The sequence below is a fragment of the Poecilia mexicana genome, unplaced genomic scaffold (genome assembly GCF_051168715.1).
Source record: "Poecilia mexicana isolate PSO_F unplaced genomic scaffold, ASM5116871v1 scaffold_12, whole genome shotgun sequence".
In the NCBI taxonomy this organism is placed as follows: domain Eukaryota; kingdom Metazoa; phylum Chordata; class Actinopteri; order Cyprinodontiformes; family Poeciliidae; genus Poecilia; species Poecilia mexicana.
Window position 1 is genome coordinate 4,373,046 of NW_028263381.1, and position 133,489 is coordinate 4,506,534.

Consider the following 133,489-nt stretch of genomic DNA (forward strand, 5'->3'; position numbering starts at 1 on the left):
GTATTTGGGTGAAATTACATGGTGATATGCAAATCAGCAAAACATTTCTGCTGCTCTCTGGGTTCACAGAGGTGTCAGGTTTGTGGCTTGATGCATTTTTCTGATGTTTGAAATCCATCACTTTACACTGGAAAAAAATGCTGAACATTTTAGACATTTGCCATTTTAAACATATTTAAAAGTCTCAAAATAGTTTGGAAGGTTCAGCAGGAGAAAATATGGCCACAGAAATGTTCCACTTTCAAAGTTCCATTCATATAATGCTGCATAGAAGATCTATGTTTTATTTATGTATTTATTTTTGACGGATGAGACCAAAGAATGGTCTCATAGCAGAGTAAAATAAGAAAAGAGTGTCATTCTCTGGTCGAATAAGAGGTCGAAACTCTCAGAAATCCAACAGAGAAGCAGTGAAAAAAATCTTCTATCTTATTTAAAGCTACAGGCAGAGTGGATGATGGCACTGCTCAGCAGAAACAGATGGTTTCTCTCCTCTTTCTCCAACAATGTTGAGACTGTTTACTAGACCAGTCCTCCCACTTAACATATTTAGTCTCGAAAAGGCTTCATGTTCCCAGGCTCCTGCTCTGTGATTAAAAATTAACATGCCTAATCTGCATGGAAACTGTTCGGCTACATTCTCAATGTTAGTAGCAAAAACAAACAAACAACAACAAAGTCTGATTGCATAACTGTGAACCTCTTTGTGGTAAAATCCTGAGTTGTTTTTTTTTAAAGATACGCACATCAAAGGAGTTAACATCATTCTTATTGAACTCATGTCTGATATCTGCTTCCTCCTAGATCTAAACAATGATCCACATTTACCTTCTCCTGTGTTAGAATTTTTGGTAACACTTTATTTGAAGGGGGTTGAATAAGACTGACATGACACCATCATAAACATGACATAACACCTGTCATGAACATCAATAAGCCTTCATGAATATTTATGACTGTTGTCATAAAGAGTCATTCGGTAAATTATGACACTTTTAATACAAAGTTGACATTATTCAAAATGTCTTTGTTATGACAACTTGACATTAACCAAGAAATCATTACTGATATAAATTTGTTATAACAGTATTACTGATTGCACTTTAAAAATGAGGTAACTTTATGTTATTAAAGGTAAAGTTTAAACAGTAATGATTTATTACAGTCATGTTTATGAAAGTGTCATGACAGTCTTATTCAACCCCCTTCAAATAAAGTGTTACCAAATTTTTTTTCTAATAGAAAACCACAACTCAGAATTAGAATAACTATGAACTTAGAATCCAGAAATACTTAGATTCCTGTTCTCCCAACCCAGAAATGGAATTAGACCAGAGGAAACTTGGCAACCCTGAACAGGAGCATCTGGTTTACATACTTTAGATCATCATTAGATTATCTTCCTTCTTTTGCTCTTTTTCTTGTTCTTCTTTCCTTTGGTTTGTTATTTTGTATGTATTTCCTTTTAATTCATGTAAAATACATTGAATTGCCTTGCTGCTGAAAATGTGCTATATAAATAAAATTACCTTACGTTACCTTACCTTCACACAACAGGTTTCTTTTTGTCCCGATTTCCTGCTTCCAATAATCTTACAATACATGACATAATGCAGTCTTTGAAATACCTGGATATTTTTGAAATAAGTCTATTGGACTAGCACGGTAAACTGAAAGTTAATGCATAAAGGTTTAGAGTTTACTTTTGCAGGGCCCTCTATAAACCAGCTTATTTTAACCTCCCTGTTGCTCTGAGCTTTGTCAGGAAATGATGTTTCTCTGTGGGCAATGTATGAAAAACACAATTAATACCGTGAAGACAAGCCAGCACAATGAGCTGACAGGGAGCTCAGGGAATGAGATCATTTCCTGTACGTATGTGTGACCTCTTTCCTTTGCGTGTTGATCCTCGCCGCTGATATAAAAATGTTCTATCTTCAAAAAACGAGAGAGCGCCACTGGAGCAGAGGTCAGCTGCTTCCATGTTCCTGAACTCACTGTTAGCTCAAGGGAGGAGGCAGGATGCAGACAGTGAGAGATAAAGTCACAGGCCCAGTTCCAGTTGAGAGAGAAACCAATAAAGGGTTTGTTGTTTTTCTGTCTGTTGCTGCTGAAAATTTTTGTTCTTTCCTGGTTGTTGTTCGGTCCGATCGGGCCTCGGTTCAACACTGTAGAAGCAAAACACAGGAAGAACAGAGGAAAGCAAAGGAATTCCCCGATAGGATGAAACATTAGTTTATGAGTGTTGATGCTGATTTACAGCAGTTGGCAGCTGGTTATATTATAGCTTTATCAAATAAGATGCAATGCACCTTCGATCGTGAGATGTCGTCTCGGTTTCATGACGTCAAAATGCGAACCGTTTGATGACGACTTTCTAGATGCCAGTTCTGATTGAACCGGGACATTTTTGTCAGTTCATGGATCAAATGCATGTTGGAGAACAGAAAGTTGTGCAAAATCTACTGAAAGATTGAACAAGTGAACATTCGAAAATTTAGAGCAGGTCGCCTTGAGCTGATCTGTAAAGGTTACAGTGGATCTTAGGTTCATCCTGAAATTTCACCGGAAAATTGAAGAGTCGTAACTTTTTATGAGCAGCATGTACTTATATTTTCCAGACAAAAAAAAGAAAGTCAACCTCAAAAGTTTCTAGGAGAACATATAAGTTTGTTTCAAAAAAGCATATGAGCACAACTCTTTGTATTTTATAGATACAAAAAATGTATACATACACATTTTTCAGCAATCAGACTATTTTGTTCATTTTATGAAAATGAATAAAATAGAGTTTACTGTAGGTAAAACAAACAAAAGTCACAATTATTTTTCATATGAATTTTTAAAAATCTAATATTTATGGTCCTCAAATGCTTATGCAATCACAAACTTGCCCAAATAAATCCCATATTTGCCACATATTATCTGTCAATGCACCTTTAACACTTAAACAGAAACCATCAACTCCACAAAGTGTGATCTTGTGATCTCCCTTTCTAAAAACTCTGACCCAAAATTTGACTGGACAGCAGCAACATCACACTAAAGTCCTTTTTCTTAAAGTGGAGTTAACAAACAAATTCCTTAATATTTTTATTGCATAAATTATTTGCAGTGGTTGCCAGGAAGTAATCAGGAAGCAGTCTAAACAAGGCTCAGTTGAAAATGATGCTATCTTTCTAGATGCTTCTGGTAAGCGACAGCTTCTTACAGGAATGCAGCGTGTTTCTATTTTTTGTGTGACTAAACTCCTCAAAATGAACACACTTTGTTGATAGCACAAAATACTTTTCCGAAAGCTTGTTTGTTGATTATGGTAACATTTACGTTTGTTACTGTATGTTACCACGACTCCTTTTGCCACATTAAGGAACTCTAATAACATTTCTTGCCTCTAGACTGAAGTTTGTGGGCCAACTCCTTCTGAATTTTTGGTATGACTGTCCAGTTCCTCAATTTCATTCCGTTCAATTTAGTCCAGTTTATTTCCGCAGTATCTGCATCTTTCATTTATGGTGGAATTAATCTTTCAGAAATGTTTTGACGTTTCCTATTCAGTAGTTACAGCAACGCCTTACTACTCATTTGATGTTTTAGCGTACATGGCGTGATGACCAGATAAACTAGAGTGACAAAAGTCTTGAAATGTGTCAAAAGAAAGTCTGGCTGATGCCCTCACACATCGTGATTACAGCATATGTGCACCACTTCTACAAAATATTTACAGCTGTACAACCACACATTGATTTAATGGCCTTTTCTACGTTTTACACCGTGCAGGAGCCTCACTCACATCGGAGTGCTGGATGCTTGAAACAAAAAGTGAAGGCCTTCTTTATGAAGAATCTGACCGATAAATTCTTGGTCCCCCATGGGGACACTTACCAACCAAATTCTTGAACATTAATAAATAAAATAAAATAAGACGGCAATGTCACTGGAAAAGAAACATAACCCATCCCGTTAATGCACAATGCTTTAAATTTCGCAATACTCATCCCAGTGCACAGGCATTCTTCACAAGAGGAGATTCAGACATTAAAGTTCCAACAAAATCTCCTTCATCTCCTCATTTTCATACCTATAAAACATGTTTTCAACACATCAGCATGAACAAAAAGTGAATAAACAAAATTTATTGGCAAACTGGTTGAAATCAGTTTGGGTTGATGTAGATTTTCCATTGTTCTGTTGCACAGGCAACAGAAAGGGAATGTTTTTTATATTTTTCAGGAAATCCCGAGGAAAAGCACAAATCAAAAGAACGGTTCAAGAACAATAAATTCTGTCTCAAAGGAGAGACCCGTCGAGGACCATATGCGTAATGGATGAACTTGCGGTGACTGGAAAATGGAGTGAGTAACAGGTGTGGAATATCAGTGGAGCTAACCTCAGCTAGCAACGCCTGAGAGAGAGAGCAGACAAAACAGCGGGACAGAGTCTAAACTAACAGGAGCTATGAATAATGAGTGCCAGGTTTTTTTTATGTTTGTTTGTTTTTTTACATACAAGTGAATTTGAAAGCAAGCAAAAGAGAAACAAGTTAATGAAAAACAGACAACTTTGATAGAGGTGTCTGGGAGGAAACGGATTTGCATGAACGTCAGCGACCTCAGATGCTGAACCCCAAGGGAGTCCAGGCTGTTTGTGTAAATGAGGCCGACTACTCCCAAAACCTCCTCCTTTCATCAGAAACTAGCTTTTCCTCTCACACTGAGAGAAAACAATCAGCAGTCACATGAGCCAACGGAAACTCTTTCTCTTGCTTGTCGGTTCTATCTAGTGCTGCGAAGCTACAAATCTCCTGGTTTTTAATAACTCTGAGGCTGATTCCCATCTGGGGCTGGAGTGAACTCTCATGCCATTTGATTTACTAAAATTAGAAGTGTTTTACAGTCTGAACAATTAGTTTACATAAGCCACAAATAAACACTTCACTTGGACAAAAAAAGGAAGAAGTCCAAGAAGTCAGGTCCTGTGAAAATGCCTTGAAAAATTTTTTTTTTAAACAGTAAGTGTACTGAACATTTTGTTTTTGATCCTCCATCCTCGTCGTAAATTAGCAATATGTTCCCAGATATAATTCAGACAAAACACTAGATTAGATGACTCGTAAATAATAATAATAAAAATAAAAAGTATCTCAAAGTGGTAATTCTTTTCTGCTGAGTATTTAACGATTCCTCCTGATATGATCAGCTGTCTGCTACAAACAGAGGAAGCCCTGAAACGTCTACAGGGACAAACCTCAACTTATCTCATAAACAACATTGAGATAAAGTTCTGTTTATAGAACAAAGTCTCCCATCCTTCATTCTCTTTAAAACTCCAGCTGGTTTTACTTTTATCAAAAGGAAAAAAACTTACACATTAGTCAGACTACATTTTCCGCTCCGAGGCTACATGAACCTCAGATTATATCAAATAAAAGTCCTTCTGTTGGACTAATCTCTACTCTGGTCCAATTTAGTCACCACAAGCAAAAATAAAGATAAAAAAACATTTAACATATTTTCCGGACAACGAGTCACACTTTTTCATAGCATGTCTGGTAAAGTTCATAGCTTTCTTTCTTTCTTTCTTTCTGCCAACACATTCTAATCATATGCCATTAAAGTAAAGCTTTCCCTTAATGCTATCCTTCAGAAAAGAGTTACGACTGACTGCTGTAGGACGTCTAAAACTTGCAGGACTCCTAGTCAAAGCCTGGAGATTGACGTTCTTGATACAATGGAAGTGACCGGAAGTGAAGGGGTACATTTAGGGTTGCCACCTTTCAGAAATCAAAATAAGGGACGCCCACTACTGCACGTCGTCCTAGTCTCATAAGCGGGGTGGGGGGCTTCGACTAGGGATACCAAGGGAACAGTCCCTATATATTTAACAGTCCCTAAATTTAACAGCAAAATACCGGACGGTTCCGTATTTTACGGGATGGGTGGCAACCCTAGGTACATTTTTGTCTCTTACAGATATGTACGATTTTTCTGAAACTATGGGGTCTATAATATGCAGTTCTTTATTTTTTATTTATTTATTTTGTTAGCCATGAAAATTCATTGTAAGTTGATTTCATATAATTTAAAATAATAAAATAAGTGCTGAACTTGTTTTGGCAATGTCCTATTTTAAACGTGATAGTACGCTTAAAATTAAAATAAGGCACGTTGGAGTTTGGTTTTAATTCGACGCAACGTGGAACGTCTTCGGCAGAATATTAAAGAGAAATTTGGTATTATTTATCTATTTATTTATTTACTTGGTCGGTCTTTGTAATGAGTTCCTCATGGTTGGGCTGTTATTATGTGACGGGAAAGGTGACATCAGGAGAAAGGAATTAGAGTGAAGTACCGGACACGGGGGGAGGGACACATTTGGGACTAAATTTGGGCGGAAACACTAAGTCTTCGAGAGTCTGATAAACTGCAGAGGAACGTGGGAGAGAGACACAGAACGTCTGGAGCCATCTTCGTTTCGATTTGGAGCCAGGATTTCACCAACATGATGTTTTCAGGGAATCTAAGGTCTTTGGTTTTGGTGCTGGTTTGCTTGTTTTCTGCTGCCACTGCTGATGGTGCTTCCAAAATAAATGGTGAGAAAATCTTTCAGTCATGTCAACTAACCATTCCGTCTGAAATTAATGATGCGTCAAAATAAGCTGCTTTTTTTTTAACGTAACTGGTGTGGCTTTCGCACACAAATGAGCTGGTCTTAGAAAACAAAGTAGGAAGAAACTAGGGGGTTCTTCGACATTTTTTCGCATCTTCATGTTTGACGTGAAAAAATATTAGTTGACATTAAATAATGGAGTGGTTAATTTTAAAGTTACAATTTTAAAGTTTGTAGTATTCGTTATTTTCTCCCAAAATTGAAGCATGAATGGTAAATTAAAGACTACTTTTGAGTGTTTATGTTTTTTTGTTTTTTTTTTTCATCATTTTTATTTTTCTCATTTTTTTTTCTTTTTGAGTGTGTTAGGAATTTGGTACAGGGCCGGTCCAAGGTTGAATGTAGCCCTAAATCACCTGCAACTTTTAGAATCCGAGGTGCCCTTTTCATCCTCATGAATAGCTTCTCTTCTATGTTATGTTACTTGTCAAAAATTCAATGTAAAAAAAAAAAAAGTTTTCAAACGAATGACACGGAAAAATAGATGTAAAACAATATTTCTTGCACTTCTTGCACTTTTTGAGTCATTCTATCCTGAAAATTTAATGTGGGTATTCCACAAGAATCTGGATTTTTATTATATGTTGGAAAAATTAGTTGGTTCTTTTGTCATTTTTAACCAAATTTATGAAGAGCCAGTGTGATGGGGCCAAAGAGCCACGTGAGTGAGTCTTGAGCCATTTTGTAGATCATTGCCCATGAGGGACAGCCATGTTTATTTGCTTGGAAATTTCACATTTTCTATAGTCCTAGAATGAACACAAGTTCATGGTTTGACAATCAGGCCAATCTGTTTGCATTATTTATTCAGTCATTTTGTACCCAGGATTTAATTTGTGCCCCTCCATACTTCTGCATTAGTCATGTCAACTACCCATTCTTGTAACAATATATATATACCTTTTTTTTGTTAAAATATAATGTATTTACTATTTAAGGTTAATATCTTAAAAAATAATCAAGATAAATAGTCGTACTGAAATGCCTGATCTTAAGGTTTCAATGTTTTCTGAAAATTATATAAAATATATTCTACTTTATTCTGGTTTTTGTGTCTGTTTTGGACATTTGTTTCCTGATCCAATAACTCTCAACTGATCCCCTACTGATAGATATTACAGACGATTACTCTAAATCATCACTTGCCAAAGCAGGTACAAAACACAAATTGACAGTTTATATAAAACATCCAGCCTTTTTATACCTAAAAAAAAAAGTTGTCAGAAGCAACCGAAAATGTAAAAGTATGAAATGATCAGATCTATTTCAGGTGTTGTCAGTTAAATTGCCTTGGGCCCTTCATAATGACTTTGTTTCTCTGAATTAATTCTTTGAATAGTAAATATTTCAGTTTATAGCACTCTGGGTCCTGATTTGCTTATTTATTTTTTTCTTTCGCCAGGCACTAATCCACGGAGCTTTGTCATTGGGCCAGAAGGCACAGATGAACCAATAGAGTACTTTGATGAAGATCAGCAATGGGTTCCTTCAAACCAAGCAGGACGGAATAAAACATTAAACGGATCCTTCTCTAAAGAGGCACGTCAGTTCCTGACGAGCCCCATTTCCACGGTACTCATGCCTTCGTTCTACACCTTTGTGTGCTGCATCAGCGTTCCCATCAACCTCGCCGCCATCGTAGCCTTCTTTAAGGGCATCCAGCCAAAGAAGCCAGCAGCAATCTACATGCTGAACCTGGCCTCCGCTGACCTGCTCTTTGGCCTCTTGCTCCCCTTCAAGATCTCTTACCACTTCATGGGTAACAACTGGATATTCGGCGGGTTCCTGTGCCGAGTGGTCACCGCCAGCTTCTACTGGAACATGTACTGCTCCGTCCTTCTCATAACCTGCATCAGCGTGGACCGGTTCCTTGCGGTTGTGTACCCCATCGACTCCCTGGCTTGGAGGAAGACGGAGAACACCATCAAAGCCTGCGTGACCATGTGGGTCTTGTCCTTTGCTGCCTCTGTTCCTCTTGTTATCTTCGACCAGACATTTTACCTCAAAGGGCTGAACATCACCACCTGCCACGATGTCCAACTCTATACCGAGATACCGTGGTTGAAGATATATTTCATTGCCATCTGTTTCTCCCTGTTCGTTTTGCCTTTTCTTGTCACGGTGGGATCCTACACCAAAGTTATCTGGACGCTGAGGAGTGAAGTACGTGGGCTTCAAGGAAAATCACGCAAAAAAACAAGAGCAGTGGTGATGATCTTGACTGTCCTAGTGATTTTCATACTGTGCTTCATGCCCACCAACTGCTCACTGCTGGTACACTACTTGCTGTTTGGGGTATCCAACATCGCCACCAAGGCCACCGACACCTCCTACCAGTTCTACTTGATGTTTTTGTGTTTGGGCAGTCTGAACTGCCTCCTGGATCCCCTCCTCTACTTCTTCGGCTCTTCCCAGTGTCAGAGACAGCTGTCCAACATGCTGTGTAGATCGTCGACAAAGGGTAGACTCACCAGTTCATCGTCTGACTCGTACAGATCCAGCACCCGACCCATTCTGAAGTCCAGCCGCACCGAATGCTCCACAATGTCTTCATCAGTGAGCAAAACGGACACATTGGAAGCAAACCTGAACAGCCAGTACAAGAAACTGTTGGTCTAATCACTGTGACACTGGGCATTGGTTAGTATTTTTAAGTGCAGAAACACGAAGCTGTAAAGTTAAGGCTACTACAAAAACTGAGCACTTAGTTGGGATGTTTCTGTTGAGATTTACTGAAATGAAAAGTAACGAAGCATCTTGCTCTAGTAGAAACACTAGAAATCTTTCTTTTCTTTTCTTTTTTTTGTCAGAAGGACAAACCTACACGCACAGATGTGAAGTTAAATCTGGCATAAAACTGAGTGTAAAACAGTATGCTTCACCTTTTCTCTATATTTACATTTGCACACTGAATGTTATTAGCTATTCCTTCAGCTTTTTTGAAGCAAATGTGTTACATTTAGTGCTTTGTTTTATATGTAAGCTTTCAGCTGTATTTTTTCAAAATGTACAATATTTTTTGTATTTTTTAAATATTTTTGTCTCTTAATAAATATTTGAGACTCAACTTTGATGTTTTGACTTCTATTAAGCAAACTGTGAATTAACCAGAGGTTCCAGTTAAAAGGAAAGTAGTTTAATGCTGCCACCTGCTGGACAAATATGTAAATCACTAAGTTTTAGATAACTCCATCTTTTATTTTATTTTTTGTTAAAACAATGGGTCACGTTATATTTAACAAATGTAACTGTAAGTTTGGTTGATACTGAAAAGAGAATTTATTGTAGTAACTTTGTTCATGAAATGAAAATCATGAATTATTTGCACAAAGTAATTTCTTGCACTTATTTCTGTACGTCTTAATTGAATATGGATTACAACTAATGAAAACGTGACATTCGGTGTGAGAAAATTTTACATGATATTGGTAAAATTAAAATATAAGGCCTGCGGACGCAATTAGCCCTGCTGAATTGTAAGAATGTCCTTTTAAAATTAATTTAATTTCTTTGATGATACTATACACATTAATCGCGTCATCAAAAAGACATTCAAATAAAATTTGAGTATTATGATGATCAACAGAATTGGCTACAAATAAAAGCCAATCTAAAGTAAGTGTAAAACATGTCGCTAAAGGTAACGCATGCGTACCTCAAAACTGCTTATGACGCAGTGTCAAAATTGTTCTTACTCATCTACACCGATAGGTGGTGCTGTTTTACCGTTTATTAAGAAAAATATCCTCACCGCTTTAAAGCAATGCCAAAGAAAAGACACTTTAGTTACAGGTAGTTATTGCTTAAATGTCTCAAGATAGTAATGAACTTTTCCTGAAATTCTTTGTCAGAGATCTTATTAAAATGTCCTTTATGCACAGAGTCAAAGATAACCTAGCTGAAATAGTTGAAAGGAGGGGGGAGGGGGAACTCAGAACATTATAAGCATTTTTAATTCGGCTGATATACTATTCTCCTTTGGGGGAGCAAAGTCGCTTTCTTCTAGCTATTTTCCTCCCTAAGAGGTACATAAAATACTGAGTTTGTACATTAGATGTTCGCATACAGGCCAATAATTTAAAAAGAAATTATGGCTGACAATAATCACTGATAGCATCAATTAGTCAGATTAAAAGAGTCATTGTACTGACTTCTGTACCCTGACAACCTCTATGTGTAAACACAGTAAACCAGTTCAAGGAACTTCTTGTGTTAGATATCGCCCACACCACAACCCCGCGTTCCTGGAAAGCAGGCGACACGTTTTTACATGAAATCTTCTCATAATTACCAGATCAGTTACCGTCTTGGAGAGGGTGGGGGAAGGTTGGTGGCTTTGCGTAGTCACGTGACCATAGTGACATCATCCAGGTGTCACGGAAGTTTGGTCTTGCAACCTGTAGAGACGAAACAAACGGTGTCGACGCAGACCGCGCCCGCGCTCTCATTTTTAACCTGCGCGTTTGTCACCTGAACTTACGGTCATGGAGACGTGTGCGATGACAGAAGGTAAAGTTTAATCTTTTTTTGTGCCTTTTCTTACTGTTATTACCTCAATAACCTGTCAGTGTGGAAACCCAGTACCTGAACATGTGTCTCATACCGTTAGGTTACACAGTACGTGCTTACACTACCAAGTCACCCAAGACATTTATTGTATTGTATTTCATGTGGAGTTTTAGTGTTGGACTACACAAAAGGAGTGGATAGTTGTAAAGTGTAAGGTTAATAATAGGTGTTTGTTTTGTATTCAGCCATTACATTGTGTACATTTACGGTGTCTCTTTGGCCAGGTTTGCATATAGGGGGAGACATTTTGACCCATTCTTCTGGCCAAAATGTCTCAAATCCAGTCGAATTGGATGTAGGAGTTTTATTTCCCCGTACTTCTCAATAGAATAAAAGTCTGGTCTTTGACTAGGCTATTTTAGCATATGGATGTGTTTCAAAGTCAACTCTTTTTGCTGAAGCTTAGTCTGTCCTCCTGGAAGGTGAACCTCTGTCCAAACCTCAAGTCTCATTCGACACATTCAGAGATGGAATGTTTTTGGAAGCCGGTCAGGATGTTCAGTTTTTCAGTCAGATATCTAAAAGACTCACATGATCCATCCATTTTCTTTACACCCTTGTCCCTTTGTGGGGTCGGGAGGGTTGCTGGTGCCTATCTCCAACTAACGTTCCAGGCGAGAGGTGGGGTCACCCTTGGCAGGTCACCAATCTGTCGCAGGGCAACACAGAGACACACAGGACAAACAACCATGCACACACACACTCACACCTAGGGACAATTTGGAGAGACCAATTAACCTGACAGTCATGTTTTTGGACTGTGGGAGGAAACCAGAGTACCTGGAGAAAACCCACCATGCACAGGGAGAACATGCAAACTCCATGCAGAAAGACTGGGGCCAGGAATTGAACCCAGAACCTTATTGCTGCAAGGCAACAGCTCTACCAACTGCGCCACTGTGCAGCCTAAGCATCACATAAAAAAAAAGCAATTAGAAAAACAGTGTTGTATGGTACCAATGCCATAAGACACTAATCAACCATAGTTAAAAAAAAACAGCCTTTCCAAGAGTCCCTGATCGATCATATCGACTATAACCAGGAGGTCACAAGAACCCAGAACAACAGCTACAACTTCTGCAGACATCGATTCCTTAATGTCAGTGTTTAACAGAGAGACTTGGCAGTAATGGGAAAGCTCATAAACCAGAACCAAGCACTGGTCAAAAGACCACAAAGGTGATGACCCCTTTTGAGAAAATTTTCCGTGGACTAATGATACAAAAATGGAAATGTTTGGGAAGTGTGTGCCATGGCACTTCTGACCTAAAGAAGTGCCAGAGTGATGATTGTTTTACTGTCATCACTCTGACAGTAAAACAGGGTGGTGGCGATGTGATGGTCTGGGGCTGCTTTGCTTCCTTAACACCTGAAACTGCAGCGAGATTGTTCAGTTATCGATACAGAGCCCTTAGAACAATCCTGCTTTGATTTTACAGCAGGATAATGATCCAAAGCAGCAAGTCCACCTCTGAATGACTCAGAGCTATGGTTGGGGTTAGAGTTTTGAAGGTGCCTAACAAAGTGTGGACTTAATTACAACTCAGAAACTTTGGTATAATCTTTGATGCTTGAAAATCCACCAGCATGGCTGAATTATAGACGTTTCTGCAAAGGAGCATGGGCCACAATTCCTCAATGAAGATATTGTCAATGCAGGCACAACCAAAATATAAACAAATTTATTCAATTGTGCCCTAAATTTCCCACCAATTTAGGGCACAATTATTTTTCCCCAGAGGTCCAGGTTGTTTTGGATAGGGTTTCTCCCTTAATGAATGAGGTCATTATTTACTCAAGCTATTTTTATCCAATCTTAAAACTTGCTTCATGATCTGAAAAAATATAGTGTAAATAAATTAATTAATTAAAAAAAGAGAGCAAATACTTTTTAGAGCACTGTATCTCTTTTTCAGGTCATGGTTATGCACTACTTTATGTTGGGTTTATCTCATGAAATCCCATTGAAGTACACTGACGTTTATGGTTACTATTATGCATTGAATATTAAAAAGTTAATGTTTTATAAGTTGCCCTGCGACAGACTGGCGACCTGTCCAGGGTGACCCCGCCTCTCGCCCGGAATGTTAGCTGGTGATGGGCACCAGCACCCCTCCCGACCCCACTAAGGGACAAGGGTGTAAAGAAGATGGATGGATGGATGTTTTATAAGTACTTTTAGAAAGTTCTAAAAATAAAGCCTATTGTTTATTTGCTAATCCTTTCATGCTTTGAATTCACAGGAAATCCCAGGGGCTTGACTGGGGGAGAAACGGACAATGGCATATTTCTTGGCTCTGAAGCCCAAGCAGTCCTGAGAAGTCCTCTCACAACCGCCTTCCTCCCAGCCGTCTACACCTTCGTGTTTCTCGTTGGGTTTCCCACCAACGCCTTGGCTCTATGGGTTTTCCTCTTCAGGACCAAGAAAAGGCACCCGTCATCCATCTACATGGCCAACCTGGCTCTTGCTGACCTGCTTTTTGTCATTTGGATCCCTTTAAAAATAGACTACCACCTCAACGGCAACAACTGGAAGTATGGAGACGGGCTGTGCAAAGTTCTGGTGGGGTTCTTCTATGGCAACATGTACTGCTCCATGGCCTTCATCGCTTGCATTAGTGTCCAACGTTACTGGGCTGTAGTCTACCCAATGTCCCAGCATCAAAGGAGCAATTTTTTAGCAGTTTCTGTTTCTGTAGTGATCTGGGTGCTGGTGTGGATCATCACCATTCCTCTCTACCTCTACGATCAAGAAGTAAACATACCAAACATGTGCATCCGGACCTGTCATGATGTCACCAAGCCAAGCCAAACGAAAACTGCGGCTGGATACTTCTTGACAATGGGAACGGTGGGATATGTCGTCCCCACAGTTGTGTGCATCATGTCGTACGTCTTCATGCTCAGGGCTCTCCAGGACAGCATGGGGGACCCTACCATTGCCAAGAAGCGCCGCAAGGCCGTGGTCTTGATCATCACCGTCCTGGTCATGTTTATCGTCTGCTTCACCCCCAGTAACATCATGCTGCTGGCGCACTACATCCTCCTGCTGGGAGAGGTTGTGAACAACGGGTACGGGTTTTACATCACCACCCTGTGCCTAGCGAGCCTGAACAGCTGCGTGGACCCTTTTATTTACTACTTCATCTCTGAGGACTTCAGGGAGCATGTGAAGAACACGTTTCTGTGCAGGAGTCAGAGGTCAGTTGAGAGGAAGAAGATCTCCTTCAGCGCTCTGAAGTTCTCCAAGAAGAGCGGCTCGTACACCACCAGTAGTACACGAAACACACAGAGCAGCGATTGTTGATGGCGGTGTCGTTACTAATCCTCCTGTGGTCTTAGCGCGACGCTCTGAAGGAGCGTGAAGGACATCAAGGTCGGGAAGCGGGAGGGGTGTAAAGACGCAGGCGGGGTCAGTGCGACCCCCATCAGATCGCTCACAGGGTGAAGAGTTTGCGGGGTCAACTGGGCCCTGTCCTTTAAGAAGGGAGGGTTAAACTCAGGTTTGAGAGAAAATAGATCTTGAGATGGAGTATTTGGGAACAGGTCTATAATTTTCTAGAGCTTTTTTTTGCATGGTCAATATTTCTTTTTGAAAAAATAATTTGTACAGTTATTTTATTTAAATTTTTTTGTACATATTTTGTGTATTCTGCTGTATGCCTCATTTTATTGACATTTTTGACCAGTTACCTTGATCACATAGAAGATACTTATGTTGTGGTTTTAGATAAGTGAATGTAGCCTTTTTGTGTGCCACAGGACTGTAAATCAATGTGTTAATGACACCTATTAAATTATGTAAAACTACCTTAATAATTGACTTCTTTTATATATATTTTTGTATAGCCATGCATTTTAGCCTTTGTCAAACCAAAAGGGGGAAAAATAATTAGAATCATAAAGTTCAAGCAAATCTTTTTCAATTTACAGAATTTAGTCAAAAGAAAATGATAAACACAATAGTTTAAGCTACACCTCTGCTAAACCTCCCAAGATAGTTTACAACCTTTCATGTTTTCATGCTGCAAGGAGAAAAATTGAGTCATTGGCCCAACTATTAGTTCAGCTCTTCCTGCTTCCTGCATGGAAAAAACCTGTTTCATTTACATTGTAAAGTTTTACCTGAATCAACTGATTTGAATTCGGATCAAAGAACATGGTTACATGCTGAGTATGTAGATGGTTTAAATTGGGGATTTGCCAATCATTTAATCAATCACTGATCAAAATCAACCAGTTTTATCTTAGTTCGCTCTGACTGAAGACAAGCACCGAGAAATCTTTGTAAATCAAATGCATTCAAAAGCTGAAACTCCCATTTTGTTTGGTCTGTAAATGCATCAGTTTAGTAAAACTCAGGTTAGAGATAAATAGGGAAAACTTTGTTTTTCTGTTGAATTCAAAAATACTAATACTTTTATCAAGAAGCTTCCCTCAGAGTTGGAATGCTATTTTTGTGTGTTTAACAAATAAAAAAAAAGTTTATATGTGCTGGACACTTCTTCAACCTACATTGAACACTCCTTCCAACACCTTTATTTACCCTTGCTTTGTTTGTCACTCATACAATACACATTATGCATGGTAATAATTTTAAACCTAGCCCTTTTATAAGGCCAATTTTGGTCAAGCAAAAATTATGATGTATGTGTTCAAATGGACATTTTACTCAATTTAAGGGTTTCTGGTCTTTGTCTTGTAATGCAATCCAGTAAATATTCAACCTTTGGGTGAAACAAACACCCAAAAACATTTCTCACATGCAAAGAATGTCTTTTAAAAGCTTTTAAAAATGTTACTAGAAGATTGCAGTGAGATTAATCAAATATTAAGCTGCTGCATGTGGAACTAAAAAAGACCTTTAAATATGCGTGTGTAGCTGAGAGTGTATTGTATGGCAGACTGTTGGAAAGGTCAAACTATAGTTGTTCCTTATTTTCATAACACACGTTTACCATTTGTTCTCAGTTCAGGGTTGGTCCTACACCACTTCAGTACTGTGTCAGACCTTTGAGTGTTATATCACCAAAAACAATTATGGCCAAACTAATTAGCTTACTGACCAATTGTGACTTGGTAATATTTTGTCTTTCTACCATAGATGGATAGACAGTCAGTGTAAAATAGTTAGTTACTTCAGTTTGAGTCTTCTTTAAATTCTACAGAACTCCTGCCCACAGAAAGAAATTTGACTTTGTATTTTAACGCCTTAGTAAAAAGGCGCTAAAATACAAAATTGGGTCTCTGTCTCTTAAAGAAACTCCTGCTCTTTCTGAAACTGCCTTCAGGAAGTCATCAAAAATGGTTCCTATTAACCCTTTAACAACATTTTTATCAGCATTTCACTGAGAAGTAGCTCCTATAATGAGCTCAGAAGATGCAGTTCCGCCAGGTATTTGCTAATTGCTGCAGCCTAGTCTGAGGAGTTGAGTGGTGGAGTCACAGGGGATGGGTGCTGAAAATTTTTCTCACTCTCAGTTCCTCAAAAATAAAAGGTTTGGATGCTTAGAAACTGCAACTCTGAGGAGGAGTTCCGTCCTCAAAGGCGGAGCTAGGTCCAAGCTGGCTTTTTGCACAGGTTGCCATGGGAGATTAAAGGATTTCTCAAACATGCATGTAAGAATCAAAGCAACACTCTGGGTATGTTTCTGATGAGGGAATAACATTATTAAATTATGTAAAACTAAAAAAAAAAAAAAAAAAGGAAATTTCACACTATGCTTCACCTTTACAAAACAAAACTTAAAATATGGTCAAAATACCAGAGGATAAAACCTGTTGTGCAGCCTGTCCATGTGGGACAGGCTGCACATGGACAGCCTGTCCATGTGCAGGGAGCCTGTTGTGTTCTCATGAAGAAGGAGCTGGTCTTTTTGTTATTTATAGCTTTTTGTTAAATAGACGTTTTTTCAGTCACATAAAACTTGTTGGTTCCACTGTTTCCACATTTTAATGACTAGTGTGTGACTGCATCAGGACACACCTAGATTTCCTAAAAAAAATGTCCCAGAATGTCATCCCTTAGAAAAACCACCATGTGGTTCCAGCTCCGGGTAATGTGGATGTGTCACTACATATTTAATTGTAGTTGCAAACTTTTGCAACCACAACAATTTTTTTGAGGATCTAATCAGAACTGTTGTGGGAGTGAGAACATTTCTCAGGTATATTTCATAAACATTAGCTGCTTAACTGTAATGAAACACAGCTGAGTGCTTAGTAGCTCTTTTCATGGCATGTGAGAGGCAAATAATTAAACATTTTTTATGCAGCCACGTTTTTGACACTTTAAAGCTTTAAAGGCCAAGAATAAAGCTTTCGTATTTATTCTTGACATATCAAGAATAAATATGAGAACATTTTTAAGCCTAGTATGTGGACAAAATGTTGCCTACAAATGAACTGTATTAATTTTACGTTGTAAACGTTATTTAAAGTTAAGTTAAAATTCATCAAGTGCCGTCCTTCATTCGTGGGGCATGCGACAGCTTATATAGCTTGACTTGATAACACTTTTTCTTTTTTTTTCTTTTTTTATAAACATACAATCTTTGGTAGATGTATGGAACAGTGCAACATGGATAGGAAAATAAAAAGAAACAGAAACACGAGATGAAGACGACAACAAATGGAAGACCAGCAAACAATTTGATAGAGGGACTGTGGCAGCAAGCTGAGGGAAAATGGGTGAGGAGTAAGCGCATGCGCAGAGCAAGCGGCGGAAAGCCAGTCCGTCTGCGTGTGAACCAGTAGAAAATCTTATCATACCATTTTATTTATAAAGCACTTTATACACTAACAGGACCAAAGTGCTGTACACAATCTTAAAATACAAAATGCTGGTTGGTTTGGATAGATTTTCCCCCACCAGTGAACGAAATCATAATTTAAACATTTTGCTTTATATTTATTGTGATTATTTCTGTGTATTAACACATTTTTTTATATCTGAAACAGACCATTTGGATTTTTTTTTTTTTTTTGAAAGACAAGGTAAATATTGCTGAGTCAACATCCTGGCTGACTCCTACCAAAGAAGATTGCGTCTTCTTGACTGCTTTACATAATGCTTTGTTTCTCAATATAGTATTGGGCAGGATGAACAACATATTAAAGATGGAAAAAGGTTGAAAATATCAATTATTAACATGATGATTTTCATGTGAAATTTAGAACTTCGACAATTATTATTATCATTATATTATTATTATTATTATTATTATTATTATTATTATTATTATTATTATTATTATTATTATTATTAAATATATATATTCTCATGTTTTTAACCAAGGTTAATCTATACCAAGATATTTATTTTTCCACGCTTAAAATTAAATGTTTCATACTGCAGTATCAAAGTATTTCCGCATTCATAAGCTTTTATCTAAATTGTCTGTTTCTTATTGTTCAAGTTGAGTGCCATGGAAACCAAAGGGGGAAACTACCGCGTGCAATACACAACTGACGTATACGCATGCACGGACTACGGACAGGTAGTCTCGGGGTGTGTCCTCCAGCGACCGAGAGCTTATCAGACATTTTTTAAAGAGGAAAGATCAAGTGAGAGGCGACCAGAAGAAGAATTTCGAGTCTTGAGCGCACAGACATGGATTCAAAGTGGATATTGTCGCTTCTGTTGGTTATCGGCTGTGCTTTTGCTGTTAATGCACAAGGTAAGTCAAACAGTTTTCTTTGTGTTATGTCGACGTTTTATGGATATAGAGGGTCGCGAGGCACGGCTTTTACTGATCAAAGAGCAAAGAGGCTGCAATAATAAGGTTAATGTTTTATGTTAGGACCTCATAGAGTCACTTAGTAGGATTTTAGTTTTCACATGTTTGATTTGGTAAATTACAAAGAAACTACAATCTGCCTAAGCAAGAAAATAACCATAGTAACTACTATTTATTTATTAATTAACCATAGTAACTACTATTTATTTATTAATTAATTCTTTTGTAGTTTTAGAGTTTTACAGTTTTAAGTAAAAGAACGTGCAGCTTTCTATATATATATATATATATATATATATATATATATATATATATATATATATATATATATATATATATATATATATACACACACGTGTGTGAATATATAAGAAAAATGTATGTAGGAAAGCAAATGATATACTCCCCGCCATCAGCTGCTCTGTGTGATCTAATAAGTGTCTCCCGTCATTGTTGAGAAATTTAGGTGATTTATTTCAACATCATTACTGATAGTTTGTTGGAAATTTACAGCATTTGCTCAAAAGACTGTCCTACGACCTTTCCATGGATTCAATTTAGGGGTGCACTGATAGCAGTTTTCTGATCAGTCACACATTACCGATATTTAAAAAGCCTAAACTGCCGATTCCAAAGTTGGCCAATACTTTTTTTTTTTTTTGTCTGAAATGTTACTATTGTTAACTCCAAATGTGCAGGAATGACCTGGTGGGCCGCTCTGTCAGTCAAACTTCTCTCATGGCAGTGCAAAACAGGACAGTGGTTGAGTTTTAGACGTTTGTTGGTCTAGAAAAGATCGGTAGATAAGATCGGCTTCACATGTAAGTATCGGCCAATCACCAATCTCCCAAAATTAAGAAAATTGGTGCTGGTAAATTGGTGCATCCCTAATTCTGTTCTTGATTTTGTGGTGTGTTTGGGTCTGACATCCATCAGCATGACCCAGTTTCTCCCAAGCTTCAGCTGAGAGTCTGATTGCCTTACATATGATTGCAGAAAACCTCGCCTCCTTGATTTTACAGTCACTGAAATGTGCATAGTGTCCTGTGTCTGGAATACCAGCCCATATCACGCCTCTATCACCACCATTCTTTTTCAATGGTACAAAGTGTTTGTGCGGTAGAAGCCAGTCATACTTGTTTGATGCTTTTATGAAATTCTGTCTTAGACTGTAACCTAACGCTATAATGACTGTATTGTCTGAGATGGAGCTTGATTTCCCTCTAAAATTGTTTATGGGTTTCATATTTCCTAAATAAACACAATAAAGTATATTATTTTTAAACATGACTGTAGCTGCAACTACAGTCATGTGTTAAACATTAATGGAAAGTCATTTATATGTAATCTTTTAGAAGTATTCTTGTCATTTTGGCTGAGAACTTCATACAAGTCCTGTTTGAAGGAAGACATTCAGCCTTGCTCTACCACCGCCAAAATAATTCTGTTCCTTACTGTCATGTTTTTAGGGATTAACATCAAAACCTTCTTGCCTGCCTATGAAAAAATATAAGTATCAATTGAAGTCAAGAGATTGGAATTGGAAAGCCATAAGCAAACCACTAACCAGTGAGGGGAACCAGAGGAATGTAGTATACCATACATGAATCGGCTTTTACTCTAACATCTCTTTTATCTTTGTCTATTTCAGGCCGAAGTTTTATTGGAATAAAGACTGAGGATGGAACGGCTATTGATGATGTAGCATTAGCTACCCTGCAGAGCGGGCTTACCACCGTGTTCTTCCCGATCATCTACACCGTTGTGTTTGTGGTGGGGCTAACTGCAAATGGGATGGCCATATGGGTGTTCCTCTTCCGGACCAAGAAGAAGCACCCTTCCTCCATCTACATGGCCAACCTTGCCTTAGCTGACCTGCTGTTCGTTGTCTGGATGCCTCTGAAAATTTCCTACCACGTAAACGGAAACAACTGGCTCTACGGGGAGCCCCTGTGCAAAGTCCTGGTGAGCTTCTTCTATGGGAACATGTACTGTTCGGTGCTCTTCATCACCTGCCTCAGCATGCAGCGGTACTGGGTCGTGGCAAACCCGCTGAGTTCGCAGAGGAAGAACAACACAGTCGCTATCAGCGTCTGTGTGGCTGTCTGGGTTTTCATTTGGATCACCTCAACTCCTCTGTACCTGTACGATCACACAACTAAGATCAAGGGCACAAACATGACAACCTGCCATGATGTGATCGTCATAGGTCAAGATGGCAAAGATCTATACGAATCTATCAAGTACCCTTTCTTCTACTTCATGTTCATGGCAACAGTCTCATTCTTCATCCCTTGCATCGTAATCATTGTGGCGTACGTGTTGCTGCTCAAAACTCTGCGGAGCACAACGGTCGACAGCAATGCAACAAAGACACGGAGAAAAGCCGTCGTGTTGATTTTGGTTGTCCTGGTGACCTTCCTCATTTGCTTCGTCCCCAGCAACATAATGTTGGTGGTGCACTATGTCCTGGTGAAAACCGAAATGGAAGACAGAGGCTACGGCTTCTACATCACGTCGCTGTGTCTGGCGAGCCTCAACAGCTGCCTGGACCCTTTCATCTACTACTTTGTGTCGGACGAGTTCAGGGAGCACGTGAAGAACACGCTGCTGTGCCGCAGCAGCAGAGCCGTGGAACAGGAGAAGGCCGCGTACAGCTCAATGAGGTACTCCAAGAAGAACCGGTCATTCATGTCAGGGAGCACCAACACGGAGAACATCACCTGCTAGCGAGGGAGCACAGACTGTTCCACCCTGCGGGTGCTTCCACTCTTCTGCACTGATGTTGTCGTCCATCGTGAACCCGACCAAAGATGAAGTCTGAACCTTGATAGGACTGTAGCTTGGGATGTGTGACTTTATCAGGAGCTGCTCAGCGTTAAACTGTGAATCATTATATGTTTTGTTTTATGTTATATTAAATAAATAGACGCAAACATGTGCAGGTCATCTGTTAAAGACTGATGTTTGTGGCATGAGATGCATTAAGTGGGATTTTCCTGGACAACAGAGATTTCCCATGTTTGAGGTCAGATCTGCCGATTCTCATGTGTGTGTTTTTTAACTGTCGGTTTTGAATCAAACATAAAATGAAAATATTACGAGATTATTAACACTTATTCATTGAACCTGATATTTATGTCCATTCTCAGAAAAAGTCCTACTTTTGGTTGATGAGTTTATAGATTGGAAAAGGTGGACATTTCTGTTTTCAAAGGACCTGATGGATGTACATACAAAAAAAAATCTGTATTTATCAATTTTACAGCCGGTTGGTGCATCTTTTTATTTATACTACACTGGAAATAAATGTAAGTTGTATGTATTAAACGGCTACAATTACTCAGTCTTACTAGAAAATATAAAAAAAAAATACATATATTTTTTTTTACACATTTTTCATTAAAATTTTCTTGTTGCTGTTTTAACTCATTTTAAACCTTTTGTTGTTAAGCTTTTGATTGTTACATATTTTCTTAAATAAACAGAACAGAAACAGGGTTTCTGTGAAACTCCATTGTCCCGTTGCGTCATTTTGTTGTCCTGCGTGAGTCACGGGCCTGGTTGTCATCCGGCAGTCGGACGTCCTTTTCTTAGCTCGCTTAATCTTTCAAAACCCTTGGAATTTCTGGAATGTGCTGTGTTGAAATGTAGGGCACCGCAGCACACCTAAAATCTGGTCAAAGATCAAGGGATCTTTGACCAGATCCCTTGATCCCTTGACATTCCTCGGGGTTGAGGAATGTCAGAAGGCATGATGAGACACACTTTATAGACAAAGTCGTCATCTTTCTGGTTTCAATTTCTTCTGCATTTAGAAACTTGTGTGTAGACCTGGGCTTCTTTGCAGCTTTTCTTCCTGCTGCTTGTTTTTAATGTCACAATTTCAACATTTTACGGCTTCCACGTTCTCCTCAGAGTCATTCTTTCCCAAAACAACAACAAAAAAAGGCCTTGGTACTCCATTTATGGTCCTTCACGTTAAGAGAATCGGCAAGTGAACTGCGCTCGCCACACCTTTTGCAGGGCTCCGCCATCCCACAGAGAGCTGCCAGGTTCCTGTTTTAACGACCGGTCGGGGCAGAGCTGTGGGTAAATCATTGGCTGTGGAGTTTCACCTTACCCTTTGTCAACGCTGCGGGGCAGAAGGCCTTCCTTTCAGAGCGGAGCCACGCCCTGGTCACATTTGACGCAGCTCCTTTTCCAAGCACAGTTGTGGCGTAATGGAACAGAACTGCTGGAGGTTATTTAAAAATTAGAGTAGCACTTTGTCACACACAGCACGTCTGCAGAGGTTTTTGTGAAACAAACCAATGTAAACCAACCTACTTTGTTGTAGCTGGATAATGTGTTATTTCTATGCATCGCTATTTATTTACCTTCTGTCATTAGTTATGGTCAGCATATGTTTTGTATGGACTGATTACTTCTGTTTTGTTGTATTTTAAAATGTTCAACCAAGGACTGGGATCGCAAACAAGCCTTTGACTAGACAGTTTTTGTCCAAAACGATGGCTGCATTGTTTTGTCATGCAACAATGCTGTATCTGCTGTCCTTGACTGAAAACATTTAACTGTGTTTCTACTAAAGAAGCTCCACTAGGAGCTTGTGAACATGTTAATGTAGGAGAATGTGAAATGGAATCAGAAGCGATGACCAACTTTTCCATTTTATCCTCTAAAACAAGCTTTTTACTGACTTAATATGTCGGTTGTCTTTTTGGTTTGATTTTGACACGTGTATGTTTACAGAATTGGGTAACACTTTATTTGAAGGGAAGCTCATAAGACTGACATGAGACTGTCATATACATGACATAACACTTGTCATGAACATAAAGAAGTCTTTATGAATGTTTATGACAGTTTTACCGGTGAAACCTGGGAGGAAACCAATAAATTGTCCAGCTATATTCAACCTCATTTAGCTTTTGAACTTGATGCTGCAAACACAATGGAAATATTAACTTTTCATTTTTATTTATCTTCCAAATTATAATCATGCTGGTAATAGAAAACTGAAAAAGAGCTATATTGAGTTTTCTGACACAAATGGACACAGATACATATCCATTCACAATGGGCGTGTTTTTTTATTATAGGAAACATTTCATATCAAACAGAAAATATTAACCACCATTGTAGTTAATGGTAAAGAGTTACTGCAGAGCTTCAGGCCTTGCTGAGGTTTCATATCTGTGTTCAGAGTCTGTTCAGTTTCTGCTCTAACAGCTCAGAGTGTCTTCAGTCTGACTGAGGGAGGTTTTTGTACAGCTACTAATCACTGTGTGATCACGTCAGCACTATTTACTACACGGATATTTTTACAGTAATAAACTGCTACATCTTCAGCCTGAACTCCACTGATGGTCAAAGTGAAGTCAGACTCGCTTCCACTGCCACTAAACTGAGCTGGAATTCCTGATTGAAGCTTTGTAACATTATATTTTAGATTCTGTGGAGGCTGTCCTGGTTTCTGTTGATACCAGGACATACAGTCAATACTAGGACATATTGCAACATGTTGGTTTGTTGGCCCCCTGGCCTCTGTAATTTCCTCCTAAATCTCATAACTGGTTCTTCAATACTTTTTTTTAATAACCGATATTTATCCGTTTACCCCATGCAGAGGAATTTTGACCTAGTCTTTGCTGTGGAACGAGTTTTATTCAGTATCACTGGAGTTTTTTTTTGGATAGTCAGGCTTTTTTTTAAGCTCCACAATTGGACTTTGATTAGGTCGTTCTAAAACCTTTTGTTTTATTTTTTTTCTTTTGTGTTTTGAGCCACTCAAAAATGTACAGAAGATTTTGCATAGAAAGTGAAAAGAAAATTCATGGTGATAAAAGGATCAATTGAAACTATAGACAATAAAAAAAATCTTGTTTTCGCACTGAGTCTTTCTTTTCACTGACTCTGATTTTGAATTGTTGCCGTCTTTTTTATTTCAGTTCTCTGCACTGTTTTGGCATGTGTGGGAAAAGATGACGAAGTTACAGACATGCAGTTGAAAGGGTCCACCTTAATCCGAAGCCACCATTGCAGACCTTTTAGCAGAAAAAGATGTTCGCACAGTCAGCATAGTGTCTGCTTGTATAACCTACCCAAATGATATGCGGTCCTGAAGCCCCGCCCCTCAAACATGTCCACACAAGCTAAAAAGTAGTGTAGATAATTCAAACTGAAAAACTGTAACACTAAACAAACTGTCAGAGAGGAAAAACTGTCTTTGAAAATTGGTCATGAGTTATTTGCTTTATTGTACATATCTGGAGTTTCATTATCAAATCTTGTTTCACTTTTAGCTCTTTTCAGTGCTTTCAGTTAATATTAATAATTTCAGCAATGATCGAATTTTAAAATGTCAATCTTTCTCTTCAGTGTCATTCTTCAATTTTGGCATCATTTTAGACCCATACAAATGTAGCCCCAGATGATAACACACTACTATTGTGAAGTTTGACTGTAAATAACATGTTCTTTATCTGAAATGCTTCTAGTTTTACACTTGATGTAAAGAGAGACACACCTTTGAAAAAGTTCTTACTTGATCCCATGATCATTTGTCATGTGTTTCCGGTCCATTGTTTCACCTCCGTGACTTCTGATAGACATATTTGTACACATACTACTGCTAACATTACATCATATAACGGAGGCTCGCCTGCCACAGACTCAGGGATGAAGACTTTTCCTTACTGTTCAGATGTAGCTTCACTCAGGTACATAGATAATGGGTGAGACTTTCAGACACTCTGGCGTGTCCTAACAGCTTCCCACAACACAAGAAACCTGTTCAACCAGTTCTGACCCAGTCACCATTGCATGGTGGTAAACAACAGGTGGCACAAGGTGTTTTGATTGCCTGTGAGTCATTTTTATGTCCCATGAGTCACTTAGTTTTTGTGCAACCAAATATGGTCTAAAATTAGAGATGTGTTTTTGTTATTCAGGTTAATTTGACTGTCTAATTTAGGGATTGGAGTCATTTTTTTTATGCGGATGTGTGTATATGTGTGTGCAGAGAGGGTGACTTCTGCTGGCTTCAGAAAATAATGCAGGTTTATGGAAAAGTGTAGCAACTAATCAGTGTAAAAGTGAAGTCCATAGAATACCCCCAGTAGCAATAATTCATAATAAAATTACCCACGTAAAACTAAAAAGTACAATGTAGTAAAAAATACTCTTAACAGTAGATTTTTTCCAAAAAGTTACAGAAGTATATGTGCTCTGTAACTGTGTCTTTGAGTGAGAAATGAACATTTCAATAAGCGCAGCCACGTGATTTAATTATATGGTGAAAAAAGCGACTGTGTAAATAGACAAATGAATCCTAGAGATTTCTGCAGTTTTAAGTTTCCAAAACATTCCAAACTATTTTTATTTCCACTTGCAGACTTCACATTCATAATACGCCTCCCTGTGAGGAGCCTCATTAAGAGCGCTTTCAGCTAGAGCGTTTTGTCTGGAAGGCAGTCTCATGGATTAACATTGCGACCACGCTTGATTCGGCTAAAAGACGACCATTCATGTGTGCAAGTGAGAGGAGAGAGAGGACGAGCGTCCGTGCCACCGAATGCTCAAGATGAGCCACTCAGGAAGGTTTGACAACACAGATCTGATTTGAATGCTTTTAACTTTCCTTTCATTTGCATTTAATTCTTTTTGCAGATGCACAAAAAACAACCTGAGGAAACGAAGAGAAGCGGCAATGCATCAAGATATTCGGATGAACAAGAAGTCTTGAAAATGAGTCAAGTTTATTTGTATTAGCACATTTCAGAAACAAGGCAGTTCAAAGTGCTTTCCGTCATAAAAACATCATAGTCACCAACTGTGAAACAGGAAACAAACATTACATTTTGTCAAATCCATCATCAAAATTATTAATGCACATCTAACATGTTGATCAAGGTTCCACTTATTACTGATGAATAAGACAATCAGGGATAATATATACCATCACTTTCCATTAATGCAGAAAGAAACAATATCCGTACATTTTTAGCAGACAATTTAGGTGTAACAGAGAGATTTCCAACAAATTCAGTTAGTAAAAAATACGGAAGATCAAAGAAAGACAACAAAAACTGGACGTAGCTGCAAGAGTGGAGATAGAAAAAAACAAGAGTGTTGGAATGTGAGAAGGTACAAAAGAGTTTGAGTCAATCAGAGTCCTTTAGTCCTTTTTCCTCTTTCATGTCTTCTAGCTCTTCTGAGGCAGATTGGCCGGAGGCGGTTGGCACCGTGTTGGTTCCTCCGAGCCAGTCCCAATGGGAGAAGAACGGGGCAAAGTTGGTCCCCGGTCGCTGGTGATGAGCGTCATGCTTGGGGGCCCCACCCCAAAGGCCAAAGGGCACCAGGTTGTGCATGGCCCAGGGGAAGTCGTAGCCACAGTGGTCCTCGGTGGAGACGTAAACGTTAAAGACCATGAAGCCCCAAGTTGTGAGACAGTGGCACCTTAGCAGGATGGGGTCCACTGTCGCCCAGAATCCCACGCTGAACAGCTCCCAGCCAGAGAGGTACTGGGTGACCAGGCTGAAGGGCTGGTTGTACTGGTGGTGGATGGCGTGGAAGGTGCGGTAAAGCCAGGGAACACGGTGGTGCAGGAGGTGCCACAGGTAGTACTGGAAATCAAAGACGACCATGCAGCCCAGGATGCCGAGAAGGAAGCTCCAGAGAGAGGGGGCCTCCGGAGGCAACGGGGTCGGCGGCCTCCACAGCCACTGCGCAACCGCCGCGGGGAAGATGAAGAACAGGTGGTTGTAGACGGTGACGCCCAGGGTGATCCAGATGTTAGGCCAGGTGACGGGTTTGTCTGGATGCAGCCGGTAGCGGTTGATGGAGGGCCAGGTGGGAGCCAGCAGGTCCAACGCGGTGTAAATACCAACCAGGACGAAGTAGGTGGTGACCGAGAGGACCACGGGGAAGAGCGGGCTCCTGAGCAGGTCGTGGTTGTTCTGGTGGAGGTAGTCCCAGATAGGCTGCAGGACCAAGGCGTGGGACTCGCCCCCGGACAAGTTTCCTACAGCCGTCAGCCAAGACAAAGCCTCAGTTCTCAGCAGCCTGCTTGCGCTCATCACTGACGTGCCGTTTCTCATCCAGAAATGACCAAGCCAAGGGGTATTTTTAATTTTCTTACAAGCCCCGAAAGAGGGTAAAAAGAGGTCCTGAACGACTGAAAAGATCCAATTGAAAAGGTTCAGCAATAGCAAATTGTCTGGTGATGCCGTGCCAAATTGGACTGGCGGACTGTCTTCGCCTCTTATGTATGTTCAAGCCCCACCTCCCTACATCCCCACCACCCTCTGCATTCTAAGAGAAGGCTGTCTGTGAAGGCCCTTTTTGATGGGCGCCAGGACTGCAGCCAGGACTCAGGAGCCGGGCCACAACAGCTCTCATTTTTGACCCAAATCATGGAGCGAAAGCTTCCGCTTTTCTCGTGAATCTGACTTTGTCGCAAACAAAACCAGTGCAGGCCAGGAATTCGATTTCTGCTTACATGAACAATGACTAACGATTAAACACAACTCGTCATGTTGTATTTTCTCCCCTAATCCTTCATGTATTAAGCCTGTCAATGGATCTGTCACCCACAGTCTCTGATGATGAAACAAATACAGAATCCATACACACACACACACACACACACACACACCCACACACACACACACATACACAAACATACATGCTCATACACAACATCATGAACCCCAAAGAGTCATTAATCATGGAGGAAGTTGTCATGTACTGAAAAGAAGCGGACAGAAGTGGGGCAGCGACTGCAGCTCTCGTCTCTATGGTGTCACAAAATAATCCTGCAGAATTTTGACGTTTTGATGAATATCATGTGATCCAATGTGCTTCACTGTTCTCCACTTGTTCATGTTAAAATTAATACCTGTCACTTTGGACTATTTCTTACTCAGACAAAAATGGATATACCACATTTTTACGCAGTGAAAGACTGTCTGTAATCTGTTCTACCAAAATGATGCCTCATCTGTAGACTGTGTTATGTCTGCCTGTGGATTAATTCTTCACTCTTTCTGCACAGGAGTTTTGAAAAATGTACTCACTTTTTATGAAGGTTGTTGATTAAAATTGTTGCCAAAGCCCACCATAAACAACCACTGTTTAACATCCTTATTTCTTTTTGTAAGGAATTTTATAAATTCTTTATCAAACAGCGACATTGGCAGCTGATCACAGACCAGGCCATGTCATTTGACTCTGAGCAGAATATTTTTCATGTCGACCAGCAGAGGGCAGCAAAAATCCACTCCTGAACAAATATAGGCACTGAAAAGTTTTCATTTGTGAAATAAATTAAATACAGAAGAGTTCATCATACTGTGGCTTTTTTTTTTTTTTACATGTTTGTTAAAATTGTCACCATGTCGTGACTATATGGTATGAGACTGATAATCCAACCAAAAACAACCAATCAGAGCCAGGAGGAGGGCCTTAGTGCTCATTTACGCCTGCTAAATGTGCTAAAGGCGGGAAAGAAACGACAGGAAAACCATTTAAAAGCCGTCATCGGCGACAAAGCTAACTATCCATGCTAGCTGGTAGCGAGAGGGGGAGGAGCAGCCTATTTGCCTGGTTAGTGTTTTTGACATTGAAACAATAAAATAGCATAACATCGTTATGACCGTATATTCAAAACTCAACTTTATTTTAAATTAACAGCGGTGTAGAAAAGTATTTGGAGTGGCGTATGTTTTGTTTTCTTTACAGGCTTTAAAGTCTAATACTTACAAGTGTACATTTAATACTTGGACATGCAAGAATCATGCACTCAACACTGCAGTGAATCCTAAACATCAAGCAAATAGTTCAAAGTTTAATGAATGTAGTAGTAAGTATTTTTTCTACTAAGTCTACTAGTTAAACAGGGATAAACTTGTTGGTGTTATTTTTCATGCAGGAATAAACTGATCAATATTTTTGTTGAATTTGATTGGGTTTTTTCCCATCAACGCCTCAACGCCTGCAAAAAACCCAATCGCATGCTGAAATCTGAAATCGCTCAGAGTTGACTGAGTTTTGCTGTATCCATTTGAAAACATGTCAGTACCAGTGTTTGGGGTTTAACAGGTTGCTTCCTGCTCATTTACCATCTGCAGCTCTGAAGGGGAAACAGTTTCATCACCTTTAACAAATGGAAAATGATTGCCTTCATGGCAGTGGAAAAAAATAACAAAACAAAACAAAAAAGAAAAAAGTTGAAGGTGCACCTGACAACTTCCATCCCTGCGGTGCAGACAGAGGTGGTTGAAGGCTGAAGAGGGTGTTACTCTCCGCTGTCAGCCGTGACAGAGGAGGAGCCAGAGTGTTGGAGAAGGACCGTCAGACACGAAATGACAAAAGGAAGCGAGCTGGAGACGCTAAAAATAAACCCAGCAATGAGAGCATGGCAACTCGGAAACACAAGGTGAAACTGAGAAAGCGGCGACGAGACGAGGACAACGGCAGGGCAGGTTTCGATAGTCCTAATGACCCGTCCTTCTGGTTTTTATTGTATGCATGAGGAAAGGTTGGGCAGGATTCATAAAAGCACTGAATGAGGAGGAATAAGTATTGGACATGTTGTGATGAAGATGTTGGGTTCAACTTAAGTTAAGAAAAAATAAATCAAAACATATAAGCAAATTATGTGTACTGAGTGAAATAACTAAAATAACAAATATGGACTCAGATCAAACGGGTAGAGAAGTTTGAAAAGGTACTAAAGTTACAATCCATGAAACTATTAGGAGGAGGTGAAACCACCAAGAAGCAGCTGTTTGAGGTCGTTAGCAGCATAAGACTCACAACCTGTAACTACTAACATGGCTAAGACCAAAGAGCTGCCCAAAGACACCAGAGACAAAATGACAGAAAAAAATCATACGTCGTGATTTCTGGATTTAAAATAATTTTTTTAGATTATGTCTCTCTCAGTTTACATGCACCTAAGATGAAAACTTCAGACCCCTCAATGAGTTCTAAGTGGGAGATCTTGCACAGTTGCAGGGTGTTCAAATACTTATTTTCCTCACCGTATGTTATGTTACCAGATAAGTTCTGTTTAATCCTTTTAAAGGATTTCTGTATTTGTGTGTTTGATGTGAAAAATTTACTTGTATTTGTTTTTTGTAGATTTTTAACTTCTATTTACAGTTACATTTTTTTTTTTTTGCTTGCGTCATTTGGTGTTTGCATCATTCACATGTTTGCAACACGTTTCGCCATTCGTTGCAAGTTTAGAACCTGTCGGGCCACTGTAGGGAAAACATAATAAAAATAGCATCACAATCTTTCCTCAGTGGCATAGTCAAAGTCCAGGATTAAACTGAGATGTGTAAGGCTATAACAAATACCACATAAGTTCAACTAACAACGTAATCAGACTGTTGGAAAAGACATGAAACATGAATCAAGATGAGTGGAACATTTGTAATGAACCTCATCACTGACAGCAGGAACAGGTCTCAACCCATCCTTCCGTTGAAGAAGAAGAATAGGAGTCGCATCTGGGATGTAGCAAGTGATGCAGACGTGTGTGTGTGTGTGTGTGTGTGTGTGTGTGTGTGTGTGAAGGCCCCTGTGTGACTCAGGCCCTGATCAACTCCCACTGGGTCTCCTGGGTTGCGCCGGTGCATGTTTTGTTTTTCACTTAAGCGCACTGATTAAATCTGGAAAGATAGACAGTTACCATGCGCTCCTCACCTGTGGAATTAATTATCTCTCCGAAGATAGAGGATCGCCCGCCCGGCTCCTTCTCATTTCCGAGCAAGCCAGCTGCGGCACGACATTTGAGCAGGATTCTGACGAGGTTGGCGGAACGTTCTCTCATACGCGAGCGATCGAGTTATCTTTCTTATTTTGATCGTTTGTCCCTTTTTTTGTTTGTTTTGTTTCCAGGGGCCCACAGGAGTTATCTGACAGCAGAATGCCGAGCCAGCTTGAGGGTGCAATGGGCGCACTGATAACGGTTTTCTACAACTACTCTGGAAACGATGGAGATAAACACAAGCTCAACAAGGGCGAGCTGAAGGAGCTGCTGCACAGCGAGCTCACAGACTTCCTCACGGTAAAGTAGACCCACGCTGGGGACATGGATGTGGTTTCCCCCCGATTTTTATGCAATACATCAAATTTCTTGCTTCAGGTTGCAGACTTACATTAACAACTCGGTTAAGTTTCTTGTTTCTACCCAGTTATATGATAAGTGCAGTAACTTGCTTAAGGATATTTGGCTCTTTGGAGGAAGCGACATTTAATTAAGCAACGCTGTTTTTCAGATAATTTACCATTCTGACCTTGCGAGAGGAAATTGATTTTTACCGATTGCTATCCTGCAGTCACAGAGTGGACCCGCTGCTCTTACATCATCGCATGTTGACAGAGTAAAAGGGCGGGGAGGGGGAGACAAATAGGGTCATTTGAGATAAGTCCAGACTCTGGGTTCGTGCGACAGCGCCGCGGAAAGCCTGCAATTCCCAATGATTGAAGCCAGAAACGACCGAGCACCTCAAACCTCAGACACCTTCAGACGTCTTTCTCTCCGCCGCTCATTCTCCTTCCGTCCAGGCGGGCGGGAAGCCTCAGGTGCATATAAATCACAATCAGCGTCACCGTCATCATGAGTGGCCCCCATATCGACTCCAAATATAGACGTGATGTCACCACGGCCCTGTGAGCCACATTCACCCTTGAGAAAAAGACGCAACCGGGACAGGACGTCCACCGTCAGCTCATGCCGAGAGAGACGTTTGACCCCCAGCCGAGACGCAGGACTTGATGGATTACCATGTGTTCAGTACAGATGCTGATTAAAATGCTTTTGGCGTTTTTAGTTTTATGTTTGCTGTTAGGTTTTCCTCCAGCTTCCCCACCGCTGACGGAGCTCGGTACAGATTTGTTAGAATCCGGGAGACGCGGCCAAATTTGATTGGTTGAACTTAAGGGCAATCACAAATGATTGGTTGTTATTTGCTAAGATGCAGTTTCTGAACAAACTGAGCTCAAACAAGACGGAACAATTAAATTAGAAACGTCTGACTGGAGCTATTTTAGCACAACTATTAGAAAATGACGATTCTTTACTGCAGTTTCTCAAAGCAAACTTGCCAATTTACTTAAATTGAATATTAAACTATTTAAAGTCTTGCTGAAACCTTGAAATCAAGTGTAGTAGTACTCTCATTCCATGATGAGAGGACCCTGACGGTTTTGGGGTTCGAAGCAGCGGCTTAGTTTTCCAGACCTACTAAAAGACACTGACAAAATTTATTGCTTAAAAATTTTCATACCTTTGAACATATTTAGAAATTATTTTCATTCGTTTTGACATGAATGTCAAAATGATTCATAGTTTTCTCAATAATCAGAGGAGAAAATCTGTCAATCAACCTCTTCCATTTTTTCTGATCGAGTTCTGAGTCTTGGAGGTTGGAAGGCCTCTGTCCCATCGCCCTAATCTTTTACGCCCTTCACAAATCAGATTCTAATCAGACCTCCAGTTCCAAAACATTAATATTCCATTTGGTGGAAAAAATAAATGTTGGTATGAAAACTTTATGCTGCATTACATGAGCTCGGCAAAAAAATAGCCAAGTTCTAACTCAACTTCAAGACAACTTTAATTACTCAAATTAAACCAGTTGGGTTTGATTTTATATTCACACAAAGAAATATTTTCCATTTATAGTTTTTAAATTGTCATTTCACAATATCTGCTTGATTCCCAATTCATAAACAACAGCATGATGGAAATTAGTTTAGGATTCTTGTCCTATAATCCTCATTTAAATCCAACCTGTTCACAGTTTCAGTCGTGGTTTATGACTGGAGTCCTGATGGGCAGCAGAATCACGGATAACAAACACCTTCATTGTTTTTCATGAGATTGTCAGATTTTTCCCCCATGTTGAAAAGAAACAAAGAATTAAATATGACTTAAATGCTTATGAAGCTTTCTGAAAAAGGTGGAATGTAAAGGTTTATCCTCACAACCACAGATAAGATTTGTTTTTCAGTAGCAGCAAAGGCTTCAAGGTTAAGAAGCTTAGCGTTAGCGCTGTGGCTAAACTAGCTAAAGCTGGATCCAAACTCTAAATCTTGCTACAACACATAATCTTTCTAGACTAGACGTCATTGTAGTTCACCAAACCAAATTATTTAGTGATGTGCTACACATCCTGTGTTAGCCTTACTGTTCTTTGCTAACCAACACAGTAAAGTTCTAGTGAAAATCATACCTGATGTCTGCTCATAAAAACACAGTTACTGTTGTTAGAATTTGTCTTTCTAATAAAAATTACATTCGCAAACTAATATACTCCAAAAGGAATTAGTTCAGAGCAGACTGACTTTAACAACTCAAACCGTCTCGATCAAACACGACTTACAGCAAAGTCACATTCCACGCTTCTATTACATCAGCGATGTTCTTCCCTCATGGTTTGTGTTTTTTGACACACTTTGTATAAAAAAAAGGAGAATAAGACACAATTTGACATTTCCTCGATGTTAAAGAATAGCCTTTAGTGTCAGTTTGGACCTTTGGTGAAATGTTGAGACTGCCTCCGAGGTCAGGAGGCTAAAAAAGGAAACGCGTGTGTCTGGGGTCATTCGACAGCATTTTCACTCTGCTCCCTGGTGGACAGAGATGACAAATTTGTACCAAGTCCTTAATTCCAGTAATTAAACCAAAGCGGCAAGATGGCGAGACGAGAGAACCCTGCAGAAGATAGTGAGACTCTTCAGACCATCAGGCAACCAAAATGGCAACAGCAACATAAGAACCATCAGAGTAGGGAGGTACTGATGCCACTTCTTTATAAACAAAGTACCTACATTTGAGTACGTATCAATATTATTCCTATTTAAAGCCATTACATTCCGTCCACTTAATTTGAAACAGGTTTATTTTCAGTCAAATTTTAGTGGGACTGAATTCTTAGTACACTTTACATGTAAAGAATTACATTTTTAATGCAACCAATGGTTGTTCCATAATAACATTTGTTACATTCCTTCTTAAACAACCTGTCACTGAAATACAGCTCTTAAGTTCACTTGCCTTTTATATAGGAAACTCTGCATAGTACAATTGTCGACTATCCAGCTTGAGATCAAATCGACGAGGGACACCGGGCTAACACTGCTTATTCAAATATGGCGTAGCGACGTCGTGTATCGTAGCCAATACCTTATAGGTTAATGTTATTGTACTTTAGCTTCAGTGCACTCAGAAGATATCAAACTCACTCTTATGGACGGCATTGTACAAGGTAAACACCTTTATTATTTCCACGGTGTGCAGGTGTCCATTGACCTCTTTGTCTGATTCAGAGTTGGCCACAGAGCTAGCTGTTGTAGTTTCCTGCTGCTGTTGGCAAACTGCTTGAAGTCTCCGTTTAGATGAAGCAGCTCTTCAGAAACCTATTTGTTGCAATCAAGTAGCTGCTTGTTTACATGACACCAAAGGGCCAAAGTCTCTCATCCCAGCACCTTTTGAAGCTAGGTCTCGGAGTGAAACTTTTCTATAACACTGCCTCTGTGTGAAGTATTCCTCTGGTGCTAAACAGCTTCCTGCCTCAAGCCGTTAAAAAGCTGAACTCTTGTTGAGATTAAATATATTAAACATGACATGATTTTGGTTTGAATTTATGAAGACAACTCATTGAAGGTCTTGAAGGTTTTCTAAATGGTAAAGAAGGGATCTGACTGATCAATACTAATGATTTTCTTTCTCCGGTACCAATCGTTAAGTCGCATGAGCAAAATTTAATCAAGATTTTTTTTTTTTTTTGCCTTACTTTTTTGTCCTTATTTGTGTTTGTTCACAGTCTCAGAAAGATCCCATGCTGGTGGAGAAAATCATGAACGACCTGGACTCCAACAAAGACAACGAGGTGGATTTCAACGAGTTTGTCGTGTTGGTGGCGGCCCTGACCGTGGCCTGCAACGACTTCTTCCAAGAGCAGAACAAGAATGCCAAATAGACACCTGGAAGCAAATGTAAACCTCAAATCTGCAGTTTAATCACTCGCGTCTCATATGTGATGCATGTAGGATGAAGCCTTCACTCTTTTAAGACTCCTTTATCTGCTTGAAATAAGAGTAGTTGCTACTGCTAATTAGCTCTGTGACATTTCCCTTGAAAAACATTGTCGTCATCTGAAACCGTATCTGTATCCCCTGATTGTGTCCCAACAGATGCCCCAGTCAACACTCTTTCCTTCTTCCTCAACTTTAAATGTCAAATGTATAATATCTGATATTTTCCCTGATGGTTCATTAGGCAGGAAACATTTTTCTCCCCTGTCAGTTTAGCTCTCAGCTCCCAGGAGAAATGTTCTCCATCCCCTCTGTGCGGCGAAGCTAGAGTCATGGAAAAAGTGTACGCGTTTAGCAGTGTTCCCTTCTACTGGATATTCCAGCTCTTGTTTAGATGCTCGTTTCTTTCCAAATGCTATTTGAATGTTTGTTTTTTTTCTAATAAAACTATGCATCTGACTTCAGTTCCAATTTATTCTTGAAAGCTGCTGTGTTCACGTTAAGCTTAAGTCTAGTCATTAAGGCTACTGCATCATCTGTACCATAGACTGAAAAAACAGAATGAAACTCCCACTAAAATTTTTTTAAGTTGTTACGTGTGATCAAATTAAGTTTGTCAGACTGACTTTATTTACGCTTCTTTAACATGACAACATAAAAAACTTAAAATATTTACTTGCATAAACTTAAATTGATTACATGTAACAAATCAACAAATTTTTTAAAAGTTGGATCAGCTGTTTTCTTTTTTCAGTGTAGAACCTCTTCTGGGATAAGTATTCATTAATACACTTAAGGTTTATACAAAACAATAACTGAATAAAAGACAGAAATTGGTTAATAAGATCAAGGATAAAATGAGAGGTCAAGATAGCCATATTTAGTCATAAAGCAGTAAACAAGAATTTAAAAAGAAGCTACATGAAGAATTAATAGCATTTTTTATGCAAAATTTAAGAAAACAAAACAAAAACTCTGTTTTATATTTTAGTTGTATGTCTCTGGTACCAGAGTTTGGTTCTGTCTGTTGAGGACCTGAAGTTAAAAGACTTGGAAAAAGTAATACCAGACTTTCAAAAGTAAAAAATGTATGACTTTTGTACATTTTCTAAATTTCCAAGCTTTTCTGGAATTTTTTTTACTTTTGAAACTCAGAAATTTTCAAACCAAAACATGACAATTTTTTAGATTAATCTAAAAATTTCTGAGTTTTTTGGCAGAATTTTTTCTTTTAATCTACAAGGGCCCTAATCTACCATCATGCTTATTCAGGTACGTATGCCTAGAGGTAACAATTTTAATCCAAGGTTTCCTAAGCAACCCAAGCAGTTTCATCCCTATCAACTTTGGTTTGATACTTGAAACTAAATATTTAAATCTTTAACGCATATGTCTTTCAGAAGGACCACGATCCTAAACACTGATTAAAACTTGATTAAATGTCAAAATTTTTTCACTCCTATTAAGAAATAGAATTTTACGACGGAATTCTAGTGGCTTGGTAGATAGGAACAAAAAGAGTACACTTCTTAAAAAAAAAACTTAGTTTAAAATTTTAGTCTTTTTAAACAGAAAATTTCTAAGTCGAAATTTTTTGACGTTTGAAACTTTTTTCTTAGCTAATTTTCTATCATTTCAACCTCAGAAATTTCCACGTTTTTTTTCTAGAAACTGATATCTTAAAAAATTAATTTGGAGGATTTTGTTTTTAATCTACGATAGCCCTAATACTCCGTCGAAGAATCGTATTGTTGAAATGAAAGCAAATAAACCATTAGCGCGACACTAATGCTACATTCATGCTAACGAGTAGTGAACGTAAATCTCTAACCAGAGCTAACTACGGAGGCTTTCTCCCGCTCTCCTTCCGTGGATAATCTCTCCGGGCGAGAAGCCGCCTCGTGTTTTTCGGGAAATAACTTGGCAGCTTGTGTACTAGTGAAGCGTGGCAGTCGCAGTCCTCACCGACCACCTGGGTCCTGCTTCATCAGCCAAACGAGCTGACACGTCTTCCCCCCTCAAGCAGAGCTCCTAATGTTCCCGGCTCAGCGAGGACAAAAGTGACTCGGGCTGTAAGGGTTTTCCTCTGTAGGTCCACTTCCCAAAATACCAAAAGCAGACGGCTAATTTGCTCTGACATTCTCCGCGGTGACGTGGGAGAAAACTATTGAAATTAAAGCGTGAGTGTGGCGCTTTTATCCAAGCAGATGGCGCCTGCAAAAAAAAAAAAAAAAAGAAAAACTCCTCTCTATTACAATGCAATTTGTCTGTGATTGGCAGCAATCAAACGGAGGATAATCATCTGTGGGAAGATGCCATGAAGTAATTATGTTTTTTTTTTTTTTTTTTGCATTTATAAAAAGGTTGTAATCAATGCTGTGAGTGTCAATTCATGATTTTCAGATGTGGATATTTATATTCTCAGTCTTATGATTGCTATCCTTTTCCTGTGGATGTCACTTGCCAGGAAAAAAAAAGAGAGAAACTTCCAGAGTTTCGTCTTTCCTGGAGATCATAAAGTTTGAGTCATGGACGTCTCATTGCTTCCTGGGTCACTATAATCATTTTGTTTGTGTGGGAGGAAAATTACTCCAATTATACAGAAAAAGATCACAAAACAGTTCAGGCGACAATGTTTGCACCTGAATTTGCGAGAGTTTCTAACCAATAGACGGTAATTTAAGAATCTCGAAGGAGAAATGATGGAGTGAGTCTATTTTTTTTAATTCAACAGATGTGGGATGCTGATGCAGATGAAAGATGACTTGAGAGGCAAACAAGCTCAAGAATATTCTAAATAAGTTGAAAAAATGTTTGCAGCCACAACATACAGAATCACAAATCTGAAAGTGTGCCGCTCCAGAACACCCTCCTTGTTGTCTTCAAACCATTTCTGTGTAGCTTTAGCTGGATGCTTCAGGCTATTCGTTTAACACCTTACAGTGTGAAAGCAAACTGCACCAGCTGAAATTGTAACAAATGTTGCAACTTTGGTCGAACCAAGTCTACCAAACTATCAGGTGTGAAAACATCCTTAATCTAATTTGGTTCCACAAAACCCTGGGTGTATTTTGAAAGCTCACATGTGTAGGACACTGATTGCTTGAATGGTGACTCATAAAGTACTGGGCATAGCTTTGAGAGGGGTACTCTTTCAGACTTTCTTATGAAAAAGTTTTGACATTCTCCCACCAAAAATGTCAAATTGGGTTGAGTCGGGCTGTTTAAGCTGATTTTTGCCTCTGGCTTGTTGTACAAGCAGAAACATTTCCCTTAATCCCTTCAGAGTCCTGCTGACTAGCCTAAAGCGCTGTGTATCTTTGTTGGTGTTAACCTTTTTACTGTCTTCACTTTGAGCTTTCTTCTTTGTACCAACTCCTGTAACATTTTTGCTTTTAAAGGCAAAATGCATCCAGGAGTTGGTGGAATTTGCTGATGACGGACTGGTACTTTCGTTTGACTCCAGATTTTCTTCCTCGACACTCAACCTTGATCCCTGAAGATTGTGCAGCGAGTTGATTGAGTGAGATTCATTTATTAACGATTGAGAATTGCTCTCACTTTCATTCGTTTGGACAGCAGCTCAGATGTTGAGCTGTGGTCGCAATGTCTTAATGGAGAGATGGCGTTCATTTCCATCGTGTGTTGGTCCCCCTTTCAAAGGTTACGAGAACAGTCTCTCCTTCCTTCATGTGACATCCATCCAAACGAAACTGCCACCTGTGACAAATGTCTTTCAAAAAAGCCTCCAGCTTTTATCTCCCCCATGCTGTCCATTCTTCTGTTTCGTCACTTTGTGCGTCACCGCTTGTTTCATAACTCATTAGGAGTGACCTGTATGTTTCTCCTTCTGTGTGTGCGTGCAAAGCGCTTTCCTTATCTTGGCTCATATGTAGGACTGCTTGATTAGTTTATAAAGTGGGAAGACAGATAGAATAAAGCAAACTCCTGTAGGGGAAGTGAAGCGCTAAGGGCTGGTCAAACATTGGTAGATGTCGGAATAACAGCGCCTTACTTTGTATACTTTAAACATGTTGTTTCTTCAATACCCACATTTTCCCAATCGGCTACTATTTCACCACTAAATATCGTAGTAAATTCATAACCGTGAATGTCTATGAACTTTACTGGGATTTTACGCAATAAACCAACTCAAACTAACCCTCTGTCACCCGTAAATTAAATCAAATGCAACCAGTTTGTTTGAAAAGTTGCTCTGTGTAATCTAATCTCAGATCCAAAAAGCAAAATTAATCAACTAAAGTGCTGCATGTCGATAAAAACGAGCTAAATTTGACCACCCTAAAGCATTCTGGGATAAATATTTCCAGTTCACAAATTAAGAAAACGAAACACATTCTTTCACAACCACATTTATTATAAATTATTCAAGGACGTTTGCAAAGAATTAAACTAACTAAATACAAGTAAAACCGAATTAGCATTCCTTCTAGGTTTGGGATGAAACTCAAACATCGACTAAGAAAGAAAGATGTTCAGTTAAATTTAGGAGGTCAGGACACTGCCTGAATGCAGCCGGAGGCGACTGATTGGTTGCCAGGTAATTTAAGACCTCACAGATGAATCGCACAGTGATAATTATGCAGAGGACGTCTGCGCTGAGGAAAACCATTGACAGCATTCAGAGACACATCGTCTTCCTGCAGTTAAGAAACAAAATCAGAAGAACATAAAACTGAAAAGCATGACTTTATTCTATATTGCTATTTTCTTATTGTGGGTGTTTGTATGGACAATAAGTGTAACCTTTCCATAGTTAAGTGTCGTATACGAAACATGTATGTTCATGTATGCAGTGCCTTAAAAACTAAAAGCCTTAAAAAGTAACAAAAATTAAGAAAAACAGTACAACAGTATGTATGTTGTAACAGGGAACAGGCAAAAAATCAGTAAAAACAAAAAAAGTATGGAAAAACAATTAATTTGTGGGCAAACAATATTCTAAGATGGGAGTAAATCCTAACTAGTTGCACCTCAATGATGAGCTTTTTTACTTAGTTAACTAAGTTTTATTTCACCAAACAAAACATTAAAGAACAATTTTTATTAACATTGAAGACATCAATAAGAAGTCATAGTTTTGATAACTTTTGACCCCCCAGTTCCTGGTTAATCCAACCTTAACTCAACCAAACATACCTCAGGTTCACTGTAACACACTAAAACCTTCTTCCAGCACAATAAATCCCAACATATTTTTGTATTATATATTTTTCTCAAACAGAAACGTGACTAAAAGTGACTTCTTGTCTATTAACTATAGAATACAAAAAAGTTTTTTTCTTATTGTGATATTGCCTGATTAAAACCCTAAAGAGTTAAAAATATCAGCATCCCACTAGAAATGCTCTAAATCCTGATTGACTAGGGTTATATTTAGAATTTTCCAAAAGTTATTTTTACATATAAATGTATATATAGTGATAAAAAGAGTGAAAGATTTGTTTTTAAAGTGTAAAAGTTCCTATTAAATGAATGAATATGTATTTAGTGGTATTTGGAGAGGCACAGCGCCAAGCGTCTGTATCTGTTCGGAGCTCACGCTGAGAGACAAATTGTTGATAATCTTCCCATCAGAGATGCTGGATTCAAATGTCAAGTTTAATTTCCTCAATCTGCAGCGCGGTAGCCAAGCTCGGTGTAACTACCATCACTGACAGCAACCTGTCAGTCTAAAACACGGTTCTGTCAGCAGTAATTAAAACATTTCAGTAAACCAGATGTGACTGATGTACGGCTTCAGGCCACAATTTAAATAACTAAATTACTTTTATATTTAATGGCCGGACCGCAGGGTGCAACCAGTGAATTCCATTGTCTGACGGCGGGAATGGACAATTGAACGCCTCACTGAGCGTAAAGTATCAGAAATTAGGTTTAATTAATTCATTTCACCTTTTTACACAACATACATCAACTCAAACCCCTTTTTAAGTGAAAGAGCTCCAATTTAGCTAAGTTGCATTGGATTCAGTCCGTGTTCATTTCATTTAGTACAATTTTCTGAAATCCAACCCAGTGGAATCAAATCTAATCGCAGTTTAATTTGGGAAAAAATTACAAGCTATGGCAATCAGAGCCCATTCATTCATATGTATTCATAAAATGATAGTTGCTTAAAAGTTATCTCCTAAAAGAAACCAGCAGATTGCACTGAAACGTCACTGACACTCCAGTTAATGAGCATGAGGGGACAGTGGGAAGGAACAACTTTTTCTTTTATTTTTTTACTTTCTGAAGGAAAAAAACAGCCTGGCTATGAAACAACATTTTATAGAAATGCAGATGTGTTTGTATTTTTTTTTTAAAACTGAAAAAAGTGTTACAAGGAAATACGTTTTTATGTTTTCATTCCATTTTACTGAACTTTCTTTTCTCCCAAAATGCACAGACCCATTCAATAAATTTGAATATTAGTAAAAATATTATGAATATTTGTACTAATATCAATAAGCATTCTAATATTAGTAAGATATTAGTATTTCACTACTAATATTAGTAATATTGTACTAATATTAGTAAAATACTTACTAATATTTTACAGCAACTTGTAGTTTTTGTATCGTTATTGTTGTAAAATAACAAGCCATTAAAAAAACATAATGTAGAGATTACTCTGATTAATGATCCCAGTCAATAAATGACTTGCAGCAAAAAGTTGAATTTGTTTTTTAGTTTGTTTTTCTTCACTTAAAAATATATATATTTCTATTTCTTCATGAAATTCAAATCAATTTATTTACATAGCGCCTATTCATAACAAACATCATAATTTCAAAGCACTTAACTCAAATCTGAAATATGAACAAAATATGTAAACCGAAACCAAAATAATGTGCATAAAATGCAGTTTATGATCTTTTTATTTATCTAAAACTAATACTTTCAATGTGGCCTAAAATCAGGTGTTAATCTTTTTTTTTTTTTTTTTTTTTAAGCATATTTGATATGTTTTGCATATGAGGAGCCATAGAGGTGAGCTGGTGGTAGTTTGGGGTCAAATATGGAATAATTCCAATCGTATTCAGTCTGCTACTCGGCTTAAATTCAATTTATTGTCAGACCAGCAGAGGGGAATTTTACAGCATCAAAACGCCGTTTGTTTGGTGCCGTTCATCCCAAACTGTGGCTGCAGGTGTCTATCAAAGATAATGTTCCTGCAGGACTGCGTCGTGTCAGCCTCCTCCGGTCGGAGATCACCTCCCGCTTTCACCTGCTGTCAGAGTGGGAGGAAATGATTTAGCAGAAACGGTCAACTGTGACGGCAACATTGTCCATCGTCGTAGGAGGAAACGTTGCAGGAGAAACTCCCTGGAAACCTGGGGAGGACTGGAGAACCAACACAAAGGCTGATGCTTGAACCGCATCTGTCCTTTTCATTGATTATTCATGTTTTAGTGTCAAAGAACACAAATAATTAGACGTCTGCTGGAAATTCTGAACAATCAAAACATGATAATCCACATTTTTTCTAAGAATTGCATTGTCTCAGATAAGGGATGGATAAAATAATACAATTACGCAGGAGGACCTTTGACTATGAACAATAAACGCCACTCACCATCCATTCATCCTAACAGAAGGTTTTTCTTTTCTATTTCCAAATTTAGAACGCTTTTCTTTGAGCACTTTGGAAATGTTTTGCTCTCAAAAACCCTATGAGGTCAAGGCAAACCGTGGTTTGTACCTGTAAGTCCTAACATGTTGAAGGTGAAGGTGAAATTTGCAAGAAAAATGAGAAAATTCCAAAGATGTGGCACTGAACAGGTTGGAAACCGTACTGGACCAGAAGCACGGAAAGCTGTAAAACAAAACACCTTCATTCACAACCACTAACTTTATAGAAATTAAAAAAGCAAAATGTGGGAAAAACTTTAAGAAAATACATCATATTTGTTGTAATTTTTATGGTATATCACTTTATTAGTTGTGAGCCCGAATTATATCTGAGGATTTAAGAAATAATTATCTATATGTTACTATCCATCACTCATTATGCTGATGATATAGTCCTTGCATCACATAAAGTTTCCTTTGAGCTACGTTCAATAACATTTAGTAAGGAATGCTGCGCTGATTTATTTCTGATCTTTACAAAAGTTGATACGGAAATAATCTTTTTTTTTTGCAATTGAACTCACATTTTAGATTGCTATATTGCTGTTCTTATTAAGCCTAATATTTTGTGTCAACTGAAATAAGACAGCCACCACTGAATGCTTTGCCATGCAGTATAAATTTATTACAAAAGTGTGTGTTTTTTTAAACCAAATTTAACTGCATAACGGCACCAGATACTCATTTCTTTTATTTGTTTTCTGCATCACATGAACTGACTCGGCACGCTCGCACAAACAGAACAGACACAACGCTCATTTTAGCACCATTCGTCTTCAAGAAGCACAAACTCATAAGTAACTTTATCACAATAATCCCATGTCAATAATAAATACGCGTCATAAACAAAGCATTAAATAAAAACGACAGCTGAGACGCTACAACAATGAGCCATCAAAAAAATACAATTAAATTAAAACAAGAACATGGGGGAATGAATTCAAAATGCCAGTAAAAGTAGTAGCCTTAGGATATTTATTAGTTTTCATTTTTACTTCAGTCTCCTTCGATTTTAGTCTGGTTGAGGGGGGAAAAAAAAAACAGGTGACTTTAGAAATGTTTGGCAGTCAAATGTGTCGCATCATGACCCTGCTGGGATCAGTTGTTGAAACAAAAATCTTCCACGTTGTTGAGTTTGATGGTCTGTAACTCCTGGCTGTCCAGCGGCCTGTAGCTGAAAGACACGCGGCTGACGAACCGCCCGCTGGACACCATCCTCACCACCGTGTTGTCGCAGCCGATCTTCATGTGGGCTGTGTGGGGGGAGAGAGGAAGAGACGACGATGCGCGTTAGGTCTGAGCGAGGTCAGTGACGACGTCACATCAGCTGTGTTTCCGTTACAAATGTAAGGCGTTAACGTCAGAAACCCCCCCCACCCACCAACTTCGTAATTGCGGTGTCTCTGTGCAGTTAAAATCACATGTGAATAAGCTTGATTGCATGATAAGTTGTTAAAAAAAAATCCGAGTGTTGATCATGTGATGCGAAGAAAATTTCGGTGCGGCCGAAACACCACCTCATGCTAGCACCAAGACTTTTTAGCGAACATTTTTCAAAATTGGCATGTTTCCATTAAGGGGATTTATTTTCAAAATGTCCAATTGCACAATTATACGGCCAACGGAAACGCAGATAATGTCAATTTAATGAGGAGGGAAGGAAGAGTGTGCTTACTGGGTCCAGTGAAGGAGATGCAGAGGTCTGTGATGGGAAGCAGTTTAGACGTGTCGATGCCACTTCCTCCCAGCAGCTGCACATAATCCCCAGACTCTGCACAGCCAGGTAAGGATCTCTGTGGAAATCAGCACATAAAAATGTGACAAGTTCAGCTTAATTCAAGTCAGTTCAGCTTAGGGACGCGCCGATCCAATATTAATATCTGTATCGGTTCCAATATTGGGGGAAAAAAAATCTAGATCGTGTTTTGGCGATTTGTGGCCGATCCATTAGGGAGATTCAACCAAGTCGAAGTCCATCAGCAATCTCTCAGTGCAATTACGAAATAAAGTCGGAGAAAAGGTGTCATGGCTTTAGTTTCAGCATGTTTCTAATTAGATCTACGGTTTGTTAGCCTGTGGCATTCACAACACAATTTACAGCTAACTTTAAAATTGTCTTTAGAAAAAAACTAAGACTAAGTTAAAAAGAGAGATGGAAAGCCTCACAGAATGTTAAAATGTTCAAATAATTTTAACATTTTAAATGTTAAAATGTTAAGTCATTTTAACTTGCATTAAAAGTTTTAGATTGGATTTGTTTTTAGAATTCAAGCTTGTCCCTCCCTGACTAGCTTTTGTTTTAGACTCTGTGAATGTTTATAGATTTAAACTAAACTCAGATGCAAAGAGAGTTATGTAACGCAGGGAAAATATTAGCTGCTTTTTAACCAGTAGAACAAGCTAAAAAAAATTAACACTACCATAACAAGCTAATATAACTTACTATAAAGAGTCCAGACAAATAAATTTTTGTGCACTTTGGTCTTCCATACACATAAAAACTCTATTTAATATCACTAAAAACAATTATTTGTGAAAACTACGACCAATGTGGAAATTTGAGAAAACTCTCAAAAGTTGCAACTTTTTTTTGAAGGATTCTGATTGGCTGACATAGATGTAGAGCTTTGTGCTACACCGCCCCCTGTGGGTTTGGCATGTTTAAAACAACACTCAGAGGCGAATTTGTGCAAGTTCCTTTTCTGAATCTGACCCCATGTGTACAATAGTTTTTTAAAGCAATGTTGATGGAGATATTAATTTTTATAAAGACCCAGCTAAGTGTGGACAAGAACTGACTTCACAGTGTTTTTTTAAAGGACATGAGGTGAGAAATAGAGCACCTTCAGATTTAAAGGAACACTAACATTTTGCTGCAAAGTTAACAACCTGATGCAACCCCACACTCTGCTGTGGCTGCATGCTGTGGTACATAATAAACTGTTCAATTATGTTAAAGTCTGGACTAGGCTTTTAAACTTCCAGAGTCTGGAGTTCTAATCCAACCCTTCTGCATCTTTAATGTATTTGATCTTGTTTTATTTTATTTACCTTAGGGAAGTTGCTGTGGTGTCCTAAGCTGAACTCTGAGATGTTGATTGCCACTGGATAAATGATGGAGAAGCTGCAGTTTCTGTGCTGCTGCGGCGTCACCATTGTGTAACTGCCCTCTGGTGACTGTGAGATGACATTGCAGGCTGCAGGGAGACAGGGACGGATAAAAACATTAGATACATGCTGGATGGATGCACTGAACAAACGATTTGTTTGCACCTCATGACAATGAAGGGTCTTGTTTTATTCTTCATTTCTCACACAGCAGTTCAAACAGGCCTTCAGCAGACGTGCCGATTCATTTACGTGCGTTCTTTTGCTTTAGGAGATACTTTCTGAATGCTACTCACGAAAGGGGTTGACATGCTTCCTGACCGTCAGCGCGAAGCTGCTGCCGGCGCCGTGAACGCGGAAGAAGACCATGGCCACGTTCTGGGAGGAGCGCATGCTTTTCCTCGCGGCTCCTGAGTCGCAGTAGTTCACGTAGCGCTCGTACAGAGGCAGCGGGTGATCCTGGGAGCTGGGGAACTTCTCACCCTTCATCACCCAGCCGTCAAACATCTTTGCAGGACAGTTTAGCACACAAAAAGAGATTATTTTTACTTGAAGCAGCACATAAGCAGAGCTTTACATGGACAAAATGTAAAAAAAAAAAAAAAAAGCTCTGGGCTAAATAACCTAGAGTAAAAATTAAGGATGCACGAAATATTGGCACCAACATTGGCATGGGGTGATATTTGTCATTTTTTAACATATCGGTATCGGCCCAATAAATAAAACTGGGTTGATATTAACAACCGATATTTGTTTCCGTCTTGATTCCATTCATTTCTGGAAATGAACGATATTTGTTTGGTCATGTGACAGTGATAGTGATGCAGCACAGGATTGTGGGAAATTTAACTGAAGCAAAGTAGTCTTTTTTCTTCGAGGTGTCGAAAAGATAGTATATTTAAGAGCAATAACAATATCAGATGACAAATATTAGATATCGATATCTAATTTTTTCATTGGTGAATTGCTACTGTGATATCAACATAAAAATTTGAAAACAAAATCTGAAACAGGAGCTTTTTCATTTAAAGAGGAAAGCAACAACTATTGTGCTAGCATACTATATTTATCATTAATTTGTTTTTAAATTACCGATACAAATAAAAGCTATTTATTGTTTTTTTTTTATTCTTATATGTAGACTTAAGCAAAAATACTTGTTAAATTGTGTAGTAGTATCACACTCAACTAACTGCAATTTTTTTTACCTATGAACTCCGAGGAAGCTAATATTAGCTGTCTAATTAGTCAAGCTATCTGCTCCGGTGGCTAGTGCAGGGCTGCTGCTTAGGTGACCTGCTGCTTTAGGCAACGTTACCTCGATAACAGTGATGGGTGGAGCTCCTTTAGGAAATGACATGTTTCTAAACAGTCTTGTACGCAAGAGAAAAGTGTTTTTAAAGTTTTATTTTTTCAGCTAGAACCCAGGAGTCTGTTTTTGAGTAGGTTATTTGGCATGAAGGCTTAACTCCATGCTTCTAAAGAGCTTTTCAGAAAGTGTTGCTAATCTTGGCAAATAAAAGTGATTGGCTGCAGAAAACCAAGAGCAGCCTGCAAAATATAAACTAAACCCACATCCCCCCGTCCCCCCAACAAATATCTAAAATAACTTAAAAAGATGTTTAAGGGGTATTAAAGTAGATCATTATGCTGCCTTCTTACTGTGACGAAGTCTCCTCCGCTGCAGTCGACGTCCACGCTGTCAAACTCCACAGTGATCAGCTCGTTGGGCTCCGCCATGAAGAAAGCTGCGCAGCTGAGCTGGGGGGTCTCAGCCGTGAAGGTGAATTGACCCTCCACGGCCACCATGTCCAGGCAACCTAACGGCCAATCGAAGAGAGGGATCTGGCGTTGTTAGTGGATACCCAGATTATTCAAGATTAAAATTTATTATAAATTGTTTTAATTATTCTTATTTGATTTTTTTTTTAAAGTTTGATTCTTAATCCTCTGCTTTTGTTCTGCACAACAAGAATAGTCCTTGTATGGGCATGTAAAAATATTTGGTCAATAAATTTTAATCAGATTATTATTATTATTATTATTATTATTATTATTATTATTATTATTATTATAGCAATAATGGTAATATTTATATGAGGCAAAAATGTTTGTTTATTTCTTTTTCTCTCCCACCCCCAAGAAAAAAAAAAAAGAAAACTTACGCAAAGGTCTGCGATACATCAACAGCTCGGGTATTTCCCTCCTCAGATCCGAGCTTAAAAGCGAGAAGAGTTCATCTTTGGAGATGTCGTTGTTCTGCAGGATTTTAAAAACAAAACAAAAGTCAATTTCTACCACGCATCTTTGCATCGTTTTAAACAGATAGCTTAATTTGAAAGTTTTACAACAATAAAAAAGGTGTCCCTCCCTCCCTCTCTCTCTCTCTCACCTCGATGTACCTGCAGTCTCCCTTGAGGACGGACAGACACAACAGCAGAAAGAAGAGCTGCTGCCGGAAAGTGCGCTCCATAACACGCATGTGAGATTCACCTGGAGTAAAGTTGGGAGAGATCTGAGCTGCTTTGCGGTCAGCGCTGCCCTTTTTTTTTGTTTTATATACTCATCCAATCCGCCACGGAGGGAGTCACGGAGTTGGAAGGGTGGAGGGGGGTGGCCGTCACCCACCGCCTCCTTTCTTGACCAATTGCATGGATGTGACGAGGGAAAGATCAAGGCGAGCGTGAAGAGAGATAAGAACCGGAGGAGAAGATGGGCAGCTGATGCCAAGAGGCAGCCAGCAGATACATCACATCTTATCTTCCCTCAGTCTGCCTCGCCGTCCTTGCTCTCTGTTGATTTTAGCACTTGATGTGCTTGAATGGTATTTCATCCTAAGTATTGCAATCCATCTTTCAGTGAAGCTGTATGATGAAGTTTTTTTTTTTCTTTTTCATCTGAATATTGACCTTTTTCGCATTTTAAAAACAAAGTGCCATTAATGTTTGTGAAGTGGAAGGAAATGACAATATGGTTTTAAAGTTTTTAGGTTTTTTGCACAAATGAAATTCCAAAAGGTGTGGCATGCATATTAAAGGGACAGTATGTAAAAGAGATGTTTGTTTGTTTTTTGTTTGTTTTAGCTTTATACCATAAAGCTATTGTTATTACCTCATCAAAAACATACATTGAGTGTTGCCTTGATTCCTTTCATGCTTATTTGAGAAATCCTTTAATATCTTCTGGTAGTGATGTTTGATATGTACACCGTTTTTAGAACAATTGAATGTGACATGATTGTGCAATAAAATGGCACTAGGTTCCTGGAAAATACAAGAAAAAAACTGAAAAAAGAAAGCCTTAAGAAATCCAGGACAACATCAGCAAGATGCTCTGGACCAATGGGAGGAAGCTTATTGTGTCTTCATGAAAAAATGGAAAACACAGCAGCGTTATCATGCTGTGGAGAACGTTTTTATCAATATTCATTTTCATGTTCAACACATGAAATGTCTAGTCCTAACAAACTTATTTTCACACAGTGAGAAAACTCCACATCACTCACCTCTCATTTAATTTAATAATAATTTTATAATTTAAGCATTAAATTAGTGAAAATGATTTTCCCACATGTCAACAGAGTCAACTCTTCTTTCAAAGTGCCTTTTCGGCATCTGTGAGACAGAATTTGCCCATTTTGCTGAGCATAAAAAAAAAATCTCATTAAACAGGCAAATTTGATGATATGTGTGAACTGTTGAAAAGTTGCTGCTTGCATTCAGGTAATTTTGTTGAAAGTCAAGGACACAGAAAACTCGACTTCTGCCTCACCAAGTCCCTGATGGTCTGCAGGCGCCTCAGGCGATCCAATAGGTCAGTCTGTTCAAACGCAGAAACTGGGCCTTAGTGTAATCCGTACTCAGAAAAAACCTTGTTTGTTTCTGCAAGATAAGCCGTCTAACCCAGGAGATAATTAGGAATGGCATGTCTGAACAAGAAAAATCCATTTATTATTAACACCTTGAGGGCAAATAGAGTGTGAGGCTACATGCTGTATATTCATTAGATTCTACCATTAACTAACACATTTTAGTTCTATCTATACTAGCATGTCAAAAATAAGAGTAATGATATAAACATAAACTCATACTTTGTGATATTGGAACAGCAATTTACACCTCGTTAAATTCTCATCCGGTAAAATTTATTCTGTTTTTGTTTTCTTTTTTGTCACCAAAAGTTACAAAAAGTCCGACTTTGTAACTGTCTTTATGTGACCCTGAGGGTTCAGGTAAGAGTCCTTCACTACCCCCAGATTTCTGACCTGATCGCTGGTTTCTAGTTGTAATAATTGAAGTTGTTCCCTGACGATAGATCATTCAGAAATAATGACTTCATTTGAAGAAAGTTATAGCACATCTCTGCATCGATTTGTTATATCTATCTGTTCAGCACTTGATTGGGTTCAGAGTCACCTGGTGACATTGCAATGTAGAGCTGTGTATCATCTGCATAGCTATGGTAGCTAATCTTAATTGTTATCAGAGCTAGCGGCAGAATATTGATATTAAACAAGACGGGGCCCCAAGATGGAGCCTTGGGGTACCTCAAATGTGATTTTGTCCACTCCGATGAAAAGTTGCCAATGGAAACACAAAGACCTCAGTTTTTTAGGTAAGACTTAAACCTGTCAAGTACAAAAAGTCTGAGCCAGCTCTTAACTTGCTTCGATTCAACATTGTCGAATGCTGCGCTGAGGTCCAACAATAGATTAGGGTAAAATCCTGGTTAAACACTTTCAATTTCAACGCTTTTATTTTTCATCGTATTCCTATACAAAAAAATAAATAAAACTTTTTACACTGTGCTTTTAGCTTCTGTGAGCTTTCCAATCTGTCAGAGTTGCCACCTGAATCCTCCATGTTGACCGGTCAAAAGTTCAATCTCAGATTCTGAGACAGAAAGCCGATTTACACTTTCAACTTGTTTGTAGCAGTAGCTTGTGTCTTTATGGCTAAAGGGTTACTGCTAACAGCCAGCGGGACAAATCCCAATCAGATTTACCGAAATGATCGCTGAAGGTCTGTAAAAGTCTGCACAGCGTCTAGTTATGGTATTGCTGTTGAATGTGTTTACTTCATATATAACAACCCGCTCTTTGCAGCTATAGTAAATGTAACCGTTTAGTGCATACTTTGAATCATTATCATGTTTTTTCATAACGAAGAACATTCCTTTCAGCTTTTCAAAACCACTTAGTATAGGGATTTTTTTTGTTTGTTAAAGAAGTAAAGATATTTCTCTTAAATTTTTTGTAGGTGTATATCTATCTATCTATCTATCTATCTATCTATCTATCTATCTATCTATCTATCTATCTATCTATCTATCTATCTATCTATCTATCTATCTATCTATCTATCTATCTATCTGTCTGTCTGTCTGTCTGTCTGTCTGTCTGTCTGTCTGTCTGTCTGTCTGTCTGTCTGTCTGTCTGTCTGTCTGTCTGTCTGTCTGTCTGTCTGTCTGTCTGTCTATCTATCTATTTTTTGAGTGGTTGAGTCACAGAAGCTGTTATTAGAGTCTTTTCAGACACTTTCTTGAGCTCCTAATGAAGTGGCATCACCAAATTCTCCACCTTGCATCATTACATCACAAATAATAACCTTACATGTGTACACCTTCAACCTTTTTACATTGTGTCTTGAGACAACTGCACAATTTTCCATATTATCTTGACATGTTTTTGTGACAAATTAAAAAAAAAAAAAAAAGAGAAACTGTGAAGTGGATGCAAAATTAAGCGCAGTTTTTAATTTCCGCTTTTCAAAGAACAATCTTCAGCCTCTTACTCCTAAATTAAAACATTTTCTACCTGATTGCTTTCAAAAAGATTCCCTGATTGGTGAACTCACCAAAGTGGTGAAATGATTACTCACACAGGCTGATAAAAATTGAGGACTCTTTTAGTTTCGTTTCGTTAGGCCACCCTAACACACACACAGCCTGTGTGTTTTTCTAACATGTAGAGATGTGAATATTTAATGAGAAATTTGGTTAAATTGATCACAACTGGGGAACTGCAGGAAAGATATTTTAAGATTATAAGTAAGGTTTATTTTGACATTAAATGTCCAAATTAAATGTAAAGACATATCATGATTTGAACATCATTACTCAGCATTGTAACAGAGATTTTACTAGTTTGAATGCTTCAGTTCAATTTATGTTGTTTATGCAGGTAAGCTAATTTCAAGTAAATTCAAAATCAAATTGATTTGTATTTAAATAGCATGACTTGACAACCAATGTATACTCAATGCAGGGCCTGGATTGGTTCAAAATACAGTACAGTTGTAGGAAATTACATTATGTCAGGTTGGAAAAAAAAATATTTCAAAGGTTCTGATTCAATTTTCCGAGCAATACCAGAACGATGTTGTCATTATGGTCTATATTTTTTAAACTTAATTACACCTGTATTTTAAGTAAGACGTCACACAGAATTTAAGTCTTGGATAAAATTGAAACTGTGGTGAAAAAAATGGCAGATTTGATCTTAGAATTCTGACTTTTTTGATCAGAATTTTGAGAAAAAAGTCAGAATTATGTTGTTTTGTTTCTTTCAGCAGCCCTAATCCTTTTCTACATATATGCAGCAGCTACTCCACTGAACTATACCCTTCAATCCAAAGAAAGACATGAACCAGAACCCATTCAGCATCTTCTTTTACCTCCTCCATCTTTTTTTTTTTTTTTTCATCCTGGGCATCCATGGATCACCTGCGACAGCATCGATAAGGAGAGACAGCTCATGCTGTGATTTAGAAACATCGATATACCTTCAGCAGTAATACATGAAATCTCTTTTCCTTAGCAAAACACTTGAAGCTTTGAGCTGAGATGTAATTTGAGCTGAGCTGTTTATCAGTGTCAGGAGGGGAGCAGATACAGGGCTCATCTCACAGTCGGGTCGCAGCATCGCAGTCACACTGGTTGGCCCCGGCGCTGTGAATCTGTTGCTATCTGCGCCATGAGCTAGTTTCCATGAGTAGATCGTTTCATCAAACAGAAAAAAAAAGAAAAAAACTCCCAACAAATAACAACCTTTTTGTTTTTTTTAGCTGCTGTGACGACAGGAAACAAATGTCGTTCATAAAATATTGGCTTTTCTGACGTTCTATTTATTAAATATCTAATAAATAAATTTAAAAAACCTTTCTCTTACTCTCAACTGTTCATCAATCAATCACTTATTTCTCATAACTTTACTCTTTTATTATTTATCCCTAACTTTTTTGATTCCTCATTCCATCTTCTTTCATAGAAAACAGGAGGAACAATGTGTGCTGGGTGAAATTGTGAAACTTGGTGGTGGCAGCATCATTCTGTGGGGGATTCTTTTCCTGAAACTGAGACAAAATGAATGGGACATTGGATGGAGATAAATCCTGAAAGAGAAACTTTATTTGAGCAGCTCAGAGTAAAGCTTGCTCTTAAAGGCCTAATCAAAGTTCAGCACTAACTCTCACTGAGGGGCAAGAGCTCAAATTTGTTCTTATGTTTTCCAGTCAATCTGATTGAACTTGTGTTTCTTTGTTTGCTTTGCATATAAAAATGGGCAGAAATTGTATTCATACATAACTAGAATTCATAAATAGATTTTAATTTTTGAAAAATTCTAAGAAAAAAGAAAGAAAGGTCAGCTTCAACAAAACTTATGGTTCAACACGAACATGGACAATAAACCACAGAGGTTAAAAAAAAGTCTCGTTCATGCATCAATTTCATAAACCTCTGATTTGTGTGTGTGTGTGTGTGTGTGTGGATTCAGCTCAGGCATGGATAATGCAGATTTAGAAAAACAAAGGCCTGCTTATGTCATAGCGGCGTTAAGCTAGCAATTCTTGCAGGTAAAGCAGAAGAGACTGAAATCCAGCTTCCGGATAAACGGAATGGCAGCACATTCAGCATCTTCTGCTTCCTTCTGTCTCCCAGGAAAGGTTTTTTTTCTCCCCTTCCTGTCTGTCTACACTTCACTTTGAAATGTTTGAATGACGTGTGTGAAGTCCAGAAGTAAAGCACCGTCTCCGTTATTTGACATTACATGGCAAAAACCGAGCAAATGTTGTTTATTAGTTTAGGATTATATTTAAAGCTGTCCCTCTTTCAGGACGTGTTTACCCGTCAAGTTACAATAATGTTTTCAGGGGTTGAAGCGAGACCAACTGACCTCGGCTGCCATCTGTTGGACTTCTCATGAAACTGCAACACACCAACTTTTACCATTTTTTCCAAACGTCTTATTTTTTTTAATCAGTTCTAATATGAAATGTTTACTTTATTCAGTTTTATCTATACAATATAGATTTGTATTAAAAACATACTATATATGTAAAAAGGATAATCAATCATTCTTCTTCATAAAAATTAAATACAACTATCGTTTTTAATGTTTTAATGTTAAAGAATGAGGAAAAACAGAACGTATTGCACTATTATATGCATGATAAAATGTTTTCGAAATGTAAAGGTCAGTTTAAAAAGCTTCACACTACACTTTACACTTTAAAGTGTAAAGTGTAAAGTGTAAACCTTTAGCTAGCATTCGCTTGCTAGCTTGGAAATTTGTCTAATTTTTTAACTGATGCAGTAAATTTTCACATCCTTTCTTTTCTCAACTTGTTCCACAATATATGTATTAAAAAAACAAATTGAGATTTATTTATTTTTTACAACATAAGCCGTCCATCCATTCAGGGTCACAGGGCAAGTAGTGCCTCGCATAGTTAAAAGATACTTTTGCTCAAATTTAAAACAAAAGTCTCCGTCTGCGTCGATCACCTGTTTCCTCCTTGGGTTTTTGTAAAAAAAAAAAACTGTAACCACCACAAATTTTTAAAGGGTATTAAAAACAATTGAATGAAATCACTGCAAAGACATTTTCCCAGCTGTTTTTCCATTGCCCGTGGAATTAAGCAATTTGATATTTTAAAAAATAAATTTGCTTACTGGAAATTGCCATTTTCATTTCAAACAAACTCTCCTTTTTCGCTAAAAAAAAGTTTTACCTCTTTGACAGGTGATTTTTTTTTTTGGGGGGGGGGGGCGTTTTGAAATATGTTTATTTTTGGAAAATTGTAATGGAAACACTTTCTGTCGCGTCACACGAGTCACATGATCAACAACCATGTTGCCGCCGGCGCAAACCACGAAGAAGAAAACAACAGGAAGTAGAGGATCATAGCATGTTTTTTAATGACTTAAAAGGTGAACAGACTTGCTCACGTGTGATTTTAATTGCGTTTTTTACTTAATGGAAACATTAGCACAACATTGGCAACATTTGGCGCATGTGTAATAGAAACGCAGACACTGAGTGAAGTTCAGAGTGAACTTTCAGACAACCCACATCAAGCTTTCGACTTTCAGCGGACGTCCTTTCAAAATTCGTTTACTAGTTGGGAAATTTGTCTCATTCTTTAGCTGCAGTTGGAGGGCTGAAACAAAATCAGTCCAGAGGTCAGAAATGGCTCCCTGGGACTTTGGGACACCCCAGCCTAGACTCTCCCACCTGAGTTACGGATCCCAGTAGTTCCTCCAGAGATACCTCTAGCCTTTTGTGAAATGTTGCACATTTTCCACTCGGACAAAATCGCTGAACTGGTCACTGAGCATTTCTCCAAAGTTACAGTCACAGCTGCTCCGGACGTGGCTCGTGCATGCGGCTGAGTGTTCCCACGCTGCGGTGCACTGAGGACACTAGGGCCGCACGGACACCGAGTCCGCCCGAAGCCGTCCGAACCAAGAGGGACGGCGAAGTTCGACAAACTTACAGGACTTGGTAAAGACTTCAGCAGCTCTTCGCTTTTCTATGACAGAAAGAGCTGCGGGATTATTTGCTTCCGTTTGATTTCTAGCTGAGCCGCAGAGACATGAGTGGACTGTCCACAGAGGAGCTGTCCCTCAATGGACCTCTGAAGGTAGGAAGGAGCTCACAAACTCACATTTTCTAATATTGGTGTTTAACTTACCTACTTTTGCTTATGGCTGTATCTGCCATTCATCTTCAACATTTACTTTAAAAAACGATAAAAAGTGAAATATTCCTACTATTTTCTTGGATTAATATGTATTAGGAGAAACAGTAAAATATGTTTTACTCGAATTAATTTAGAAGAACAACGGCTTTGTTCTTCTAAATACCCGTGATATTCAAATTTTGCTAACTTTGCGGGTTAAATGTGTTGCATCGTCGTTTTTAAACACTGGTTGCTCTTAACAGGCCGACCAGCAAGGGGCGACCTTAACAGAATAAACTCTGATACTATTGACCAATACATAGGGATTTTAGTTTTAAATAACTAGATAAGTTAGACTGGCAGACGTCGTTGAAACAAACATTTTGACTGTTTGAAGGTACAATTTGTCATCATTGATTTTGGGACTGGCGAATTGTTTTTTTGTTTGTTTGTTTTTGTTATTTTTAAAAGTCGTTTACATTTGTTTAGGAAATTATTGGATTTATTAAATATTTTTATGTGTCTACATGTATATATAATGGGATGACGGCAAATAACTTTAACTATTAGTTAGACAACGGAAAATGATGAATTTTTATGTCCAAGCAGCAAACCGTCCTTACATCTCCCATAACTTTGATTAAACCCTGCTATAAAGCGTAAATCCATTTCTTTCACATGTCCAGGTTTTGAGATGTTTGCTCACAGCGTCGCCTCTGAATTAAATCTGAATTCTTCTATAACTTTGCAGCTAAAGCAATCAACCTGAATGAAGTCGTAGAAATTAGGAGTTTTGCTGACACCATCCAGAACCACTCTGACGCGAAACGTTCTGGTTTTATTTTTGATGTGGGTTTTTTCTCCTGATCTTTATTTATTTATTTAAAAGATATAATTAATTTTCTGATAGATCACACTGATGGATTATATAACATTCCATGTAATATTTATATAAGAATCTGAAAAGTGTGGCATGCATTTGTATTCAGACTCCTCTACAGTTTTTACAGAACCATCTTTTGCTGCGTTTAAACTTTAAAGTAATTTTTGCATGTTGAACATTTTGATGTGACGCAGTCGGAGCTGCAACTGTAAGCAGCTTCTCTGGCCCTGTTGAGGAAAACCACCCCACAGCATGATGCTGCCACCACCATATCTCACATTGAGAATATGGCGTTCGGAGTGACGTGAGGTGCCAGTTTATCCTGTGTACACACGACTTTACGTGAACCAGAGTGATTTCTTCCCTTTGGTTGCTGAGTTTCCAGGAATTTTATGGACCCATGTTGCAGAATCATACACAGGACGCAAAAAAGAAAGGATTTATTTACAATAAATACTGAATATGGACAGTGATGATAAGTTCTGGTCTCACAGTTCTGCAGCATCTGGGGAAAAGAGAGGCTGTTGGCACCGTTTGGACTGGTGTAGATAGGTCTGAAACGATTACTCCGATTAATCGTGATGAATCGATTATTGAGATCAGCTAATTTAGTTATCAATTCACTGTTAACTGGAGTACACAGACTCCAAAAGAAACCATTTGATGAAAGAAAAACATACAGACAGCAGTAATAAAGCCAAAACTGAACAAGAAAAGACATACTTTTTGTATTTATGATAAATAAAAGTTGACCCAAAACTCTTCATGCGGCACCTGGTCAGAAGAAAAATCGAATGTTAAGCACCTTTCCAGTTCTTAATAGTAGTTAACATATTAATTTCATTGAATTAAACAGAAATTGTGTAAAGTAAATACATAATTTCTGCCATTTAATGTATTATACCAGAGTTAGCCTGAAGCTACATTTAATCTGCAATTCTAACTACACATTTATAGTGTTTTTGGTGCTTTATGTAACAGTTATTTAGTTTTCCTTTAGTGGATTAAATATGAAAACAAAAAAACAACGCAACAATCAAATGATTTTGAATGTGACTCATACGGGTGTCTCCCAATAAATTGTCACTTTGAGTTTTTTTCCTTCCTTCTATGTTTTTTTGCGTACTGACTGTCCTCAGAGGGAGCTGTAGGAGTTTGAAACAGAAGTGGGTGGAATACCACAGAGGATCTGCAACTAGTCACTATGAATTTTAATGCTTTGTTTTAATTTGACACATGCCCTCAGCTTTCTCCTGCTGTTTGGTTACAGAAACAGGACCAGAGCTAGGGGTTGGAAAAACAGCGAAGGCGAAGTGGACGATTTCCCGTGGCGTAGAGGTTGATAGAAAGTTCATATTTCTGTTTTCAATGTGGTGTAACAGGCACCATTTGCAAACGAGTGAATGAATGAATTTTTGGACCGAAGCCACACAGCAGTCATTTCAAAACATCTTTAACATTCACTACCAATCTAAAGGTGTGGCGAAAACATGAAGCATGTTATTTTTTTTTCCTAGCTGCTGGATTGTAACCAGATTTTAAGTATCTACACATCTGTTGTCCATATCTGCTAATTCAGGTTCAAAATTCAAAAACAATGTACAGGAAAGAGGAGAACAAATAGAGAAGGAAAACTATACAATAAAACACGTTTTATAACAAGTTTGTTATCTGTCAGAAGAGCGTATTTTCACATCTTGTTAGAATAAAAATGTTCTCTTCAACAAGACGCCGGTTCTGAATTTTTTTTTACTACAAAATATGGCAGTGAAAGGCTTCCATAAGAAATAAAGTAGAGGTTGATTGACAACGCTAAGATCCTCCCCCTGGCTCTGATTGGTTGTGTTTTAGTCAGGAGCGCTGTATTTCTTCAGATGGCAATGATAGAATATGGAAAAGATTTATATTTTCACAGATTATCTGACTCATACAGTCATGACACAGTGACTTTTTTTTAAAGTTATATACTGCCTCTTTAAATGAGGAAGGAGTATGTTTTGAGAAAGCAGTCATTCTGGTTGTTTACCGTCAGTTGAGTTAGTTAGAGTTAATTTATTAGCCTAATTCTATTTTTGACCCATATAGGAGATGTGGTAGATTCAAGACATAAATCTTTTTTTTAAAAAAACAAAAAAAAGCAAGAATAAAGATAATGTGATTTTACAAAGTAAATGCATTTTCATAAGACCTTCTTTAGTGTAACAACATTACCTCTAATTCATCATGGTGGCAGGCTTTAAATGACCCCTGGAGTCAGTGCGTGACCTCCTGGGAGATTCTGCTCTATTCTGGAGAGATAGAAGTGATATAATGTTAGTTTGATGGACGGAGGGAGGAGAGAGGGAGATGGACCAGGGCCAATGATCTGCAAGCACAGGAACTAAAGAAGAGGCAGAGAAAAGATTTCATTGAGAGCACTTTCTCTACCCAGGCTGAAAAAAATGGGAGCATGCCACAGAGGATGAGAGGATGAAGAGCAGCCAGGTGTTTTAGCCCATTTAGGCTATTAGTTTTGTTCATTAGATGCTCCTGGTTCAGGCCGCCGGCGGGGGGGTTTGGGTACATTATTATTATTAAAACATTTTGTCCCCCCACCACCACCCCAAAAATGAGAGTCACATCCAAGACCCCGCACTAACGCAGGCTGAGGAGAAGCTGGACGCGTTTCCACTCCTTAATGTTCCCAATCGGAGCGGAGCAGAGAGCGGTACTGGCTCGCGGCCGATGCCCGGAGGAGAGCTGCTGCTGCGGCGGCGGCGGCGGACCAGAGGGAAGGCGGCACCCGAGAGTCGCTGTTCACTACCGGGGATCTAGGCGAACCTCGCCGAGGCTGAGGCTGAGGGCATGGGCTGCGCTCCCAGCATCCACGTCTCTCAGAGCGGGGTGATCTACTGCCGGGACTCGGACGAATCCAACTCCCCCCACCAGACCACCACCATCTCCCAGGGCACGGCGGCCGCCACGCTGCACGGGCTCTTCATCAAGACGGACGCGGCCGAGACCATCCCCTCCGTCATCACCTACCAGAGCCGCCACTCGCGCAACAACTCGCACCGGGGGCGAAGGGAGAACAGCGGGGGGCACGTCCGCATCGAGGCCGAGACCCAGACCAGCCACGCCAGCGTTAAGGTACCGGTACCGGTATACCGAACGGATCCGCGGTCTTTTTTTTTCTTCCTTTTTTTTTTTTTTTTTTTTTTTGTACCGTAGACAACGCAGTCGCCGCCTCCGTGTTGAGGTGATAATAGAGACTCGGTGGAGGCCTTTGTGTTTTCGTCTTGGTTTCTCCTCCACAGGAGGGCCCGATGCTGCGGGTGTTCTCCTGAATCTGACGGGTTCATTCAGGCTCCCGCTCATTCATTGTCTCTGTCGGTCTGCATCCACACAGTCAGCAGGGAGAGCTGCTGTGTAATGATGATGCTGAAGTTTTGTGACAGTGGCTGTTTTGCTAAAAGGTCTGAGACATCCATTCTGTCACGTCGCTCCAGCAGGTGGTTCATGCACAAACACCTATAGCCCTGATTTAAGTTCTGATGACAGTTTAACCCATAAGTTGGTTTATTTTACCCAAAAAAGCCATTAAGAATTGTATGGAGCCACAATAAAGTTTAAACCATGTGGAAATGGCCCTTTGTACAGAGCCGGATTTATAAAATGTTGGTCTGTGGGCTGCTTTTGGTGCCCTACCTCCCATGAATGGCAGTTACAATGGGTTGTTAAATAACAGTTGTGTGCTTGAATATTGTTATATAATTCACATCAGGGGTGGGTGATATGGGCTTAAAATTTTATCATGATATTTTATAGTTCTATTGTGATAATAAAAGTGACAATATTACTTTTTTAAGGTAACATTAGTAGGCGACTTGTGGAGCAATCATAGCTCCACAAACAAATACTGCTCTTGATAAAAAAAATTATAATCTTCTGGACTTCAGTCACATTAAGAAGTGTATGATTTGTATCACTAAGCTGCTCACAGTAACCAAATTTATTCATATTTTCAAATGTATTGATATGTTTTGATTCTCACATTGAAAGAACCGTGGAAGAAAATAATTAAAATTAGCAGTCATTTTCAGTTATTCTTTATATACATGTATTAGTGTCTGAACAACAGACTGAGCAAGTGGAGGAAATCTTTGTTCTTTTCTTTTCTGCATCATTATTTGACCCTAACTAAACTGCTGTTTGACAAATTTACAAATTCTCTGTTTGGTCTCATTCTACTTTTCTTGTAACTAGCAAGTGAAAAATACCTATTAACAGAAATTACAAAATATTAATCAGAGTTGGTTCGATAAATTTTAGGGGATAAAAGTTGCGGCTTACAGATTTTCAAAGTAAAATGAAGTCAGCTTGTGGGCATGAGGGGCGCCCCGAAATCTAGAGTCCCACTCGACTTGCACCACTTAGGCCTTAATGCTAAAGTCTAACCCGAGCTTCATGAATTGAGTCATTTAATGCTCGTCTCAGCTCTCCATTGTATCATTCAGCTGATATCAGACTGTAAGTGCTCCTATTCTGGCAGTCACTTTGCATCTAATTGCTGCAAGTTATTTCCTTTTGTCACTCTGCTAAATGTTTGAGTACAGACGTTTTAAGCCCTGCAGACTTCCTTTTTAAAGTGACTGAAGTTAACCCACTGCACTCTTTGTTTGCGTTGTACTTCTATCATTCTGTGTTTTCCTTTTACAGCTCACATGTGTGTGAACATGTTGCTTTTTATGTAGAAATCTTTGTTTAAAGACGAATGTCTTGTGCTCAAACTGTTAAATGTGGAGACGTGAACTCAGTCTGAAAAGAAAAGTTCTTTGGGAAAAATTATGGAAGTGGCCCAGTAAGGTGCATTTTGATCAGTTAAAATCTGACATTCCTGCATTTGACCTGATTTTTCTGAAAGCGAATTCATGTGAATTCTCTAGTGGAAAATAGCTTCTTTTTTTTATTTATTTATTTTTTTTTTTAGATTTTATGACATTTAAACAACAAAGTTTATGTGGATTTTATGTGATAGTAGCTGACTGTAATTTTAAAATTGTGGCATACATTAATACCCAAACTCCCTGAGCCAATCCTTTACAGCATTACAGAGCAGCTCTGCCTGGTGACTGCCCCACTCAGCTCCTTCAGACTAGCCAGCAGCAATTAGCAAACACCTGGTGGAAGTGTGCAATAGCTGAGCTCATTATAGAGGCTACTTCTCAGAGAAATGGTAAAACCGTCGTTAAATGTTTTCAGGTACACAGACTTATTCATGTGGGACTTTAATTGCATTTCTTATTTAATGGGAACGCTGCAATTGCAAAATTGTGTTTTGTTTTTGTCGATATCAGCGATATATTGATATCGCACACATTGATATTGCACACATTTGTAACAGAAAGAGCTATGTTTTCCCACCGGGAAGCAGGAAGTCCAGGATTACTAATGAATAAATGCTTCCAATATGTTGGAAGTAAGAAAACTACAAAACATCTATCAGCTAAATTTATTTTACATAAATCGTTATAAAGAAAAAAACAAAGACAATTATTTCCTTCACTAAATTAAATATACAGACAATAAAGGTTTGCACAATCTCAATATTAGATTATTTTACTTCAATTTTGAGGGGGTGCCAATAAATAAAGAGGCAGATGTTTAACACTTATTTGGTTCTGTTTTTATATTCAAAGCCCTGCCTGTATATTTAAAGGAAGCTTTTATAATCCATTAGGTTAAGTTAAATTTACTTAAAGGCTACTGTTATATAAAGGTTATCTAACCAGAAAAAAACCAACTAACACAAAGTAACATGATAATGTCTGTATGCTGGTGTAAAAAGGCCTAAAATCCAACTGAGACTCGGCCGGTTTCCTTATCACATCCTGTGATAAAATTATATGGTCTGTGTGCTTCACAGTGATCCCTCTCATGAGGAGGCATGTGAACATCTTGATATTTATGATCAAACCCTAGAGGATATTGTTGTGTTTTGTTAAGAAGCGACGCAGCAGATGATCGAGTCATCAGACTCCCAGAGCACGTTAACCCATTCTGACCCAGCTGAGACCGGGAACGTCTTCCAGGAAGAAACCATTCCAGCTACGCTTCAGCTAAAAGCAATAAAAAAAAGACAATAAAAGTTAAATAATATAATAGTGATAATAAAACCCAGTTGCTATAAGTATTTTTGACGTCCCTGGTCAGCACCTGGTTGAACCATCTGCAGTTTTTGGGAACATTACAAAATGCCGAGTGGTTGGCTGATGTGAAAAATACCCAGCATGACATCCATCATATCCACTGCAGCTTTAATGTTTAAGGAATTAAAGCATCTCATCCACTTACCACAAAAAAAAAAAAAACTTCAAGCGGTCATTGTTAAAGCTGTTAAAGAAGGAAATACACAATATAAGGAACTGCAGTCAAGCTCAAATGTATCCATACCCCCGGCAGATGTAGGCAGGGTTAAAACGATTAATTGGATTAATATTAATCATTTTAACCCTGATTAACACGCACGCGAGTCAGAGGGTGTTTTTGAAACCCCGTGGCGCAATGAAAGTGAGGGCCGGCGCGCGCCGGCTGAGGTGGGATCCCGGGGCCCTCCGAGGTCCGGGCGCACCACCGGCCCGTCTCGCCCGCGCCGTCAGGGAGGTGGAGCATGAGCGTGTGTGATAGGACCCGAAAGATGGTGAACTGTGGTGAAATAATAATCAGATTATTTTAATAATCTGATTCTTCTATCAGATTATTAAAATATTTGTCGACTAATTTAGCAATAATCATTAACTACACAGACTCAAAAGGCCATTTTGCTGAATAACATCAAAGTCAGAGCAGTAATTGAGCCAATACTGTTGAAAACATATAAATTTAGCATTTATGATCAAAAAAAAAAAAAACTTTATGTTCGACCCAAAACATGGTATATTTTTAATTTTGTCAAGTTCAGATTCATTGGAAAAAAATCTCCCATTAAGCACCTTTTGTTAACTAATCACTCATATGTTAAAAAGGGATTGCTTTATTTGATTTTTAATGTATTTCTAATATTGTATAAAATAAACTTGAATGAAAAATCTGTAAAATGTGGCCGATTAATAGCCGATTTAGCCGATTAATAGTTTAACTGCCAGAAAAATTGATTACTACTTAACTACTTAAGTAGTCAATTAGTTGTGGGCTTGATTTTTCTATCAGAAACAAACTGTAGGTTACATAAGCTTTTGATCAGGGTAATTTGGGTAGTTTCAGCCATTATTATGGTTTAAAAAGAGAAAACACAAAAATGTGTCATTATTTGGTTTCAGCCATACACTACCTATGGGTTGTCATTTACATTTAGTGACAAAATTTGACAGTAATGTGAAATCTCTGCCAAGGCTTCTGCCTGCCATGTTCTCCCTCCTTTAGCTCTGAATGTCTGGATTCAGTCAGATCACACTGACCTGTTGTTCATAACTAAATGTTACAGATCCAAACTTTCATTCTTCTGATAAAGATACACTGTGCTTGTTGTCCATAAATAGACATTTTACAGCAGCGATTGCAGAACACTGAGGGCATTGTGTTGCGGCTAGCTCTTCTCCGGACACTTTCACTCAGGCTATTCTAAGCTGCTGCCTACGGCGTGTACTTCACCGTGACTTGGATGACTAGAGTTGTCTCTCAGACACTCGAGGAAGAGCCACTTCCTACAATGTCCGCCGAGTCCAACGACGCCCACAGAGGTCGCCGTGAAGTAAAGCTCCTCCAGCAGAATCTCATGGAGGAGCTGGGATGATACAATTTTAGTGGCAAATTCTGTTTGTTCATTCGATCAAACAAAAGAGTGATCCACCGATCTTCATGTACTGACAGCCTGTTTGACTGCACCGTGCTGCTACTCAAAATGTTTCTTCAAATATGATATAGTATTTTTGAAGTTTGATATGTTGGAAGACTATTATTAGACCTCCAGAGCGGTACTAAAGGATTCTCTGCAGTGGTTATATATTGATTTCATACTATAAAGCCTCATAGTAAAAATAAATAAAAAATACAATCGGCTACTAAGCCTATTCTGTTATAGATTGGCAGTGGATCCATCGTCCACTAGGGTGCTTTCGCGCTCCGTCATGATTGCATTAAACTGCAGTATGAGAGAAATACTACAGTAAATCACTATTATTATTATTCTGTCTTCCCTCTTTTCAATGGTGTAACTGTATCACTTTGTCGCCAGCACTTTGATAATGTCATCTTCAGCTGACAAACTCAAACTAATGCCTTTCTTTCCAGTTGCAAAACGCGCATCGCTCTCCTCCCTGCGTTCATTACGGTTTTGTCTCTGAGTGGTTTTATTTCACTCCTCATGATGCAAGAGGAAAGTAACAATATATATGTTTACTAAGCAAAATAGCAAAAGTAGTGACGCACAGTGATTTGGATGAGTAACTTTAATCTGGTTACTGGATTGGAAATAGGAAAATGTCAGATATTGAAAACGGGTCGGATTAGAGTAGCGCGTTAATAAGACCCTCCTTCTGGCTCCTGATTGGTTGTGTCTGAGCAGAGGTGGTGAATGAGAGGAGGCAGAACAGTTTGATTTTTTTAGAGATCATCTGTCAGGACTTGATGGCAGGCGGACTTGTACAATGATAAAATAGGGAAAAGACGGTTTGGAAAGTAATAATTATTGTGTTGGTTTCACACTTTATGCCAGTGAGATTGCTAGTCTTTTGCATAGTCTTCCTGTGGCAGATGCAATTTAAATACCGAAGACGCTAAAGGTTGCAGTGAGTGTTTGGGCTGTGAGGAAAAAGATTTATCATGGTAGCATAATTTTCTCATATAATCCTGTAATATCTGCTTCTCCTTGCTGGTGTCTCTCTCCAGCGGTCTTTGGGCGAGAAGCATTTAAAGGCTTTTAATACATTTATAGATCAAGAGTTTTTTTATTGTCCAATCAGTGTGTGTGTGTGTGCGTGTGGAGTGTGTTGGTTTGTCAGCTGTTCCTTTGCTCTCGCCCAGTTTCATCACCAAGAGATGATCAATGATGCCATTTATTATTAAAACCATCTGCCTCACCCTGCAGGATCTTGATCATCCGCCATGGTGTTGATCACGCTCCTGTACGTGTGTGTGTGCGCGCACATATGTGTTTGTGTATTTTTGCATGCACAAGTGATCTGTTTACCCCTCTGGTGAGTACGGCGGGGGTGTGAACAGTCACATGTAGGAGAGCTGATGCTGGTTTAGAGACAACACCATGGGGGCTTTGTGGAGAGTCGCTGACTTACAATGCACAGATCAGAGCGTTACTGGCAACTTCTCACCATCATAACTGTGCAAAAGTTCAAGATCAGTAGGGCTGTAGCAGCAATACATTCAGCTCACTTGATGAGACTTTACCGGATCAGCCTTTGTGCACATTTCGAATGTGCACAAAGATTTGTCAATATTCCCTAATGTCAGAAAAAGACAATTTTGTAAGTGAGGTGTTTCCATTAAATAAGAAACGCAATTAAAATCACATGTGAAGGAGTTTGTTCACACGATATGCTGTTAAAAAAACATCCTCCTACCACTTCCTGTCTTCTTCTTCCTGTCTTCTTCTTTGTCATTTCCACCAGTAGCAACATCCGATTGTTGGTCACATTTGATGTGGAAAAAACGTTTTCTTTGCAGTTTTGCAAAATACACCAATTTCAGTACGACTGAATAAACTCACCTGATCTGAGCACCAAACATTTTGTCGAAAAACATTAAGTATTTTTTCTTTTTTCTTTTTTTTTTCAAAAATTGACATGTTTCCATTAAGTGGACTTATTTTCGTAATTCCAATTTGCGTAATTATGTGGTCAATGGAAACACAGCTGTAGTGCAAAAACGTACACTCCCCATTTTTTGTTTTCACGAATAACGTAAAAGTTTTAGTGGTCACATTCCGATTTTCAAGAATCTATAGTCAGTAGCTGTGTTTCCATTACAAATGTACACCAACGACACAATTTCCTAATTGCAGTGTTTCCATTAAATAAGAAATGCAATTAAAATCACACGTACACAAACTTATTCACGTGATAAGTCATGGCGGCGATGACAACTTGAATGGACAAATTGTTAAATGGACCAAATTTCCAGCAACCTGTCATGAGAGGTTTATTGAAGAAAACCCAAGATGTTTAAGCATTGTAATACAGTTTAAAAGGCAAGTACTAACCAAATGTATGTGAACTCCAGAATTTGAATGGAGGAAAAACAAAAATCTTAATAAAAAATATCTTCTGGCATTTAGCAAATAGCAATAATTTTGGTAATTCTGCTTAACCCAAACAGGAAAAGTTTGTCCTAATTTAGTCAGACAGTGAAAAAAATGGTTATGCATATTTTTTAGGAGTATATGTATGTAGTATAATATGTAGTACTAATATATGTAGTTTCAAATGTAGATTCAGATCTGCGGCTCATAATAAAACAAGCTTACATAAAGCATTGTGATCACTGATATGTTTTTAATGCTGCTCTATTTACGGTTATGAAGTGAAGACTACTATACAGTAATATGCGTGACATTATCTGCTGTTTTTGTTGTTTTAAATTAAATTATTTTTTTTTCTTTTCTTTAAAAAAAATACCATATTGACTTGATCAGAATGTTTTTGGGGGTTTTTAGCGTGGAGAAAAGAAAAAAAGAGTTTTTGGGAACTTTTGGCTGATATGTCTCCACACACAGTGATGCAGTGTTTGGTTGTAATTACGCCTGTCACAGTTGTTACATAATCGCCGGCCACAATTATTGGCGCTGACCGCAATCATTTCATATAATGATCATAATCATGTATAGTTACATGTATGTAACAGCTGGATGAAACTAACATGTCACTGTTCTGTCACAATTTCCACATTATTGCCCCCTGACTCAGGCTTTTCTCTGGCCCTTTGAATGACATCATGCTGCTGCGCCCATTCGTTTTTTTGTTTTCTCCTGCTCTGGTTCGATGGCACCTGATTGGAGAGTTGGAGCCTTTGTCTGTCCATCACTGTTGTTTAACCCCCCCAGATCATTTTGATTAGCATCAATTAGCGACCGCCACGGGCTTAATGAGAAACATGTGGAGGACGTGCATATCGTGAACCAAAGGGTGTCAAGATTTCCCAAACCTGTTTCGTTTCTCCAGAGTAAATGCAAACCATCTTGAGCTTTAATAACAGCAGTGTATTCCTGGTCCTGTCCAAGCCCGGTGGAACAGCTTCATTCAAACCAATCTGGAACCGGCAGTGCTCTGTTCCCAGAGGAAAGGATTATTGAGTGCATTGACCTATTTGGACTTGATGATAATACCCCATCAGATACTATTAAGCAAAGCTCAGATCCTCAAGTCTTTGTATTTAGGAAAGTATTGAGTTGTGGTTTATATACACATCCATACACACATTGTGAGTATTGATTTACTATTAGCTTTTTGCTAAAGATGAAAACCTTTGTGCAACAGTTTGTTTATGCTTTAAAAAATTATTATTAATTTTTCATCTAATTTTCTTTGTAGAGGCAGTGTCATAATCACTGGCCACTAACTAATCAAAAACGTTACACCAACATATTAACAGTTCCGAACAAAATGGTGGAAAACTACCTTAAACCAGAAATAAATACAATTGCTTGTTGATTAACCAACTGTGTTTTGTGTCAAATGATCCATGGATTATGTATTGGCGTTGTGGAAAAGACATGCAGTGACTGTAGGGCTGTTGTAAGCCAGGGATGCACTGATCCACTTTGTTCCACTTCGGATACAAATATCTGAGGTTTAAAATCGGCCGATACCGATCGGATACAGAAAGACAGGCTGAATTGATTTGTAATGTTTCTTTTTTTTTACCACACATAAATGTCCTGACTTACAAATTTAGCTGATAAATGCACCAATACAGCACACTTAAATACACCATGAGCTTCTCAAGCTTGGTACCTTTAAAAAATATTTTTTTGTAAAATACAGGTAAGGCTGGGACTTTAACGTATTAATTAACTACATAGATTTTAATGCTTTTAATTAAGGAATTTATTTGCCTTTTTGTTTGTTTGTTTTGTTTTACATACAAAAGTCCAAATATGGAACCTTTGTCTTTCAGTTTCTGGTACGCCCGTAAATCTGACGCACAAGCGACATCCACAAAAAAAAAAAAAAAAAAAATGTGATGGATGACAAAGCTGCTTCACTTGGTCCACTGAGGATTTTTTAAAATATCTTTAACTGGTTTTGTTTCATCATTAATTTCTGGAGAAGTTCTTATGTTTCCTTGAAATTTAATTTAATTGTTTTCATACTCCACTTAGTACAATGCAACTAAACAAAAGGACTTCATTCCTGGTCATTCCTCGTAGCACGATCGTAACTCTTGAAGAAAGCTGTTTTCTCACATGACAAAGAAAAGCTATGTCAGAGCATCAGATGATAAGTGAGAGCATGTTGCTGGTTTCGTGGAATCGCTGCAGATAAGACTGAAACGTGTAGCTGTGTACAGACCGAGGCCAACCTCAAGTCTATCCAGACTATTGAAGGACATGTGATCTGCAGATAAGATGAAGCCTCATTGCAAGGACTGTGATCCAAATTACACCAAATCCTGTCTGAACAATAAAGAACTCTTCTGCTTAAAAGTCCGGCCAGTGACAAGACGGGCCCCAGTCTGTGGTCTCCTGTTACTAAGAGAAAATTACTTAATAATTACCAATTAAAGACATGACTGATCTTCTCTTTGTGTATGGAACCTTAGTTATAAAACATATTTTTTTGCAACTTCACATGCTTTTTTCCAGTTTCAGTTTTGTTTTTCAAATTGAAGATTTTTTTTTTAGCTTCACATTTTTTTCAGTTTCAAACTTTTTTTTGATTTTCAAAATAATTTTGTTGTTTCAGATCCTTTTCTTAAATAAAGGATATTATACTACTCATTTATAGTTGAAGCGAGATTAACTTATATGACACATATAAAATGAATTTTGATGGCACTTCCGTTCATGCTGCGTCCAAATCGATAACATTTCAGGCCTCAGATTGTTTAGATTTGAGCTACAAATATCAACGGCCGAATCTTCCTTTAGTAGCTGAGGTTTTACAGCAGCGTCTTCATTTCATTCACGACCTGAAGACACAAACCCGATGTGAAGGCGTGTAGGTGAGGATGCGTCTGGATGTAATTTGATGTTTTCAGGGTCCGTTTCCATGGCAGTGATGATGTCCAGTTTGCAAAAATTTGTTTTTTTTAGAGGGCACTTAAAGAAATGCTTATTTAATGTTGTTGATTTAAATGCCAGGAAAATGAACTAAAATAGAGCTAAACATCGACAAAACCAAAAGGAATTATTCTTTATCATTTTTGTGTTTCTGCCTAATGATTTGTATCACTATAAAAAATCAATTTGAGGTTGTAGAACTTACGTTTTAGATGCATTTTAAGAGTAATTAAGAAGAGTTTTTCCCCCTGCTTCTTTAACCTATTATTTTTTTCAGCATGTCTTCTGTAACCTTTTTCAGACTTCTAAAATTAAATTAACCTTTTGTCTTATTGCTCTGCTTTTTCCTTAAAACATCCTGTTTCCTCACTCTTTTCCCACTGTCTGAATCCATACAAAGTGTAAACATTCAGTCTTCTTAAGTCTCCTGCATCACATCAGTGTTGTCACTACATCTACTTTTGCACCTGCACCAGACTTCAGTAAAATTCTCTCCAACTAAATAACGACTTCCCTTTGCATTTCCGACACAGAGTTACGTTTACTGAGCGTTTTCTCTCCGATTTGTTCTCATGATTTGCTTACAGAACTGTTCTGGCTTCTGCTTACCCTCCTTCCTGTTCTGTGTCACATCTGGCAATGTCGTCCTTAAAGAAAACACAATTACTTACTCAAGTTCCCGTGAAGCCAACCCCCAACCACACTGATATATTTGGAGTTTGTGCTTGTCCACGTTTGACGCATTCAGCAGTGGTTCAGTCCTCTCCGCCTCTATGCACTGCCTGTCATTTTTACTCGCTCTTGATCCCGTAGCACATGAACTCGTTGTTGGTGATTGATTCCCGTGGTAGACCTCAGATCTTTTCAGACTTCACCCCTGTTGCCGATGGTGACTCTGGCTCAATACAACGTGAAGGAAGCTGATAAAAACGAAGCACAACTAGTAGCAATGGCATTTTGTGGAACAACTAATGTAGAGAAGTCTGTTTGGATGTGTAGTCAGAGTGGTGGGATTGTGATGTGATGCGTTTCAGTGAAACAGACTTCTTTCATAATTTCACAATTCTAGTTTGTAGCCATTGTTTACATCTGGATTTACCGTGTCAGACTTCTTCTGGCACAGAATTATCATGCATGTCTCACATCAATGACATAAAAGTTGTGCAAAATGCGTCATGAACGTTCTGACAGCAAGCACTTTAAAAATACTCTGATATTTAGGGTGCAGCAGTGGCGTAGGGGTAAAGTGTGTGAGCCATATATGGATGCCTCTGTCCTCTATGCTGCTGCCACAGGTTCGATTCCCGGCCCAGTGACCTTTGCTGAATGTCTTCCCCCTCTCTCATAACCCATTTTCCTGTCTGACAACTCTCAAAGGCAGAAGCAACCTTTGAAAAGAAAATAAATATCAATTGGATATGTATCCAACTTAGTACCACAAATCAAACTTTTTTGAGGATGAAAAGATCAAAATTGGGCCATTAGGTCTGCCGTGAAAAAGTGGGATATAAGTTGCATTTCCCTCCTATGTGAACATAGCGTAAGACATTGAGGATTAAGTAGTTCTTAATCCAAAAGAGAGTCCTACATCGGTTGTACCTTGTGGCAAGGTCACATACAGCACTGATCACAAATGTTGTCATACTAATAAATTTAGAACAGCACAAAGTGGCTTCTTTAATTTGACAAGAGTGGTAAGCCTGTGTAGTGAAGGAGCAGTACAAGTAAAACAAACCAATGAAAGTATGCCCAGATAACATAGCCAGTAAAAACACTTACCTTTCAACCAATGATGCTTTCTGTCCACTCAGCGTGAGACCTCTGCATTTCAACTGTTGTTAAAGTTGCACCACACTGTGCTTCTGTAACGAAGAGTATTGCAACAAATCCCCCAGGACGTTCTTATCTTCCAACATCACACACCCTTCAGATGTCGCCATTTAGTTTGCACTTTGTTCAAACATTCAGTCAACAGTGGCGTCATTTGCAATCAATGCCATTATAGATCAGGAGATGTGGTCAAGCATGGCAGATGTGGTCAAGCATGGGAAAGTTGTTTACTAGAGTATGTACGATATTTGAGGACTTTATTTCTACATCAGCAATATTCCTTTCCAGTTTTGCTATCTGAAGCAGTGATGACTACTCAAACTAAGACTCTTGAGATTCTCAAAGAGTTGGTCGTTTGATGATGCTGTTAGAAATTTGTAGTGGGTACTTGAGATTTCATGTGGGCAAAAACACATCCCTTTTAGGCCTAATTACTGATGACGGATAGCGGCGTCATGGTGGGCGGTTGAGTCACCGCCTCCTAACTTCCTTACACCATTTGTATGACAGTTAAGTAGTTTGTGCACAAAGCCAAACTCCACCACCTTACACCCTGACCTTCCTTATTCCTAAAAAGTATTTGCTTCGCCCCAGAGACAGAATGTGTCTCCCCGGGCCTTTGTGGTGTATGAGCGCATCTTCTGTCTAAGACCCCTGCTTAAGAGACAGCCAGCTCACAAACAAGTGGATTTACAGAAGCTAATACCAAAACATGACACACGGAGCTCCTGCTGTGTCAGCTGCAGTTCTTCATGACATAACCCACCTCTTATTCCCTCTGAGCGTGACACTAACCGTGTCTGTGCACGCATATGCTAGGAAAGATGCACATGCAGCTGAGTTGCGCATTCACACCTGAGTGACGCATGTGGTTTAGAAGAAGTGCGTGAAGACAAGACACACACACACACACACGCACACACACGTACCTGCAAGCACGGTGTGTGAGATGATCCCGCAGTGGGATTAAGCCGGTAAACCCGGCGGGTTCAGTCTGTGGCTAGGCAGCTAATACCCTCTAAAAGAGGTTTGCAGCGAACGGCTGCCGACCACTCTAGCTCCGTGAAAAATACCCATGACTGCAGCCTGGACGAGTTTAACCTCAAAAGCTGCAGCTACAGATTCAGACGGAATATTAGGAGGGGAGAGTTTAACTCGGCACGTCTCCTTTCTGACAGCATTTGTTGCTGCGTGGACTTAAAACCAAAAGCAAGCAGAGAAGCACATTAGAAGTAACAGACGGGTTGAGCAAGACAAAAGCAATATGCCAGTATGCTTCTTGACATCAATGGTAAAATGGTGAGAGATGCTGACACTGTTTTGAGTTGTCTGTGTTTGTTCTCTGTTGATAATCGTTTCTGTTTCTTCTGCAGGTTTCTGCCACAGAAGAATGTGTGGGACCTATGAGGCTGACTAAGGAGCCGATACAGGTAAGAGCGTGTAGCAACATCTGCAAACACTAACTTTTATATAGTTTGGATCCATGTTTGAGGGCCACAGATTCAAGGCTCAGTCAAAAAAAATAAAAGTAGACCACACTCAATTTCATCTGCGCATTACAAATGATTTGGTTTATGACTCTTTAAATATGTGTGTGTGTGTGTGTGTGTGTGTGTGTGTGTGTGTGTGGGTGCGTGGGTGTGTGTGTGTGCGTGTGTGTGTGTGTGTGTGTGTGTGTGTGTGTGTGTGTGTGTGTGTGCGCGTGTGTGTGTGTGTGTGTGTGTGTTACTGTCTTTGAGTAATTTAATATGGAGGCCTTGCAAGATTATTTCTACGTCTTGAACATGTTTGTGTTTTGTCACTTGAAAGAAAAATTAGAAATATGTTGTTTAATTATTGATTTGGTATGTCTTCATAATTTCTGCGTTTATTTTTATATATAGGTGATTTTTTTAATGTTATTTTTGTTCTTTTACACAAAATGTCAAATTCAGTTAGATTGAATGGAAAGCATGTGTGAATCTTTGTTTTCAAGTCTTGCCTCAGAATCTATATTATTTAGGCCTGTACTTTGTTTTTTGTTTTTTTGTATTTAAAATATCTTCTAGCTCCAGTGTAAAGTGTTTTTTTTAACAAAATTTAAGTGAATTGATCTCTGAGAGTGAACTTGTATTATTATGCCATTTTCAATATTGTTTATTGTTTATCACAATGGTTTCTGGGACAGTTTATAATCCAGTAAAATTTGTTACAGTGGCAGGTTTACACTGTACACAGTGTAGTTTCCTCTTCGGTTCAGTCTCGGTACAGAGACTGCTCATTTCCAATTGTGCACTAAGTTGGGTTTAGGTAAGGTCCTTCTGCTAATGTAATATGGGAGAAAAAAACTAGGTAATAAAATTATGCAAAAGCCTTTAAACACTTGACTCTTAATTCAGCCGTAAATAGAAACTAAGTTCAACGCAGAGAGGAAAACAACCAAATCAAATCACAGTTTGTTGGGATAACTGATGGTGGCTTTACGGCCTTAAAGGGGCAGCATTATGTGTTTTTCATAGTATCATTTTATAGTACAATGAAGTAACTTCAGTTATATATGTCAAATATGACTTAAAAGAGTTTTGACTTTAATATTTAATGTATTGAAATTGGGCCTCTGTCTCTTTAAAACCTCCTGCTCCTTCTGAAACTCTACCTCCAGGAAGGCATCACAACATGGCTCCTCTATTAACTCTTTAGCAAAGTTTTTACCAGCATTTCACTGAGAAGTAGCTCTTATAATGAGATCAGGCCATGCGCCGTTCCACTAGATGTTTGCTAGCTGAAGCTGGCTAGTCTGAAGGAGCTGTGAGGGAAGGTTCTGCTCTGTAAGGCAGAAGCCCAGAAGCTTTGATCGGATCGAGGTCCAACCAGACGTTTTGTACAGCTAAATAGTCGACATGGTAGATGAAAAGATTTCTCAAACATGTATGAAAGAATCAAAGCAACATTCCAGACATGCTCTGATCATGGTATAACATCAAAACATGACGTAAAGCTAAAAAAATTTTACATAACATAATCTAACTGGGAAAACGCATGGGAAAAAAATTCAGCTGAAGCAAGATAAAGATAAACATGTTTTGTTCCTGAGTTTGTCCTTAAAAGATATATTTTTTTATTAGTCGCACCAATAAAATCTGGATTTAGTTCTCGCACATAAAAATAAAATAACACCAAATTTGTGATCCGTCCCTCGTGACCATCTGTTTTTTTTTTTTTTTTTTTTGCGAAACATGTCCTGAGCTGACTCTCATTACTGTGGTCGAGTTGGCCTCTTTGGAGGGCCGTTTCCATGCCTCCCTCTCCTCTCTCTTCGTCAAGAACGCAAGGCACCGGGTTCTGAGTCGGGGATTGTCTGCGCTCATCCTCTGGTTACGGATTAGGACGTATGGCGGGGAGATTTATCCTTATGTAACGGGAGGAGTGAGGGCAGGAGGGAAGTAAAAGCTTGTGGAGGTTACCCAGATGGTCGGGATGTGAGCGCCACAAAGCATTCCTCTGTCCTGGCGGTTCGGCTCGCAGTTGGGGAATGAGCCGCTTTATTAGGCGCTCGTTTATTGCCTTGATTTGATTTGCCTGGATTTTCGAGCTGCGCGAGGCGTTTGACCCGTCTCCAGGGTTTTCTGAGTTCAGGCCTGGCACGCCGCTCGTGTCCGTCCATCAATCTTACAGACCAGACAAGACACATTTGTGCAGGTGGAGGGAGCTTTATTAAAATAAAGTTTTAAAGTCCTTTTTTTTACGGTCCATAAAACCCTTAACTGCTCCCCTAAAATGTGCACTCTTCCATATTTGTGGCTGTAACTCCAAACTCTCTCCTGTGTCCATGACCTAAACCCTCTTTGTCCTCACCGCTCCCCTCTACAGGAACATAGAGATGAAAAGAAAGATTTAAAAAAAAAAAAAAAAGCTCTGCAGGGGAGAGCAATATATTGAGAGTTTTTCCTTGACATTTACTGTCAAGGAAAACTGTCCTGGAAACTGTCCAACCTCTCAGGCCTGGACAGTTTCAAAATCTCTATATACTTCCTTCATCTAATAATGGACTTCAGATACAGCCGAGTTAAAGGAAAGCAACTCTTACGCGATCGTATTTCTCAGACGTCCACTTGCAGTGTACCTGCAGCATGCTGTAAAACGTGGAGCTTCAATCATTCTGTCGCTTAAAACTTTTATTAACTCGCTAGCTGTTGCAGAACATGCAGTGCCTTACGCAGTATTCACGGCCCTGATAGTCTTCCATATTTTGTCCCGTTGCAGCATCAATCTCTGATGTATTTTATTGCCGTTTTGTTATTATTAAACAACATGTGGCGTTTTACTCTGACACCTTTCAGCTAAAGTCTGTTGCTATGGATTAGGGTTAAGGTTAAGTCTTGATTTAGGGTGGCTGAATACACGTGCAAGCAATTCAGGCTTCAGTTTGTTAGAAAAATCTTTAACCTGAAAACCATTTCTCAATTTCCTGTCATGTCTCTGAATCTCGTGGCTGCAATGTGACAAAATGCGTACAGATTAAGGTGATGAGAAGTTTTACGAGACACGTTAAGTTCCTGCTACAAGTGAAGGTTCTAGAAAATGTTGATCAAGTTTGTACAAAGTTCAAGTGAAACTGTGCAGACAAAAAATTTGCTGTTGTGCCGTTAATAAGCTTTGGTAATTTCTACCTATCAAATAGAAAAGTGCAATTTTTGTCCCTTTTCATTCTAATAATGACTGTCAGCTTGATAACATTTTGACAAAAGCTTGTTATAATCGGTAATAAGTCTTTATTGGCTTGTGGCTCCTCTTTTGAACTACCATACCAGACGAAAGTAAAATTCAAATGTGCTACAACTGCTTTTGTTTGTCCTTTGTGTTTTTAAGGCCTCTCTGCTCTCCTCAGGAAAACAAACTGTACCATAAGCTTTTACAGTAACATCAGCCAGACACCACCACTCACACTCTGATCAGGTTTACAAGACTGATATGATTCAAGTGGACAGAATTTTTATTACGGCACAAAAGCTGGAGTGACAAATAATTAGAAACACTCTCTCACTCAGACCTACACGGCAGATTGACCCGGTGAACTCTGGAAATGTGAGGCAGCCAGCAGCGGCCGTTGAGGATTAGCCGCTGGGCTAGCATGAATGTTAACTGTGCAAACAGGGAGGTCAGCAAGGGTTGGCTGGGTTAGCTTGATTTGCGTGGTATTTAAAATGTAGATTAAATATAGGTAGAGAGATAAATATGTAGAGAGAGAGAAACATATAGAGAGGTACAGATATAGAGAGACACGTACAGATACACATATGGAGAGATATAGATATAGAGGGCTAAAGATAAAGAGAGTGACATGCAGATGAAGGTGTGGCCGTAACGTTGATGGTGTGGCGCAGAGAAGCCGTTTGTCTAAATGTGTCGGTGCGCATCAGACCAACGGCGCCTCCTATCAGCCTTTTACTGGTAAGATTCCCGGGTGGAAGGTGTGCGCTCCGGTGTCCGTGGGGTCCCCTGTGTGTGGAATTTCACATGCTAGCATCATGGTTACACAAGCCTGCACGGGATCAAAGACTGTAGACCTTTCACAGGCACTCACAAGTAAGAGTCCACCTTCTCCCTCCGACCGCTGCTTCAGTTTCTATCCTCTTGTGCCAGCCCCACTCGTTTTTTTCATCAGATTCAGTGTTTGTTTTTTATCTGTTTCCACCTGTAAAAGCACTATGCGACACAATTCTCCTGCTTTACGGTTTTTAAACAGCACAAGGATTGTGGAAAGTCATGACTTTAGTCAGCCTCTGCTTCTTTTACGCTCTCCCTCATCATCTACCCTCTCTCTCTCTCTCTGAGTGCTGACCCTCCGTACTCTCGCTCTGTCCCTGTATCCTTTGTTGTCCTCGGAGGGAGTCAGGAGGTGATGCTGCTGCCAACAGAGCCGAGTGCTGTTAGTTCTGGCTGCGGACCAGCTGCCCTTTGGTTGCACGAGAGCGTGCCTGTGTGGCCTGTTGCTTTTCTGCACCACTGTACTGGTGGCTGGTGTTGTCAGTGGTCCAAGCACGGTTTGAGATCAAAGAAGCGACTTAAAAGCTTTGTGGGAGCAGCATCCAATAGGCAGGTTTGGGGACTGCTGGCTGTTCAGTTTCAGCCAGAGGAGTACATATACGGTATCAGAAAAAGTGGAAATGTAGTTACTCTTCTTCATTTTCTTCATAAGGAAGGTGCTTCATGTATGCTGTTAAGGAGAGTTCAGGTCTCTAACCGTCTGCATGGCATCTGGATTTATTACAGGAGAGCAAGACATTGACATTACAGTCCAACGTCTCTGTAGAAATCAATTCTCATGCAAATTTTGAGCACATTTTTAAAATGTTGCAAAAAAAAAAAAAGAAAAGAGAGACAGAGTAGAGGTGTATCTTCTACTAGTCTGGAGCGAATCAACCAGACTCCATAAAGTGTGATTTGGTCAGATGTTGACACTACTCAGGGCTGTAAAGAACAAGATGTACAGTTTGCACACACCACACATCTCAGAAGAAGGAAGAGAGTTTGCCCCTCCAGGGTGGAGATGTGGACTTTTTGTCCAGGTTTTGTGCTTCTCGTAAGGCACAGACCCACCAGTGGATGGGAGCGTTCCCTCAATCCTATCCCAGTCAGGACTGCCTCTCGCCAGCCCCTCCAAAGTGGGCAAGCCTGCCATCCATGCTGGAACTCACTAGTGGATGTGGAAGTTTGTCATGTCAAAATTTATTTGGCAAATGCATTTCCATCTCCTCTTTAGCGTATTAACTCTTTTTTTTTTCTTTTTTTTTGGAAAAGCCAAAAAAAAAACACCTGAAGCAATTGCAACAACATTTTTGCTAAATTGATGATGTAATGTCTAATTTTGCCATTTCCATCTACCTTTTCTAACATGATACTTCAAAAAGCACATTAGAAAACGTTGATGGAAACATGGCTAGCAAAACTAGCTAAACTAGCTCTTAGTGGAGAAACTAAGACAGGAATGTTTAAAAAGTTTTTGTTTGTTTCATATTGATGTAATAAATTGAAGAAAATATGGAGAAACTAAAAGAAAAGTTTCAGCAAAAAATTAAAAAAATAATTAAATAAAACACCTGGAAAAAATTGAAGCAAGATCGTTCCTGAAAGACCTGAAACAAGAAGGCAGAGCAGGCCTATGTCAATTAATTTTTGGGATTTTATACTATTGCATAATACTAAAGTGGAGGTAAAAATGATACATGGTTCTCTTTTCTTTGTTTTTAGTAAATATAAAACAAATTCTGCTTTGCTAAATATCTAAAGCTCAGTCAAAACGACTAGATCGGGTCGGCTGTGACTAAGCCAGAAGAAACATTCAATTGGAAAGAAATGTTTTTGAGTCCAACTTTGTTCTCACCACTTGTCATTGTGCCTAAGGGTAAAACACTAAAACATAAGTTGCCTGCAACTACGGTTTTTTATGTAATGTTATATGGACGAGTGTAAAAAAAATATTTATGCAAATGTCATTGATTTATCACACAAACCCCCATTAAAATACCCTGAAGTTTCTCACTGTGATGTTACAAGTTAAAAAGTTTACAGGGTATGAAGATTATTTTAAACATTTGAAACCAATGAGGAAAGGAAAATTTTATCTGTAAAAACATATTATGTTTTTTTTAATTTTTTTATTTAACTTCACCTATTTTGGTGCCTCTGTGAAAGTCGCACAACATTGTCCTGGTTCGCTTGACTTCGTCAGGTTCTGCTGGTGTTCGCTAAGGAGGACAGCCAGAGCGATGCCTTCTGGTGGGCCTGCGACCGCGCCGGCTTCAGGTGCAACATCGCACGGACGCCCGAGTCTGCCGTGGAGTGTTTCCTGGACAAGCACCACGAGATAATCGTCATTGACGGACGTCACTCGCGCTACTTTGAGCCCGAAGCCGTCTGCCGGTGAGTCTGGACTCAAATAAATGGGGGAAGACGGGATGTGACATGTTTCAATTCAAAGACCTGAAAACTGGACTCTAAAGAGAATTTATTAATTGAGTTTATCCAATATGTTGTAACTTCTGTTAATATATATATATATTTTTTTACCTGAGTCTTAAGCGGCTCGAGTTGTGAGGGCTCGTTGGCGCCATCTTGTGTTCACTGGAGGCACCAGCAACATAGTGAGCCCTAAAACAGCCCTGAGCCCAGTGCTTTTTTTTTTTTTCTTTTGAAAAGGATAAATAAGGGTGTTATGAGCCAAAAGAGGCTAACGAAAATATGTCTTAAATAAGAATCACTAAGCAATGAGTTAATTTGCTGACAAGAGAGCTGCTCTACGTCTAGCGCTGTAGCAGCTGTTAAGTTCATGCTGGTGTGTGTTTCTGTCCCCTCTTGCTTTGTGGCATGCATGAGGATTTATTCCGAGGGTATTTTTAGTCCCCTGTTTTTCACTGTTTTCCCCTTCCTGCCGGGCTTTCCAGGAGTATTTTGGACATGTTGACTTTAATGTGAGATCTATGTCTGGATTTAGTGCAACACTCAAAGCGCAGATTAACGAACAGAGGCATCAAAAACTGGGCGTTCTTTGCCCATTTAGAAAAACGTAGCGAAATTCACCACCACGTATTTCGTCCAGTGATTTATTGTACGTCCTTTGGAAATTTTCCCAAGAAACTGACCCATTAGTCTCCCCTGTCCTGTGATAACCACAGTCCCAGCTCCTGCGGTGCCTGGCCTCTATCACTCCCTTCCTTAATATAATTTTTTTTTCCTTCTATCTCCATCTCCCCTGAGGACTTCTGCCATCGTCCGTTCCCTCCGTCGCTCCTTTTTGTGCTCCATCACTGTCGACTCGTTGCTTCACCACCTCCAGACCACTTTCCCACACTTCCTGCCAGCTGTGTGGACTCGTTGGCCAAAACCTCCGAAGCGCAAGCCGCATTTGGTGTTTCTGTGTTAAACACAGAAATGTTCTGTCCTTCTTCTCCGGCAGTGACATCACCCCCATTCTGCCCACATGTCCGTCCCGCTCCTCGGTCCAAGCCACCTCTCCAAAGTCCAGCGTCAGAGTTTAATGATGTGTTGTTGATTCGCCTGCTGAGTTTTTATTGTGCTTCATTTTCAGGATGATCCGTGCCACAAAGCCCTCGGAAAGCACAGTTATACTTGCTGTCGTACCACAAAAGTAAGCTTTACGTTTTTATTAGTACCTGTATGCAGGTTATAGGTGTCTCGGAAAAGTACTATGTATTTGCATATAACCATGAGGTTTAATGTACATTTTGGGGATTTTATGGAATATGTACATTTTTGTGAAGTGGACGGAAAAGGATTTGAAGTTTTTAGTTGTCTTTGGACTCTTTCAACATTCATATTCAACTCCTTTGCTCTACTCTGGTAAAAGCCAAACCCCTTTTTCTACGTCTTACTTCATACAGAGGGACTGGACTCTTCGCTGTTGAGAAACGATTGGTTGGAATCTGTTGAAGTCTTAAACGATTGGATCTGATTATAACGTCCAACATTTGGCCGTGACGTATGTAAAGTCCCAGATCCATTGGGAAGGAAAGCTATAAGTGCTACGAGGCTTACCAAAAATTGCGTGCCACCTCATTTGCCATTAACAGAGCCAACTAAAAAATGTAACTTTTGCCAAACTCCATAGGCAGTTCAACCACAACATTCTAACAAGCAATAAAATGCCTTAAATATTCATTTTGCTTCAACTGTAATTGCTCAATATTTGGAAGGGTGCCCAAATCGGACGACTGGCTTCATTCACTTCCTCTGTTGCCGTTGCCAATTCTAAATGAATCGTCCACAACTCCTCCTTTTTTCTCTGCTCATTGGCCAGGATGAAATGCATCTTGAGAAATTGAGCTCAATGGGACAAATCTCTGGAGCTTGAGGGTGAAAGCTACGATACCGAGGTGTAGACATAGCATAGTCATGTGTTAGAGTGGTCCATCAGCCATTAATCAATTAGAACTTAATCTAATTGAAACTCAATTTAAGAAAAAAAAATCATGTCCACAGCTGTTCTCCATCCAAACTGATTGGACTTGACCTATTTTGACAAAAATTATAGTCTAATTGTACATAAATGGTAGACATACCCCAAAAGTAAGTGATTCCACAGAGTATTGAAACACGTACTCCTCACTTGTATGAGAGGAGGAGTACAAGTGTAATATTTTTATTTGTAAATAATTGAAAATCATGTTTGAATTTTGTTTTTTAGTTTGCTTTTTGTCAACTACATAAAACCCCTATTATACACAATGAAGTATGACTGTAAAGAGATTAAAATCTGTAAAGGTATAAACAAGGTAAGCTATCAGCTTTTCTTGGTTTTTGTGTCTACTTTAGGTTTGGTTCTGTTATGTTTTTGATAAATACTCACTGTAATGATTGTTCTCTGCCAATTCACAGACTTCCGGACCAAGAGGAACCGTCCGTTCTCCCTCTCCTCTGCGCTGGATTTAGCAGAGTATGTCCAACTAGTTTACCTCCTCTCTTAGCTGTGTTTCTGGATGCTGCTCAAGGGCTTACTTTAATAGAAAACTAGAGTTTTCCTGCAAAAATAGAAGCATGACTGTCATTCTGAGTGCGAGTTGTGTTACCTGTCGTGCTAAATGGTGTGAAAATGACGTGGATGGTTTCTAAACAAGTCGCAGTTGAGCAGATCCTGACTCATCCCACTCCCCTCTCATCCCTCTGCCTCTCCTTCAAACACCACTTAACCTGGGTCGGACTCCAGAGGTTCGTGGAGAACAGCAGCGTGTCAGCGTGCTACAACGAACTCATCCAGATCGAGCATGGAGAGGTGCGCTGCCAGTTCAAACTCAGGTACGGCACACGCAAGTGTCCTCATGAACGGATACAAGCAGAATCATTGGCCATTTTGAGTTACAGCAAGTTCACTCATTCATAGGGCTTGCAACTCTGTCTTTACGGCTTTGGAGTACTGCCAAGAGGCTGTGGAAATCACCAGTGAGGATCACATCATTCAGGTGCGATTTACATTACATATATCTGTCGGTCCTTATCTTTAGCTAGCTCTATCTATCATTATCTTTAGCTATTTCTTTCTAAATTATCTTTAACTTTAGCTATTTATCTTCATATCTTTCTCTGTCTCTATATCTCTTTTCTCTCGTTCTCTTTTTCTATCTGTCTATTCATCTACCTCTTACTTACAATCCTGTTTGTATGAAAACGCCGTACGGCTAACATTTATGCTAGCCTAGCTGTTCTGTCTATCTAAGATAGCTAGTAAAAAACGCACCATAACACTTGAATAAAATGTCTGACTTTCACTCTTTCATCCCTTAACTGAGAACCATTAGCACATTTAGTTAAATTATTAATAGTTGATCAATCCATTATTATTTAGCCATGTTAGCGGTACCTACTAATGGTTTATTATCTGTTTACTGCTTTGAAAATAACTGTTTCAGTAATTGTTTATTAGTAATGTATGAAGAGCTCATAAAATAATAACTTAGCTTCTAGTAATTATTACTATGTATTTGTTAAGGGCTTAATTCTTGTTAGCAATTGATTTATTAACTATTCATTGACTGTGATTATTAAATAAAAATAAAACTATTTATTGGTAAACATTACAAATTTTCAATGAATTGTAATGCTATTAGGTTCTTACAGCCTAATCAATGTGTGGGTCATTTATGAAATTTCAGTTTTAATTAACTAATTACTAATAAACCTTTGTTATTATTAATAAACATTTGTTATAATGACCCTTTGTTAATAATGCCTATTAATGTATTTTTAAGTGGTCGCATCTTTGATAGCTCTTTTGCTTAACGCTTTATTGGCCGTTTATTTATAGAGGTATCAAGAAATTTCAGGCCTTTTTAGTATCAATGTCATTGATACTAGCTTGTTGCTTAATTTTGATTGACCATTTTTAATTTTTCCAGTAAGTTAACATCCAGTAATCACAGAGATGTTAGCAGGAAAGTGTTCGTCCGTGCTGTGACTCTAATCTCTCCATGGTTGTGACCCAGTATGTGAACCCTGCCTTTGAGAGGATGATGGGATACCACAGGGGGGAGTTGATCGGAAAAGAACTGACCGAGCTTCCCAAGAGCGACAAGAACAGAGCCGATCTACTCGATACAATCAACACCTGCATCAAAAAAGGCAAAGTGAGTTTTGGATCCATTTGTCAGTCTGTTGCTGTTGAGCTTGTAAACCCAGGAGGGTTTTTAATCAGCCTGGTCGCTCTGTCGTGTCTGAAGGAATGGCAAGGCATTTACTTTGCCAGGAAGAAGTCAGGCGACAGCATTCAGCAGCAAGTGAAGATACTGCCTGTCATCGGCCAGGGAGGGTGAGCTACATCTATGCAATCCAAGAATAGCTTCTGCAGCTTAACAAGAAATTTGAAAATCTCTGACAGATTCCTTCTGCCAACAGAAAAATTCGACATTTCGTAGCCATCAAGCGAGCTCATACCGACAACAATAATCAGGTGATTACACTTTTTTCCTCTGAGTTCTCTACGCATCCTTCATACGGCTAAAGGTTTTAGAGATTTGAGCTGCTGTGTTGGGTATCCAGACTTTCATATGCCAGAAAGTTGAATTAACATACTTTATTTAGCCTTTTCAGTTCAGGTTTGGAGATAGGAAGAGTTACAATGATGTACAAAGTAAGTCTATTAATTATTGGTTGCTGCTTTATGAGTACCACTCAACTGGGTTACACAACTTCAGGAAAAATGCTCATTCTTTTTGCTGTCGTATGTCCAGAGAAAAATTGAGTTCCAGAAAAACGATGTTACTTCTGACTTTAGACACAAGGCATGACTACTGCCAGACCTGTAGAGTCAAGAAATCTCTCAAGTAGAAGTTGCCTGACAGCTAAACTTAAAGATCTCAAAGACATCATGGTCCAATCTAAAAACTCTTAAGAACAGATGAAAAGCAAATCCATTGATAATTATTAATCTGGAAAATGTTACAGTTATTTCTAATGTTTTTTGGACACCAGTGAACCACAGTGGCAGCCATTATCCACAAAGAGAGGAAGAAGGACAGGAGTGAAACTTCCCAGGACTTTATCAGCCGACCAAAGTTACTCCAGGAGTGCATCAGAAACTCATCCATTAGGTCACATAGAAATTTGAATGGCATCTGATGACGCATTGAATTATCTGTCACTGATTCAACAATTGGAAAGAGACCAAAGAAAAGAGTTCCAAGGAAAAACACGCTACAGACCAAAAACAAGTCAAAGCCTCCTCTCACCATAAGACTTTTTGAGAAAATATTCTGCAAATTGATGAGACAAAAGTGTAAACTTAATGTTTGTGGCAGCTTACAGATCTGAAATATCTAAAAGTAAATCAACAAATCAAAACAGAAGAAAGGGGACCAATGTTCTTTAACTGCAAGGCAAAAAGTTCTCTGATTTATATTGTTTGAAATGCTAATTTTAGTTAGCGCTTGAAATTAAACCTAAATTGTCAAGTTTAAATACAATATCTTCGGGGGGGGGGAATAGCCCAACATGCTTCCAGGACCACAGAGCCCCATGCGGCCACCATGAAGCAGACGTGTTGCTGCCCTCAGCTGAGCTGCAGGCCAATACCGTCATACCATGCTAAGCTACAGCTAAGCACCACTATCTCCCTCTATGGCCCACCAAGGCTAGAAACCAGGTGCCAAAGCTATTTATACCGCAGCTTTGGCTCATCGTTCTGTTTCATGCACAAGGTGAGTCAGCGGCTCGCCAAAGCCAAATTATTACAAACCGTTCCAGCTTTTTGGGGAATAAAAATTCTTAGACATGGCAGCAGCTGATCCTAACTTTGAACTGTTTGTCTCTTACAAAATGTATTTAACTTCAAATTTGATTCAAATAATCTCAGTTTTTTTAGCAATAGCAATATATTTTCTAAATTTTCCACCTGAAAATTTCAATTAAAATCCTTTACATTATGTTCATAGACACACGTTGATCATTACATAACTGTGCCTGTTTGTTCGTCCGTGCTGTGCAGAGGTACAGTGAGTCACTGGGTGAGGAAAATCTTCTATAACCAGATTAGAGGCCCTGCACATCCATAACTACATAACCTTGGCGTGACAAACACGCCAAGGTTATGTTCGTACCGATCAAACTGTCAGCCGCATGCGTGAGCTACAAGTTTGAACATAGAAGGAGTAATCTGAATTCATCGTTTCATTGAAACGACAAGAGAATCGCTGAGCAGCTGGAATTACGGGACACATCCACAACAACACTGTGACCACCGCAGTTAGGACTAGCTTAGATACTAGCAATGAGGCACTGACCTGATGTTGACTGGGTTTGGTCCTGCCTATAGCAAGTTTGATCAAAAACAACATTCTTGATCTGTCTGGTGATGTGGAGAAAGAGTTGAACTCTGGTTTATCACTTTCTGTCAGGTCCTCAAAATGAACAAGGAAGACAGATGCAGCGGGGACCATTCTCAATCAGGTAACTAATTACTGTGCTTTCATTCTTGTTTACATGGACAGAAGCTTTTTACCAACCTGAAATGTAAGGTTGTGATTTATTCTGCACTACACTAAAGGGCAGATGAATAAAGCTGTTTTAGGATAATAAACCTGAGTTTAAATCTGCTTCTTACTCTTAAACTAGACACAGAGAAGGATCTGTGCAGACGGCCTGAAGTGCAAATCAACAAATCACCAAATGCATTTAAAAACACAACATTAGCTAAGCATAATTACAATGTAAAAAAAAAGGACATGTAATTTTTTAACAATTTTGGAGTTTTTGACAATTCAAAAGTTTCAAAAGTGGAAAATTTTTGACTCTTGGTTCTCAGAAAATGTTCAGAAATTTTCTGAAACAATTTTGAGTGTAATCTCAGAAATGTGAGTCTTTCTTGCAAATTTTCAACTTTTATGTCTCAGACATTTCCTCGTTTTTTCTTGAAAATTTCTTAGATTAATCTAAAAGTGTTTTAGTTTTTTGGCAGAAATGTACTCCTTTTTCCTTTTTCCATCTACAGTAGCCTTAATACGCCGTCATATTTATCAAGTAGACTGTTTCAAGTAAGAAAAAAAAGAAAAAACATTTATCTTCTGGACCTTATGGGTGGGACTGTTTCTGTATGTACTTGGTGCAATCTGCTTTGTGGATCCAGTGCAGAAATGAATTAAATAGTGGCACTAAAACAGTTGCAAAAAATAGTTATATTTGAAGTCACAAATAACATCTGAAACTGCAGATATAAAGAGTAACTAAAAGAAAACGACATTATCGATTAAAATTTTTTTAGTCTCGACTAACATTTCTATTAATGAAACAGCCACAATACGTCTCTATCTGCATTTAACGTCTTCGCTTCCTGTACAGAGTGCCATTCACTGCGACACAGGGACAGACGGAAAGATTCGATCGATGCCAGATCGGTTGGTTCCCGTGGCAGCGACGGTAGGTCTGCTCAGAGCTTTCCATTTCACCGAACAGAGCCGCACCAGTCCTGCTATGTGAAGAACAAAACAACAGGGGCACAGAGAGAGTTCAATGCAAACGGAATAAAGTAGAAACAGGAATAAGAAAGAAAGAATGGGGGGTGATTGGAGATGGAAACTCAGAGTGTGAGTCAGACGGCGTTATGGTTGGTACTTGAAGCTGAAGAGATCCTAAAGGGAGATGTTGTAGGCTGATGACATCTGCACTCCCCCTCCCCTCCACTCCTTAACCCTCTTTGACGCAGCTGCTGCTATTTTCAGAGACCTCTGCTGAATGCAGCTCTTCTCTGCCTACCTATTTTTCTTTCATTCAAATCCTAAATTATTCCTCTATAAGGCAGAATAATGTTAAGATGTCTAACAGTTAAATGTCATGACTGCTGTGGCCTAAAATTACTGATTATGTGGCACCTTTTTGAAAAAGATACAGCATATTATGTGTGCATTTGTACATCTAAGTGTTTACAATTTCTGAATCCTCTAATTTTTGGTTTTGATCTTTGAACAAAAACACTCATAGACTTGTTCATAGCGAGTTTTCACTGTGCTAACAGTTACGGCTTCCTCGTTACAGCTCCTAGTTTACAGAACCGGAGATATTCTTCTGTTGCAAGAATCCATTCGATGACAATTGAGGCTCCCATCACCAAGGTACAACATTTACTCCTTCATGTCTGTTTGAATCGTGAAGAAATATTTATTTCTGAATTTTGTATGTGTACCGTTTTGTGAAATACTCTATGAGGAGGAAAATGTTCTTTGCTAGAAACTATTTAAGCAACAGATTATTTTCCATCAAAGACTTTAAAGCAGGGTGTCCAAAGTGTGGTGAGAGGGCCATTTGCGGCACGCTGAATTTCTTTTCCCGGTCCCCAAACACAGTTCTCGAATGGAGCAGATGGACACTATTTGTCTTTAAGGCAACATTTTCACAGACACAAGATCTTGTTTAATTAATAATAATTTTAAAAAAAATCTTTAAAATGTGGCTGTTTAAATGTGAACAAATCTCAAACCAGCTGGGTTTCTATTACAAATGTGTGCAAAATGTGAAAACAATGCAATTTTTGAATTGCAGTGTTTGCATCAAATAAGAAATGCAATTAAAATAATGCATATTGCAGTGCTATTATCAATATATTACCAGAAAATGGTTTCAAAGCAACAATATTATCATTTATCGCGATAATTACCAGCACAATTTATCACGCGGCAAAATTTATCTTGACACAAACCTCACACCGATTCAGTTCAAGTAAAGCTGCTGGATGGATCACATCGTGCTGCATCTAATAACATAATATCTATGTTTCACATCGACTCATTTGGCCCGCCGCTGCAGGACCTACGATGCCCTTATGGACTCAAAAATAACTTTATTTGGCTGGGGGGTTTTTCTCGTTTTGTTTTGTTCTTGTTTTCTCCAGTAGAGACATCGCAGCGTGTCACATGCAGACCTCCATGACACACGCACAAAGAGTCGCTCTGTTATTGCGTGTAATGCCTGTGGTGTGTTGCTGTGCAGGTAATAAACATCATCAATGCGGCCCAGGAGAGCAGCCCGGTAACGGTCGCCGAGGCTCTGGACCGCGTGCTGGAGATCCTGAGGACCACCGAGCTCTACTCCCCCCAGCTGGCCTCCAAAGACGACGACCCCCACACCAACGACCTGGTCGGGGGGCTCATGACCGTAAGAAGCAGCAACATATCAAACCCTCCTCAAACTAAAACCTCCGATTTTTTTCAAACCAGATGCAATTTTAATCACTTTTTTTTCTACTTCTTCTTCTTATTCTTATTCTTATTCTTATTATTATTATTATTATTATTATTATTAATGTTGGGCTACAAAAATGTATGCTTAGGTACAAGGTTATAGTTATAATATTAGCAGAATAAAGATGTAATTTTACCACAAGAAGGTCTTAAAATTAAGAGAAAGTCATTTTAATGAGGATAAAGTTTTTAGGTTCTCCAGCTTTATTTATAAAGCACTTTAAAAGCAACACTTTTAACAAATATGACATGGTGTATGGTTTAGCAGGCAGTACTTGTATTTTTTAATTTAATTCGTTTATTTGTATCAGAATGCAAATTCAGGCTGCTGTCATTGTGTGTTTTATAACAGAACTATTGCTAAAAAACGATGTAGAATAATGTAAACGAAACATTTTCTGGGTAATATCAAAAGATTTTGTGTTTATTTTCTTCATCCTCTTCAGGACGGGCTGCGGAGACTCTCTGGGAATGAATATGTTTTCAGTAAAAGTAAGTTTCAAAACGTCACTTAACACCAAAAGGAATTCAAACAAATCTGTTTCACGTTCTGTAATCTTTTATGTTCTTCTGAGTGTTTTGCTAACATTAGAATAAAATCTTATTTCTGGGAACTTTTCTCAAATACTGCATATGTGGTATGCACAAAATGAGACATTTACTTTTTTAAATTTTATTTTATTTTTTTTACAGTAGTCAGTTTTGTTCATTTAGTTTAAGAATAAACTAAATGAATAAGCTAATTCAAGTCCAAATTTATTACCAATCAGAAATCAATCTAGTTTAATGCAGACAAATTCAGTTGGGCATTTTATACTATACTGCTTTGTTTTTAAATTAAATTACAATGATGTTAAAATTGTAACATGTTAAGAAATGTGGCCCCACAAGTGTTATTCAAATAAGAAGAAAAAAAGAAAATACACAAGGAAAGTAGATTACAGTCCACTGTAATGAACATTGTTTCCTTCCTTTTTGTTTCAGTTTTTTGGTTTTAAAATGAAGACAACCGTGAATATTTTCAAATAGGGTGAAGTAAATGTATTTTCTTTAAAGGAACATTAAAAAAAAAGCAGGTAGTTTTCAATGTAAATGAAAAACAATAACTTTAATCTAAAAAAACAATACTAGTGTGAAAGACTGTTAAGGCTATCATCTTTGCATTTTAAAAAAGATGTAAAATTTTTTATAATTTTTGGCCAAACTTCCCTGCTCTATAGGCAAGCTTGGTGGAATCCAGGTTCTGGTTTCCCTCTTTTACGTTCTAATAGTGTGTAATCTTCAGAGGTGTGTGTCCGCGGTGTGTTCAGGTTGTTCTATCCGTGTGCTAGATATGAGCCAGAGCCAGCTGGCCATCCCGGTAACGCTGAGCGACGTTCCTCCGTCCATCGCCGAGATGCTGAACGACGAGGAGCGCTGGGAGTTCAACATCCTGGACCTGGAGGCAGCTACGCATAAAAGGTACCGGTTTCACCATCATGTCTGTGGTTACTGTTTAATAAATGAAATAAGAAACATGAGCTTGTTTTAAGTCAATAATTCCTTAACATTGATGAAAGAGTACTGGTTTAATTGGCAGATTATTCACTTATAGAATGGAAAAAATGTCTTAAGTGAACAAATCTTCAAGTGGAACTGGAACTTTTAAAATAAGAGTAAAAGAAGCTGGAACACAGAAACCTAAAACACTTCTCTCATGTTGTGCCTGCTTTGTCGTTTGCTTTGCTGCAGACCGCTCACTTACCTCGGCTTGAAGATTTTCACCAGTTTCGGAGTGTGTGACTTCCTGAACTGCTCCGAGGCGACGCTGCGCTCCTGGCTGCAGCTCATGGAGGCCAACTATCACTCCTCCAACTCCTACCACAACTCCACGCATGCTGCAGACGTCCTGCACGCCACGGCCTACTTTCTGCGCAAGGAGAGAGTCAAGGTAACGGACCGCAGAATGGGGAGCTTGATTGTTTGAAAGGGTTTCAAGGCACAAATTGCCATTTTATAGCACAATCAAGCTACTTTATTTGCTATAAAAATGCTTTTTACATCAAATAATTTGACTGAGTGAATTAATGCCTTGCAATTGGGCCTCTGTTTCTTTAAGAAACTCCTGCTCTTTGTGAAGCTCTGCCTTCAGGAAGTCATTACAACTTTGTTCCTCTGTTAACAACAGTTTTACCAGCTTTGCACTGAGAAGTAGCTCCTATAATGAGCTCAGCGGTTCCACCAGGTGTTTGCTAATTGCTGCTGGCTAGTCTGAAGGAGCAGAATGGAGGAGTTAAAGCGAAGAGCTGCTTTGTGAGGTGGAAGCTTGGGAACTGCAGCTCTGAGGAGGAGCTGCATCTCAAAGGCGGAGAGAAGTCCACCCAGGCATTTCTTCCCTGTGTAATGGTTGCCATGACGATTAAAGGATTTCTGAAACATGCATTAAAGAGTCAAAGCAACTCCCTATGTGTGTTTTTTGTGAGGGAAAAACATTATAACATGATGTAAAGCTAAAAAAAAAGGTTGATTTTACATAAAATTGAACCATTATAAATAAATAAATTCCACCCTGACGGACATTTTTCTCCTAAAAAAATTCTGTGGGTCCAAATTCAGTCTCAAGACTCGTCTCACTTGCCAGGTTTTTGCTCTTGTGCTCTCCCGCTAGCTCAGCATAATTTACCATCGTCGTCTGGCCTCAGGCTGGACTCATGAATTAATTCTCTCAGGAAACAAAAAAAACTCTTAGAAAAATCTGAGCTTCTTGGAAAATGCAGAGATCAGCGCCATGTCTGGCCTTTTGCGTTGTTGTGGCGGGAACATTTTCTGAGAACTGGGATTTCTTCCCTGGGTAAACTTTCAGCTCTTGGCAGAAAGTTCTGTTACCATTTCACAATTATTGTGTATGATGTGTTGTCCCATGATATAAATTCACATTCTCTGAGAACAGAAGCTTGTACTTGTAATGTGACAAAATGTGAAAATGCTTAAGGGGTTTGAATACATGCATGTTGAAAAACAGCATGGAAAATAACACTGTATTTTTAGTCTTCATAGCATATTAAAAGTTTTTTTTGTACCAAGTTTTGAACCACATTCTGGATAAATAAATAAACATCAGTGACACATGACAGATATTAGGAATTATTGCATGCCTCTTTTCTTTCGAATTTACAAGAAAGACGGCAAAGATGCATTTTGCTAACATTAGCTCTGTAGCTAACAGTCTTTTCAAACACCAAAAACCACCAACCCTGCAACAACTGCTAATGTTAAGCAATAGTGGGTTATCTCAGAATTAGATTTGCATATTTATAAAGTTTCGTCCAGTTATGCTGACGTCTCCGTTCGGTTTCTGCTGCCTCTTCAGAGCAGCCTGGACCAGCTGGACGAGGTGGCGGCGCTGATAGCCGCCACGGTCCACGACGTGGACCACCCGGGCCGGACCAACTCCTTCCTGTGCAACGCGGGCAGCGAGCTGGCCATCCTCTACAACGACACGGCCGTGCTGGAGAGCCACCATGCCGCGCTCGCCTTCCAGCTCACCATCCGCGACGGCAAGAGCAACATCTTTAAGAACATCGACAGGTCGGTGAGAGGAGAGGTGCCTGAAAAACCATGGAAACCAATGTGTTAAAAGAAAGAACATGTTTATAATGTGCCTGTTTTTGTGTCTGCAGCTGCTCTCTGCACTTTTTAAATTGGGGATGAATAAAGTTTTACTGAACTGAATTGAATGCAGTAACATTTTTACTCAAAAGCAGACCTGGGGCAGTCAGGTGTATTTAACTAATTGATAAACGTCACTTAATTCAGCAAAATTCATGAGGAAAGAATTATTTCGATCTCATTTTAGTCTTGGGTAATAGAAAAGGAAACAAACATCAGTCAAATAATAATAATAGTAAATGTAAATGGTAATCCTTTAATATCACAATTATTATGTTTCGGATCTAAAAAGAAATTACAAATCCCTTTTGCTCATCTATTTGTCTCACTAAAATATTGCATTGGTTGTTTATTGTTGAGCAGGTATAAAAAAAAAAAGCTACATTTTATGGGGTTTTAATAAAAAAAAAAAAGTGGCCTTTAAAGTTTGGACGTCTTTTCTTTAATATGTTATTTAAAGCATAAGCACCACCAACTTCAGCTCTTCTACTGCTGACTGTGGCTATAAATATATCTCACAACACATTTCATGCTAATGTGACTAAACACTTGAATCATGATGTTTTATGGTTGTTGCTATGTGACGTAAATGCTAGTCAGCAGAAGTCAGGGGACTAACAGGCTGTAACTCTGGATGAGTGGTAAGAAGAAAACTGATGTTGAAAGAAAGCAATTGGAAGAGCCTTCTGCTCCGCGAGAGCAGCCAGAAACGTCCTGGCCTACATGCAGAACGCTGTGACAGGAACAAAAAGAAAAGAAAATGTGTTAAAGTTAAAGTTAAAGTTTTCCATCAGCAGCACAGTGGGGAAGAACGGGTTGGTTGTCACACTTTTTGCTTTCTTCTAAATTTCAAAAATTGTAATGCTTAGTCAGTGTGACCTTATTTATGCACCACTTTTAATGAAAATATAATTGTTAGTTCTTAAAAAATAACTTTCAATATACAATATTTAATTTAATATCTTAGCTGTGGAAAAAACACTATAGAAGCAACAATATCTCTTTTTTCATGAACATTTCCCAACTTGTCAAACAATGAGTTGGTTATAAAAACAGAATCATGTTGTCCTCCACAGAACAGAATAGGACTTAATAAATCTATGTTGTTTTATTTACTCACTTTTTTCATTTTCAGTTAAGGAGTTTTTTCCATTGTATAAATAGCTGCCATTTGTTTCACATGTGACAGTCAACCCCATCAGTGATTGTTAGCTAGTAGTTACAAGCAAGCCGATGCTATAGCCCAGCAAAGAAAAAAGCTGTTCTAAAGAAAATCTCTGCTTTTCCACCTTCAAATGAGTAGAAAGGCAGATGTTTAATTCTAAGTCCACTGATTAAAGACAACACAGAAAAAGCTATTTTGGAGAATCAGACACAAACATCTTGTAACGTCTCCCTCTGAGGGATTTAGCGACCCGTTCTCCCTCTGGTGTTTTAGCTGTCCACTGACTCTCCTCTCACGCTGTCTCCACACGCTCTCGCTGCCATCAGGAATCAGTTCCGCACGCTGCGCCAGGCCATCATCGACATGGTGCTCGCCACCGAGATGACCCGCCACTTTGAGCACGTCAGCAAGTTCGTCAACAGCATCAACAAGCCAATGGCCGCCATCGAAGAAACCAGCACCAGTGTAAGCTCCAGCAGGCGTCGTTTTGATCTTCTGGGCCGGAAATGGTGGCTTTTTTAACGTAAACAAGATATGACAACAAACGCTGGTGGTTTTTCATATGCGCTAAAGTCGGGGCGGTTGCCCAGGGCGGCACACAAAAGAGCGTGCCAACCAAGAACCAGAAAATAAAATGTGCCTTCTGGGACAATTGCTACGTTACTGTACTGTTTGAGCTTTGTCCCGCGTTTGAATAAAAGCTGATATCATTAAAAGTAATTTATAAATCAGTTGTGTTCAGATTTAAATCAATTATAACCTCTTACACGGTTTCTGCTGATTTCTGCAGAGACAGTGATCGGTTCTGCTGCTCCTCAGATTGGCCTGTAAAGTAGCATCGCCTTAAACCAGTTTGGTCTTAATTGAATACATATCTTGCCAAGTTTATTATCAAATTTAATCACAATACTATATTGTGAAAACATTTTTTTCACTTATCTGTACTTTCAGGATTTATTCTGCATTCTTGCTCTCCTAATCATCAGAAAAGTGTTGCGATAAGGATTTTGATTTTCCGATCAATTTCATTTCGAATGAAGTGGCAGGAGATTGGTGTAAATTTTGTGAAAAGCAATAAATGAAACCTGAAAAGATCCTTTCTGTGTGAGTCAGAAGAGGAAAAAGCTGAGAATGAATCACAAAACAATCGCTGCCATGTTAGCTCTGTAACCCAGTTTGTTGTTCCGATTCTGCATCACACAAAAATTGAGAGTGCTGGTTCACAGGCGAATGTGTTACAAACTGCAGGATGTAAAACAAGTTGTGGAGCTGCTGCTGGTAGCACATGTATTTTATTTCCTGAGTCAAGTTCATATGAAAGGCTGCAGCTTGAAAACCAATTTGGAAGATTTGTCACGTTGATCCTGGGAGACACGTTGCCATGGTACCTTACCAAATGTTTACTGAACAATTTAGTGATTTTTTTTTTTTTTAATGTACAAGCAGCAGAACTCAAAGCAGTATTCCAGAGCAGGCTGGGAAGCAGCTGTAGTTTATAACAAGGTGCACATCATCCATGGATGTACTGCAGACAATAATACTGGTATTTATTTCAAAGCGGTGTTTTTCTTTTAAACTCTAAAAGCTTTGTTAGCTTCACTTTGTGGCTCACCTCCCAGGGCAGTGTGGTCTTAGGGGCACCATAAGTAAACAAACTTATCTGTCAGAGGCGCCACAAACTGGTTCTTAAACTGGTTTTAATTAAGGAATTATTCCTTGATGGAGATGGGACACAGAAGGAGGGGCTTATTTCAGCAAACAACCACCAGTTAGATGTTGCGAACAACAAACTGTGCAAACTGGCTACATTTCCATTACAAATGTGCTCAATACTTTGTTGAAATTCCACTAAATAAACCTCCCACGATTTTCCAATTGTGGTGTTTCTATTAAAAAAGAAATGCATGAATAAAATCAAAAGTGAATAAGTTTGTTCATGTTATAAGTAGCGAACAAATTATTTGTTGCAACTTCCTGTTGTCTTTTCTGCCATTTCTGCCAGTAGTAACATCTTAGCCGTAGCCTATGTTAGCAGATCTGAGTCACTGATGTTTCTGTCGATAGCGTCGCTCATTTCTGTGTGATACTTCCAACAGAGCACGAACAGCGACTGCGAGGGCCAGAGCAACATCAGAAACTCTCCAGAGAACCGCCTGCTGATCAAGCGGATGCTAATCAAGTGTGCAGATGTGGCGAACCCCTGCAGGCCTCTGGAGCTCTGCATCGAGTGGGCGGGCCGGATCTCAGAGGAGTACTTCGCCCAGGTGGGGGGGCAAAAGGGAGACAGCCGTTTGTTCCTCGTCACCACTTTGGTTGTTTTACTTCGAAGCGACTGAATTGGTTTTTGTCTTTGCTCGCAGACGGATGAGGAGAAGCGACAAGGGCTGCCCGTGGTGATGCCCGTGTTTGACAGAAACACCTGCAGCGTGCCCAAATCTCAGATCTCCTTCATAGACTACTTCATCACAGATATGTTTGACGCCTGGGACGGTAAGAGCAACATTTTCCGCACCGCCGTGGGTATTTTTTTATGTTTTTTTACACACATAGGGAGTTTATTTATTAAAACAGGCCTCTTTGTTCCTAAAAACTGAAAGTCAGATCAACGCAACAGCTTTCCAAGAAATAAAGTTCTCCCTGTTCTGGAGAAAATCAGCTTCATGGCTCTTCCTCACATGTTCCAGCTGTTTCCCCGAAGACCATCAGTTCCATTCTCATGCGCTTGAAAATGCTTTGTTCTTGTTTTCCTCTTGATGCTCCTATTATGACCTCGCTGCTTCCAGCAAATGTTTAGCAGATTTACTCTGAAATAAGAACTGATTCTGCTCATGGACTGGTTCAAGGTGTCAAAGTTTAAAACAATTACATTTTTTTTTTAGTAGAGAAACACTTTCCCTCCCCCACCTGTTGCTATGGGCTGCCAGTCCATTTTAGCTGAATGAGGCGAGTTCTCACCAAAAATCTCCCTTGTACTAAAACATTTGCTGTTTAGAAATGTTTAAAATGTAAAAAAACAAAAGAAAAACTGAGATGAATGTGGCTTCTGCAGCAGCCACTCTATAACTTTCCTTTAAGGTGACGCCATTTTGAATCTCCAAGGGTAAATGAACAGAATACCAGTGGAAACATGGAAAAGCTGGACAAACATGTTAACTAGAAGCATTTGTTTTACTGGCATAAAAAGACTGTCCAGTGATTATTGAGAAAGGTAGAAATAATTTCCAACATGTTATTTTTTTAATAAAGTGTAAATGATTTTTTTTTCCTAAATTGATGCTACTTTCCAATAGTTGAATTTAGTTTAACATATCATTTAATTAACCAGGGACAAACTAAACTCTTTTCCAACAGTCTCGTAACCAAGACAACCTATCAAACTTTGTGAAAACAATGTTAAATGTAAATCTGACAGATGGATGAATAATTTTGCGCTGTTTGAATTTGGATGGCTTTATGGTGACACAAAGAAATTTGAAGTCATATTTTAATGGAAACAGAACTCGTCTGAGCTCGACCTCCGAACTACAGTCCAGACAGAATGAATGAAACCAACCCGTCAGCGCTAAAAAGAATTAGAAAGGAAATAGATTCCTTATATTAGCTCCTTATTCCTACTAATGTTCCCTGTTCCTACGAACCCCGAGAGGAAAGCTGTTTACTGTCAGCGGCTCTGATGTCACGGAAAGACTTCTAATGCTAGTGGGAGAAACTAGGAGAGTGTCACAGGAGGGGGGTGAGGTGGGGGGTAGTTGGGAAAGTTCTAACTGGGTTGAGGGGACTCCGGTTCACACATAAACACAAGGCGCATACGACCCACTGGGGTCGCTGTCGGTTCATGTCAGGGGCCACAGATGCAGCGCGGGCCATCAGCGAGCCGGAAGCCAGGATGTAAACAAGCGAGCGAGAGAACACTGGGAACGTACACACAGCGGAGTGAAAGGGGGGAGAGACACGGACACCTCTGAACCCGTCAGCCCCTAACTGTGGGACGCACATCACGTTAGCCGCCGCGCATGAGCCATTTCAGACCAGCAAGGGTATTTGTAATTAAGTGTTATCACCTAATCCTTTTAGAGAAACTTTCTGTTGCATGTGTAGTACATCAAATCTGTGTGAAATGAGAGCAAAGTCACAGCCCTGGGTCACATTTTAGTTAACCACATACCCACTGGTGACACCAGAAGCCCAGAAGTACTGACTCATCCCTCAAAACTGAAGTATGTAGCTTTTATAAACAATGTGTTTTTCTTTTTTTACTTATTTGTTGAAACGATGGCGTGGCAGCATGGTGTGACACAGATAAACTGAAAAAATCCAGCTCCTCTGCCTTCTCCCAGTGCTAACTAGAAACAACCAATCAGAGGCAAGTGGCGGGTCTTAGCGCTGTCAATCACAATCTCAAGTGACACGTTTTACCCCCCTTTCCCTCTTCCTTTGCTCTCTGCTACTGCTACAGCTTTTCTCCATCGGTGTAGTCTGTGGTGAATGCTAAGGCTAGTTAGCATAGCCACCAATGACAGCAGATAAACTGTCTTCTGTAACTGTAAGTTGTTTCTCCACCATTAGCACATTTAGCAGTGAGGACATGAGGATGATTAACAGCACTAACACCCTCCTCCTGGCTCTGATTGGTTGTTTTTGGAGCGAGGTCTGCTACCTGCCTCAAAAGTGGTCTCCAGTTCACTTGGCATTCACATATGCATTGGTACCGCACCAGATTTCAGCCAAACTGAGGTTTTTGTCCACATCAGACCAGTTGATGCATTCACCTCCCCAACTGAACCGGACTTTCTAGGCAAGCGGACTGCAGTTGGAGTAAGGCGGACTAACTGTGATTGGTGTTGAGTTATTAGCCAAATTCTTTAAAAAGTAGATTATATGGTTGTCAGTTGAAGATATTTTGAGCAGTTGAACAGAGAAAATCTTCGTCAGTGCAGAGAGAGGATGTGCATTGTGTAGCTTGAGAGAAAGGGAGAGTGTGTTGACTAAAATATATTTAGCTGGTGTTTAGTAAGTTTAAACTACCTTTTAAATGCACCAAATGGTACACCTGTGTCAATATGTTTTAGTGAATATTTTACAAACTCCTGCTTTGTGTGCTGCAGCCTTTGCCAGCCTCCCCAACCTGATGGAGCATTTGTCCGAGAACTACAAGTACTGGAAGAACCTGGACGACATGAAGTGCAAGAGCCTGCGTCCTCCGCCGCCCTCCTGACTTCCTGCTCTCCTCTCTGGCACCGCGACCTGGGCCGGACGCTAAAACAGTTAGTCATTTCAGCCGCAGCGCTAAAGTAGCGCGTACGGCGAGGAAACGGGGCCAATTCCCTGGCTAAGAGAAACGAGATCGCCGACTGATGAGCACTGTGGCACTGATCCCGTCTTAAATCCCGGACGATTTTCTCGTTCCAACTGAACATGGTGTTCCACCGCCATGGGAAAAGAAAAAAACAAGTTTTCATCTGACAGCCCGAATGACTGTCATCCGCCATTTTGTTCTGGCGTCTCTTTGAAACTGCGTGGACCTCACGGCTTACCCGACAATCCGTACCATACAGCGTAACACGCCGGAAATCTGCACTTTAGCAAATCAAGACATTTGGATTTCGAGCTCTGTTTTGCTCTTTGCTTTTTATTATTATTATTATTATTATTATTATTATAATTATTATTATTATTTTCTTTAAACCCTGTCATTTTATATCTGGGTGTGGTTGCAAAAGAGCAACGAGAGCAAGAGGCACTTGGCTGAAAGGTGAGCATCTCTAGTGATTGTGCTTCTTCGTAGATGTGAGTTCGCATCTCTAAAACTTCTGATACAGACTTGGGAAGGTGCTCAGCTGGAATTATTCATCCTTAATATCTAAAAAAAAAAAAAAAACATGTGTGTGGGACCAAACTGTAAGCAACCCCAGTAGCCCTGAGCAGGAAGAGTGTTGTAGGAAAGATTCCAAGAGCAGATCTCTGGAGACGGTGGGGTGAGCCGATAGTTCAGCCCCATAGATAAAACCTGACAACCAAGGGCTGTTCTGTGTGCTGCGGATGTTTTAAGATCATGTAGCCTGAAAAAAAAAAGATAGAATCTGCAGCTTTAGCTTCTTTCCCGTCTTTAGTGTGTGTAAAAGCAGCCGATGTGGACGATGGAGATGCTTTTACTGAGCAGATTGCACTGTACCGGGGTAAATGTTGAACTTTTAGCTTTGCGACACAAACTGTAGAAATGAACTGTGAGCATCTGAGCAGGTTTCATGTGGACAAAACTTTTATTTTAGTAGTTTGGGGAAGAAATTGACCTCACTCAGAACATTCAGCCATTTATTTTCTGATTTGTCACACATCTTTATAAACAAATGTCGCTCAGTCTGACCCATGAGTTGTTATCCAGTAAGATCTCTGAAGCCGTAAACACGACCAATGAAAATTCAGTTGAGTTTTTTTAAATTTTTTATAAAAAGACAAAAAAAAGAAAGAAAACCTGATCAAATCACGAATATGGTACGTATGCCCTCTGGTGGACATAACAAAGATTTGCACATCAAACCAGCAGTTAAATGTGAGCAAGAAATTACTTCTTCTGTAATTGTAAATGTATTCATATATGATTTTTTTTTTACATATACGCAAATTTTCTGGTCACTTTTAGTTGAAAATGTATTGGCAACCACTAAAGCAGCCAGCAGGAGGAGATTATGGCAGTGATGGTGATCCTCTGAGCTGCAGCTACACACTGCAGAATCAACCCAAGGCACAGAGATTCCCTCATAGGTGCCTTATAGCTCACTTTTCTCCTCACACACTACAGCATATTCATAGTAACGGCTCCTGCTTTCTATACAAAGTGAATCACAAGAAAAGCCACAAGTTTCGTTGGTGATTTTTAGGCTAAAAGAAAACACATCTGCGACGTTTTCATGGTCTTCAGTCATCCCATCACAGAGGTCCTGGGTTTTAAGTTAAAAGGTTGCATTTTGTGGTTCATTTTGCTCATAGTTTCAAATACCTTAAAAAAAAACACACACACACAACTTCGTCCAACATCACTGTATTTATTGTCACTTTACTGATGATCACTTTCTTACGAAAACGCCTTAAACCTGTCGTGTGTCGCTGTTTGGGTGTGCTTTGCTTGTGCCACACTGTAAAACTACCTGATGCGCCTGCTGTTCATGTAAATACTCAGCTAACACGCCGGTTTTCATATGCCTTGCTTCGCTTTTAATGTTTCTTCTTATTTACTAAGGGGTGCACCAATGAATCGGCACCGATTTCCTCAATTTTGGGAGATCGGCAATTGGCCAACGACACTTAAATGCAAAATTGATCTTATCTACGCCACAAAAATCTAAAAATCGCCCCCAATTTGTGCTGCTTGGCTGATGATCCGCCTTTCAGGTCACGGTTTGCCAACTTAGCGACTTTTTTGCTATATTAAGTGACTTTTCAGACAAATTAAATGGTGAAAATTGGAATCGGCAGGTCAGGCTATGAAAGATCGTTGATCGGCCAGAAAGCTGCAGTCGGTGCTCCCCTGCTATTCACATTTCGGCTCATCGTGTCCAAAAATACAGAGATCTGAAACACGGTTCCAGCTCAGATTGTTTCACGGTCATGAGAGGATATTTTTGCTATCCTGTAACTAGAAATTTTAGAGAGAGAGAGAGAGAGAGATTTTAAATATTTAATATTCACACTTCAGACAGCCATGCCTTTTCCGCTGAACAGCCGCTGCTTGAATGCAACATGCATTCTGTCTTTTAGCCCAGCAGAACCACAGACAGCTTCGCCTTCAGTGACGCCCGTGCCAACCCTGAGCTTTGCACCATTTATAGACGAAAACTGTCATCAGAGTGATATATGTATGTCGAGTTGAGAAAAATCTATTTTTGAGAAAATTAACATTATTATTATTGCCCATGACAACTGTACTGTGTGTTTTTAAAGATTTTACTGCCCCTTGCATAATAGTTGTACGTTTTACGCTCCAGCTTCCTAAACTCTGCCATGTCTGATTGTTTTGAAAGCTTCATGTATTTTTCTCTTGCCACGTTATGTCTTATTTTTGACGTTTTCTGTCAAACAAAAAAAGGATTGTGAGAGATGAATAAAGCGTTATTTAACTATGAAGTGGCTACATCACTGGCACCAACGCAGATGTCTACTTTTTTAGCTTACCTCTGGTAAAGTTTTATTTACCAGTTAACCTCCATGTTCAACATTGCTTCATTCTTTAAGCAAAATATATGAAAGCTCTGGTGGATACACTGGTGTCCAGTCCTGCTCCAGTTGTCATTTTGTTACAGATATTCTCACATTTTTCACCATCACAATCTGACTCATGGGAGAATTCAGTGGATTCATTATGGCGAGCTAGCCAGGAGGTATCACCAAACCACGTCACCTTCATCCATGTTTCACAGATGATGTGAAGCTCTTTACCTGGAGTCTGCACAAAATAATCCCAAGAGCTGTAAATGGTCCTGCAGCCTTAGTTTTGACACCACTGGTTTAGAGGAAAAGAAGCAGCACCAGAGCAGATCCAGGTAAAAATGGATAATATATTTATTGGACATCGTCACATGTAAACAGAAAATAAACTATAAACTTTGTGTAACTACATGGAAAATAAACTATCCCATTAGTTTGAGAAATCAGATTTATTTCATGAATAAATAAACGTGCAATATCACATTTGCAATGTTTGACATTTAAAATGCGAGCTTTGTTTGGCACTGATTGGTGCAATTAATGAAAACAGAACAACTTAGGAGGATTCTGGCAGCTGCCTCCATAACTTTCACCAGTATAACCTGTAAAGAAAAAAAGATTAATTTAATAGTGAATCTTTAAAATGAAGATTCATTTAATTTTCAATTAAAGGCTGTTAAGCCTGTTTTTAACACAGGGCTTAAGAACAGACTATCTGCAGTTGAACTGAAGACTTTTTTAATGCCACTTTGAATTAAATTTAAGACCTCAAAGGAGGATAGGATCCTCCTGTAGTATAATCATGTTCAGCATAAATTGATATTTCTGGGCTGTTTATGGGTCTCATCAGTGGCTTCTCACTGCATATGACTCTCTTAACCTTAACGCCACACAAAAGTTTTAGCTTCAACGTTTTTTGCCTGGAGTAAAAACGCAGTTAAGATATCTGCGCCTGACTCAAGCTGACAGAAAATTACATGAGAATAAATAGTCCTGCTGCAACAAAATTTAAGATCTGTGACTCCTATCTTTAAGACCAACTTATATTTTTATTAATTAAAGACATTTTAATGACTTAAATTTAGAAACATGGATTTAAAACGTTTTAAGGATGCATAGACACCCTGAAAAAGGAAAACGTGAAAATTTGTATTTGTTTCCTCTGACAGAACCACAGCAGGGATTTTTTATTTCTTACCTCAAACAGGATTCAGCTCTATGGATCTCAAACAACGATGAAAAGAAAAGCAATATTTTTTAACTCAGTTTTCATTCACTTTAATTAATGAACTTTCCTCAATAAAAAAATAAAAAACAACTAGTCAACCAATGAATGTAAACAGCAATTGTCAGTCTACAGTCATATGATGTGTGAGGCAACGATCATCGTCCTTCTCTCCTGAGTAAAGGCTTCGGTTTCAGAGTCCTCCGTTCTCCTCCAGCTTCTGGAACAGCGCCTGGCTGCGCAGCCAGGACTGCCTCTCCCCGTCCTTCCACAGAATCAGCAGGTGGTCCGTTGAGCACGTCACCAAGCCCTTCTCCCTGAAGCTCAGAAACATCTGGAAGAAGAAGTCTGGCGTTGGCGGCTGAAGAACACCGGTGCCGTCTAGATTGTGTAGTCATGTATAAAATCTCACGGGTTCGTACCTGGACCGCTCCCGAGTGTCCAATCAGATCTCCGGTCAGCTCCAGTGTCCTCAGGTTGGGGATTTCCAGGACCTTCTTTGACTGAGGACCAGGCTGTTTGCTCGACCGTCCAAAAGTCCACATACCGAAGAACCCTGTTAAAAAATAAAAAGGATTATTTGCAACAATACTGCAAACATTTCAACATTTTGGGAATTTGTGACAGTTTATCATCTCCATGGAAGATGCAGAAAAATTAGACATAATCTCACATTTTTAAGCAATGAAAATCTGAAAAGTGTTTTAGTCCCCCCTAAAAAAGTAAGGACTGTGTAACGCTTAAACCAGAAAACACAATTGTGTGCGTGTGTGTTAACCTGCAGATGCAGGTTCAGCAGCCAAAGGTAAATCTTGGATCTCCCACATCCTCACACTGCCGTCTTCAGAGCACGACATCAGCTCACTGAAACAGGAAGTGTCACACACCATCACACACACACAGCCATTGAGAACAGTTCAGTTTGTTCTCATATTTCCCCCAACATTGATGACCATTTAAATTTTTTTCCCTCTTTCTCCTGGTTGATTGTAAACTGAGACCCTTTGGATCCTTTCAGAATACAGTAAAAGGATGTATACGAGCAAAAGTGAGGAAAATCCCACGAGAATATGAACTTTCAGATCTTCCGTACATATATTTCTGTTTGGGTCTTTTTACGGAAGAAAGTGCCTGTCACTATATTAGTCACTGGTTGAAGAAACGTCCCAATAACCTGAGCTTGATTTTCACAAAGATGCTCCAAATCTATGAAACAGGTTTAGAGCAGCAGCACCCTCGTGTGGCCAAAACATGTGTTACACTATGTTCTTTTAAATGCTTACAAAATACTTTAACATTTTATGATTTAGTAGAGCCTACATTAAACATTATGTACACAGCCTATAATAAACTCTTTTCCAGGTGTAAACAGAAGTGGCTCAAAATTAAAGTAACAAACTATGAATTAAGAGAGAAGTGTTTGTTAAAAAAATACATAAAAGGTCAGGACAAATATTAAAAACAATTGACTTCCAGTTAGAGGGATTCAGGGGTGGAGTTACAACTGCGTATTTTAACTCTGTAAATGTATATAAAAGAACTACTGACTTAAAACAAGCTCCTATATATTGCTGATATGATACTTGTAAGTTAGTTTTGTCTAACGCTAACCCTGGAACTAATATACTTGTACTTTAAACCAAACAAAAATCCTCTTTATTTTAGCAGCGTAATGGTTGATGCGTTTTCAGTCTCCGTCTAGATTTCAGGAATGCCTTCAGATTTATTCATTCAACTCATTTGGCTGCAGAGCAATAATCGAATCAAGTATCAATAACAGTAATTAATAAATTAAAAAACTATTGAACAAAGACAAGGTGCAGCTTCGTACCCGTCAGACAGCAGCATGGTGTGCAGCACATTGGAGTCGTGTGCAGCCCTCCTGTAGGCCACCACAGCTTTGGTCACAACATCGTACACATACAGCCCACTGCCCACCGCCGCCAGGATCAGCTACAAAATAAAAGCACACCAAGTTTGTTTTTTTTTTTTTCTCTCTCAAGAAAACCGTCACCTCCAAGAAATGTGGCGCACTGCCATAACTGCTGCTCTCACCCTCCCATTGGAGGTCAGGTGCTGGATGGACATCTCACTGGGCTTGGGAGCGGCCAGTCTGATTTCCGTCTGGCTGCTGGGCTGACACTCCTCCCACAGGATGTGCTCGTAGGCCACATTCCTAAAGTTAGCCGAGTCCCACAAGATCAACTCGCCCGCGTGGGAACCGCTGGCAAAAGTCCTGTCTGGGGGAGCGAGAAATCAGAGATTCTCCAAATAAGAATAATCCAAAGAACAAAAGCAAAACAGGAAATGTTTCAGCTTTACGGAAGCCGGGAGCAGGTTAACGTTCTCTCTGTCTTCTCATGAAAACCATCAAGAAATTAACTCGTCGTCTCGAGAAAACGGGAAGTTAACTCAGTATCTCGAGGTAACAAAGAAGTTAACTTATGTCAAGAAAACGGGCAGTTAACTAGTTATCTCAAAAAAACCATAGTGAAATTAACTTGTGTAAAGAAATTGTCAAATTAACTTATTTCAAGAAAACGAAAAAATAACTTTTTATCTCAAGATAACAGGAAATTAATTTGCTATCTTGAGAAAACCATCAGAAAATTAACTCGCCTTGAGAAAACGGGAAGCTAACTCATTACCTCGAGTTAGCAAGAAGTTAACTCGTTATTTCAAGAAAACAGGAAATTGACTAGACAATTAAGCCATTATATCAAGAAAATGAGAAACGAATATGTTAATTCGAGGACTGGCAATTAACTTGTCTTGAGAAAACCGGAAGCTAACTCATTACCTCATGTTAACAAGACGTTAACTCGTTATCTCCAGAAAACAAAAAATTAACTTCATAACTTGAGAAAACCGAATACGACCGCTCTCAGCTTCCGTACGTCATCAACGCATATTTGCAGTTTTTTGGGGTTTTTTCCCTTTGCGACCAAGCTGACCGTTGACGTTGATGAGAGCTCGGATCTGGTCGTGGTGATCAGAACAACGCGTGATCTCATCCAGCAACATGGACGAATCCGATGACACAGTCAATCTGTAGATCACTGCGTGGAAGAGAGACTCAGTCATTCACAGCAACTTTAACGCGTCGTCACCAGATATAACCCAACTCCTTCAGTCACCTATCTCTTTATCCACAGCCACTGCCACGCAGTTCTTCGGCAGTTCCACCAGAGCAGCAATTCCTGCAATAGCACCAAAACATTCACCGGCGTCCTCTCAACCAGCAACATCACAGGCAACCCGTTGCTGGTGCAACAAAACGGACAACGTTTCCTCGGCTTTACTTTTGCTTAATTGTCTTTGGTTTGCTCTCACCGGTGTCGCTGTGCTTATGTCTGTGACACAGCAGCTGGAAGTCTTTGTCCCAAACGCACAACTCTTCCCCACCGGAGAGCCACACAGACAGCCGCTCCAGCACCAGCAAACACTGACACACACACACACACACACACACACACACACACACACACACACACACACACACACACACACACACACACACACACACACACACACACACACACACACAGAGGGAGAGAGATCAGAGCAGGAAACACACCCCAAAGATGCACAGAGAACATCTGCAGGGATGAGAAATATAATTAACCTGTGCATGATGCAATTAACCTTCATCTGCAATCAAAAAAAAAGAGGCAATTACAGATTTTAACCTTAAATAATAGCTGGGGAAAAATTCATTAGAGTCAATTTCAGATTCCACCATTATCAGCGAGCAGCTCCAGGGTCCATTTGTTTTAAGCTCAGTTTGGTTCTCGACTCTTCTTGAAACGCAAAAGCAGGAAATCTAGTTATTTACGCCCTCTGGGTGGAGAGGTTCGCTAAAGCCTGACAAGTTCTCAAAAGTGAAGAAGGTCTAAATCTGTTTAGAACACTGCCCCCTAGTGTCCCCAAGTGATCCCTAGTACATTTTCACAGCTGCTCAGGTGGCTAAAAGCTTAATGATTACAGATTAAGTTGATCAGATATTCATCCCAATCCTTAAAAGTGTTTTTATTTGACTTCCAGTGTCGGTACAAGGAAGTCACAATAAAACTTGCTAACTTATAAAAGCTTACAACCATTAGACTGGACATTTGTTTCGTTGAAATTATTTTTCCCTCCATTTATTGTGTTTTCTGTTTGTTTTTAACTCATTTAGTTGATATTTTGCTCTCCGTGTTGTGATTTTTGGACTTCACGGCGGCGCATCCGCTAAGAACAAACGCTTGTATAGAATCTCTTCCTGGTACCTTCACAGAAGACTGCAGGTCTGAAATGGTCTGCACTCTGTTTCCTGTGTCAGGATCCCACAACTGACAGCAGAGTCAAGGAGTATTGAACAACGGCGACGTGAAGGAGGCTTTGTGTGGCTGTGCGGGCCTGGAGGATACACTGAGGCTCCGGTCGGAGGAGGCGGTGATGAGCGATGTGAAGCCGTCGCCGCAGGAGAAGGTGCTGATGGCTGTGATCTGCTGGGAGTGTCCTCTGAGCTCCTGCAGCCGCTCTCCTGTCTACATCAGACAAAAACAACAATGAAGACACACTGCCTTGGGGAAGTATTCTTACCATTTCAGCTGTTCCACATTTGGTTATGGTACAACCGCAAACCTTAATGTATGTTAACAAAACATTAGCTGAAAAAAAAAAAAAGACGCATTTTTTATCTGAAGGCATTTTTTCTTTATTATGCCATTTCAGCAAATGAACTCCTTCCCTAAATAAGGTAAGCTGCGTTTCCATTAAGCATAAAATTGTGGGATTTGACATTTCGGAAAAAGATTTGCTTAATCCTAATCTTGTTTGTTTTTAGATTTAGTAGCTGGGATGATATGGCTTTTCAGATACGTCGAAGTCTGCAAAATTTTCTGCAAAGCTGCAACAAAAACACTTTTTTCGCATCACACGAGTCACACGATCAACAACCAGATGTTATCAGTGACGAAAAAGACAAAGAAGGCGACAGGGTTCCTAGAAGTCCAGGCTAAAACCATCACCTGTTTAGAGCTTCTTTTGATTTTTAATAACTGGAACATTGATCAACATAATTGATGTGTTTTTGATGATGGCATTGGACAAAATGAAATGATTACTGCTAGTTTCACAATTGGTCGATGTATTACGTTTTTACAATGTGAAGGATTTTAAACCGTCTTGTTGCTGAAATGAGCCTCACATATAAACATGACTATATGTAGAGGATTTTCTCATCACTTTTCAGGATGTAGTTGCTACACAAACCAAGCGCTGAAGGTTCTAGAGGTGTGAATACGTGGGCAGGACTCTGTGATTTACTGTCGGCGACATTTCATTGGGACTGTGGGTCGTTACCTCGACGCTCCACACCAGCACCAGGCCGTCGTCCCCCGCCGAAGCAAACCTGGAAGATCAAAAAAGCGATCAGCGGCGCTGCTTGGTGCGCCTCGGCCCCCCGCCCCGCATAAGGGGATCGTTTCCACACCACCTTCAGTCGGGAAACCCAACAGAACGTCGGACTTATCGACTCAACTCGCCCTCTGACCCTGAACCGTCTTTCTTTCAAAGAAAGAAAAAAAAATCAACACAGGATGAGGTGATGAAACAAGAGATTAAATGAAAAGAGAGGAACTGTTGAGGATATATTTCTGGGACTTTCAAAAGCAATCTGGAGGGAATTTTCTGGCCTTTGCCCCCCACCCCACCTCCGATCGCGAGCCTTCAGGCCCCCGAGGAGGAGATTATTACCGCAGGAGTCCAGGCGTAAAGCGACCCCCACCTCCTGACACATACACACTTACTTAGCTCCGTTATAAATCCCCATCTGACCACTTATGCTGACCCAGTGTAGCATGTTGGCCTGCTGCTTGGCTTTTTTTTTTTTTTTCTTTTGTTGTATTTTTATTTTCACAAAGAGAGACCAGCGGCAGTGGCGGCGGCGTTCTATCTGCGTGCATGGACGGCATTAGAAGTCTACTGCGCGCACAATTGCTATCTGGTGATGATGGGCCTCTTGTCATGCTCTGGAAGTTTGCAGTAGGTGAGGATCTCCTGTCAATCACAGAGGGATGGAGGCCAGCCAAGGGTGGAGAGGTTAGAGAAAAAGGTGGTAGTGGAAGGAGGGTGAGGGAGGCGGGGGGGTTTGTGGTCGGCTTACCTGAAGTCATCAATCTGCACCAGAAATCGAACGATGTCAAAATGTCCTTTCAGCACCTGCAGCTCAGTGAAGCAGTTTTTGGGCTGTTCCTCTCCGATGCACAACACGGGGCTTTTCTGCACACGCAGGAGAGGCAGAGGCAGGGAGGGAGAGAGGGAATGATGTGGTGAACTCTCAAAACTACTATTTGTTGAGGGGAGAAAAAAATATAACATATAACTGTTTTTTTTGGGGGGGGTTAATCTCAACATCATACATACATACATAGTCTTGAAGGAGAGTTTATCAATAGCAGCTCTGTTGCTGAACAGTATCAGCAGGTAGTCCAGGACTTTTTAGCAGAGGTGGGTAGAGTAGCCAAAAATTGTATTGAATTAAGAGTAACAATACTCACCTAAAAGTAAAAGTACGGTGCGGTACTTTCACTCCTAATAGTTTATTTTAAGTTATTCAGATAACTGTGAGAAAATTGAACTAGCTATTGAATACCCTAAAAACCCAATGTTAGCTGTCTTACTACATTGGCTCCTGGGTTACATTGAGCAGGAGCGCAATATATCCCCCTCAAAGATGTGATTTAATTCAGTAAGTTTGACCTCGTTATGAATAAAAAAAAAAAATCTTATTCATAGAAGCTGCAGTGGAATAGCGCTTTATTGGCTGCTTGTGAAAATAGTTCTGAATGTTTCGGAATAATAACAGGCAGGTGTTTTGGTCACAAAGCTAATATACAAACACTGAAGCTTGAAAAGGTCAAGGGTGTTGTTTATAAAGCGTTAAATAGAAAAAAATAATGGTGACATTCGACAAGAAAAGCTGGACTCATTTTTATTGTATTTAAAATTAGATACTGTAATGACTGTAATGTGTACTTGAATGCATCATAAAGATATTACTTGCAACCATTACCGCTGTTGGAATTTAGAAGCTAAAAAGGCCTGACAACGTAGCAGAACCGAACCGAGGTGGAATCAAATCTTCGGGGGGGACCACACTCGACACAACACCTGCAGCAGCTAGCTTACCTCCACCGAGCTCTGCGCCTCCCGACCACCGAGAATCCACCGCAGCATGACGAACCCGCGGCTCCAGAAACAGCAACCGTAAGCTGACTCCCTCAAAGTAAAGACAGTAAAATCTAACTAACAACAGCCTCCCTGTGTATCTAGCTCAGGCTACGGGGTGATACATGCCTCAACAGTCACCAGACTAACCGAAAAATCCGACACGTTCTCGCGTGACTTGTTTATGGGGAGATTTATAAGTGAAAGAATCCGAAGAATCGTAATATAACAACAAAATAGAGACGATTACGCTGTCAGAATTGAAACGACATAGTGTAAAAATAAAAAAGCACAACCACAACAAATCATTCATGTGACTACGGAAGCTTTTCAGGGACAAACTAGATTGAAGTCGATTAATATTTGGGAAGTGAATCTGTACTTCCCGACATTTCTAACACATTTCTTGTGTTAGAAATGTCGACATTTACTTCGACTTTCCTGTTTTTTATTTTTATTTTTATGATTTACTTGAATATATAACTGCTGTTATAACAGTGGTACTGAATCAACATGTGGACCAGCTGATTAGAAAAGCATTCAGACATACTTACTTTACAGACCTTCTGTAACGTAGTACAGGTGTCCAAACTTTTTGTCATGTGGGTCAAAATCATCATGTCAAAATAACTTACTAAAAAAAAAATCTGAAAATATACTGTATTTTTTTTCTCCCAGCTTAACAGTAAACTAAACAGTATTTAAATTAAACAAAGTACATTTTGTAGGGAAGGAACGTGTAATACATCGCATATCTTGTACTTAAAAAGGCTTTTCCACATTTATCTTATTGGAAGAAAGGTTGTGTTTTTCTGTGGTAAGCGCTGTGCTATTTGCTATTTGACATTCACTCTAAGAAATCAGAATAAATAGGAAAAAAATGTTTGCTTTGTATTTATTTGCCTGATCAGCCACCATTAGTAAACACTGTGCCTTAGATTTCAATATTCTAAGGCATTCATGATCGCAACCTACCTATGTTTGTGAACTTTTTATTTTAATCTTATTTTTTTTGCTATATTTTCCTGAAAGTCATGTCATTTTCTCACAACCACCTTAACTGGAACAACTTTAAAGGTGGAAAGTGATTTAAAACGCCTGGATAGATGAAAAACACCGACAGAGATTCTCAAATGAAATCTCATCAGCTGCCTTTTGTGATGTCATCACAGGCGTGAAGACATAGAAGCTTGGTTTTGAGAGGGTAGATTTTAAGATTTACAACAAAATAGCAAAACAGATGAATAAGGAACTGACCGTGTCAGCTTTTTGTATCAGTGTCTAACTATTTTTAAGCATAATTTGATTAATTCAGTAAAAATGGATGACTGGTAGCTTTAAGTAGGACTTAAAGTTCTACTAAGATCAACTGGGACATGAGTATGAGGGAGTTTCTTTTTTGCGAAAGACAAATATGTCGCAGAGGAAACTTCAGTGGGACTGAAATGCACAGCAAAAAAAAAAAAAAGTTTTCAAAAATATGGAGAAGTATTCAGTATGACTGGTTCTGTTCATTTCTCCACAACTAGATGGCAGTATGTCCTAACTCCACCGTCTCAGGTGAAGGCTCCAATCCTCTGTTGGTGGAGTGAGGAAAGACCTAATAGTTTTTCTCAGGTGTTTCCTCAGTTTTACCTCACAAATCACAACAAAAAGATGCTCAGAAAAGTATTTTTGTTTAGCAAATTTCAACTCAGTCAGCAACTCCCCGACCATCCAAAGACCCTCGTTCCTCCACTCCGCCCCCCCCGTGCCCTCGTCCTGTCAGTGTGTCTCCTGGTAACACTAACACTATGCGGCGTCACCCCGGTCGTGTCTGCCGCTGCTCCCCCGATTGAGACGACATGCAGTGCGGGGCCCTGTGACCTTCATGGTGGCTCAGATCTGCGGCTGGCACTGATTTCTGATTTAGTGTCGATCCGCCGCGCTTGTCAGGGGGCTGCGAGGTATTTTCCATGCGGTAATAGAAAAAAGCTCAAGGGCAGCCGGAGAAGAGGAGAAGGGTTAGGGGGAGAGGGATTGGTCGACGTGGAGAGAATGGGCTTTTAAATGTGAGGCTGCGTTCGGTTTTACCGGCACACACAAATCTCAGCAAGAGGGATCACTGGTGGGAATGTAACTGAGGAAGAGAGGAACAAAGTGCGGCCTGCTTTTCTCTTAATCTTTTAAGAGCTAAAAGAGTTATCATTTTTATTATTAATAATATTATTATTATTTAAAAATGTCTGTCCTGCTTTAAACATCTCCACAACTTTTTCCCTTCATCATCTTTCGAAGGCAACTGGTTGCACTCAGAGGGAAAAGGGGGTTGGGAGGGGCCAGTAATTTGACACACCGCACTTTTCAGTTTTTTATTTGCTAAGAAATGTTTTGAATCATGTAATATTTTTTCTCCACTTCACAAATGTGTACAACTCTTTGTTGGTCTTTCACTTTAAATTCCAATGAAATACATTCATGTTTTTGTTTTTGTTTGTATTGTGATAAAATATGGAAAAGTTCAAGAGGTGTGAATAATTTTGCGAGCCGCGTTATATGCTTTGGATTCTGTTTTGTATTTGATTTTTGGTTTAGTCATTTTTGCCAAAGTGTGACTAAAATAAAAAAAATGCTCACAAAAACTATTTCTGAATAAAAAAAATCACTCCTTCACAGGTCATATTTGTAGAAAAAAAAGATAATCTTTCAGGAATCCTGCACAAGTCAATAACTGGATTGGATTTTAAAGATAGATCACTGTGATTTTTAATTTCATTAGTAGCTATGCAGATTAATCTCAGAAAGTAGAAGAAAAAGTGATTTAAAAACAGAAGAGAGAAACGTTTGATGAGCAGAATTGATGTTTTGTCAAATATGACCAATGGTAGGAATCCACTGTGCAGTGAAAGTCTTGATGCAACAATCACAGCATTACAGACCAACCAGGAGCTACAAAAAGAGAGAGAAAAAACTCTCACCTTTTCTCTAACATAGTGCCTGATCTGATCCTCCTCTGGGCCGGGAAGGAAAACAAATGGTTATGATGATGGAAGAGGAATTAGGCTGTAATTTAACAATGGACCAACAGGAGCGTTTCAGTAACGCGGATCCTCCTGAGCGCACCGCTCTGCAGAGTCCTGCAGCGGAAAGGGCTCTCGCTCCAGGCCAACACCTCTCACTGTCCGTCTTCATCAGGATTTCACTGTGTTCTGCTTTACCCGCTGCGGCCTCCGGCGCCGCTCAGACCTCGGCACACAGAGACGGGAGCAGAGCACGGCTCCTTCCAAAACAATATCTGTAGTCCCAGCAAACTTCAGTGTCTTAATGCCGTTTTATGTGATTGACCAACAAATGGAGTGGAGGAGCATTTTCTTTGCTTTCAACTTTCTTTTTTTACAAATAAAATTCAGAATAATACGATGTTCACTTTGCGTTCAGTTTCCCCTTTACTAAAAACCAGTGCAAACTATTTGAAGTCACCAAACTTGTCGTGATTTCCTCCATTCCTGCCAAGTTTCGTCTCACTCCCTGGTCATTGTGTTTGCTGACTGATGCCACCTGTACCACTGCCAATATTAACTCTTACCCTGCAGTCACTGTGTTTCCACCATATAGTTGTAAAATTTGATATTATGAAAATAAATTAGCATAATGAAAAAAAAAACCTCTTGATTTTCGCTAAAAAGTTTTGCCGCTAGGATGAGGTTTGTTTCTTTGACTGTATCGAATTTCGCAAAACTGCAACAGAAATACTTTCCACCAACACAGGAATAATTTCAATAGATAAAATAAGTGATAGATTATTTAACATACAGAATATTCACTGAACTGCACAGCATTCTGGGGGATGCAGGCAGAGGAAAGACGTGGTTACCTAGTAACAACCTGTTGAGTGACTTGCGCAGCAGCAGTTTCATCATGGAGTGAAAACTGTGGATAAACCAGGAAAGGTAACACCACCAGTTTGACAATACTTCAGATATGCAATTCAAAAACCTAATCAATAACTATCAATATCGGTTGATATGAAACACTTATAAAGTGATACGTTTGTCAGTCAAGTTAATAAGTTGACTAGAGTTAGCATAAAGGAGCGTCAACAGTTAAGCTAGGCGAAGCTAAACAGGTTAAAAATTAGCCTGTCTCCTAGCCTCGGACGCTGTAACAAAGAAATCTACTGCACAGTTTTCAGACTCTAAACTTATCCATGTGTTTTGTTTCAGTAAATAAATAACTTTGTCATTCAAGTTTTGCTCCAAGGTTCATTGTGATCATAGCCTGAAGGGCATTTTGGTGAAATCACAACGTCACTGTGTGCTAAACACACAGCCGGAAGTTAAATGAAACGGTTTAGATCAACTATGTTGGTTTTCAAACAGTCTAGTTAAAGTCCAGATCTAAATCTAACAGCGAATCAGAGGCGGCAACAACTAACACTTGCTGAACTCAAGGAAATTTAAGTCTCTTCACTCCTAAAGCACCAAATCTTACCAAATCTTATTCTTGCTTCTAGTGCAACTTGAAATAAGACAAAACTAACTTATAAGAAACCTATCAGCAAGATGTAGGAGGTTGTTTTAAATAAATAATTCCTTAATATTGGTGAAAAAGTATTAGTTCCATTGGCAGATAAATTTACTTTAACATTACAATTTCCCCATAATATAAGTGAAATATTCTAATACTTTTTCATTAATATTAAGGAATTATTTAATTAAAACAAGCTCATATATCTTATTGATAGGATATTTTTAAGTTAGTTTAGTCTTAATTCAAGTTTTGCACTACAAACTAGACCAAAAGATGATAGCTAAGATTTTGTGTTTTATATATGGAGCTAAATTGAGGCCATAAAGTTTGTTCAAAAGAAAAAAAATTGAAACATTTGAACCTGAAAAAAAAAAGATTTAAAGCTAAAAAACAAACTTTATAACCCCGACTTAGCTCCGAACTTAAAGTCCCCTTACGGCGTCAGGTTGAACAAAAGCAGGAAGTGCACCTGATTAGCATATATGTGGCATTTAACGGCGTCCGTACGCTGACCGGGGGAGAGACGGCGTATCCCAGCTTCTGTCACTTTGATTTGTCACATGGGCATGACTGTAATTGCTGTGTTTCAGTCATCACGGGTTAATTATCAGCCCTGACCCACAGCATTACAAACGCCCGTGCCGACACAGTCCCCGCAGAAGGCTGCCGGGATTATTTCGAAACAACAAAAAGTTGGGGAGAAACACACACACACACACACGCACACACACACACACACCGTGACAGCGTAAAGCTGCCAAGTCTCTCCTCTCACTCTGCAGCAGAGCCCCCCAACTGATCACCACCATCTCGTCTCCCTCACGTCCTCTCTCCGCTCCCTCCGTCATTTAGTGACCCACTAATGTTCTGTTCATTTTCTCTTATGAATAGATAATAGGCAGAAATCAAATCTCTTCATTTGCATGTAATACAATTAAGACCTTTTCAAACAATGACAAATGGAGGGAGCAGCGAGGTGTCAGTCAGCCTCATCATCGGCGGGGAAAGCAGAGGCGGGATCGGCGGCGTTTTAAACGAAAAATTAATAAAAGCTTCAAATGGAATCTTCTCAGCACCATCTGGAATAACAATCACAGAGACACTCCGAGACTCCGACTGTCAAATAAGATTAAAGTTCCCATGAATTTGAATTCACCAACGGCCCCTTAAAGTGCCTGAGGAAACTCCCAAGAGCTTTTTTAGTATTATTTTTATTATTATTGGTAAGTGGTGCCTAAACTGGCTTTAAAGATGCAGTATGTAACTTTTATTTTATTTTTTAAAAATATATGTGTTTTTTTGTTTGTTTGTTTTTTTGTTGTTTTTTTAAAGCATTTCTTGAAACTGTCACTATGCTGTGACAGTACAGGACAGATAATCTGCGAAAAGATCGAGCTTCTTCTCTGAGCTACTATTACCCTGAGAAGAAACGGTCCAAAACAACCAATCAGAGCCAGGAGGCGGGTCTTAGCGCTGTCAATCATGCACTAGTGCATGCACTGCTAGATGTTCTAAAGGGCAAGAAAAAACTTACCGTCACATGAAACTTGTCATTGTTGACTATTCTAACTAACGTTAGCATTCATGACAAGCTCCTGCAAGAGAGTAGGTGATGAGCAGCTGAGACCCGCCTCCTGGCTCTGATTGGTTGTTTCTAGTTAGCACTGAGAAAGCAGCGCAGCTTGATTTTTCTCACATTTTATCCATCTCATGTTATTCTGTCACGGCATAGTGACATTTTAACAAATATGTACAAAAAAATCTATAGATATTTTCATAAAAGTTACACACTGCAGCTTTAAAGAGGCAGGTGTTGTTTTTTTTTTAACTACAGGCCCTGATTTGCAGGAGAGAGAGAGCTGTGTTCACCCTCGGATGGTTTATTGACTGATTTCGTTTATTTGTGTGGAATAAGTAGGAGGTAAACATTGGCTCACGTCCGCGTTTCCTGCGACACACTCGCTGCACAGCATTGTGGGAGAAATGATCCCGCCGACGGCGGGGGTCACTGATTGGCTGCCTCGTTGTCGTGTGACAAATTACCCAATGAAAAACAGGTTACCCGTTTCCACAAACTAATTAACCTGGCTGATAGTGAAGCTAATTATTACATTTTATGTAATATTATTTCACATCTGTCGCCATGACTGCAAAAATCTCTATCCCGTACCGAAACATCCGCTTTGTTAAGTTTTCTCCCTGCTGCTAAAGCAAATATGGTGCCTTACTCACACAAAACCTTTTCAGATTTGATCAAAACTTTATGATGGACGCCTCAAGACATCAACCTTGTTGACATTAAGCCATTTGTTTTCTAACATTTCTGATGTTATGCTGAGAGTCATTTGACCCATTTGTCTCCAGGCTTTAACCTTCTGGCTGCTGTTTTAATGGCTGCTTCAATATTTCCATATAATGTTCTTTCTTCATGATGCCGTCTGTTTTGTGAAGTGCAGCAAAACACCAGCACAAAGTTACACTTTTCGCCCCAGAAACTGTAATGTGAGTTTTTCTAGCTTCATTGACCATAACAATTGCACATGACAAATTTTGAAAATAAATAAATATTAGTCTTGTTTTTTAACTGGGTGATTTCTTTGGATGTAATGAAATTGATTTATTTTGAAAAACGCTTTTTTTTGTTTGTTTGTTTGTTTGTTTTGTTTTTGTTTTTTGTTTTTTTTGCATCACGGGAGTCACATGATCAACAACCGGATGTTACCACTGGAGCAAAAACACGAAGAAGACGACGACAGGAAGTAGTCGGAAGATGGAACACATGATTTTTTTTAAATTACTTATCATGTGAAAAAAGTTATTCATGTGTGATTTTAATGGCGTTTCTTACTTAATGGAAACACCGGAATCGCAAGATTGTGTTTTTTCCCGACATTAGCAGAATATTGTTTTTTGTAATAATGACTTCTTCCTCTCCGAGCGCCTTCCCACTTTCCAGACAATGTTTAGCGAATGTTTTGTGTGATATAAGGTCAGACAGTCATGGGGGGGAAATGTGTTTTCATACAATGTGTGTAAATATGTTGATTCAACTGTGTTTGCTTTTAGATTGTGGAAGAAAACCATGATGCAGATTACCTGTATTTATGGTACAAGGCAAATGGAATCAGTTGTAAACTGGCCAAGCTTATGGTATTTATAAAATACGCCGGGGTTACAAAGAACCAAACTCATCAAAAAAAATGTGATAGATTTTCTAAAAATAGAGGAAGATCTCAAATTTAGTTCAAAAGTCGGATTTACACCATGTGCTTATCAGCCAACAATGAAAAATGGCTGCACAACAAATATCAAGTCTTGCCAGAAATGTTCTTACTTTTACCCTATTTTCCCTACCCCATGTTTTCGTTGCTGTTTCATCCTCTTCTTCTTCTTCTTCTTTTCAGAGTGTGACTCTGGTAACTTGCTGCTCCATCGTTGTCGTGGTGACATCTCAGTCAGACTCTGATGCTTTTGGATTGCGACATTTCCCATCGTACCGTTGAATCGTCCAGATCGCACACTGTGACGTGTTCAAGTCCCGTAGGATTTTTTTTAAAATTGTACAGCGTGTGCCGTATCTTTTGCACGTACATGTTGTTACGGATGTAACCCTAATCCCGGAAATACAAAAAAAAAAAAAAAAAAAGCTTGAGATCAATGAATCTCGACAGTGACACCCTGGAATAATATTCTAATCTGTAGAATTTGTGTTTGTCTCTTTGTTTTATCATCACATTCTTTTTTTTTTTTACTTCATTTAATAACTTACATAGACATTAATGTGATTTATTGAAACATTTGTTGTTTATTTCATTCATTTTTCGCTCTCTGTGGTTATTTCCCCATAGTACTTCCTGACTGAGGCGCAACTCAGAAATTCTGAGAAATTAGATTAAATTTGTGATTTAAAAAAAATGTGTTTCATTGTGTGCACAAATAACTCAATCTTCAGACAAATTGCTAATTATTTATGTTCATTAATGATTAACATAAATTATCACCTACTAACGAGGCACCATGTAGAAATGGTACCCATTGGTTATTTTTGTTTCGTAACTATATATGATCAGTTTTTACATATATGTTGTCAGATTTGTGACAAGGAGACATGCAAGACAAACAACCATGCACACGCGCACACACACACACAATTGCGTGTGTGATCAATTTTTTTGGACTGTGGGAGTATCCAGAAAAGAACTCATACATGCATGGGGAGAACATGAAAACTCCATCGGATTTGAATGCAACACACACAAGCAGCAAAGCAATAGTGGCATTGTGTAGCCTTGTTTTATTTTATGTATATGTGTGTTTGTGTGTGTGCATGCATGCGTGTGTGTGCGTGTGTGTGTGTGTCACAGCAATTACTTTTTAAGTAAATATTTCTATTGTCTAAATCAAACTACAGCGAAACTGTCAGCGCATATAGAGGCAGTCGTGGTCAATTAATTAGCCTGCCTTCGTCTTGACAATTAAATTATTTTTTAATGATCAAAAACACAGAAGGAGAAAAAGGCATCATAAAAGAATAGCAAAATAAACACGCCCTCAGAGATTACACTGTCATAATAAACCTGTTCTTAGACTTTTCTAAGCTGTGTTTGAAAGTCAAATCAGAGATTTAATTGTTGATTTTGGATATAGAGCCTGTTGTGGATATTACCTCATATCAGAAAGGCTGTTATTTAATGGGTTCTATTAAATACAAAGCGACACCTTTTACCCCACTGTGTTTGTTTGTAGCATTAGTGCTAACAAAGAAACCCCTGATTTTGCCACGGTTTCTCATTTGGGATCATGTTGAAAAAGAGTTTTGTCCAGCAACAACAGATATCACTCATAATCATCATCAACCTGCCAGAGGTATAAGATTTAGTTTTTCTCACCCACGATGAGTCACACTGAACATAGAAATAAACTAACACTCAAATTCTGCATGATTGTAACATTTGTATGCCAAATACTCACAAAAATACCAAAAAGATCATCAGTGTGACAGTGTGATATGGACAATATGGCTCTCCGCCCTGGGTGGCATAACCCCTGCAGGTCACATAAATGTTTGATTAAAAAGAAATAAAATAAAATAAAAATAAAAAAATAAATACATAAATAAATAAGACTTTTGCTGCTTACTTTCTCAGCTAGTCAACAAACAAACGATTGTCCAAGCTTAAGCACTTAGAGAAAAAGCACAGCAACTCAATATAAAGCAGGAAATCATTTAATTCTAGTGATGTAACGAGACTCAAATTTAACTAAGGGACACAAATTCTCATCCGACCTGTGCCATGTCCAGCACAAAATGGCAGACTGACGGCTGGGTTATCTTATGAACGGCATCAATTCATAGAACCGACAAAGAATTTGGACTTGAGAAAGTTTCATTGTTACAATGAGAATTTAATTTTAATCTATATATATATATATATATATATATATATATATATATATATATATATATATATATATATATATATATATATATGTATGTGTGTGTGTGTGTGTGTATTTTTTTTTTTTTTTGAAGAGCAAAACCTGTCAGAAAGCTGAACCTTTAATTCTGAGTCAGACATCAGCAATCAGCTTGACTGTGTGGTTGTCAGGTAAAAATGTTTACATGCCAACCTTTAGGTTCATCAATTTTCAGCAATATTTTTTCACAAAGATTATGGGAAAAAAAACCTGGACTGGTTGAGTAAATACATTTTAAAAAGTGGTTTGAATTTGACATATTTATTTAAGTGTCTATTTGCCATTGAACATTAAAAAAAGACAGCATTCCTACGTACGCTCTGTAAATCTATGGGGAGGGATGAATGGATGTCAGGGGGTCCAGAAGGAGGATCTGACCCAGGGCCACATTCATGATAGAACCACCACTGAGCTGGTGACATAGAACTTTTCACCAGAAAACACAATGAAGATGAAGACATAAGATGCACGAGGATGATCTTTATAATTTTTGCCTACATTTGATTACAATTCCTAAGGAACCTCTGCTCTCCCCCCCTTTTATTTTACCATTTCAAGCCCATTTTTGAGCTTCAATACTTCAAGAAACGAGGGTCCATCCATGATGTGACATTACTGAAAATGGTTTTTATTGGCTCATTTTACACTGAATTGATATAAACATGTCCATGAAACAAAAATGGTTCCAACAATTAAGAAAGGCATATTTGATCATAAGCACAGACAGAGTTCTGGAAACATAAGGTTATCACAAACCGACCAAATGGGAACAAGAGTGCTTTCTGCTACACAAAAACATCCTATAGAACAGGTTATAGTTACGTCAGCTTCCATGTCTTACTTTCGAGCATCCCCCCACTTCTTTTTTGTTATATTTTCCTTACTTATCATTATTGTTATCACTATATTTTTTCTTTTGACAGCACATGCAGTCAAGTTATCGTCCAGGTTGTCCTGATTCCTGTTAGATTTAGATCATCTCTCTCTCTCCTGGTAGGCGATGAATTTCAGTTGTCAGTCTTTGAAACCTCCAAGCAAGTTTTTATGTATTTCATTATTATTATTATTAATTTTTTTTTTTTTTTTTTTGCTTTGGCACTTCCAGTGTGAAACCCTTTGGCCCCTTTGGCGGCAGGAGGAAAAGTGAAATCTGCAACCTTGTTGTGCTCTGAAGCGTCTCCAGAATGTGCGTCCTCAGAAACAGTCACGGAGCGAGCGTCACCGAGAGCCAAATAAATACCAAACGAATCAATAAGTTAATTTAAATAGACAAATAAATAGACAGAGAGGCCACATGCGAAATAATAACTCATAGCTTTGACCGGAACCAGCCCTGTGGTTGATAAGAGGCCAGCAGGCCTGATGGAGAGAGTCTCTTCTCCTCATATTTGTGGAGGGAGGGAAAAAAAAGAAGCCAGGTGCCTGCAGATTCACAAGTATCCTGATTTTGTTTTGTTTTCTTTGTTGTTTTGAATGCAAGAGAACTAAATGCAGAAAGAAAAATCTCTTCGGCACTAAGTGAAACTCATGGAGACTGTGTGCTCCAGCGCTTTGCGGCGCAGCGACGCGATGCTCGTCCCTCTCCAGACGTCACTGTCCGGGGAGCTACACAGCTGAGGCGAGCCGGTCACGTTGGTGGGGCCGGAGAGAGACGCCGGGACCATCCCGGGGAACGTGGGCTGGTAGAGGTGCGACTGCAGCCCGGAGCCGTTGGACGACATGTTGGACAGACCCATGGAGTTGGGCGGCGGCCCCGCGCCGAGGCTGCACTGGGACAGGGACTGCGCCATGGCCTGCTGGCGGCCCAGGGCGGGCGGCAGCTGCAGCTGAGACACGCCGGGCATCCCCGCCGTGGCCCAGCGGGTGTCGTTGGCGTGGAAGGAGCAGAGGCTGTCGCCCATGGCCGCCGCCGCGGCCGCCGCCGACGGGAACTGGGGCAGGCCGTGGTGCGTGGGCAGCAACGTCCCCGGCGCTCGGAACACGTTGGTGGTCTTCTTGCGCTTCTTCCACTTGGCGCGTCTGTTCTGGAACCAGACCTGCGGACAGACAGGCGTCGGTGAGTCAGGCGGGAGGTGGCGCATTGACAGCTAGGGTTGCCATGACATCATTGTGTCATCATCACCGTAATGCCAACAAGCAGCGATAAATCAGCCGAATGGGAAACAGTGCCCCTATATTGTACCCAGGAGTGGTCATTTCATATCTCGATCTTTTCATATGAAAAATAACCGATTATAACAATTGAGGTAAGAAAAATAACTCTAACCGACCTCAAGTAAGTAGTGTATATATATATATATATATATATATATATATATATATATATATATATATATATATATATATATATATATATATATATATATATATATATATATATATATATATATATATTTATCAATATATATCAATCCCTAATGAACTAATTGCATGATTTTTAATTACTTAACCGCAATTAATCGCATATTAATCGAAAACCATATATCAACAAAATAAACATCTTTTGTCTGATTAATTAATTAATCGCGAGTAGTCGCACCTTAATTGAAGATATATATTGACAAAATAAGCAACACTCTTAATATAAACAATACTCTTAATTCAAGTGTGTCAAGTATGAATAAATAAACGTGAGCTCAACAGCAACAACAATATTTCTGTTGTCAATAAATGTAATATTTCAGCAGGAGTAGAAACATACAAGATTGAATAATATCAACAGTTATAAATATATAAGCAAAACAACAGAAAACTAAACGGCAACAACTAGAGGGGTGTTCTTTTTTTTCTATACAATATTTAATAGAAAACATAAAATTTGTACCCTAATTGTTACTTTGGTTGCAGCCGACTTTCCATGGCGCGCGCGCTCGCCCCTAACAAAGACAATATTCCAACAGAGATCAATAGTTTGCTCTGTATTCCCGGAGTCCTTGGGCTCCTGTAAGCGGCAGACGCGCCTGTGATTAATGTGGAGATTTGCTTGAGAAAGCGGGCCGCGGTAATAAGAACGGGACCATCTCGCTCCCGGCGAAGCCAGCCGTGAAATCCGGCCTGAAATGCATTACACTTTCGGCGTGGCAAAAAGAAAACGCAATCTCTCATTGGGTCTGAAAAGACAGAGTGCTCTGCTGTCTGCGCGGCGCCGCGGCATTAAGACGTGCAGCGCGTTGACAGGCCCATCGCTAAAGGCGCGGTGCGCCTTCCTCCGCTCCCTCACTCACTCTGAGCCGCATCATTTCACTAATTCTGATTTTATGCAAATACTCCAGACACCGAACGGGCCCATCCAATCATAATAATGATTATTAGAGTATTATTTCACATGGGAGCAGCTAAAGTGCAATTGCACTATGCGTCTTTTTTTCTTTCTTTCTCAGTCAGGATTTTTGCAGAGTCGATGTTCGAATAAACCACGAAGACAAAATGCTGAGGGGGAGAGAAGGGAGGAGGGGGGAGAAGCAATAGACGGAGTGTGTAAGCAAATTATAGAAGAACTTTGAGCATGACATAAATTCAGAACAGTTGAAAGCTAATATGTGCTTGATCAGCGGCCATTAAATGAGTGTAATAAAGCTGCTATCAGCGTCCGGGTCCCAGTAGATCCATTACACGGGATGGGCAGGAAATGTAGGCCAATCTTAATTAGGCTGAATGAATGGCAGAGACGCCTCGTCACTGCAGCTTGGTCTAAAAAGAAATAAATAAATACATAAATAAAACGGGGGTTTATATTTTCTTCGGAAGCGCCAGTTTTGATATTGGAAACGACTGTCAAAAACAAATTGTTTGCGTCATTTCTCCGCACACGTTTACAAGGCGCAAAAATGTCTGTGAATTAAGTAAATTAATAAGTGTGTCATTATTTCATCATTACTGTTGTTGCAATTGTTATTATGATATTATTATTGCTGTTAATACTACATTGGAAATGATTATTATTATACGGACTAAATCTGTGCAGCTACAATAATCACTGTGTGTGTGTGTATGTGTGTGTGTATGTAATACACACACACATACACACACTATGGGGTGACACTCTATTCTCTATTAGAATAGAGTGTCACCCCATCAGGCGCTGCAGGCATTATCCGCAAAGTGTGAACATGTTCTGTTTATTTTGTCGTGACGAAAATGTAATAATAATAACAATAATAATAATAATAATAATAATAATAATAATAATAATAATAATAAATAAATAAAAATAAAAATACTAATAATAAAAAATAAAAAGCCCTAACTTTAGTTGAGTTGAAACCAATAATCTTATTTTCTGTATTTATTTAATTTTGTTCGTTTATTTGTGTGAATTATAATAGTGAATTTTTAAAATCTGCAGCGGCGGTTTTGTTTATTGATGCGTCTGTTTCCTTTGGGGTTTTTGTTGTTGTTTCTGCCGTAAACATGAAGTCCTTTTACGTATTTCCTGTTGTAAAGGAACACGGTGACATGTGGGACTAGAACCTCTCGGTGGGTGACTTTAACTGAAGTAAGATGATGATTGCATGAGCGGTAAAACGAATAAAAAGTATTTTCGTTTCGTTTTTTGCTGGGTTTCCCCCCAGCCCCCCTTAATTGCTTTAAAATTCCCTCTAGATGACTTTTCTACTGTTACTTTCAGCAAAAGAAAAAAGAAAAAGAAAATTTAAAAAAATTAAAATCCGGAATGAAATTATTCTCTAAAGCTGAAGACTTTTGAATACACTTTGGTTGAACTAAAGCTAGTTTTTTTTTTGACGATATTTATTCTATTTTTGATTTCCACCAATAAACACTGCCTAAACAAATATGTATTATCAAAAATATCAAGTACAACGCTTATTTTTGACTCTCTCCGTAAAAATCGTTTGTTTGTTTAAAGCGTCATTTTTTCCAGAAATGTACATGAGAGGGGAGAAAATAAATAAATAAAATAATAATAATTTTAAAAAAATGTTCCCATCGGGGCCCACCTGAACTCTCGACTCCGTCAGGCCGATCCGCAGAGCCAGCTCCTCCCGCATGAAGATGTCCGGGTAGTGCGTCTTGGCGAAGCTGCGCTCCAGCTCGTTGAGCTGCGCCGGGGTGAAGCGGGTCCGGTGCCGCTTCTGCTTCTGGCTCTGCTGCCCTCCGGACTGGTTCGGGTTGTTTCCGCTGCTGTTGTTCTGCTGCTGTTGCTGCTGCTGCTTCTCCTGCTCCTTGCTGTTCACCTGCACCGGGTTGGAGCCGCCACCGCCGCCGCCGCCGCCGCTGATGTCGTCACCGGGGAGCATCGTGGCTCCTTCCACGCCGTCCGGACCGAGCTCCCCGGAGTGTCCCGGGTCAGGTCCGCCGCCCCCGAGCCTGCACTTCAGAGCTTCTCTGTGGCCCAGGAGCTCCGCCGCGGCATCCTTCATCCCTGCACACCAACAATCAAGAGCAGGTGAGATTTTTATTTATTTTTTTAAATTTTTAATTTATTTTTGCACCGATGAAAGCCCTGTGATAGAGGAAGAAAAAACAACAATCGTTAGAGGAAAAACTGAACATGCACAGAAATATGAAACATTACAAGAGAAAATGTTTGAATTATAAAAAAAACTGATGCAATATATTTTATTTTTACAGAAAAATCTGAATCAAACGCATGCATTAAACCATCCAACACAAATAGAAGAATTAAGTACAACTATTTACCATGCACACTGCAATCTGCTCCTTAAATACTCCTTCACTCAATTCGATCACACCGAGATCTTAGAAATTTGCTAAATCAAATTACAGCGTAATGTAATAATAATAATTACTTTTCCAATGAATTAGGCGAATTTAGCTCTATTCGGGCACATTAAGACGTCATAAGGAGCAAATTGAACAAATTTTCTGAGCTTGGTTTAAGATTAGAAGTTCCTCCAGCTTACAGTAGAGTTGGAGACCGGAGTTTGGTGACGATAACTCACCGAGGCGAGCATCCAGGAGGTCGGCGTGAGAAAGCATTGCGCACCGCTCCAGGGCGAAATGCTATTCCCACACACGAAAAATAAATAATTAAATAAATAAAAAAATAAAATAAAAATAAAAAAAAATCTCTATGACTTTAACCTATTTAAGAAAAATATATAGCCTAAATGAAAGCAAATTCGGTTTGTGGTTAAAAGGGAGGTTCGTTGCATTATAATGTAGTTTAGAGGAACGGGGAGGCGCTTAGCGGCGGAATGAACCCATGAGCTCCTCCAAACGAGAACCAATCAGAGCCGAAGCCCAAAGCATGTCAGCTTTAGCGCCAGACCCCGACTGCCCCCCCAAAACCCACTCCACTCCAACACCTCCTTCCTCTATCCTCCTCCTCCTCCATCCTCTCGCTTCTCACAAGTTCATTCCTCCTCATTCCTATAATTGGCTTTGATTTCTCCTCCAAATTACAGCCAATAAAATAACCTGATTTAATATCTGAAGTCGAGGTTCGACCTGTTTGAGGAATGTTGGGCCACAGCAACATTTGTTTAATTGCGCGTGATGTCGCTTTTTTTATTATTTATTTATTGTGGGCCACTGGAACAAGGTTTGGACTTATTGACTTGAAAGAGAGAGCCACGTGTTCGCCTCATGTAGTAAACAAAAACATGAGTTTAACCCGGCGAATGATATTTGTAGTTCCGTGAGGTCCAGCTCAAGGAAAAAAAGAGCAAATAAAATAATATAACCAGCTGAATGCACTGTAAAACAAAAATAATAATAATAACTTTGGGATGGTAAATATACACAATTAATCGAATTTCAACCACAACCAAATATGTATTTAATGAAAAAATAATTGTTTAATTTTAACAACGCCAGTTCATTTATTTTTTTAAACAAATCCCACCAAAACAATTTGATTAGAATTGAACTGCTGTCAGGTCAGAGAGCACTGATAAAACAAAACTTCACAATTTAACTCATAAACTTGATGTAAAAGTTCACACCAGGTTAGATTTGAATCAAAATGCTAAAGCTGGATGTAAGTAGGAGCGAAAGAAATTGACACAGAAATAAATTAGTCTAATTTTAACCATAAATTAGGCAAAAAAATAAAAATTAAATTAAGTGCTAGTGTTAATGCTAACATTAGCATTAGCGCTGTTGCTAAAAAAAACAAGTTATAGGTGGATGCAGACTACGGTCTTCTCCCAAGACAGACTTTTTCATCCACAGGTTTCATTACAGGCTGCATACTGGTGCAGTTGGTAGGACTGTTGCATTACAGCAGGAGGGTTGTGGGGTCAAATCCTGGACTCAGATCTTTCTCCATGGAGTTTGCATTTTATCCCTGTGCATGATTCCAAAAACATATCGGTTAGGTTCTAAACTGTCCATAGCTCTGTGTGTGTGTGTGTGTGTGTGTGTGTGTGTGTGTGTGTGTGTGTGTGTGTGTGTGTGTGTGTGTGTGTGTGGTGTGTGTTGTCCTGTGATGCACTGGTAACTTGCCCAATGCCTTACAACCTCACATCATGGAGTCTGTCTCTCCTGATGGCTGCATGTGAATGAGAATATTTGCTGTCTTAGTCAATAACTCCAGTCAAATTTCAATAGACATTTGTGTAGGGTTTGTTACCAAACTTTCTAATATTGTTAGAATTTCACCATAATTGAAAATTACTTTTGCAAACAATTTATTTAGCAGAATAAAAGCTTTATTATTTTTTTAAAAATAGGTAAAAGTCTCTAGAATTCCGTTTCATTTATGCAAAAGATAGAAACTGCATATATACTTCAAATATTCTGCATTTTATCACTTATTTTCATCACATTTTTAGTCCGTAGTTTAATAGACACACAAATGACTCTGTTAGACCAATCAAGGACTTCCTGTCATTTTCATTATATAAAACTCACAATGTTTTAAATAAATAAAGACAGAAAAATGAAGAAATTTCTAAGTGTTATTTGGTGTAATATTTAAAAGAATTGTGTTTGGACACGAGGGTTTAATATGAACGGATCAGTCAGTTGAGCCAAGACAAGTTTTCTGCTGCTCCAGGACTGGGTAGGACCTGGCTACACTATAAAACCGAATTTTGAAGATATGTGATATTACCCAATAAAAAAATGTTAATTTTATGATTTTATTATTGCATTATCAACTGTGGGAACAAACCTCGGCAATACATATTGAAGAAAATTTAATTAAAGAAGAATTAAAGAAAACCACTTGTGTTGTTGGTATTGTGTCCAGCAGAGAATAAGTAAGCCCGATATGTGTTGTAAATATGGATTGATGTAAAAAATAAAAATAAATAAATAAATAAATAAATAAATAAATAAAGTTATTCAAGTTAAAAAGTTTCAAAAATTAAAGTTTGTGTCCATCTTTGGCTAGCCACAACATTAACGCTAAAATCAAATTTGCTAGCAAGCGGAGCTTTTTAGCTCTAAAGGAACTGCAATAACCAGCACAACTTAGCTGTTGTCAAGCTAAGTTGACAACAGTTGTTAACTTAGCTTGACAACTTAGCTAAGTTGTGATTGTTTTAGCTTAGCTAAAATTATCACTATTTCAGTTGTTTTCTGCCATCATCACAAACCAATTCTGGTTTATTATTTCATTTCTTTTTCTATTGAATGGCAAACCAGATGAGTGAATCCATCAGAATAATTTACATAAACTGAACTAACGGAGCTGAGTAATGACAGTTCTTAAACCTATCAGTATATCATTTTTACTCAGAAATGGGAATAAAAACATTGATTCAATTCTGACAGTTTTTTTTCAGTGCAGGTGGACTAACTGGATGTATCTCCCATTTCCGTTTAAGCAATTAGTGTTGAAACTAAATGGCAGCATTTTTGGTGCAAACCAAAATGATCAAACTCTCTTTTATTGTTATGTATTTTTTTAATTGTACAGTACTTTGGTCGGCCTTGAAGATGATTTAAAAGTGCTTTTCAGATCGATTGTTATGATCAATATAACAATTGATGGACAAATTTGCATCTGACATAAGCACTAATTTTGTTCCCCTTTCAGTCCCGTTTAATAATCTGTTCAAATTAACTCGTTTTATGTGCACAAAAAAGCAAAACCAAACTTATTTTATGCTTATAAATCAAATTGAATTTAATAATCCCAGTGGAATTTTTTTATGCAAGCGCATATCTATAGATATGGACAAAAAGAAAGTCAGACATGTTGTAGACAGATGTCAGGAGCTTTCATTCTTTCTTTCTTTCTTCTTTCTCTCTTTTTTTAGAGAGAGAGCAGATTTATTTATTATGCGCCACAATGGAGGCGTCCGAGCGTGAAGCCCGGGGTTCTTTTCTTTCTCCATCCGTCCAGGCTCCGGTTGCTGCTGCTCATCTTTTATTTGTCTGCAATCTGGTGGCGCTACATGGAAGGACGGACGCTATTTTTTTACGCTAATTTCTGCCTCTTTTTTATATAAAGGAGCAAGAGAGAAGCAGCAAATTTGGACTTTTATGTTTTTTTTTTTGTTTTTTTTTTGCTTGTTTGTTTTGTCTTCTTGTATCCAGGCTGTTATTTCCAGTCTGGTTTGCGAGGATGAACTCGTGCGCCTTTTGCTATATTTATATAGGCAAAGGAGCGGATTATAATCACCCATATGCGCAAATTTAACCGCCCATTTTTTTTATTTATTTTTTATTTATCCTAACAGCAATACCTGTGCACACTTCTCCTGACGCACCTTGCAACACGAGGGTAATTTAGATCCTTCACGTTGAGCCATGATGGATTGCGCGCTTCGTTTTACGACGCTATACACTTGCGCCACGCTTTTATAGCTGTGCGCAAACAGCTGTGAATGACTCCTCTCGGTGTGGCGGGTCATATTTAACCCGGACAACCAGAGAGCGGATCATGGTGTCAGGAACGAAGATGCGTCTGCGGGACAAACAAACACCGCAATTAAAATAACATTCTGGGCCATTTAACGTAAAAGAGGATGTCAGACATTTTACTTTGTTTTGTTTTGATCAAATGATGTCGTTGGCATTTTGATTCTTTTGGATATAGCAAAAATGAAAAATTTCTTAATTTATAGTTTTTTTATATACTATTTTATTTTATTTTTTTTACCATTAATTTACTTTCGAAATTAATGGCAGATTGATGAAGGTTGTAATTAAGGAAGCAAACAAGATTCTCTGCACACTTTTTTCTAATATTATCGGACAAACCAACAATCCTTGTCTTGACAAAGTTAATGCGGTGCGTCTCTGTGGGAGGTTTGAGTTGTTTTAGACTGCGGACACGAGGGGAGACTTTTACACAGCAAAAAAACAAAACTGTTGGATAATAATGATAATAATAATAACCATCTTCATATGGTCAGATTTAAAAGAAAGAGCTGAGTGGAAATTATTTAACTAAAATCCACTCAGGTAAGAGGAATTCCAAGCAAATTTGAAAACGTCTCAAAATTAGACTTGGGAGGAACCCTTTTTATTTTTTTAACCTAAGAGCTTCATTTATTCTTTTCACAAATAGCTGAGATGTATTGCAAGTAAATTAGTTTTGAAATATTGTAGTTCATTCCAATTTTAACCAGTCTTTACTGCAATTTTCAAGCTTCCTCTCAATCTGAGGCCTTTCAAAATAAGACAAAAATATGAAAAAGCTGGTTTGTTTTTTGTTCTGTCACTACCATCAAACTTTTGGTTATTATTATTATTATTATTATTATTATTATTATTATTATTATTATTATTTTAAACTTTTTGGGCTTGCACCATCCCTTGACAAGATGCTACCCTAGGCAGAGAGCCATATGTTCTATCAACTAGCTGGAACTTAAATTCTTGGATCAACACAAACTTTATTAATTGAAAATCTTATGACAGTTCTCAGTGCTTACTAGACTGATGTCCTTAATCATAATATATGATATGTAACACATTAGTCATATAGTTTTCTGCTGGACAACACAAAAGTACATTTTATTTTCACCCAAATTAAAAAAGTGCAATCTAAAACAACATCCAATGAGCTGGACATCATCACCAAGCCTTTTTTTTTTTCTCTTTGGCCGGGCTTGAACCCATGACCTTATGGTTCCACAGACCAGAGCTGGTGCAGTTCCTGTTTCTCTCTCTCTCTTTGCAGTCCGTATTCACTCAATTAGAGATTTCTGAGGAGAAAAACAATCGATCTTCCATCTGCACCGTGCTCCCAGTTCAACAAATGAGATTCTTGTTTCATGCAGCTGATTTGGTGACAGTCTGGGGGATTATAGGAGGAATGAAGTTACCGTGGCGAGGAGGAGGAGGAGGAGGAGAGCAGCTGCCACAGGGCGCTGCTCCGAGCTGATGCGGGAAAAGTTTGACACTGACAGACTTAAAGGCGGAAAATGGGACAACCTCTGTTGTGGTAAAGTGACGGAAATGTACGGCTGCAGGCTTTTAGGTTCAGTGACAAAGGTCTCCCGTCTTGTGTGAGATATCAACAACTCTACTGGCTCCACATTATATAAAAATATATAAGAAGATTTTATAGTTAAAACTGGTCAAATGCGCTTTTAAAAGCTTACAAGTTTAAAAAATGTAGTCAAGCATACTAGTTTGTAAATTAATTGTTCAATAACTCAATTCTAACTATATGTTGGTAAAAAATTATCCTACATCCACAATATTAGACTTTAACTCAAGTTTAACTGGTATTTTTATTTGTTGCGTAACATGATTAGCAGAGGATAGCAAGGCTGATTGGTTATGGGTTAGACTGTAAATTAATTCAGGAAGTAAATAGAAATGTTGCATAGGAAATTATTGTTTGGAGCAAGTTTGAAAACAGTGCTAGGGCTGATGCTAATGTAAAACATGCTAGCAAGTGAAGCTTTTTATCTCATAATTACGAGATAAAAGGTTGGGTTTTTTTCCACCAGTGGCAGGAATGCTTCTTCAAAATGGTAGAATTTAAGTTTTTTCCATGACAACCAGTGTAGATTTGCTATTTGCCCCAGAGTTAAAAAGCTTGCTAGTGTGAGCGTTGTTTCCAAGCTAGCTCATAATTTTAAGATACTGTCGCATAAAATATGACATAGTTGGACTTCTATACAAAAAAAAAACATAAAAAGCACAATTTTAGTAAAGTCTTGTGGTTAAATAAGCCAGTTTTTATCTGTCGTTTCTTTTTAACATGGCGGTCACTGGCTTCATGGCGCCAAAGTCAAGGGGCACAGAGCTTTGCTTATGACAGAGTTTATGTACAAC

At 39.1% G+C, this 133,489-nt stretch overlaps 9 protein-coding genes across 10 annotated transcripts; 5 read left to right on the forward strand and 4 right to left on the reverse strand.

Annotated features, from left to right (window-relative positions):
• Positions 1–6,340: 6,340 nt before the first annotated feature.
• Positions 6,341–9,736, forward strand: LOC106928732 (proteinase-activated receptor 1-like). The gene is made up of 2 exons (XM_015005186.2): positions 6,341–6,592; positions 8,072–9,736. The coding sequence occupies exons 1-2, from the start codon at positions 6,502–6,504 to the stop codon at positions 9,286–9,288; spliced, it is 1,308 nt and encodes a 435-aa protein (XP_014860672.1). The 5' UTR covers positions 6,341–6,501; the 3' UTR covers positions 9,289–9,736.
• A 1,285-nt stretch (positions 9,737–11,021) lies between these two features.
• Positions 11,022–15,057, forward strand: LOC106928735 (proteinase-activated receptor 2-like). The gene is made up of 2 exons (XM_015005190.2): positions 11,022–11,178; positions 13,482–15,057. Exons 1-2 carry the CDS (start codon positions 11,154–11,156, stop codon positions 14,543–14,545), a joined length of 1,089 nt encoding a protein of 362 aa, XP_014860676.2. The 5' UTR covers positions 11,022–11,153; the 3' UTR covers positions 14,546–15,057.
• Positions 15,058–18,762: 3,705 nt separating this feature from the next.
• Positions 18,763–22,494, forward strand: LOC106928733 (proteinase-activated receptor 2-like). Its single transcript, XM_015005187.2, has 2 exons — positions 18,763–18,917; positions 20,629–22,494. Exons 1-2 carry the CDS (start codon positions 18,851–18,853, stop codon positions 21,705–21,707), a joined length of 1,146 nt encoding a protein of 381 aa, XP_014860673.2. The 5' UTR covers positions 18,763–18,850; the 3' UTR covers positions 21,708–22,494.
• A 4,278-nt stretch (positions 22,495–26,772) lies between these two features.
• Positions 26,773–28,135, reverse strand: ch25hl2 (cholesterol 25-hydroxylase like 2). The gene has a single exon (XM_015005191.2). The coding sequence runs from the start codon at positions 28,076–28,078 to the stop codon at positions 27,143–27,145; it is 936 nt and encodes a 311-aa protein (XP_014860677.2). The 5' UTR covers positions 28,079–28,135; the 3' UTR covers positions 26,773–27,142.
• Positions 28,136–28,178: 43 nt separating this feature from the next.
• s100z (S100 calcium binding protein Z) lies at positions 28,179–36,491 on the forward strand. Of its 2 annotated transcripts, XM_088010783.1 has the most exons (4): positions 28,180–29,585; positions 31,721–31,800; positions 31,890–32,058; positions 35,822–36,491. In XM_088010783.1, exons 3-4 carry the CDS (start codon positions 31,918–31,920, stop codon positions 35,975–35,977), a joined length of 297 nt encoding a protein of 98 aa, XP_087866909.1. In that variant the 5' UTR covers positions 28,180–29,585; positions 31,721–31,800; positions 31,890–31,917; the 3' UTR covers positions 35,978–36,491. The 2 variants fall into 2 exon arrangements, with proteins under 2 accessions (XP_087866907.1, XP_087866909.1); XM_088010781.1 differs by lacking the exon at positions 31,721–31,800 and having other exon boundaries at positions 28,179–29,585.
• Positions 36,492–44,270: 7,779 nt separating this feature from the next.
• On the reverse strand, positions 44,271–49,706 carry crhbp (corticotropin releasing hormone binding protein). The gene is made up of 7 exons (XM_015005203.2): positions 49,171–49,706; positions 48,944–49,037; positions 48,441–48,598; positions 47,075–47,285; positions 46,722–46,867; positions 45,346–45,463; positions 44,271–44,923 (listed from the first exon to the last, which is right to left on the reverse strand). Exons 1-7 carry the CDS (start codon positions 49,258–49,260, stop codon positions 44,769–44,771), a joined length of 972 nt encoding a protein of 323 aa, XP_014860689.2. The 5' UTR covers positions 49,261–49,706; the 3' UTR covers positions 44,271–44,768.
• A 6,128-nt stretch (positions 49,707–55,834) lies between these two features.
• pde8b (phosphodiesterase 8B) lies at positions 55,835–102,813 on the forward strand. The gene is made up of 23 exons (XM_088010784.1): positions 55,835–56,701; positions 58,894–60,752; positions 74,037–74,093; positions 80,375–80,565; positions 81,731–81,790; positions 83,038–83,095; positions 83,366–83,454; positions 83,540–83,618; positions 84,639–84,779; positions 84,873–84,961; positions 85,048–85,102; positions 87,045–87,096; positions 87,985–88,062; positions 88,678–88,754; positions 89,629–89,793; positions 90,326–90,371; positions 91,211–91,340; positions 91,611–91,809; positions 93,229–93,446; positions 95,019–95,157; positions 96,789–96,956; positions 97,053–97,182; positions 99,798–102,813. Exons 2-23 carry the CDS (start codon positions 60,468–60,470, stop codon positions 99,905–99,907), a joined length of 2,616 nt encoding a protein of 871 aa, XP_087866910.1. The 5' UTR covers positions 55,835–56,701; positions 58,894–60,467; the 3' UTR covers positions 99,908–102,813.
• Positions 102,814–103,224: 411 nt separating this feature from the next.
• On the reverse strand, positions 103,225–111,658 carry wdr41 (WD repeat domain 41). The gene is made up of 13 exons (XM_015005197.2): positions 111,293–111,658; positions 110,268–110,383; positions 109,466–109,514; positions 108,529–108,648; positions 108,388–108,450; positions 107,453–107,564; positions 107,257–107,319; positions 107,074–107,178; positions 106,175–106,359; positions 105,951–106,072; positions 104,898–104,983; positions 104,542–104,675; positions 103,225–104,453 (listed from the first exon to the last, which is right to left on the reverse strand). Exons 1-13 carry the CDS (start codon positions 111,338–111,340, stop codon positions 104,313–104,315), a joined length of 1,344 nt encoding a protein of 447 aa, XP_014860683.2. The 5' UTR covers positions 111,341–111,658; the 3' UTR covers positions 103,225–104,312.
• Positions 111,659–121,778: 10,120 nt separating this feature from the next.
• On the reverse strand, positions 121,779–127,991 carry otpa (orthopedia homeobox a). The gene is made up of 3 exons (XM_014984365.2): positions 127,204–127,991; positions 126,277–126,701; positions 121,779–123,354 (listed from the first exon to the last, which is right to left on the reverse strand). Exons 1-3 carry the CDS (start codon positions 127,277–127,279, stop codon positions 122,833–122,835), a joined length of 1,023 nt encoding a protein of 340 aa, XP_014839851.1. The 5' UTR covers positions 127,280–127,991; the 3' UTR covers positions 121,779–122,832.
• Positions 127,992–133,489: the final 5,498 nt, after the last annotated feature.

Bases quoted from the DNA above. Each gene is read 5' to 3' on its own strand.
- LOC106928732 (XM_015005186.2), top strand. From the start codon at position 6,502: ATGATGTTTTCAGGGAATCTAAGGTCTTTGGTTTTGGTGCTGGTTTGC. The intron at 6,593-8,071 runs GTGAGAAAATCT...TTCTTTCGCCAG, and splicing joins TGGTGCTTCCAAAATAAATG to GCACTAATCCACGGAGCTTT.
- LOC106928735 (XM_015005190.2), top strand. From the start codon at position 11,154: ATGGAGACGTGTGCGATGACAGAAG. The intron at 11,179-13,481 runs GTAAAGTTTAAT...TTGAATTCACAG, and splicing joins GACGTGTGCGATGACAGAAG to GAAATCCCAGGGGCTTGACT.
- LOC106928733 (XM_015005187.2), top strand. From the start codon at position 18,851: ATGGATTCAAAGTGGATATTGTCGCTTCTGTTGGTTATCGGCTGTGCT. The intron at 18,918-20,628 runs GTAAGTCAAACA...TGTCTATTTCAG, and splicing joins TTTTGCTGTTAATGCACAAG to GCCGAAGTTTTATTGGAATA.
- ch25hl2 (XM_015005191.2), bottom strand. From the start codon at position 28,078: ATGAGAAACGGCACGTCAGTGATGAGCGCAAGCAGGCTGCTGAGAACT.
- s100z (XM_088010781.1), top strand. From the start codon at position 29,542: ATGCTAGCTGGTAGCGAGAGGGGGAGGAGCAGCCTATTTGCCTG. The intron at 29,586-31,889 runs GTTAGTGTTTTT...TTTTGTTTCCAG, and splicing joins AGGAGCAGCCTATTTGCCTG to GGGCCCACAGGAGTTATCTG. The intron at 32,059-35,821 runs GTAAAGTAGACC...GTTTGTTCACAG, and splicing joins AGCTCACAGACTTCCTCACG to TCTCAGAAAGATCCCATGCT.
- crhbp (XM_015005203.2), bottom strand. From the start codon at position 49,260: ATGCGTGTTATGGAGCGCACTTTCCGGCAGCAGCTCTTCTTTCTGCTG. The intron at 47,286-48,440 runs GTAAGAAGGCAG...TGTCCTGCAAAG, and splicing joins GCGGAGGAGACTTCGTCACA to ATGTTTGACGGCTGGGTGAT. The intron at 45,464-46,721 runs GTAAATAAAATA...TGATTTCCACAG, and splicing joins ACCACAGCAACTTCCCTAAG to AGATCCTTACCTGGCTGTGC.
- pde8b (XM_088010784.1), top strand. From the start codon at position 60,468: ATGGGCTGCGCTCCCAGCATCCACGTCTCTCAGAGCGGGGTGATCTAC. The intron at 83,455-83,539 runs GTACGGCACACG...ACTCATTCATAG, and splicing joins CGCTGCCAGTTCAAACTCAG to GGCTTGCAACTCTGTCTTTA. The intron at 88,063-88,677 runs GTAGGTCTGCTC...TCCTCGTTACAG, and splicing joins TGGTTCCCGTGGCAGCGACG to CTCCTAGTTTACAGAACCGG.
- wdr41 (XM_015005197.2), bottom strand. From the start codon at position 111,340: ATGCTGCGGTGGATTCTCGGTGGTCGGGAGGCGCAGAGCTCGGTGGAG. The intron at 108,649-109,465 runs GTAACGACCCAC...TGTCTGATGTAG, and splicing joins TGCTGGTGTGGAGCGTCGAG to ACAGGAGAGCGGCTGCAGGA. The intron at 108,451-108,528 runs GTATCCTCCAGG...CTCTGCTGTCAG, and splicing joins CCTCCGACCGGAGCCTCAGT to TTGTGGGATCCTGACACAGG.
- otpa (XM_014984365.2), bottom strand. From the start codon at position 127,279: ATGCTTTCTCACGCCGACCTCCTGGATGCTCGCCTCGGTGAGTTATCG. The intron at 126,702-127,203 runs GTAAGCTGGAGG...GTTGGTGTGCAG, and splicing joins CTCCGGTCTCCAACTCTACT to GGATGAAGGATGCCGCGGCG. The intron at 123,355-126,276 runs GTGGGCCCCGAT...GTCTGTCCGCAG, and splicing joins TGACGGAGTCGAGAGTTCAG to GTCTGGTTCCAGAACAGACG.